Source organism: Sebastes umbrosus, chromosome 1 (genome assembly GCF_015220745.1).
Source record: "Sebastes umbrosus isolate fSebUmb1 chromosome 1, fSebUmb1.pri, whole genome shotgun sequence".
In the NCBI taxonomy this organism is placed as follows: domain Eukaryota; kingdom Metazoa; phylum Chordata; class Actinopteri; order Perciformes; family Sebastidae; genus Sebastes; species Sebastes umbrosus.
In genome coordinates this window covers 32243751-32387929 of record NC_051269.1, presented here as the reverse complement: position 1 = coordinate 32387929, position 144179 = coordinate 32243751, and the positions used below count along the sequence as shown (strand labels likewise).

Here is a 144179-nt window from a genome sequence, read left to right as displayed (position 1 = left end):
GGGTCTAAAAACGATGGACTTTTGCCCAGTAGACCGGTGTTCGTATCTCGTGTGAAACCAGAAGTCAATGTTTATTTATTTGTCACTTAACGTCCGTACTTAACGCTACGCCACTTGCATAATTATTTCAACCCAAACCACAATCTTTGCCTAAACCTAACCAAGTTGTTTCCTGTGAGGATCGAAGTTTATTTTGAAAAGACTGTATGCATGTAACAAGCGGAAATTGACACGTGTTGCTGGACATTCGTAGAAGAACGCACCAAAAAATGAGGAATAACTTTTCGTACGATATCATACGTTGTATGAGGATACGTTGGATGTTTATATCCCAAATCTTTTCTTTCTTTGTCTTTCCCTTCCTGCACAAATACAGCATTATCCAGCCTCATAAACTGCCAATTCACACACTTTCAACTTATCACAGACTTAATATTCACACATTCAAACCCCAACCTCGCTGGGTTCAGTTATTTGTGTAAATGAGTGGTTTACAGAACACACAGTTAAGTTTCTTCTCACCATGCGTGGCCATATCGCTGGAGGAAACAGCAACTTGGAAAATAACTTCACAACAGAAGAAGGGTGTTCTGATTTTTCCCACAGACTGTCTAAATGTTGTATTCTGATGCTGATCCTGGGGTTGAATGACTGTTTATCCCCCTGGCTGAATCGCTGATATGTCACATAGATAACTTCAAAGGCAGACACAATATTTTACATCAAATGGCTGATGATTTGCCTGTGATTCACTGGCACTGAGATAGACAGAGGCCAGAGATGGTACTTTTTTTGTTCCCAGTAGATCTGTAGCAAAAGATTTAGCCTACGGAAATATCATTAGATCAAATACTCAGCCCCTGAAAGCTTGAGAAGTGGTTCTGAAAAGTTTTAGATCTTGAACAGCTGCTTAGTCTGCTTGGAGTTATGACAGTTACGATGGTTTCCAATGACGAGCACCAACTAAAACTTTTCAAATGACTACTACAGCATAACCCAGTTTGTTGTGAACATAGACTGTATATCAGAAGTGGACGTAATCACCCTGACGTCAACCACTGGTTTGTGGACTGCCGTTGTGAAGCCTCGAGTTTGCCATTTTGTCCGTTGCCATCTTGGATTTTTGCAACCAGAGATGACACAAGAGGGTGGAGCTAAGTACAACCGAACATTAAATAAGATTTTTTTTGGTGACACAAATGTTATAATCAACTTTCATGAACTGAAAACACACAGTGGAAAGGTTAAAGCTGTAAGACAAAAATGCGGACAACTCCCAGACCGGACAACGCCGTGGTAGCAACCTGTCAATCACAAGGTAGCCACGCCCTGAAGCATCCCCTGCTTTATGGTCTATTTGACTCTAAATGGGACCATAATTTACTAAATGAACATCATGCTGTATTGAAGAAGATTTGAAACTAGCGATTGAGACCATTAACTCATGTTTACGATGTTTACTGAGGTAATAAATCAAGTGAGAAGTAGGCTCATTTTCTCATAGACTTCTATACAATCAGACTTCTTTTTGCAACCAGAGGAGTCGCCCCCTGCTGGCTGTTAGAAAGAATGCAAGTTTAAGGCACTCAAGCATTGGCTTTACTTTTCAGTTGTCCCACTGGTCGTGGAGTAAGCAGCCGTAACTATACTTATATCCATTGGTTCTGAGGGTTCTATTGAATGCAGGACTTTCATACATGATGCAGACAGAAAATTGCCAGAACATTCACCAGGTGCATTATGGGAGAAGAACATTTGCTCCCTGTTACCTCAGCTTTCTAACTGATTGGAATGAACCATCAATGGCATCAGCATGACGTGTTACAGTTTGCTGTGTGTGAATGTTGGTGGTGGTGGCTGCGAGAAAATTAGAGAGACAAACAGCAGTCATACATCTGGCTCATTATGTGCAGCGTGTATCAAGGTTAAAGGCGCTGCCAACAGCATGGCTGCCCTCACAGATACTCTGCCCAGAAACAAAGCGTCTGTGCATGTTTATGTGCGTCTGGTGCAGAGCGGGTTAGACAGATTCCTGAGCTGCCTGTCGGTGTGAGAAGCATAAAGTCATGGCGCATCAATCAGCAACCTGCCGTCTCAGGTGCCACAACCTCTATTGTACCTGGAGCGCTGGAAACTGCTGAGCATGCACTTCATACCTGGTTTAACACCGTCTCCAAACACCCCCAAAAAAAACTCACTTTACAGATGTCGTCTGAAAACAAGCTGGGCTCACTTGCTTCCACTAACTCGACTTTGCCCAGAGACCCCCGCTGCTCTCATTCATTTGCTCTGTTTTTCCTAATAAAAGTGGAAATAGTTCAGAGCGAGAGGTGAATCATTTCACTCTGCATGTGTCCTTTGAGATAACGTGCCACGGTTACACCACAAATCTCTAGTCTTTAGAAGAGAGAGCGAGAAATAACAAGCTGTCTGAACTATAAAGCATACAGTTGCACACGTCTAATTTCGGGGTCAGAGGACAGATTTGCACAGAATGTTTTTCTTCACGCTTATTTCTTTGCACGTACACACCGGACCTGCACAATAGCGCATGCAGCTGAAAGATTTTGGGTTTGTTTGTGCCCTCTGCCTTTGTATTTGTGTAAATCTACTACCCTGCATCTGGAGAATGATTTTGCCTTTGATGACCTTTTCCTTTTGATCTGTGTTCGGCAATATTTTTTTCCTGTACAACAAAAAAGCCACAGACATGATTGATAATGCATGCAAGCTCCGCTGGCTGCTGGCATACCGCTTTGATCTCCGTCAAAACCGAACGAGAGGAGCTGATAAAATGTAGGGCAACCCTCGTTCTGCTGGGTTAAAGGGAACTAGTGGTGCTCGGAATAAATGGTGAGACCTGACTGCTATATTGCTGCTAACACGCACATAGTGTGAGTGTTGGAAATCAAAGGCTCTTCCAATTCGACTGATATTATGTTCTCAATCGTTCTCCTAAGGGCTGCACTGGCCTCTCTTTCACCCCGATGGGAATTGCACCGACAACCTCTGGTTTCCCATCTCTGCTGAAAAAGAAAGAAGAGTGGGATCTGACAGGAGATTGTCGAATGCAGACGTCTCCTCTTGTACACGCTGTATATAGACTGGATCTAAAGTTCTGTGACAGCTTTGGCCTTTCCATAAGGGGCTTCAAGACACACACACCAACAAACACAACATCTCTCATGCGCTCTCTCTTTTTTCTCTCTCTCTCTCTCTCCCTCTGTCTAACAGCGCTGCTAGAACATGCATGTATTATTCATTTAGCAACTAGCAGGATGTGGGGCCTTGTCAAGAACTGAACCCACCACAGCGGCGAGCAGAGAGCAGCGGAGGGGGATGGGAAGGAGGAGGAGGAGAGGAGTATGATAGAGTGACACAGAGAGAAAGAAAGATGGAGAGATCTGGTGATGTGTGGGTCTAGATACCGTAAACAACAGCAATGCACAGGTGCAGGAGACGCCTCATATGTCTCCCTTAAGAGCAACATCTTCCTACTCTTCTGTCAACAGGGAGTTGAACCAACAACCTCTCTCTGCTCCCCACCACAGCTATCTCCGCTGTGGGGGAAACTGCTACTGAAGTTGCTTCCTCGTCTCGCAGCTGCTAAATCTAGGTGGAATATTTAAACTCTCAGCCAGCACAGATTGGCTCCTCTGTCTCCCCTGGCCAATCTTAAACAGCAATCTGACGAGCATTTTCTCCTCTCACAGGCTGTCACTCAAGAGACATTTGTGGTTAAAAGAGTCGTAACACTCGGCCAGAATGAGCCATAACTCTGAAGACGGGCTTGCAGGCTCCCTGTAGGAGGCAGGGGGCGGGTGGAGAGGGGGTAACGGAGAAGGAAAGAAAGCAAAGAGATGGGAGGGATGGTGAGAGATGAAGGAGGGACGAGGGATGCAGGGGAAGGAAGTAAAGGGTCAGCTACAGGAAGGTGGAAAGGGAGGAACACAAACTCTTACATGTGGATGGAAGTGATGAAAAATTGAGCCTGAGGGAGAAGGAAAATTAAAGATGGGCTATATACACACATTGGTTTAAATGGGCTAAATCTCAAAGGCCCCAAGGATGCCCACATGTGTCTGTGTGCAGTGAGCATAATGTGCAAAGAGTGCGGTGGACAGAGGGCAGATAAAGGCCATGTGGTTGGCGGCATGTGTCAGAAGCTGCTTGCATTACAGCCTGGTCTCCTAAACTGCATTGGGGTGGATGGGTGGGTACAGTGTGTGTGATGTGTGTGATTTGGCGGCATCCAGTGGTGTGGGTGCAGATTGCAACCAACTGAGTACCTGTCCGCTCACTCATCCCTTTCCAAGACTGCGGTAACATGAGCCGCCGAGTACAAAATCGTGGTAACGCTGTACGCCTCGCTCAGACCCCATCCTTACCATAATAACACTACTTTAGGAGCAACGGATGGCAGACAGCAGATGGCGGTAACACCGACCTTGTCGCTGGTGTGTGGCCCAACCTGCCCACTGGCCTTGACAGCGCTTCAGTTGTGTTGTCATGTTTTTGTCTGGACAGAGATTTGGAAAAACGCTCTTTACAAAAATACCTGTATACGTGTGGACTAGGCCTAAAACAAGTATTCACTAACTAGGTTGCCATATCAACTTAAAAGGTGAAGTTATGTCAGTATTTTCTTAACACTTTGTTTCCAATGCCCCCAAGTGCCCAAAAAATACAGTAATACTGCTTTTACTTAACGTTTAGTAAACATGTTATTAATAAAATAGCAGAATTGATGTTTAGAATTGAATCATTTATGACTTTGACACATCCCAGTGGCCATATGAAAAAAGACAAACTGCTAACCTCCCCTCCATTTGATCCAATTCGGGGACGCAGCAAATCAACTGCATCCATTTTCACTGGGAAAGTTCAATATTTCTTCAAACAAAACTGTATGATATCATACTAATTTGAAAGATTCTCCTGTTAATACTGGCTTGAAGGTAGTTGTATCTAGATTTTCTGATAAAGTGCAGTCAGTGACGTAAAGACAAAAACAAACAGGAAAGAAGAGAGGAGAAGCAGCAGCACTTAAACCAGGAGTCGTCACTTGTGATCAGCCCGGCTCCACTGACAAACGACATGTGAACAAACAAGGGCCAGCGCTGCTGTGAGTAAAAACAGGGCCCAGGGGAGGGGCCGACCCCAAACCATGTGGCCCACCCTGACCTGCCGCCTCCGAGAGCGAGGGCACGTCAGCACAATCACATTATGCTAGATAAATGCTCAGTCTGCACCAAAATATGTGTGGCTTCTTTGTAACAGGAGGCTGCCACATGGCTCGATTTAGAAAAACACTAACTTGTGACTCTGAAGATGACACTGTGTGTATGGGGGTGCATGAGTGTGTGTGTGTGGCACCAACACATGGTTATTATGCCCCCGAGCAGGGCTGAAGACAGCTGCACAGTTGTGAAGACAGTAGAGAATAGAAAAAGGGTCTATGAATGTAATTTCTCTATACGCTCATAAAACAGTGCCTGGTGGCCTGAGAAATCCTTGAACTATCCCATCAACGGACACAACAAATTCATAACTTTTACAGCCTTTTCCCTCCTTTATTTGAGGCTAATCATAAAGGGCTTCAGCCGGTTTAAGATGTGACATTTATCATTGTACAGCACATACTGCGTCTGAGGGCCTGAAAGCACTTGCATGTGTATTTGTTGTGTGATAAACCGCAGATGAGTCGAGGTGAGGAGCATTACAAGCCCTCCAAAGCCTGTTCAATCAACCTCTCCCTTCAGAACAAACTGGTTCGCTTTCAACTGTTAATCTTGCCCTCGGAGTAAGTGAGAGTGGTTGGCGTGTTGGCAGGTGTCATTACCCAACAGCCCATGGGGGCATGGGATTCACAAACAGGAAGTGATGATATTACACTTCTTCCCCCCCAGGCTGCGCATTCCTGTCAGGTCTGCGGGAACGCCGGTATTATCATTACAAAAGCGCTCGCTCGCTCGTCGGCTATTACTTTACACACGGTGAAGATTAAAACAAAAATGTTTCATAACCCTCCTTCCGCTGTAATAGCCCTTCTCCTGAATCCAGATGAATTTTTATATAATTCATTCTATTTTTTTTGAGTAGATTTCGGAGGGGATTAATATTTTGGATGAAGCGAGGAGAAGCGAGAAGTGATTTCCCCCGAGGTGGAGCTCCAGGCTGTGAGGAAAGGAGTGCTGCCGGTTGATTACCCCGGCTAGAGTGAGCCGTGTCTGGGGAAGCGAAGAACAGGGGAGCCCCCTTCACGGGCTCCGAGGGAAGAGATCCACACTCTGGGAATGAGTTAATCCCATAATGAGTTCCGAAGATGGCGGAGCCGGATCGGCTTTCTCAGCTCGGATAAGAAAGAGAAGGTGAGAGAGAGAAAGAGGGAGGGTGAAGGAGAAGGATAGAGGGGTTTGAGAGAGAGAGGAGGGAGAGCTGGATAACTCCCCTCTACCCCGGGGCAGTGTAATTATATCTGAGGATGAGATAAATGTCCTTTTAAACACACTCCCTTGCATACACACACATACGCACACAGGATCCCAGGTAACGTATAGATGTTCCAGACCTTGGGCATTTCTCCACAAGTCTCCAACTGAGTGAGTGATTTCTCTAAACTGCACCCTTGGGCCAGCGTACGACCATAAGCCAGGCTGTCAGGAAACGCGGCACACACATTTGGTTAACTTCCCAGCACACACACACAAGCAATCTGGGGAGCGTGGGCCAGCAACAGTGTGAGAGGGAAATGGGTGATAAAATCCTCATTTTCCTTCATTGCCGGGTCGTTTGTCTTCGTCGCGCAGTCATGGAAATGCTGGCCGGCAACCGAGAGCTGAGTCACGTCAGGTGTTCATCGATCATTGGACTGTTTACTGTTACTCTCACTCGCTCTTTCCGTTCTTTCTTCCCTCTGACCGGCTCGCTTCGCCTCTATCTCTCACGCACATTAACTCAGTGGGTAGTTTGACCCCGCGAAACCTTTCTTTATTTCTCTCCTCCGCACTCTGTCATTAAATTTTATTAATGGATAAAAACATGCATAAGGTTGAAGGGGGATATTGATGGATGTTTTTCATATACGTTCACGGACTGGACCCAATGTGCACAGCCCAAGACTAACAGTGTAAAATAAGTGTTCTGTCAGCTGAGGAAACAAGTTTGTTTCTCAGTATATATAGGGGGAAATTGGCAGTATATTCGACAGCGTGAAAGTGTGAGAACATCCGAAATAAACTCCCTCTGAAATATACAGTAGCAGAATAAACTCAGCAGAGCGGCCAACCTTAGCACCACTGAAAACGTCTCTAGTTTGCAAAGTTGCAGCCGCATCTCATCTCATCAAACGTCTTAAAAAAAAACAACAGAATAATACAATTGACCATACGCTAAACCCCTTCCCGAACTGCAATTGTCCAACCGCAACTCAGCGCATGAGGCCTGTCAAGTTATTTATGTCCTATTAGTCCATATGCCAACGTGATGTGCATGGGGAATACAAAGACTATCAAGTTTTTAGTCTTTCAAAAACACAAGAGCAAAATTGTAAAAAAAAAATATTAAATAATGTGTCTGCTCTAACTTATGCTAAAAACGTAAGCTAACTTACGCTGCATACGTTGGCATAAGTCAATGGCTCACAATGGTTGCTACTTCCAAAGCCAAGAAGTATAAAGTAACACACATTAAAATGCCGAACTCAAGGCTTCAAAACGGCAGTCCAGAAACCAATGGGTGACGTACGTCCACTCCTTATATACAGTCCATGGTATAAATAGGCCACTGTTGTCACTGTAAACTGCATATGTGTCGTGCGAGAGTGGAAGGCTTTAAGTGTGACAGAAACAAAAGGGTCGCTTGCTTAGCTAAGGTTTGGCATTTGGAAAAGTTATCTGTAGGCTTCGGGTTATATTTTTAATTTCATTAAACTATGTTTTTTAAGTTTTTGATATATTTTTCCTCCTTTCAACAAAGAGTCTGATGGCTTAAAAGTGGAAGCAGCCGCTAACAATATAACAAAAAGACAAAAATCTCTTCAAACTTCCACCTGGTCGCTGCTTCACTAACCTTCTTCACTGGGGATTCAGTTTTACAGGTGTAAAACTAATTTTCTTGTGGAAAAAGTGTCCAATGTTGTTCCTTTAACAGCAGCAAGTGAAATATGCAATTTCATAACCTGCAGAAAAACACGGGCGGTTGCCACGAAAAACAAACAATTCATCAAATTACTCAGGGTGAGGAGGTAGTGATTGATGGGAACAGTGATTGGTCTTTCACCACAGCGATCCATTACTGTATGGCATGTTTCAAACTGTTGTCGGGGTAACCAGGTGATGTGGACTAAAGAGGCAGACTGATGGGGCGGAGAGACGATCTGTCAACGATTCTGGTCTCGTGCTGCTGTTTCGATGAGCTGCACAGGTGACGGAGAGAAAGAGAGCTGGAGGTTGGCTGCAGCAGTTACATGTAAAAATCCTCTCCCACACACACACACACACACACACACACACACACAGAACCTGATACACCTACACAGTAAAACTCTCAGTGGAGTCCAGCAAATCAGAAGTTCATGTGTATGTGCAGGTGAGTGTATTTCAGCTGCCAGTGTGTGTGTGTGTGTGTGTGTGTGTGTCAGGAAGAAGACTGAAGACTTGTACTGTTCAGCTTGTACAGGATGACTCAGCAGCATTCAGCCCCCACGGGAACACAGGCTGCCTGTTAGCGCTCAGCTAATAAGACGCCTGCTTGAGCCGATGCGTCACCATCCCACCTGAACACTGCAGAGAGAGAGAGAGAGAGAGATAGGAGGAAGGAGGAGGGAGGCGGGAGGAGAGAGATGCAGATGTAGATATTAGAGAGAGGGAAGTGTCTTGAAGATGAGTGCACCTGTCTCCCAGCACAAGCTGCTGCTCTCCTTCTCTCTTGTGAGTGTATGCGCGGCACAAAGAAACACAGATATTTCCACAACCACTCACAGACTACAACTATATTGTACTGTATTGTATATATCAGACTGTTTTACGTGACTTTACAGAAGCAGGGATCCAGGTAAAAGACATGCATCACAAGACAGAACGGTGATATTGGAAAACTGCAAAACCCTGAAACAAAAAATAAGTGAAGCCTATACAGCAGCATCGCTCTCCTGGACCTGGAGCACGTCATGTTCATTGACGAGTAACTAATTTGCATATTGAATACAGATCCAGATATTGTAATGCAGATTACATGTCACTACCAGGTATAAATGGGGTGTTATTGTCGCTACATAAAAAGCTACTTCCTGCGTTGATACTGAATGCTTGCTTTTGCACTTTCATTCATGCTCGACTGAGTCGTCCAATATGAATATAATGCCAGGGGGTACTGAGCTGCCAAAGAACACGAGAGGTAAGACAATCACACAGGCTGCAAACAAACCCCAAACCATATTATTCAAACTGCTTATTTTGGAGGCGAGATTGTAGCTGAGCTTACCCAAAATGTCGGTTACAATCAGTGCGTTTACAGTTGGCTTTCACCAATAAGAGAATTTCTTAAATGTCATGTAAACGAGAAACCTGGTTTTCCTATAATCTGGGTATGGGATTAGAGAAACCTGATATCCTCAGCTACATAAAACGCAGATGTCTTGGCCACGTATAGGCCTACGGGTAACTGGGAGTCAAATCAGCTTTTTTAAACTAAGCAAGTGCACGACAAGGACTGCAGACTATTTCTTCCTACCATACCTGATAGGAATAATGGTCAGAACTATGACAACCCAAGTAGTAAAGAAAAAGAGTTTTCCTTCTAAACGCATATTCTTGTGAATACTTTCTCACATATTCACTCCTGGTTCCTTCAAACACGCCCACACACGTACTGTAGATAACCAGACACATAAAGGCAGGCCGACTGAGTGACACACACACACACACACACACACAACCGTTTTCTTAAGTCCGCTGGCGATGTCTAGCACTTCCGTGGACTCTGTGTCCAGAAGAACTGAAACAAGTTTTTTTTTTTAAAACCATGTTTTCAGTTCAACTTTTATGTGCGTGTGAACGTGTGTGAATAACACACCATAATGTGCTGGGTCGTTTGAGGTCAGATTGCATAGCGCAGACGTTATCCGGCTATCTATTCCAGCTATCTATTCCAGCAAAGGCACAAACCCAGGGAATTTCCTCACACTGGCCTCATTCTCACTGCAAAGGAAGGATTTTTAAAAAAACATTTCAGCACAGCTGTGGAACAATTAAGCTTTTCTGGTCAGTGGATTTCGCAAATTAAAACCTCAGAGATTCCTAAACCAAGAGGGAAAACAGACACTGATGCAAAAACAAGTTTTTCTAACCCTCAAAGAAAAACAGATAATGTGTGTGAATCTGACCTGGACTTTCCCCCAGACGGATGTGTCACAGGGAGATGCATGCATTAATAAGCTTGCGGACCAAAGTGCATTTCCACTTCTCAAACACACACACCCTGAGAGGCCAACACACACACACACACACACACACACACACACACACAAATACATCCCTCTGAACCACAGGCTTCTCCTTTCAGACAGAGCAACATTCAAGTTTCTCATACAGAGTCAGTAAAGGAAACACAGACAGCAAAGGGGAGAGAGAAAGAAGCAGAGGACGACCAAACGAACAGAAATGTTCTAAGGTTGTTTTGTGGGTGTTGGTTTTTTTTCTTGTCACTGTTGACGTGCTGTGTTTGTGTTCCTGTCCTGTTGAAAACCTCACATACCAGCTCCGGCTTCTACATCTGAGGCTCCATTTATTTATACTGACAGAATTTCTGATTATTTTTATACCCTTTGTGGCATGTTCTCATGGCTGACTACATTGAAAAGCAACATCACGGTGTATAACTTTTCCCTCTTCACAGTCACGAATAGATCTGCCACAAAGGTGGAAAGAAAAAATCAGAGAGCCTTGGTTCTTGTGTAAAGGCAGCTTGGTAGTTTGTGGCAGTTTGTGTGTTTGCTGTGTATAAAAAGTAACTTTCAACTTATTTTCTACTTATTGGACTGCATTAAAATCATTTTACATGTTCAGTATGCATTGAACAATATTCTGGACAACAAATAAGTAATGAAATGTATTAAATACATCAACTCAAGCTAGTTAGCATTCTGAGCTAACTTGACCTACACATCTGTATATGTTGCATGTCTGCAGCTGCTTCACAGTAAAAAATCTCCTGCAATGCATTAATGCTTTTGAGAAATTCATGGCAACAAGTTAAGTTAGTCTAAAGCCATGCCATCAGCTCTGTGAGGCTGTATCAAGCCCCCAGAGTGATTGACTCTAAATGGGACCATAATTTACTAAATGAACATCATGCTGTATTGAAGAAGACTTCAAACTAGCGATTGAGACCATAAAATCAAGTTTACAATGTTTACTGAGGTAATAAATCAAGTGAGAAGTAGGCTCATTTTCTCATAGACTTCTATATAATCAGACTTCTTTTTGCAACCAGAAGAGTCGCCCCCTGCTGGCTGTTAGAAGGAATGTAAGTTAAAGGCGCTTCTGCAGTGGCTTCACTTGGACCACTCCAGATACCACCACAGATAAAACTGGAGTCTTTCACATCAACAACAGAGCAAATCAACTGATTATGTTGTTCGTGCGGTGAGGAAAAACTATCTGCAGCAATAACGCAGGCAGGCTGCAGGGCTGTCTTTGTAGCTGTGCGACTATACACTGTGAGATGAGATATATGAGAAATATGGTGTGTGTGTGTGTGTGTGTGTGGAGGAGACTAGCATCCACCTCATGAATTATAATGTAAGCTGTCAGAGCGAGCGTGTCTTCGGGATCGTAAGTGGCCAGTTCACGTCAGGACAGGACAGCTCGGTGCTTGATTACAACCCTGCCTGTTAGAAGACACACAGACAGACCGTGACCATGACCATGACCACCAACAGGAAACCAGGGTGTGGCAGGTCCTACATCACCTCCTACTCCTCATGTCCTGTTGATTTACATCACATCAGCAACAGTGCGTTTAAAGAGAACATTAAAATCACCACGACCTTAACTTAAATATTCTGTAACACCTCAGACAACACTGTATCTCTACAGAACACTCACTTATCACACAGTAAACACCAATAAACTAACAACACATTCGTCCACACCCTCCTCCAACCTGTGTGTCCTTGATATTTACTCTCAAAACCAACATGTGTGGGTGTTTTGATTATTCATATTTGTCATTTGTGTGCATGGTTGAGTGTGCATATATGACTTTGTGTGTCTTAATCACGCTCGGCTGCACCTGTGTGTTGTGGGGTAGCTGTGCCCGCGTGTTGTCTCCGAATAGCAAGTGACAGTAGGTACCAGACCAGAGCAGGGAGAGCCCCAAACAGGCAGCATGGTGGGTGGGGGGAGGTGAGGTAGAGAGCGAGAGCCACCCGGGGGGCTTTCCATGGTGCTGGGCAAGACATGAAGGTCATGTCGCTAAGCATCAGATCAGCTGGACCGCTGGCCTGGGTGGGGTGCGTTTGTGTGTTTCTCAAAGAACGGTATCATGAAATGCTCTCAAGGCATCTCAGTGTTTTTCTTTGTTCAGTTTGGGCGGTTGAACGCTGTAGAGCAAGAATCAAGGGGGTCATGTTTTCAATATCTGTCATCTTGAGACATCTGTTTTGATTTTAAACACATTTGTAGCCCCCAAAGATGTCTACATGTTCATGTGTTACTTATCATCCACTGTTAGATTGTCTAAATCTGTGATAATAGAAATATTTAAAGCTGCATTAATCAGTATTTTGTTTAATCAAGATTGGATAAAATGACTGTGTTTAATGTGAAAGTGGTCACTTAGTGACAAACCTACAGATAATTGTCAACCAACTCAGTATTTGCCCTTTGTTCTGCGGAGCAGTTTAGCGTCTTTTAGCGAATTGTTTTGGTTTTGCGGTGTGTAACGTTATTGTATTGATTCCTTTTCACATCTCAGCATTGTTTCCAGCAGCAGCAGGCAGATGTTTTCAATAAAACTCTGATAAATCTCTTGCACACTACCTGCCCAGACACAGACAAAGTTAGCGAGTGGAGCATTTAGCAGCTAAAGTTGAGTTGGTGGAGACCAAAACAGAGCTAAAATAGACTGAATATTGGACTTACATTCACCAGTTGACCAGAAATACAACTCCAAATGAAAGATAATGTTGATCTGTATCCGCTGGTTGAAATAATTTGTTATCTATTACAAGACACAATTTACTCGGTTATAAATGATTGATGTTGGGTGAAAACCTCATGAATCAAATTTGCTGATTAGTTTTCATGTCTGTTTACTTTTAGCCTGATAATCAGACTAAATTAACATTTCATTATTCACTTCATTATTCACTGAAAATTTGGAGATTTCGAGTGGCAATTCAGAATGCTGGTACAAAACTAACATCCTTCCTTCCAATGTAGCTGTGAAACATTGTCCATCCTTTGCTTTCCACCCCTACTGGACAAATTCAATTGGTGTATTTCTTGGCTCCTGAAAGGTTTTTGCTGATACAGTTTACAGTTTTCAAAATGAAATTAAATGAAACAAAACGTGGTAAAAACAGATTACAGACACCTGAGTACCAGTTACACTGACTAGACCGGATCATATTGTACCAACAGAAAGCTCCTTTGTGAGTCAGAGAATAAGAGAGAAAAAAGAACCTTGATACATTCGGCACTTGAAGTTATCTCGATACTTCAACTCTTTTCATAAAAAGTTCTCTCACAGAGCAATACAGAACATCTGTATTTGAGTGTGTGCATCTGGGTGTGTGTTTGTGTTTGGGTGTGTGTGACTGAACCCGTCAGTGAATCATAAAGTCTCCTCTCTCTCCCAGTTCAATAAATAACCATTCCCCAAAATGCCCGCTTTACTCACAGGTCAATTTCCCCTGCAGTCTGACAGAGAGGACTCCCCAGGGAGAGGGGAATGAGTCAAGGAGCACAGCCTGCTTTCCAATATACAGACAGGGGCTGCAGGAGAACAGGGTGTATGACTCACCAACCATTCACCCAAATACTTCTGCACCTTACCTAAGACCTGCCTGCTGCTGTGACCCTCTGTCTGAAATATGTTGTATGGCTCAAAATCCCTATTTTTGGGTGAGGCTGACATTTACAAATTCTATTTATTACACATGCATGAAATGTGATATGAATGTGTGTAATAAGTGCTGAATTGATTAGTCAATTAATCAATTTGTCATGTAAAATTAACTACTGACAATATTGATAATCAATGTTAATCATTGGAGTGTCTATGTGGGGTCAATGTCCCGGTTCCATAGTGTTATTTTCCTCTGTATCTGCATTTAAGTACCAGTAGGAACAGGTTAGTATTTTATTTGTACGTGATTTATACAACAAAATGACACTGTAAATTGTGGGCTGTATTATAAAGTGTTTACCGCTCCAGCTTCTTTTCTCTGTTTTCTATCACTGTAAATTGAATATCTTTGGGATTTGGACAATTTGGATTATTCCCTAATGCAGCCATATACTGTATGGAATACATTTTATGACATGATTTTGCATTGCATCTTCCATTTATGTAATGTGTTTGTAGGAGATGTTTTGATATCCATATTTGCACCCGATTCGACCGTTATCAGGCAATTAAATAGCCGTTATCAGTCGCCAAAAGGACCATAGATGTGGGTCAGTAGAGGCCTACTACGCCTACTACGTTGTAAAAGTGAAAGTGAAACTTAAAAGCAACATATTCTAACATGTTGTAAAAATGAATGAAAGGTCACTTTTTTAACACAAACAAAAAGACTTCTTTAGGTTTAGGAAATAAAGGTACAACTTCTTTAGGTTTAGGCAAAAAAAACAAAAAACAGTTAAGTTTAGGGAAAAACATTGTGTTTTGGGTTAAAATAACTATTAACACAAAGACAGCTACACATTGTTGGTTTGACACAGGATGCAAACTCCAGTCTCCTGGGTGAAAACCCTGTGTTTTATCCGTCATCCCCAACCTCCAACCCTTCATACTCTCTATACTACAGGGCCTGACTTCCTCCTCTGCTCCAGTCATAATTACTACGGTCACTAGAGGTCGCTGTCGTGTTCTTTTATACCTTCGTTCGTTGGTCTACAATGTGAATAAATGATAAAACCTACTAGTGGGTGCAGTAGGCCCCTATTGACCCACACCTATGGGGCTTATAGCAACTGATACCGCCTATTTATTAGCCTGACAACAGTCTAATCGGCTGATATTTTTGTATGAGCGAATGGATTTAAGTGCAAATGCTAAAATCCTGAACCAAACTGCACTGAAAAACATACATTTGAAAATCTAGTCTTACCTCCAGCTGATATGCTTGTCTTGGCTTACAGCCGATCAACAGTGGATTCTCTCCAACCATGTCAGTACAGAGCAGCTGCTGATCAAAACCAGGAGAAATTCAAGGGGAGAGGTTCACTGACAGTACTGTACATCATGTATATATATGTTGGTGAAAGAGAGGTCAACGAGAGAACGAGAATACATCCTGCAGCGTTGTTTGCCATACTGCCTAATGAGTGATGACAGGTGTAGGTGCTAGCAGGGGGAGGGGCAGTAAAACAGAGCTGGGGTCACGTGGAGGTCAAGGTCCTGACACTCTCACGAGGATCACTGCCTGACACGTCATCTCTCCAAACAAACACAAACAGCAGATAGAGAGCAGATTACTGAGAACATCTAATAAAGAATGAATCAGAAAATGAGGGAAAATGGTGGTTCTATTTTTTCCTGTGGGCAACCTCCAGGTCTGAAAAGTGAAGCCAATGCGGAAGTGCCTTAAACTTGCATTCTTTCTAATAGCCAGAAGGGGGCGACTCCTCTGGTTGCAAAAAGAAGTCTGATTGTATAGAAGTCTATGAGAAAATGACCCTACTTCTCACTTGATTTATTACCTCAGTAAACATTGTAAACATGAGTTTATGGTCTCAATCACTAGTTTCAAGTCTTCTTCAATACAGCATGATGTTCATTTAGTAAGTTATGGTCCCATTTACAGTCAAATAGACCATAAAACAGGGAATGCATTAGGGCGTGGCTACCTTGTGATTGACAGGTCGCTACCACGGCGTTGTCCGGTCTCTTTTCAGTTCATGAAAGTTAATTTTAACCTTTTGGTCGCCTAAAAATGTCTTATTCAGCATTTGGTTGTACTTAGCTCCACCCTCTCGTGTCTCGAGGCTTCAAAACGGCAGTCCACAAACCAATGAGTGATGTCACGGTGACTCCACTTCTCCACTTCTTATGTTTCTTTCACAAAGGTGGGGAATGCAATCTTTTAATTTGATTAATCAACATGAGGTTGTTGTTGTTTTTGTTGTTGTTGTTGTCAACAGCGTGAATATAGATTCCATAAAGAGGCTATTCATGTCCAAAAATACCTCTAACATCAATATGTCAACATTCTAGCTACCACCTACTGTATGTGCAAGCCAGCACCTCACCAGAGTAGGCGTGCATTTTCCTTCAGATCTTCATCAGTTTCCTTTTCTTAACCATCCAAACCTCGGCACAAGATGTGACATTGACCACAGCACCCCGATGCACCTGATTTACAACATTACCTCACTTTTTGAAAGATCCTCCTATTGTTTGTTAACACATCCATCCCTGGCTTGTGCGTTTTCAATCCAAACCACAAGTGGTTCACCTGTATGTGCACTAATATCAGCTTTTATATATATTATTTACAATATCCACAGCACTGCAAACTGTCAAACTGATAGATAATATAGAGACCTTGGTGGCAGCACAGTGAGTCAGACGCGGTATAAAAGCAGCTGGGAGACGTGTCTTTGTGGCCTTGTCCAAGCAGAAAGCTTCATCTGCCTTTCAGGACCAGGCGGAGGGGGCCGATGTTCACACATTAGAGTGTGACCTCCGCTAGCTGACAATGTGAGATCGAGCCACGGGCTGCGGGCAGAACGTGTTGCATTTGTATCTGACACAAAGGTACACGCAGTTTTCAAATTCTGAGAAACACCGATGGGCACTCTTACGCACACCAAAAATGGCCACACAAGCATGTTTAACACCTGCTTACAAAGCCCCCTAAAAAACACACACACAAGTGCACAGAAGACACACATAAGCGTTCGCAAAAACACACACACAGATAATGTGTCTTGATAACATTATGGATGGATGAGTGAGCAGCTCCATAGAACAGTGATTACTGGCTGCTGTGTGTGAAAGGAAATAGATTAGTCACTGTCTCAGCTCTCTCCCTTTTAATAACACAACATATAAACACTCCTTCATGCTGTCTGAGTGGAAAAAATAAACTCAATATTCAATGTTAGGCTCCAAAGAAACAGCTTTTTAATAGAGAGTGTGGCATAAAGTAAAAATAATATGAATTACAGTGATATCCTCTTCATCATCATGAATGTGTCTGCTTTAATTTATTAAACAAATTTGAAAAACATGTTTAAAAAAAAAAAAACCAACACTACTCTGTGAATCATCAAGGCTATTATTATAGTCACATTTATGCCAACTGTTCCTTTGTGCATCTTCCTCAAAGCTTTTCACAAGCTTGCTATGAAAGAGAATAATTTTACAGAGAGTTTGAGGGAAAAAATGACCGCGGTGCCTCGCAGAGATCCTTGAAAGACGGAAAATACTTGGAGAGATGTTTTAATGGAAAAAAGTACCTTCCTTTGTGCGTGCTTCAGGTGTTAGTGCTGCTCTCTCCCATCACAGGTGCATTCTGGGCAGATGGGAGATGAACCCTGCCGTTGAGCAATTCTTATGGATTTTTTTTTTTTTTAATCAGATAGACAGACACATGGACAAACAGATAACACAGGCAGGGAAAAAAAACTGTTTCCCATGATTACGTTCATAGAAAATGCACCATTTTTCAATTCAAAAATCCATTGTCGCACAATCCGAGAACAATAAGATTTACTGATTTGTTGGTGGAAGGAGTTATAATCCCTAAATGGGCGATGGTGAAATTGGTAATGATTTTGACAGTATTTTTCCTCACTATCGACACAACAGCGTGATGCTGATGAGCGTGACGCCTCACCTAATCCCACACGAGAGCCGCAGACAAGTCGTCTGACAGCCGACACACAGGGGGGTGTCAGAGAGACGCCGACAACAAAGGGTCTTGTTTATTAACGGAGCTCGTGAGGCGACAAATGAACCATGAAATGAGTATCTCGCACACAACACAAACGTACCAGGTACGGTATGGCGAGGGCATGGAGGGAAAGAGGGAGAGCAACCTGTGTCACGCCGTGAAAACGCTCACAAACATACAGATAAAAAGAATCAATTTCATGGGTCATGATAGTAAACAGAATGTAGAGGCATCTGTACAACGGATTGTGTGACCCAGTTTATGGAGGCTGTGTGCCGGTGTGTGCGTGTGCCAATCAGTCAGTTCTCTGGTTTAAAGGAGTAGTTCAGTAATTTTGGGAAATACACTTATTTGCTTTCTCGCTGAGAGTTATATGAGAAGATTAACATCACTCTCTGGTATATATGTAGATGGAGCCAGCAGCCGGTTAGCTTAGCTTAGCATAAAGACTGGAAACAGAGGGAAAGAGCTAGCCTGGCTCTGTCTAAACGTAACTAAATCTCTTACTCTTATGGTTATTAATTAACATGGCATATCTTGTTTATTTAAACTGTACAAAAAAACGAGGCGTACTAGGGGTTATGTGTCGGACTATTTGTTGGCCGGGTGCGGTGACTTTGGCCAAGAAATAGTCCGGTACATAACTGTGTTACAGAAAACAACCAATTCATGATACAAAAAAATGATGAAAATGTTATTGTTCTTGCAATATGATACTGACAAGCCTTTAATGGAACAGTGTGTGGAATCTGGCAGTATCTCCGGCAGGAGTTATGGAGTCCCACGGTGCAGATTGAACCGTTACAAACATTCATTCTTGCCAATGTCTATTAAACTTCTTAACAACTCATAACACAAAGCTATAAGGACAGTGCAATATGTTAAATAGGGACAGTGCAATATGTTAAATAGGGACAATGCAATATGTTAAATAGGGACAGTGCAATATGTTAAATAGGGACAGTGCAATATGTTGCATCTGTGTAATATTGGGCTATTGTCTGTGCAATATGGGCAAGACGGTAGACGGTGCAATACCTGCCATGGTGTGTGTGATAATATGTGCCATTATGTACGTAGACTGTGTATGTGTTGAAACGTCTGTTTCTGTTGAACTGTTTCCCTGTCTTGTGTGGAATCGTTTATTATTGTTGTTGATGCTGTTTTAATTTAGTGTTTGTAACTGCAGTTGGATGGAGTCCAGGAAAATTTCCCCACGGGGACAATAAAAGTATATCTTATCTTATCTGATCTTATCTTATCTAGCAGTGAGGTTGCAGTTGGCAACCAACTGAAGCCTCTCCTGTGTGTTTAAAAGAACTGTGGTGGCCGACACAAAAATGAGAATGGGCCTGTCTAGAGTCAGTTGTTATAAGAGTACATAGTTCGTTTGGAGCAGAGACAGTGTAGAGTGTGTGTGTTCGTGGAATGTGACTGGTGAAGCAAGAGAGAGAGAGCGACGTCGACGAGAGCGAGTAATGTTATTGACTACAGCCCAAGCTGTTCTGGGCTACTGTAGAAACATGGCAGTGCAACATGGCGGACGCCGTGGAGAGGACCCGCTACCCATGTAGATATAAACGGCTCGTTCTATGGTAACGAAAACATGATTATTAATATTATATTCCATTTCTGCCAATAGATCCCCTGAAAAGTTAGACACTGTTCCTATAAAGCTGCAGTGGATAGAAATGGAGCAAACATGATTTTAAAAAGTTATTTTTATTAAACGGTCTGTAATGCCTATTTCTTGCCTCACACGTTTTCAGAAACATCTTGTAGTGTACTGTTTAGCTTTAAATTGAGAAAGTTTGGCAGCCATGTTGAGATCAGTTGAAGAAATACCAAGCACCGCCCACCAGCTGGAGCACAGCCAATAGGAACGCTCTCTCTCTGAAATTACCTGTGATTGGCAAAAGTCTCCCGTCACAGACTAGTTTTTTTTAAAGCCTGAAAACAGAGCCATGAGGAGGTGCAGACGTCTAGTTTTCTCTCAGAACACTTGAATTACAATATGCTGAAAGGTTATAATGGAATTTTTGCCCAATGATGGCAAAAACTTTCTGCCTACTGAAGTTTTAAAGGGCAATCTAACACCCTGTCTTAACTTGAACACACCACATTCACAAATCCAAAAAATGCGTTCAAACCTGGCAGTCCCACCCCCTCACAGCTCTGTCTATCGTGTTTCGTCCATTTTAATGCCAAGATACAACATCTAATGGTCACCCAGAATTCATAGTATTCAAGAAATAGTTATCAGAGACAGCAGAGAGTGACAGAATATAAGGGATATAAATGAGTGGTAGGGAGGGAGTCAAATTAGCCACAGACACTGTAACACTGTAAATGACAAACTTACAAGTATAGCAGAGGTACTATTTGTACTACCTGCATTCTCCATACTGTCCTCACCGCTCAGAGTTGATTGCTGATGTTGGGAGGTAGTGTGTGTGCTGAAGGTGACGTTTGGAGGCAAAGTGTCCCAGAGATGTCCTAGATTTTTCATAGATATTTTTTAGGGCAGAATTACTGGATTTTCTCTGGAAAAAGGAACATAACTTCTGTTGTAATGACCACTATAAAATGGTACCAAGATTAATACTGTAATAAAGTGACTGTACGTTCATTTAAAATATGTGTATATATATATATATATATATATATATATATATAATATATAGTACATTTTCAGTCAGTTTATAATGAACCAAAGTTAAAATCTGTCGAAATCTCACCTGGTTTACTAAACAGCCCAATGACAGCAGGGAACCTGGCCTGCCTTAGTGTCCTTGAGCAGGAAACTGAGACAGTTCCAGGAGACTACAACCTGCATTGATCATCTTGTGAGGTGGAAATCAAATTTCCCTTTAGGGATCAACAGTGTCAGAGAGAAAGTCTTTACTGTGCTGCAATGAAACGGTTGAAAGAGGGGTGTGACACACGGACGGAGGAGTGTAATGCTGCCATCTATGGGCAGAACCAAGCTTTCATTGATGCCTCAGCAGTCAACTCCCTTTCTTCTCATAACAGAGTCCAAATCAGTCTCCTGCCTCCACCAGAACCCTGTCAACTACATCCCACAGGAGTCTAATATGCAGTTACACGCACACAAAGCTCATTAAAACGTTACAAAGTCCACACTACAGCTTAAACACCCTCCTCCTCTAACAGAAGTTGACCACACATGACCTGTAGGCCACTGCTGATTGGCATTCAGTTGCCCTGTTTGCTCTGGCCAGCTTCTCACCTGGCAGACACCTTGCCAGCAGGTAAAAGAGGCAGAGGGCATCATTCAGAGGTCCTTAACCCTGTCACTTATCTGCTACTACACACACACACACTTCCTGCCTTCAGGGGAGTGAGCGCACTCACAGCATCCACAAACTCGTGTGCACGCTCAGACATCACGTCACATCCGGCTCTGTGCGCGAAAGCAGCTAAATATTAATTTCCTTTTGCTGTCATAAATAGCCGGGTTTGATGGATACAGCCCACATGCCTGTCATCAGAGTTAAATTGATCACAGTGTGGCTGATGTACATCATGTGGTGGGTAGCGAAAGCCTTGCTGGAGAGTGATGGATAGCTAAAGTGAAGGCAGCTAATTGGAAGTTTAAGGTAAAATCACACTGTCAGTGGGGAGGGAAATTGGCTGTGTTTAATTTATGTTCTCTAGATGAGTCCTCGTCGAAGTTACAAGATGAGAGACGGCACATATGGAGTTTTTTTATTTTTTTTTTAACTGTTTCTTTCCGAGTATTAATCACAAACAAGGAGCGGAAAAACAAAGCAGCAGGGTTGAAAGGAAAAATGATTTGATGTATTAAAATCAAATATTCTTTTTACAGCTTTCATGCTGTGCCAGTCTGTGACACATAATTTCACTGCTGCAAACTTGCGGCGTACCGTCCGCAATAGAAATTCACCATGTAACGCCGCTTTTGTCCGAGCGATACAAAGGCTAGTGCCTGTCCCCCGGTTAATCAAAGCTTCTGTTGACACAGGAAGTCTATGTGAGGACGCCATGATAGAGGGGTTCGGTGTGTGTGTGCACGTGTGTCTGTGTGTGTGCGCAGGGGTGATCCACCTGTACTCACACTGCCTCTCTTCTCTTTGTGTGACAGACAAAGCCGATAGCACCCCGTCAATCTGGAAAGATAGGATCATTATACAAACAGCACCCTGCCATTATTGACACTACATTTGTGTGTGAGTGCACGAGCGACGGAGTGAGTATGGAGAAGGAAAAATAAGTGTGTGTTATAAGTGTGTCAAATGGTCAGTGTTCAGTGTCATAAGGTGACAGTATGCTTCAAACAAAGTGCCTGTCCGGTTGCTTTTGTCACTTTTTATGTGTAGGAATGAGTGCAACACCATGAATACATTTCAGGAGAGACTGTCTGAAAGTGATTCGTTATGTGCGTTTGTACTATTCATCACATCTCGACCGTTTCTATGACAGCAAGCTTTTCACCCAAAGTGCAGATCAAAAACAACAACTTTTGCTTTTTGGTTGGATGATGATTTGTACAAACTAGTCTGTTTCAAGCATACCCTGGTAGCACAACCTGGCTTTTAAAGCTGCCATGAGTCCAGTTTAAGAGAGAAAATTATCTCTGTAAGCACAACTCGTACTCAGTCGTCTTCTTGAAAAGTGCATCCCATCACCCTCTGAGCTTCTATACCTGTGCCCTTGATTGCAGATAAAATCACACAAGGGCATCACACTGATTTTAAAAGGCAGGGTTGGTAATGCTGAGAAACTAGCAAGGTGCACTAGATTTTAAAAATGATCCAACCGAAAAAAAAAAAAGCCCAGTGTTGCCAACTCTTGTCCAATGAAAGCAGCTAGCAGCACTAGCTCCTAAAGTCCCTAAATCGAGAGAGAAAGTGACCAAGTCGGCAACATGGACAGTCCCTCCGTCCAGGCCTCCCTCCCTCCAAAGCCACTCCCCCAAAATTATCATTATGAACTTAATCAACGAACATGACTATCGTTAGTACTCACAGCTGTATTTTTTTTTGTCAGAGCATTTGATTTTTTGGTTGCTGTCGGGATGAGAATTTCAACAAATGTGTCAAAAAATGTATTTTAACAACACTACCAAGCCTACCTTTAATGTTCCAAATCAACACAAAATCCCCCCCACACCTTACACTCTCAATCTGAACTGACAACTGCACTAATTGGTAGTTAAAGAAAGTTAAAGAAAGCTTAGCAAGGATGCCATGCATGGAATAGAGCAGACAACAATTAGATGTTAATAACAAAAAGGCACATGGGTACACCATATTTGAGTTTTCTAAGCACCCTAATAATTTGACTTTGTATTTTTTGTCACTAATTTTGATGCTATATGAGGTGATAACGCACAAGTGTTATGCTGCGTTCAATTTGAACTGGGAAGTAAGAATTTCCGAGTTCCCAGTCGGAAATTTCAACTGGAACGGCCCCCGGATGTCGGCTTTCCGACTCTTAAAGTCGGACGAACCTCTCCAACCCCAATCTCAAAATCCAAAGTGGCTGCTCTTTGCATCAAAAGTAAAAAAGCTTTAGTAAAATACTGTTTATTATCATTTCTGTCTAATTTGTGTCTCATTAAATCAGTCGCACACACAATACTGGCATGTTGCTACGGTGTTTGTGTGTGCAAAATACCGGAGTGATGTGTTGTTATCAGGTGTTCTTGCTAACAGTGGCTAACCTGGCTGGAGGAAACTCCGTTAAGTTTTTCAACTTGTTGTACTGGAGCATGGTCAACTAGGGTGTGACGTCATTCCCAGCTCCAACTTCCAATTTCCGAGATAAATGGGAACGCAGCATTAAAAGCAAATCTGGGGAAAATGAAAGTCAATGGACAATGAGCAAAAAAGAGTGAAGAACGTTATGTTAGAGGGGTGAAAATGAATGGAATGAAATATAATGTTGGCACCAATTTCATCTTATCTCATCATTTAGACTAAAGTGCAACAGTTTAATGATGTAATTAAAGTAATTTTGTAGAGTTGGCCCCTGTATGAGTTTGTGTTAGTTAACAACCATCTTTGCAATTAAACATTTAACTAGCAAGTTTTTCAGAATGCTCTCAAAATATTAAGTCACCTGAATGATTTTCATTTCTCTGATGAGACATTTCGCTGTTGCATGCAAAGTTGCTTTGATTTAAAATTGATGCCTTATTATTAGTAAGCCCAGACACTAGGAGATCTAACATTTAGGCGTATATAAATAGGAGAACGAACACTTGGCTGCTGCTTAAATTTCCAGCAAACCACATATTTACCGCGTCTACAACTCAACGCAACCTCAGATACTCCTAAACCTGTTGCTCTATTCCCAGGAGGTAGTTGTCGCGACGTTTTCCTGGCATAACATCAAAAATATCACACCTTGCCTCGAGCCGGCAGCATGATTGTCGATGGCAGCGCAATCCTTCTTCTCCTGGAAAGCTGCTCTGAAATCCTGTGCACAGCCTGGCAATAAAGAACCAAAGCAATGTAGAATCTATGTTAGCCCCTATACTGCCGGCGCAAGAGAAGATTCCCCGGCCCTAAATACAGAATAATGAGGCATTAAAGTCTGGGGCTGAGGAGGGTAATAATAAGAATGAAAGAGGGAGGGGTGTGGAGGGTGTGATGGGGACAGGGACAATAGTTTCCCGAGGAAAGAAAGAGTGAGGGAATGAACGAGGGAGGCTGGGGGGGAGAAGGAAAGATAAGACTGGTGGCTTATCCTAGTTACTGGGGAAGGATTAAGTGATGTGCCACTTTGGTTTGGTGAATGTGTGTGAATGCATACACACACAAACAGGCCTGCTCAGTCTTTCAGACGTGTGCACACACCCTTTCTCTCATTCAATCACCCTCGGAGGGACGCACACACATCCAGGCATGTGCTGAGCGGGGTTAAGGAGCTGTGCTGCCCTCTGAGCCAGTCTTACGGGGCTGTAATGACTTTAGAGGATGTCGGATTCTTTTTATCCACCGGTGTAATATAATAAAGCAGAAAGGAGGGAGCTATCTTCTCCAAGCTGCCTCGACAGGCCTCAGTGGACTGGCTCTCCGACTCCTTCTCGTTTCCCTGCTTTCCGAACTTCACCCACCCTTTATCTCTCTCTCTCTCTGCCCCCTGCACCCAGATGGAATACTCTGTCCTTATAACCTTGACCTCTTTCCCTTCTTCCCTTTCCTTACTCTCTGTCTTCACTGGCGTATTGGGTTAGTCCAGCCTTCTGCTTTTTTCTTTTGTTCCCTTTCTTCTTCTTAGGCTCCTCTCCTTCTCCAGTGTCAGCCATGACAGTGTAGGGTTCTTGAACTGCTCCACCTTTCAGTCACATGCTGTATCGGCCCGAGTTTCACTCCACACACTTGGGTCAGGTCTCCTGCTGCTTCAGGGCCCCTCTGGTTATCTCTGTAAAGTCCTACCATCCTTTGTATCCTGTCTCTTTGTCTGTGGATGCTGGATGAAACAGAAAGTAGGTCTCCCTGCGGGTCAAATGGAGACAGTACACCCAGAGCAGCTAACATCAAGTATAAAATGATGGGGAGTCATTTCACTACTATGTTATCAAGGGAAAACCAAAATGATTGCAGATGTACCTTGCTGTTCCATGCCCGTTCTGTGGTTTGGCAGCACATGTTTATTTCTTATTGGATAACCGTCCAAACATAAATCACATGATGTCATTTCCACATATTTGCAGCACAGGTGTTGGTATCTGTCCCTCAGGGTGAAAGAGGACCAGGATGCTAAGACATTGCATTATGAGAAAGGAGTGTTTAGCTTTGTGCAATATCTTGTTCTCCAAGGCCACGGTCAGAGAATATGCATCATAATCAGCAAACACTTACATAAACGACAACTTTCAAAATGATTTACTTTTCCACTTCTTATCCAACCCTTTCAGAGTTAATAATTATTAAATAATGTTTATAATAAAGTCTTTTTTTGATCAATTTTGAGGTAATAATTGAGGTAATTTGGCAGTAATTCCAAAGAAATTTCAAATTGGTTACTTGTTAATTATCACCTAATTACCATGAAATTTGCGGACCTGTGAAATTAAGTGTTACCCCGATTACTTCTGCTGATGAGTAAATATTAAAGTGATATAATGACTTTTTAAATGAGTAATATATAACGAGTAATTCCTTACATTTTTCAAGTAAGAAGCCCAACACTGGATTTGGGTGAGCTGGCCCTTTAATTTCTGCTCTCCAAACTGCATACATCAAAACTGACTTAACTTTAATTTCGTTTTTACACTATGTTTTTCCCCTTTGAACATAGATCTTCTAAATTACAGACTTTACAATGAATGTACCAAAACACTCACCTCTCTCACTCTCCTCTTCTTCCCGCCTCCATGCTGAGGTCCCATCCATCCAAACTGCTCCGCTGAGCTGCGGTGTGTTTATGTGTACGGTCGGTGATTGTGGTGGGGGGTCTAATTCAATTCACCAGCAGCCAGTTCCAGTTCACATTAACACAGTTTAATAAAAGACTATTCAATTAGCTGTAGAGCTCCATGTGAGCGTGTGCTGCGTGCAGAAACAGAATGGGTGACTGTCATTGATGGAGCCACACACTCCAATTAGGCTCACTGTCGACTTCTCACATATGCAATGCCAAGTTGGCTGAGGGAAGAGAGAAGAAAAGAGGAGAGGGAAACGGCGAGGGAGAGAGAAAAGTGTAGGGCAGAAGACTCGAGCAGTGGGTGAACTCCGAAAAGAGGTGTGGGAATGTGTGTGTGTGTGTGTGTGTGTGAGCATTGTCTGACGGCATTCTACAAGTGTCTAACTTTACTTGAATTGATCCCCATTAAGTCTTTACAAAGGGCAGCAGTTTGTCAGAGTCTGACACCGCCTCTCATTTGCTGACACCTCTTCAGCTGGGTAAGAAAGAACGGCCGACAAACAGCGTTTCAAGAGCTAGACAAAGGAGCTGGCGCTGGGCTGCTAAAACATATACATTAGGCTCCGTGGCTGACTGTCAAACTTGTCTGCTGCTCAAGCTACAGGACGTCTGAGAGGTTAAAGTTCTAAAGAATCCTTTTTTCAGATAAACACCTGCACTTAAGCGGGTGGAAAAAAGCAAGACAATTACAGTATGTTGGCTGGAGTGAGCATTACAATAACACCAACCCCCCAACAAACACACACACACACACACACACACAACCTTCTGCTTTATGCACATTTCCTGCAGCCCCGTTGTAGTCAACTGGGCCCAGTAATTGTCAAGGACTGGAAATCAATAGTGGCGCATTGTGAGGCGTGAGCAGCCATCTTCTAACCTCGCACCATGCAGCTGTCTCCCCCAATCAAAGCCTGGCCGGTTACCACGGCAACCCCAATCCCCAATCTTTCTCAGTAATAAGGCGGGAAAAGAAAAGGCATGGCACTGAAAAGGTGCGGGGTTGAGAGTCGGAGGAGAAGGAGGGGAGTGAAAAATAAAATCCAGTCCTTAAGAAACTCTGTAAAAAAATAAATAAAATTACAGGCACTGAGAGTTTCAGCTGTGATGAGGCACATTCAGATGGAACAAACCTCGTTCTCCTTAAAAAAACAAACATCGCCCCAACCATCAAGATTGTGTTTATCTCATTTCGCCGCCAAACCGCATTCAAAACATCTCATAAAGCCCAGTGTTCCGCTTTTTTTCACCCATTGTGCTCTCTTATCCCATATATTGGTGAAATATCCCTGATATTTCTGTAATTCAGCCACTTTAATTAAAGGGGGTGGGTTTTCTAATAAAAGCCAAATGGCAGATAGCGGTGCCTGGGCTTTTCAGGAGCTTGTTTAATCAGAGAATTGCTGAATGGGAGAAGGCAATAACAGAGTGAATAGAGGCTGGTATTTGTAAAGAAATGTCAGGGAGAGAGGAGGGATATGAGAGTCACTAGCTGAAACCTCTAATATGGTGCTGGCTTTAATATAGGTGATATGTGTGCATCACGTCTGTTGGGTTAGAGCTGCCTAATCCCTGGTGAGAACGTGGAGTTTGTGGCTCACACACACAAAACTGGACTGACAGACGCACACGGGCGCACACACACACACACACTTCGAAATCCATTTCATCGGTCTGAGTATTTCACTTTAGTAGATTTCTATAATAGGGCGTATATTGTATGGATCGGTCAGTGGCGCTGTGAATGTTATGTCGTGATCGATGCCACGGTGTCATAGTCAGAGTCAAACTGTGATCAATAGATCACTCCTCACAGCTATCATTAACAAATACACTCTACGTTCACATTGACTACCACTTGTGTGATTGTGTGTTTATATCCAGGAACAACTATGGGGGTATATTATAAGTCCATTAATATTCTGTGTGTGTCCGCTGTGTGTTTGTGTGAAATATGTATGTGTGTGTGCGATAACAAGCCACTGTCATTCCGAGGGTGGCCAACCATGTCCATATATAAGTGGAAATGCATCTTGACTTGACTGAGTCACGCTCTTTGAGACACACACACACACACGCACACACCCACACATACACTTAACCCTCTCCCCGTGTGAGTACAGAGTAGTGCTGCGAGCTGAAGCTCTGTGAGCTGACCTTCAGGGTTATCTGGAAGGTTCCTCCACACCTTGCTGCTCGCGCCGACCCTTGCTGTCACCATGGAAACACAGCTAGCAGGGACAATATGTGGCCTCTCCGGCGTGTTGCTCATGTGCATGCATTCACGCAAGCACCTTTATGTGATGACATGTACGTACGCGGGTTCACTATAGTGGGAAAAACACATGAAACAGACACACACATACAGATATTAATACATGCACACTGTTCATCTGTTCTCCACTTCATTTATCCCTCATTTCCTTTCCCTTCTCTCTCTTAATAAAACCATGAGCACGACACACAATCAAGCCCCTGGGCCTGCGCAGCGTTGTCAGAAGGGTGCACACGACCCCATTTTCAGTGGTGGAAGCATTATTAGCGTGCCGTGACAAGAGACAGCCATCCGTGCCACACACACACACAAGACACACAACCTGCAGTCTCATCACCAGCGGATCACTGGGATTTATTTCAGCGACGGCAGGGGTGTGCCGCCGCAACATGACAATAAATCAACACATCATACACTCTGGAGTGACATGTCAAGATAATACACTCAAAAACCAAGAAGGACGGTGAGTGGGAAAGAGGAGGGGGGTTATTCAGTGATGGTGGATAAATAAATGGACGGATGGATAGAGGGAGGCGAGAAATGGACGGATTTGATATGCTCTCTCCTTCTTGGCTTCTTCTTCTCCTCCTGCTCCTGCTTTCTTTGGGGTTTCTCAGCCGTGATTCGTCAGCGAGCTCTGAAAAAGGAACGAGGGAGACAAGGAGGGGGGGGGAGGGTAGAAAAGAAAAGAGAAACCGTCAAATTACAAATTTACATTACAGGGACCCAAGGGGAAACTCACAAAAAGTCAGGATGTGTCATGGGAAACCAAGTCCCTCACACAAAAACACAGCAGCCAAAGAGTCACATGGCACATTACAACAAATGCCAAGAAAGAATCACCTCTAAATATCTAAATATTACTACGGGAAAGCTGAGCATTTCTTCTATTTTCCTGAAACCTAACTTAGACATTTGACAACAAAGAGCATTTCCTACTAGAAGGTAGAGTCCAACAAATATTTCTGCTCCAGCTAGCAGGGCAGTAACATGGTGTTCGCCCGCAGACTACATACAATGACTGTAGAGCTATCTATTAGAGTTGGTTCAATTTCCATTTTTTGCCAGTCTGGTCCGGTGTAAAAGCTTAAAGGGACAGTTCAGCCCAAAATCCCAAATCCAAACTTGTCCTCTTACCTTTAGTGCTATTTATCAATTTAGATTGTTTTGGTGTGAGTTGCCGTAGAGATTTGCGCCATCTCTCGAATATAATGGAACTAGATGGCGCTTTTCAAACACATTTGAAAAACTCAACAGCAATGTCTCTTTCCAGAAATCATGACCCAGTTATTCAAGATAATTCACAGACTTTGTTGTGAGCAGTTTCACATGGGAACAATTTTTTTTCTACCAAACTACACCGGTCAACCATGTGGACGAGAGAGACAAAAAACATAGAAGAGGCAACGTGTAAGTTGTCCTGCTGATCGTGATGCCACTTCACTCTTGGCTTCTTCTTATTTAGTGTTTTATTGGCGTTTAGCAAACCAGTTTAGAGGTGCATTACCACCATCAAGTGGACTGGAGTCGCTACACTCACATTCATGTGCTCTCTCAATCTCATTATGTTCCACTCGTGAGCGGCTGCTGAGTCAAGTGCGATCACCGGTATACCAGGCCGGTCCGGTGTTTGACTTGATATCAAACCAGTGTGAACATTTTTTACACCGACCCAATCCTACTATCTATCTATCTATCTATCTATCTATCTATCTATCTATCTATCTAAATCGTCTTCCTTGAAGTCTTCCCTGAGTAAATGTTCAGAGTTGATACTTACAATGCAGTTTAATATTACTGACTATTAAATTATAATTGTCACCGACTACATGCCCAGTCTTAAAACAGGAGAGAATAAAAGAGAGCGAAAGAGCATAGAGCTTTATTTTTGATACATAGGAAAAGCATAAAAGAACCTGAAGCCATGGCTTCTGATTTTGGGGTCCTTTGACTGCGAGAGATGATCCTCGCTAACTTGGAGACATGGCTCAATTGTCAGGAACAATCGTTAGAGTGTAAGAGAAGGAAACATACATGATGTGCTGTATTCGCACTGAGGCACATTTGTAGGAATTATAGACGCAGTGCATCTCAGTCATTTCAGAGCTTTTCAGTTACTTGCTTTTATTCTATTTTGTCATTTCGCCGCAAAATCCAAGAGCTTGTAACTGCCTTTTGCTTATCAGGACTCAGTACTGTTGCCATGGCACCAATGCTTAGCGCTGAAGTGACAGCACCAGACGAGGCAAGACTGCTCATGAAGAAGACTATGGATGAGGGAGAAAAGGGGTTGCAGGTGTACAAGTTGAAGGAAAAGAACATTATTTAATTTATTAGTCTGCACAGCGAAAAGCACTGGAGCAGAGGGAGGTAACGTGTGTGTGTGAGGTGTGTATCTGCATCTTATGCAGTGTTTGGAGCAATAGGTAATGCCATAGAGCGATTTTTATATACCTACTTAAATGAGACTATTGTCTTAACTGGGCTACGAACAATTTATCCAGTCTGATTTCAAAATTTCCTTCCACTACGTTCCACCTCTGACGTAGACTATCATCTACATCATCTTCATCTCTAATGTGCCATTTAACTCTTCACTTCCACACGTATGTAATATTGATATTTTATCATTTTAAGTTTATTCTAATGCAGACTAGACGAGCTTCGCATATGAAGACTAGTTTTTTGGACTGTGACCACCGAACAGTCACTTTAAGAAGAATTTTCCCTCTTGCCTCAGGGATTCGCTACCACCAGCCAAAAATAAGGTCAAATCAATAAACAACCCCTCATCCCTTTAGCTATTAAATTAATTAACAAGAAGCACTGTTACTGTAGCTTGTGATGTTTGCATGGTTGCATTATTTATGCTGCAGTGTAAATTCTGTACTGTTTGCTTCCCTGTCTTGTTTTAGCTGATGCAAATATATGACCTCAGTGAGAAATTAATAATAAACTCAAGCTGAAGTTGGGACAGAGGGCTTAAAGGGGAACTATGACCATTTTCAAAATTCATACCTGTTATTCCTACGGTCTAAGACAGTCCAAAAATATTAGTAAACATGAATAACTCTCCCAAATCCAAAAACTATAGTGCTAAAACTCAGTGTATACAGTGTGGAGCTGCTCCATAGACAATTCTGAGGGACTGTTCTGAGTATATGGGTGCATTTTCTGTTTCACAACCGAGAAAACTACAATATAATAAAGCTCATTTGGGTGTGAAAAAGAAAACAAACATTTTGTGGGTCCACAAAATCAGTCTCCTATTCATTGTCTATGGAGCAGCTCCAGACTCTATACCCTACCCTATTGAGACTTACTTCTCTGGTTTCTGGCTTTGAGAGAGAGAAGCTCAACTTTACATGGAAATGACATAGTGTAATTCTTAATTTAGGTGGGGTTCCCCTTTAAAAATGAAAACACAGTGCTAAAGATTCCAGCATGGTGTCGGATGGATGGATGGAAGGAAGTTTATTTTGAATTGTCTGTGTGTTGATGTAAGAAACACTGATAGCTGATTGTGTTTTAGAAAGCCAGCCTACTATAGGGTACAACTAAACACATATTGCGTCAATACACATACAAAGACACAGAGAAAGACACAGGGCGACCCAGGGTTAGTGAAGCGTTAACTTGCGGCTGCTGGGTGGGTTAGTTGGCATGCTAACTACCTCGGTGCTCGGCTGGCAGGCAGACATGCTGGCGGGCAGGTTAGCTGTTCACTTGCCAAGTGCATCCGAGGGCATCGCAGCCTGTGCCATTGAATTGGAGATGAGCGGCAAATGTGACAAGGGGATTTAGCTTTACTGTTCCACTCACGTCCCCCAGATATAAAAGGGGGACGGTGTGTGTCTGCATATGTGCATGAAAACGTGTGTGAAAGTGGCTCTGTTTGTGTGTGCAGGAGTTTATGCACGCATTAACATGGGTGCAGGTGCCTGCATGTGTGAGTGTGTGGCGGCGGCAGTGTGTGTAGGTATTTGCCACACTCGTATACAGCAGCGCGATGGGACATTATGCCTCATGCATAGTGTATGAAGTGGTTCCTGAATTTCAAACTGACCCCTAGCACCTCCCACGGTACACGCAGTTCAATTTGGTGCCCCAGGTCCAAATTTGGACTGCCGCCATCCACACTTGGATAATTTAAAGACAGGAAAAGCTTTTTATGCACGGCACCTTGGGCAGGGAGGGCAGCCAAATATTCTAGCCCAAGGTCTGCACTGAATTTAAGACGCACACTCAGTTTCCCGTTTATTAGGTACACCAAGCTAAAGCAAACGCAGCCTAATCCAACAGTGCTGCAATAAATCCTACCTTCATGAAGGTTATAATGTTCAGCTTTTGTTGAAACTGTTTTAAAGAGGTGCTGACTCAACTTTATGGTCATTCTGGAGGATGCAGTTTTGTGGTGCTGTTTAATTGTACTGCGCTATACTGAGAGCTGCTTCTAATATTATGTTCACTCCATTTACAGTAAATCATCTGGATGTTGTAGACTGAAGGTCCAGTAATATCTATTGTTTAAAGAAGCATCTTGCATTGAGTATCTGTCTCTATTTGTAATGTTATCTGACGTTACCGGTTCTTGGAAGAAACAGGGGCGACTCTAGGTCCTCCCCCAGAAAATTTTGCACGTCAAACCCTACATTTCTTGCATTCTGCTGAATTTTTATGCTGAATTTTTATGCTTTCTGCTTTTTCTGCATCAATGGTGAAAATATCTTGGGCTCAATGAATCCACAAGAGTCTCAACTTTCAAGTGATTCCCAATTTATGCAATTCCAAGACTGTTTAGGGACCCCAGAACGCAGAAATATTCAAATACACCATTTTTTAGAATAGGCGAAAATAACACATTTAAACTGCATGGTTTTTGCCCCAAACTGCATGTGATTATCATAAAGTGGGCATGTCTGTAAAGGGGAGACTCGTGGGTACCCATAGAACCCATTTTCATTCACATATCTTAAGGTCAGAGGTCAAGGAACCCCTTTGTAAATCGCCATGCCAGTTTTCCCTTGCCAAAGTTTTGCCTGAATTTGGAGTGTTATTTAGCCTCCTTCCAGACAAGCTGCATTCCTTAGTTTTTGTAGTTTCATATGATGCCAATATCACTCTAGCATAAAGACCACTACCGCCTCTTCAAGACAGTAATGTCAGCGGTCTCAGAGGGTTTGATCATTTTTTTTTATGGGTGCTGAGATTAAATTTAGGTGTGCTTGAGCACTCCTAAAAAGAGTCTAAAATCGCCCATGGGAAGAAACAGACAGATGGACTAAATTCCTCTACAATCCACTGAGAGTTAGACAAGAACAAAACTGCAGGGACAAACTACAAAAACATGCTGGCCAGCACACCATTTATAGAAAGATAAGCTTATGTAACATTATCAAGGGCCACGGATGTGGACGTAATGTAAACGTTAACTGTCAGTCGGCTATCCTTTGTGTTGCTATCAGGAGGAGTGAGTAAGTTCCAGGAATAATATCGGCAGTCTAACCATCTAAATCTTCCTCTAGTTGTTCGCTAAAAAAATATCACGCCACCTGATGTTTTTGATTCTTCGTCTCAAGCTAAACCCAGACAATGAGCAGTATTTTAGTGAACAGGTGAGTGACTCCAGCTTCTGAATGATTCACCGCTGATGACAGAAAGAAAGCGGTTCTGTTCAAACAACAGAGTTTGGAAGTGACAACTAACTGTCATTTTATTACGGCAGAGCAGAGTGACATGGAAACTGAGTGTGAGAACAGTGCCTTTTCCACGAGCCTCGCAATGGACGAGAACAACACATGTAACCATGGTAACTGTACATGACAAAGACACAGACACATGTAGCCTCAAAACGCTGAGAAGAAATAAGAAATTTGAAATTAAAAATTAAAAATGTATGACTAAAATTTCACTGATGAAAATTAGACTAAAACGTCTATTTCCGTCAAAAATATTAGGCTAAAACAAAATCAGGTACCAAAATGAACACTGGCCTAATGCTTGCATTATTATGTATATCGTAGACAAATCTAAGTGCTACATTATCACATCTATATTATCTTTTATTGTGAGGTACAAATAACCACATTGAGATTTGTTGTTTCTTCATTTTATGTGTTCTCAACCTATTCACATAGTTTGGAACTAATTCTTGCACTCTGTTAGTGCAAAAAGTGTAAAGTTGAACCAACTATTTCACTTCATTATCACTGACTCTTGCTGAGATTGAAAAGTGTCTTTTGAGGTTAGACACAAAAAGCAGTGATACACAGCATATAGACACACAAACACATGTTTTCGTCCACCTGCCAGATTCCATCCAATTAGTGAGCAGTGTGATAGATCGTTGTGTTTGTTGGCCAGGAATCAACTTTGCACGGCAGTAGCGTAGAAGCAACAGTGTACACACACACACATACGCTGTGCAGGTTCACACATCCCCAGTCATAAGGTAATGAGCAACATTGGCAGCAGACCCACATGTAAACACATCTGCATCAAATGTATGGAGGCGCTCACTCACATACACACACACAAACACACTCGCCTCGCTCACTTGCCTTTTCTCTGCGAAAAACAAAAATAATAGACAAGTAGAAAATCAATAACTGTCTTCTCTGCTCAGTGCTAACAGCACTCAGTTCTCTCCCTCCCTCTGGAGGAACGGAGACAGTTGCCAGGCAGGGATGTCAATCAGACGCTCGCAGAGTGGCCATGGCTATGGCTGCTTTATAAACACACAGACTTTCACTGATTACACAGTCAGGAAGACAGCCAAACAGTCAATCAGTCAGTGCGTTGAGGAAGCATCTTAATCAGTCAGTCAGCTAGTTAGTTACACAGAGAGATCCAACTGAACTGTTGATTCACTCAGTCTGTATGTTGGTCAGTTGGTTGGTTGGTTGGTTAGTTAGTTAGAAGCACTGACTGACTGAACCATTCACACCACTCATTCATTCAGTCAGTCAGCTGGTGGTTTAGTCAGTCAGTTTAGTTGCTGTAAAGAAGCATTCAACTGCTCAGTCTGTCTGTAAATCATCAGCCATCAAACCGCTGAGGATACAGTCTTTGATTTGAAGGAACAGTGTGCAGCATTTCATGGGATCTATTTGCAGGAATGGGAAATAATATTCATAACTATGTTTTCATTAGTGTGTAATCACCTGAAACTAAGAATCATTGTGTTTTCGTTAGCTTAGAATGAGCCCTTCATATCTACATAGGGAGCGGGTCCTCTTCACGGAGTCTACCATGTTGCTCCACCATGTTTCTACAGTAGTCCAGAACGGACAAACCAAAGTCTGGCTCTAGAGAGAGCCTTTAGTGTTTTTACATTACCTGAAGGCCACCGTAGTTCTCTGAAACGCTTGTGAAACTGCAGTAAAGTGAGGCCGCAGAATGCAAAACCGTGGTACCGCCAGCCGCCGTCTGACCTCCGTTGCTCCTAAAGTAGTGTTATTATGGTAAGGATGGCTTCTGAGGGAGGCAAATGGCGTTACCGTGGTTTTGCACTTTGTGGATCACATTACAGTAGTCTTGGAAAGGGAGGAGTGAGTGGAGGGGTACTCAGTTGGTTGCATTCTGCAACCACACCACTCGATGTCGCCAAATCCTACACATTGCTCCTTTAATGTATTAGGTACAGTCAATGATGTCATTTAATGAGAAGACATCTGATAACTAAGTTGAATATAAAGACGTTTTTAAAAGCGAGCAGCTAATTTTAGGGCAGATTTTCCCAATGGGTTTAAGCAAGTGGAAAACTTAAATGTACTGTATAGAGTTACTAATTTTGCCACCCACATGTTATCAACTTGGCAGCCGGTGGTCCACCTTGGACCAGACTGAAAGTTGTCACTTATGCAGTCAAGTATCTGTACATCTACAAAATAGATTGGCACAAATTCAGGTTAAGAAAACTGTTGGACGGATTACCAGGAAATGTTCAAACTACTGAAAAAGACTTAAAAGAATTTAAAAAAGAATATGAATAAGGAGAGGTCTAAAGCGTGATTTATGTGGCCAAAGTGATGTCATACCATCAGACACAGCCCTTCATGGGGATTCTGTGCGAACGCTTTTCCTTGTCACGATTCCACGTCAGCTCATATCCGGAACTTGACTGAACTTGTACTCTATGATGGAGAAAAACATAAAACTATAAATACTACAGTGGGAGAGTATTTGATACTCAACAGCTAGATTCGGGGTATTTAAAGTTAAAAGGGAACCATCCGGGCCTCCCATTGCCTAGTGGTCTAAAGCGCAAAGTCTCGAGCTGGGGACCTTTAATGCATCTCATCCCCCTCACTCTCTCCATACATTTCCTGTCTGTTTCTACTAACTGTTAAATAAAACGTTGTTTAACTGTGTGGGATATTGTATTTTGTTTCAATTTAACACATCTATCTGTCCAAATTATTAATTTCCCTATCATTATAATTTCATTCTTCCTTGCAGTGCTGTCAGACTGATCTTAAATAGATTCAGTCACATTTTTTATTTCCAGTTTTCACCCATGCAACATGTTTACCTCACACTACACGCAGCAGTCATGCATACACGCATACACTCTTTTGTCATAGCTTCAGAGCCAGGTTGTGACATCCCTCCCTAGCAATATAATGCCATTGCCACAGTGATAGTGCTAGTCAATTACATTTATCATAATTTTCATAGAACATGTTTTGCACTACTGCAGACAGACATGAGATTGTCTCAAACTGGGCAAGCAAGAAAAACAATATTCTTTTAACAAAAAGACCCACCCCCCGAAAAAGCTATTCTTTTAATAAGACAAAAACTAAAGATCAAATGAACCCGTGTCAGTGAGATCGAGCAGCTTACATATCAAACAATATGATAATGAAGATGATGATGCCATTTACAGAACAACACCTCAGTCTTCATGTAGTTAGTCCCTTTGTCACAATTTACGAATCAATTACAGGTTACAGAGATGGTGGTCAGTGGAGTGTAGCAGCATGGATGAGATGTTTAGCTGGATGCCGATGGAGTGTTATATAGATCAGAGAGAGAGTGAGAGAGCGAGAGAGAGAGAGAGAGAGACTGTTGGAGGAAGGGGGGCAGGGACAAGAGAGAGAAGAGCTAATCTTTATGTGGCCTGTGCTTTCACAGGGTGGTCGCCTTGGAGATGATGGATGTGAGGGAGAGGTGGGATGGAAGGAGGGAAAGAGAGAGACATAAAGAGACAGAAATATGTGAGCTAGCATGCGTGACTGTGTTTGTGTGGGCATTATGTATGGCTATATGATATTCACAACTCAGGCGTGTGTCAATGTTTCTTTTCACGTGTTGCATTGAAAAAAACAAAACAATGCGGTAAGTAATCTCAGTAATAATAGTTATTATTAGAATGAAAATGGCAGAGAAAAAAATATATACATCATGTTGGTATTGGTACAATTGTACAGCAAGTAGCAATCACACAAAAGCTACAATCAGTGTATGCTAGTATTCTATAGACCCTTTTAGTCATGGTTATGTCATGGTGGTAGCTGCAGGAAAACAAAGGAAAGACTGGAGGCAAACACGAAGCAGCTCAGAGTAGCAGGCTAACGTTACACATCGAAAAAAATGGCATCTTGCTGTGTTGTTGGGCGTCAGAATCGAAGGAGTATGGCTTCAACTTGAAATTTTATTGCATACCTGAGATGGACAAACTGTGATTCGAGGCTCTACTGATCTACAATATCAGCAAAGAAATAGAAAGAAAATGTTACTAATAGTTTAGCCTTCTGCTAACCGTAGTCGTCACAGCTGCTGCACCGCAGCGGTGAGCTTACCACTCACGCAAAAAGCTAAACTATTAGAGAGATGGAGAGAAAACGTTGCTAATAGGCTAAACGATTAGAGAGATGAGAGAAAACGCTGCTAACAGGCTAAACGGTTAGAGGGATGGAGAGAAAATGTTGCTTATAGGCAAAACGATTAGAGAGATAGAGAGAAAACGTTGCTTATAGGCTAAATGGTTAGAGAGATGGAGAGAAAATGTTGCTTATAAGCTAAATGGTTAGAGAGATGGAGAGACACCTCTGTCCATCAAAGAGGGGGAAGTCAACAGGCTCTTCAAAGGACAAAACCCCCGCAAGGCAGCCGGCCCAGACGCTGTCTCACCTGCAACCCTGAAACACTGTGCAGACCAGTTGTCTCCAGTGTTTACAGGGATTTTCAACACATCACTGGAAATCTGCAGGGTGCCGGCCTGCTTCAAAGCCTCCACCATCATCCCGGTCCCCAAGAAGCCAAGGATCACAGGTCTTCAGGACTACAGACCTGTCGCCCTGACCTCCGTTATAATGAAGACCTTTGAACGCCTTGTGCTCCACCACCTAAAGACTATCACCAACCCCCTGCTGGACCCACTGCAGTTCGCCTACAGAGCCAACAGGTCTGTAGACAACGCAGTAAATTTAGCCCTTCATTACATTCTCCAGCACCTGGACTCCCCTGGCTCCTATGCCAGGATCCTGTTTGTGGACTTCAGCTCCGCATTCAACACCATCAGCCCAGCTCTGCTACAGGACAAGCTTTCCCTGCTGAGCGTGCCTGACTCCACCTGCAGGTGGATCACTGACTTTCTAACAGACAGGAGTCAGCACGTAAGGCTGGGGAAGCAAGTCTCCGACACCCAGACTATCAGCACCGGTGCCCCCCAAGGCTGCGTTCTCTCCCCACTGCTCTTCTCCCTGTACACCAACGGCTGCACCTCCAGACACCAATCTGTCAGGCTCCTTAAGTTTGCAGACGACACCACCCTCATCGGCCTCATCTCCGAGGGTGATGAGTCTGCCTACAGATGGGAGGTTGACCATCTGGCATCCTGGTGCAGCCAGAACCACATGGAGCTGAACGCTCTGAAGACAGTGGAGATGGCAGTGGACTTCAGGAGGAACTGATTCTGATTCTGATTCTGAGAAAATGTTGCTTATAGTTTAGCCTTCTTCTACCTGTAGCCGCAACAGTGAGCCTTTGGCTGCGATTAGCACAAGCTAAACTATTAGTAACATTTTCTCTCCATCTCTGGAACGCTTTGGCGATATTGTAAGACTCTTTTTGACTTTTGCTGCAGTGCAGGCAGCTGTTGCCAATGCTGGACTAGCAACTTTTTGTGCTGGACAGTTATAGGTATCAAAAGATTTATACGTCCTCAGTTTCTCTTTACTATGCACACTTGGTTTCTCTGTCAAGTGTGTAAATGTCTGGCCATCGAGTCAGCGTGTAGAGGTCGGCCAATCTGGTCCCGTTGGTTAATGTTAACTTTCTCAACATTTGCGGTCCCAGAGAGCGAGTGACTGTACATATTAAGAGACACTCGTATTTCCTTCAGCCATTGTTAAAAAACAAGCCAACAAAGCGTTAGCTAAAGTGTCCAGAGAATTATTCTGCCTACACTTTACGCTTCCCCCACAAAAATACGTCATCATGTTTACTAACGGGGTCTATGAAGCACATATTAATAAAAGGGATATTACAATATATAGAACTGTCTGGGTCGTGGTCTGAGAGTGTGTTTGTGGTTGTGTGTGTGTGTGTGTGCAGGACCAGATTGATACTGAATAGAGTGGCTCTGTTATCAGATTAGAGTTAGCAGACAGGCCAAGGCTCACAGTGGGGTTCACCACCTGCATCTACAGATAGCCATACACATACATACAATTATTTATTTTTTACATTATATTGTCTCAGTCTCTTCTTTCTTTCCAACAGTAGTGATTGACAGATCATCCTCTCCTCTTTTTTCTTCCTTCCATCTCGTCATCCCTCTCGCTGACAAAACCTCTCCTCTCCTCTTTATTCATCCTCTCTACATTCCTTCCATCATCCACTCATTCCTACTGTATCTCTCTTTTACAGTTTTCTATTAACCCTTCTTCACTGACAGACACTCTTAAGCCTCTATCTCCCCCACGTTTCCTCTCTTTCATCAGTCTCCATCCATTCCCCCATTGACAGGCACCTTCTATTCCTCTTTCATCCCAGCTACAAAGACTCATCCCTCGTTTTTTTTCTCCCTCTTTTTGTTGGCTGGAAATGGCAGAATTCCTCTTCCTATCAATCAACTCCTTCACCTGGACAAACTGAACAGAAGACGTCTTGATTTTTTGTTTCTGGGATTTGCTGTGGCAGGAAGACAGAGAGATAGCAGAGTGAAATAGTCTGCTATTACTAAATCCATTCACTTCGTCTTCATGCGGAATGGAGGTCTAAACATTTTTATTAGGACTGAATGTTGTCTGAGAGGTGCTTAAGATGCTGCTGGCACTACATTTAGAGGAGGACGGCTCTCTGCGAAAACGGCGGTGAATTAGTTTGTGGTTAAAAGTGGCTGGTGTGGAAAATGTCAACTGAAATGTTTTGAAGAAGGGGGAATAGCTCTACACAGACAGAAGATGTTCAGATCCTGGCACACATACACAGAGATGCAACACACACACACACGGCACAACTGATGGAGGTGACATTAAGAGAGAAGCACTTAAACGCGGCAGAATCCATCTGCAAACACATGCACTCCAAACTCCTGACTATTTTATATCACACACACACAAAAACCGATATACAACCACATTGTTTTATTTTTGAAATACCCTTTTCTTTGTCCTCTGTAAAGCTCTAAGGAACTCAAGATGAGAAGATGTGATCGTATACACACTTTGGACTCCACTCGGGGCATTATGCATTCCCTGTCTCCAGGCTAATGTTGACCATGGTACATGTAACTGCATACCTAAACTCAAAGTTTACTGGGGTTACAACTTACAATTATTTTCATAATTGATCAATTAATTAATCAATTATTTCTTTTATTGATCCTTTTGTTTAAAAATTGTGGGAAAATTGTAAAAAGAAAATGCCCAACACAAGTTCCCAAAGCCCAAGGTGGTTTTCTGTCAATCAACAAATCGAGTAAAGGTGTACCTTAACCTTAACCAAAGCCTTACATTACCCTAATTCTCAAATCCAGGCCAAGTCTTCCAACAAAAATTGGATAAAAGTCCAAGAACACAAACATCATCAATCTTTCTTTTTGTTAATCTCATTTGCTGATGCGAAGCACATAAACCTAATGCACATTCAACTGCATCACCCAGATGTGCCAAAGCAGCCTGTATTTTGTATTTTCAATTTCACAGCATGCTTTTCATTGCCTAATGTGACCTATTCCTTTTTCGGAAACTGTTTGTTCGGTGTTCGTACTGTGTAATACATAAATGTTTGAAATGTTCTTTATTTTCATTATGAAAATAGATTACTAAAGTTGCCAGTGTACAGAATCTCAGACCCCAGCAAGAGGATGCTGTCTGTCTTTGACACTTGCACCACTGTCTGTTCAAAATAAATGAAAATGAAAGCATTCGGGCTGCACAATTAATCAAAATTGTATCGAAATCACAATATGGCCTACTGCAATTTTCAAACCGGTGAAATGTGTGTCAAATTACCATTTTAAATTAAATATTATCGTGCTGCAGAGATGTCCTGGCCTTCACACCATATCTGTGACTTCTGTGTACCGTTACACCCCTGATTGTAATGCATTGGACTGCAATATATTGAAAAGTGTTTATATTTTTTCCCCATATCCATTTGCATATTATCAGCCCCCCACCAGGGCCCTCAACATCCTACCTGTTGAAAACTGGAGCCAATTTCAAACATTTTTTAAGGCTATAATTGAGAATAAACAGATTTCTGATTGCCTTTAAAAATAGCACCACACACAAGTACAAATGTTTTGTGTCCGCAATGCTCGAGTTCTGCCTCGGTAGTCAAGGCAGAACTGGAGTGGCACTTAACCAAGCATCTCAGAGACCGGCACATACTCACCCATCAGGGTAGACAAATACTGCGTTCAGGAGACCGACGGGTTCAAGTGGGTTAAGTATGTGGGATACCGTGGAAATGTTGCTACAATGCCGCTGGCCCCTGCTAATGGCGTTAAATGGCACAGCTCTAGCATTCTGCAAATGGTTGGCGCCGAAGCCTTGGAGGAGTATTGTGGAGGAGGAGGTGACACTTAAAGTAAGTGCCGGTTTGAGAGACGTTTGTTCTTGAATGTGACTTTGAGGACGGCTGTGTTTTGTTTCACTGAGGAGGAGGTTGAAAGAGAGAATAGATGATGAGAGGTAAAGGGTGGACTCTCAAATTCTCTCATGGGCTTACGCAAACGCACGAATGCAAGCGCACCAACACACACTGAATATACAAAACGGCCAATGATAACGGCCATATAGGGACAATATATAAGATAACGTCACCCCAAAAAGAGACAAAAAACCCACAAAGCTTCGTGGTGACGCAAGGCCTTGGTGAGCTGACATTTACCCTGCATCCCTAACACACACATAAGGTGACATATGCATGACAATGGCCCAACCAGAGACACTGACAGCAGAGAGGGACAGCAGAGAGGAGGTGCAAGGCCATATCCTGAAGCAACTGTCTTTAATGGATGGCAGAGGGCAGAATGTGTGAAAAAAAAAAATTGTGTGCATGCATGAATCATAAAACATAAAAGAACTTTTGAGTGACATATAAGGAAGGCTGTGCTACTGTAGATAGTGAGTTGGGTGGACTTCAAGCGGGAGACAGAAAAAGTGAGATAGATACTCTAGTGATGTTCAGATCAAGACACTGGCAGAGAAGAAAGATAAGCAGGCCGTCGGTTTCATTGGCAGATTGATTGACAAACAGACAGGCGGACAAAGACTAACAGATATATACAGTGGAGCCTGTATGAATAAACTCATGGAAAGTCATACAAGTCAGTAGTAGCTGGGCGGAAGTGACAGAACTGATCCGAGCCAAGTCAGTATTTGCCTGCTGCTGAGATTCATGGACTGTAACTTTGCTTACATGACTTCATGATATACAGAAAGTACCAGAAGACTATGAGGAAACGAGTTTAGGGAGACAGATTGTGTTCGATAGGCATCAAGCTTCATGTGCAGAAAGAGACAAAAGAGAAACTATATTCAAGAAAAAGCATGAACCATAAAAGGTATCAACTTCATGATTCATTCTGGGGAGAAAAATACAGCATTCTCCCTTTAATCACAGGGAAGAATGCATCTGCTTTAGCAAATCCTTAAAAGCACAAACAGATAACAAAAGAACAGAGCTTTTAAGCTGTCGCAAGGTTTTCAGCAGGCTAGAAGCTTTGCTGTCTATTGAGCGGTCATGTTATCGTCCCACAAAGCCAAAAAATTACTGCATCCAATTACATTGTATGTCTTTTCTAACTCGCTAGCTATTTTATCTGCCCATGAACAGACAGTTTATTTTGCTTGTTAGTTTAAAAAAAACAAAACTGCCCTCTTTTCCAGAGTGCATCTCAAAATACGTTGGTGTGCTATTGTTGTCCTTCAGTGCAGCAGATAAGTGGTTTCTTTAGAAAACTACAAAATGACGAAGGGCATGTGTGTCGGCCCAGCGTCAACGTAATGGAATTCAAAAAGTTTTGTTCCTAAATGAGATCTCCAACATTTAAAAAGTATGACATTATGTTTAGACATTTGGTTGTTAAAGGGGACCTATTATGCTAATTTCCAGGTGCATACTTGTATTTGGGGTTTCTACTAGAACATGTTTGCATGCTTTAATGTTAAAAAAATGACTGATATATTTGACTTCAGGACATCTCTGAACATTTTTACTGTATCAATTTAGAAAAAGTGTATGATTTAACTTTTTCCCACGATCTAGTGTTAAAAAAGTTAACAGAAATCACAATAAATCGTAATATCGAATCGCAATTCATGTAGAATCAAAATACATATCGAATCACGATAGGTGAATCGTCCCAGCCCTCATCATTACGTTACGGAAAACAAGGCAGGACTTCAATCAAGGCGTTTCAGATAGATCAGGAGCAGTGTTTCTGTGGGGGAGAGTAACTCCCTTTGGCTTGGACTTTGGGTTTTGTAACTTTGCACCTTTTACATGCACAAAAAAAAACCTATACAACACGTTAAAGGAAAGGGGAAAAGCACAAAAGTACAATAGGTCCCCTTTAATTTTTTTCATTTTCTGATGACACTGATCAATTGTTCATTTAACATTTTCCAAAAACGTGTCATTTTGCTATGTAAACTTTCATCTTGTCACTCGCAGTACATGATGAGCTCATGTCAGGTAAAAAAAACCTGCTGTTCCACTTTTTGGAACAAGCACACCGGCACCTCGTTCAGAGAGAGGTAGAACCTCCATTATTAACAGTCTCACCCTTAACAAAATGTTCCCTCTAGGGTCTATAGAATATTATATTTCATAATGAAATATGATCCAGTGCATTGTCTCATTACTAAATCTGCAGTGCATATATTGCTCCCTGGTGACCCTTAACTACCTGCAGCCATACTGAAACTTTTCCTCGTAAAACTCTCGTCCAAGTGCTCTGCTCTACCAAGCTGCTGGCTCTGTCAGATCCATTTATAGACAGGCAGACTGGACAGCCGCCTGCATGTCCAGAGGGGTCTTGGGACTGCCCACTCATTTCTTTTCATTAAGGCTGAATGATCAGAAGCCTCCGGTGGCAGCTCTACTCGTCTCCATTCTCTATTTGACCCAATCTCAATCATTTGGGTATCATCCCAAGGTGCTATTTGAGTATTCACATTTTAACCCAGCGTTACTCAATATTTCCATAAAAACGAAGAATATCGTAAGCTCTAAAAAGGTGACTGTTTTATGGACATTTTTATTTAAAACTATTTTTTCAACTGTATGGTATATCATATTGTAATACATTGAAAGGTGTACATGTTTTACCGGTATGCCACTCAGTTTTCAAGAACAAGACTGCAACAACTGACAAGATCATGGGTCTGACTTTTCAGACAAAATCGAGAGAACTACTCCCAACTGAGTTACGCTGTGGGCTACAACTGATTTTGTTAATATATATTTGTTTTACATTTTGGCAAAGCAACACCATTAAAAGTATCCCGAATGAACTATTAGCAGTTTCTAATTGCAGTACACCGATGGATGTACAGGCAACTATCACTTTGATACTGAACATGATGATTCTCTGGCAAGTTCCAGAGTTATAATTAACACATCTTCTCTGAATTCTAAGTGGAGTCATGGACTTTTATCTGCGATGGACATCTGAGATAATCGCCTCAGAAAGTGCAAGTCACTCTGAAACTATAAATATGTGCATCGTTTCTGTGTTTGACTCTGAGAAGGAGTAAGATTTTTTACGCAAATTGCAGTATTTGGGAATTAAAGGGTAGTTCGGGTGTTTTGAAGTGGGGTTGTATGAGGTACTTATCCATAGTCAGTGTATTACCTACAGTAGATGACAGTTGGAGTTTTGAGAAGCAGACAGGAGTTACCGCACGGGAGCAAAGCTATGTACTGCTGTGGAAGGGGCCACCTACATGTAACAGAAACGCCCACCTAAAAAAATCAATATCAATTTAAGTGCCGGTTTACCTTGCCATGAGACAGCCCTTTCTGACAGGAAACTGAAGCCGTTGTATCCATCTATGCTCTTGCCAAAGCCACCAGACTCCTTTTAAAAAAAACATTTTACCTTGCAGAACACGGGGGTTTCCCCCAATTGCTGCCTTGATCCGTTAGTTACTAACCGATAGAGGCAGCGGTAGACCAGCAACTCCCGTGTTCCGCGAGGTAAAATTACAGTTTTTTTTAAATGGAGTCTGGTTGCTTTGGCGATAGCATAGCTTGATACAACGGCTTCAGTTCCCCGTCAGAAACATAGACTGTATAGCTGTCTCATGGCAAGGTTAAAGCTGCGAAAATATTATAAATGTAGCGTCCCCTAAACTGATATTGATTTTTTTTTTTTAGGTGGGCCTTCCTCTAAGGTGGCTAAAATACATTTAGCTGCCGGCCCCGTCCACAGCAGTACATTACTTTGGTTCTGTGTGGTAACTCCTGTCTGCTTCTCCAAACCGGGGGCACGTTCACGGTCCTCGACTGTAGGTAATACACTGACTATGGAGAAGTACCTCATACAACCCCACTTCAAAACACCCAATCTATCCCTTTAAAAGGTTTTAAAGTATCATAATTGCTTAAATGAGCTGTGTGTCGCAGCCACTGCCGCTGTAACTGCTGACTGTGCCGATAAGTGAGCCAAAGTACTATAACTATCTTCCCATTGTTTTCAGAACACCGACATGCATCTGTTCCTTTCACCTCACATGGTATCTTTCCTTCACATCTCTCTCCCCCTCCCCTTCAACTCACAGTTTGAAAACCTCCGGACCAGATCAACACTCTTTTATCGCCATCTTCTATTGGCTTCTTCGTTTCTGGCTGCTTTCACTGACCCCGTCTGCCTACTCTCGCTGACCCTGTCTGATTCCTGCCGCTGGCGTTAAAGATGCTCTAAATGTACAATATGGATGCAAATAACTATAGCAAGAGGTTTTAAAGTCTGACAGAACCATTGAGAGAGAGGTTTCAGCTTTGGCCCCCTAAAAAGGGCTTTTATTAGAAATTTGTGTTTTCACAAAGACAGCAGTGGGTCTGAGACCGAGCTGCATGACTGTGCGAGCAAATGAAAATGAGAGGGATGGCACCTGACATGTTAGTCAAACCTACCTAAGCCTTAAAAGAGCTCCATGGCTAGCAGTGCTGCTCAGAGCTAATGTACTGGCTAATGTGACAAAGTGTGCAGTGAAGGGCAGTGAAGGAGGCTTTAATATAGGAAGAAGAGGGACAAATGGAGGATGGGAACTGGCGGAGAAGAGATGGATCAAGAGTGACAGCAGCATGAAAGATCCAAGGACACGCAGATAATAGGTGGATAAAAAGAGAAATAAAGGGTATAATATAGGATGTATATTGGATGTAGATAGTTTAAACGGACACTTAAATGTGAGCTCTTCTACATTTACACATTTATATCTTAAATCTAGGAACAATTTATATGCCTTTTTAAGGTTGAGCTTAGGATAGAGCGCTCTTCAGAAGTCTTAAAGGTCAACCTGAAAATCCAACCATCTTCAGACGAGTACCGCAGGTCACTCTTGAAGAGCGAGATTTCATCTCTGTTAGATTATCCCAATAAAGAAAGGTTAGACAGAGAAGATGTCAGCGATAAAATGTTTTGGGTCGAGATTGTTCTTTTCAAAGTGAGTCGGCAACCGTGGGGAATTTTAAAAAGGTGCCAACTGTAGAATTTTTGGACTTTCAGGTGGACAAACTCTGGGATTTTTTTTAACATGTGAATACAGTTCGGAGTCATACGACAGTTTGGTTTGCAATGCCACAAACAGAGATCTAAAGGCCCAGACACACCAAGCCGACATCAAAGAACTAGCGGTGACGAAGGCCGACTGTTGCGTCGCCTCACATCGTGTATTGGCCAAAAAGTTGCACTCGAACACACCACAAAGACTACAGCCGACGGCCAACTACCACGTACGTTGTGCGCCTGCGTAAGATGAAATAACTCTCCAGCAGGTCGCAGTAGTCTGTATTCGTCATTCAAAAAGAGAAATCGGAAGACCTTGGACGACAGATATACAAGTCGTTGCTATAATACATACATGAAAAAAAAAAAACAGTATTTGCCGACCATTTCCACACCACTCTCACTCACCACTTAGCTTCATTCCAGATGGCCATGTCGTCGTGAAAATATCCGTGTTTTGGAATGATCAGATGAGATGAAGATGAAAAATGAGAAGAGACTTCTCTTGACTTTACTCGTTTGCTTGCTTTCTTCATTTCCGTTTCTCTTCTCGTGCACTGATTTGCTTAAGCTGAACAGCCAGTCAGAGTGATTTCTGTCACCGACGAGCGGATTCAACGTGCTGAATCGGCCTAAAAACCTCTGCGACAAGGGCAGACTTGAGCCGACAGTGCAGGACACACCGCAAAAACAAGGGCGACGGACGCTCATTGATGGCCCGAAATTGTCCGACGGTGTGTCAGCGCCTTAAAACAATAAGAGCACAGTAATGTTTGGCCTCACTGTCTGAAAAGGACTAGACCTCATTCATCAACGCCAGTCAAATCCACTTTCTTCCGCCAGAGTAGAAGTTAAGGATTTTTTCATTGCTATTCAGAGGACAGTGTAAGGGTCTAAACCTGCTCTGGTTTTCAGGCCACAACACTTTCACTCACAGAGGAATGGGTGTTCGATACAGACTGAGGCTTTCTTTTTCATTCATTTGCCCTTTTACTCTCTCTTTCTGTCTCTTCTGTGTTTTCTTTCTCTGACTCTCATTCACACTCACTCTACCGTATGCCTGATTGAATCTGTATTAAACAAGTGGCTCAAAAAAAGGAGAAAAACAGCTCGCCTTTACTCTGCACTTTACTCTGACACTCACAATCTGACTTTATACATCACATGCTCACAACAAAAAAAACTGAAGCACGCACAAACACACATACACAGCCTGTTTCCCCCAAAGAGCACCATCCCACTGGCAAAATGGATCTTTTGAACCAGTTTAAAAAGACTGATTGCTTTTATTGTGAGCCTTTGCTTCGCTTTTATCGACCGTTTAAACTGCCAAATTCACCAATTGTTGTTTTGTGCCTTTTATCTACTTTGGAGCCGTATCAGTGCGTTTTGTCACGATAATAATGTGCAAATTGCATCCATTCATTATTGTTTTTTGATGGAGAAATTGGGTAAAATTAGCACTTTGTAGATAAGCGTAGGGTCTGAACACTATTTGCGAAAGTATCAGCAGAGAGCAGAATGCATTTCAAAGAGCCGAATGACAAAACTGATTTTAATACACTAATAACGGTGTAATCTTCCTATCAGAAAGTTCCAAAACACAGTGCACGCCTGGCGACTTATAAATCCGCTCAATAAGCATGTCTCATTGATTCAGCTTCCTATCTGAAGTGTCAAAGTAACCCAATATGCAGATTACGATTCTCAGAAGTTAACTGTATTAGGACTGAAAGGATTATTTGTCCCCTTCACCTTTTTGTTCCACTGTCAGTGTCACTGCCAAGCTCTTTCCAGGTCTCTCTAATTACCTGCTATCCTCCTGTCTTCTTTAAAAACCTGGGAGCTAATTAAAAGAATGTTTCTTTGAAGGAAAGGGAGTTACTCTTAAGTGTGATACTCAAAGGGAATGAGCAAAGAGTGATAACAGCAACAAAACAATGGGAGAGGGAAATTGATTTAAAGTAGAGACGTGTGGAGTTAGATGTCACACACAAATATTCATGCATATTGCAGCAGACTGAAGCTGTACAATGTACTATACACTGTACAATTTTAGAAATGTTGTTGTGTATTTCCTACTACGAGTAGATCGTTTGTGATGTAAAGCCAAAGCTCACCATTTATATGCTCACACTGTATGTGTAAAACAGAAAAAACACACGCCCTGAAGGCCGCTCTGGCTGTTGAAAGTTGTCAATAAAAATTGGTTTGAAAGATCCAAGGCAGGTAAAGTTTGTTTGCTAGCCGAGGTCTGTACGGGTCACAACAATGCTAACAAGGCAGAAACGTGCTGCCTTGATCATCTATGCCATCCTGTCTGCTGAAACGTAAAAAAAAAAGAGGTGCTGGCATATATGGCGTAAATGGTGGCTATAGGAAGACGTGGACAGTATTGCTTGTCCATTTTGCAGAGAGAATTGTAGGTAATCTAGCAATGTTTTACTATATCTATTGTAAATTCTTATCTCAATAGCGATGCTCTGATTGTAAGCGGGTCGCACTGTAAAGGACAGAGGGTGTCGTATCCTGTATAGATTGTAAAACCCCCTGAGGCAAATTTGTGATTTTGGGCTATACAAATAAAATTGACTTGACTTGACTTAAGAAAAGTAGAAATAAGGCACTGACGTTGAGGAATAGGCTCGTGGCTCTGCTTCAACTGTGCGAGAGCCTGTGTATGGCCGACCAAAATTTCTGACATGTCAGAAATTCATCCGACTGATGGACGGCTGGTCGGAAGGAGTTAGTCAGTCCTCGGTCCCCCCAGTACACTGCACGGCAAACAAAGCTGAAATTCGGTCCGACTCTAAAATGAGTCGTGCGGCTCAAAAGTCTGGCCAGAAATGGGCTAAAATCATACATTATATGCCCAGCTTAATACACCCAAAAAAAAAAGAAACCTAAAAAAAAAAATCAACAACAGTTTTTTTTCATTCTCTCATGCTCCCCACACCCACGTTCAGTTTGTAGCCCTCGCCTACCTTCTTGGCTTGCTGCACACAGGTCATGTACTGTCTGGCCAGGCTGGAGCAGTGCAGGGTCTGATGTGGGTTTTCTCTGTAGCACTGGAGCACCTTGGCCTGCAGCTCAGTGCACACAGACGCAGTCTGTAGAGGTCTACACAGAAACAGAGGGCAGAGAGGAGGGTCAGTGTGAAAACAACACAGCACAGCCAGCTGTGTGTGCTCAAACTTCTTGGATACAATTATCATGTTGTGCATTTCTGACAGTTCATTAGATTGTCTATTTTAACTGAGCCACTCCTGTTTAGGAGCCGAAAACAGGGGTTTGTCTTGTACCAGGTGTTACTGCCAGTAGTGCTGCATGACTTGCTCAGTATTGACAAAAACATCAAAAAAATTTACTGATTGATTATTATTATTATCCACCGTTGATTTATTGTCAGATATTGAGCGCTATTTCTTGCCTTTGTTTTGTTTGAATTTGTTTAAAAAAAAACAAGAAAACATTTTCCACAAAAAGAAAAAAAAAGAGTAACTGGGCGGCTTTTTGAATGTTTTTAAAGAGATTGAAGCGTTTTGCGCGTCACTTTTGCATTGCCGAGCACCTCGCATTTTTATGCTCTGTGCAGCTCGCGCCCTGAACGCGTCAAGCTGAAAACATTTTAATTGAGAGCAGAAAAGTGCCCGACATCATTAGCGTTTTTCTCACTGAGGTGACTTTTGCTGGATACCCAGAGCTTTATGACTTTGCTAACCGTAGTTACCATGATCTGAATGTTTTTTCCAATAATTTAAACTATTAGGTAGTGAACATTTCATGGTTTGTGTTAAGCTTACGTTGGCACATTTGGTGGTTGCCTAGCAACAATAATAAAAAAAAAAAGACACAGCTTTGTCTGATTGGGCAACAAAAAGCCAGTAGTGCACCTCATGTTTTCCACCTACAAAACACGCTCTGTGTCATCAAGGCCTAAGGATCTAATTTTCTAATTTATCTCCCTATTGACATATCATTTCAGATTAATGCTATATGACACTTTTTTTGTAACGAAGAGTGACACATTTAACCTTTTTACTAAAGCACGGCAGAACATCTTCATAAATCTGTTCTGAATTCTGTTTGCTTTAAGGCTCATCACATTCGAAGACTGCCGTAGTAAATTGCTCTTCATGATTCTTTCTCATCAATTATGACAACGTTTTACTGACAAACTCCGAGCTGAGATCAGACGTGGCCTTACTACAGTAGATGGAGCGTAACAGGGCAAGGAGCAGACCAAGTGACATGATCACACAGGTTATAAACAGCCATGAAACTAAGATCTAAGGTGTGAAAAAACAGAAATTTCCTTTAATGTTTAGTCAAAGCACTGTAAAGCTGTAAAATATCACTATCACAATACTATCTCAAGATAACATCTGATTTCAGACACTGAAAACATACAATGGCAGTCTTTGTTGCTTTGAGAAAATGAATAAAAAAGGACTAACTACTAAATACCAAAAGAAGTCATTAATTTTAACTGTGATTGCCAAATTGGAATTTCAACAACATCAGCTTTGTGCCAATAAAAAATAAAATAGGTCCAAGTGACTAAACGTTACCAACTCCTTGAAGGCTTAGCTGAAACCTCAGTAAGAGCCGCACTAACAATATCTGTTTTGTTTCATTAAATCATATGAAGAGCAAAAGAAAATAAAAACACTTGAGATTGTTTATGGTTTGTTTTAGTTGCAGTTGGAGAAGCTAAGATAGTTTCAAAGGCTTCAAGGTGCAGCCTGTGGAGAGAGATGAATTATGCATAGACAAAGCAGCTTAGGAGTCAAAGTCAAACTTTTCTCTTTTCTTTTTATCTTACTCACACACATACGGTACATGTCGGCGTAGACAAAAGCACACAATCATATCAACACACACAAGCACACGTGTGCACACACACACACATACACACACATACAGGTAGTGAATGCTAATCCTACATGAGGGTAATCCTTGAGTGCTCTGTTGCTTGTAGTAATTTACCTGCTGTTGTGACAGAACTCGTAACTGGAAGGATTGGGATATGGATATGTACATGCACACTCACACGCACACACATGCAAAGACAACTTATTATTCACAGCACTGCATCCTGTACAACCTCTCATATGAATACTCACTTTACTAGCAACAGAATAAAGCAAAACAGAACAGCACAAAACCATAGACTGTATATAAGAAATGGACGTAGTCACCAAGACATCACCCATTGGTTTGTGGACTGCTGTTTTGAAGCTTCGAGTTCGGCCTTTTGACTGTCACCAGCTTGGTTTTTGGCGACCAAAATGGTTATAATTAACTCTAAAGAACTGAAAATACAGTGTGAAAGGGTTAAAGTTGTAAGACAAAAATGCAGTGGTAACGCTGTGGTAGCGACCTGTCAATCACAAGGTAGCTACGCCCTAGAGCATACCCTGCTTTATGGTCTATTTGACTCTAAATGGGACCATAATTTACTAAATGAACATCATGCTGTATTGAAGAAGACTTGAAACTAGCGATTGAGACCATAAACTCATGTTTACAATGTTTACTGAGGTAATAAATCAAGGGAGAAGTAGGCTCATTTTCTCATAGACTTCTATACAATCAGACTTCTTTTTACAACCAGAGGAGTCGCCCCCTGCTGGCTATTAGAAAGAATGCAGGTTTAAGGCACTTCCACATTGGCTTCACTTTTCAGAACTGGACGATGCCCACTGAGCAAAACAGTCCATTAATTCATATTAGTTAATGTAGTAAATCATATCACATGATCTTTTTTTGCTTTGGCCCAGTTGCTATGGAATTACAGATGTTCAAATTTCAATTTTTTTTTCCCTGAGCACCAAAAGCAATTCTCCTTCATGACAACTTATATTGTCAATTTGTCACAACTGCAAGTCCAAAATAAGCCGTGGAGGAACAACCTTAAAACATTTGCAACATCTAACTTAATCAGACACTTGTTATATTGTTATTCATGCTGCTCAGAGTAACCACAGCGACCAGTTAAAGCTAAAGGGCTCCGTTAACGGAGGTTCCATTGACTTACACTATGGTGCGTTTCTCTTGACTACTGCTCTGCTCAGTAAAAATAGGTATTGTGCGATGGTAAATTATAACGCTATCATGATGTGTACAAATGTAATCTTATAAAATGGAGTTTTTGGTGAGAAACTCGAACAAATCCAGTTGTTTGAAGGAGATGCTTTCACAGCAATATAAAATAGATTTTGAGAGAGAAATATGACCTGTTTAACTTCTCTAAGCAGCTTATAAGACTTCAATCAAAGCAAATAAAAATACAATCATTTATTTCCTATTTCATTTGAATTGTGTCTTTTTATTCAAATAACCACTATAGATGACAATAACAAAGTAAAAAGATAAATTTTGAATTTCTGACTTGGAAGTGAATGCAGCGCTCTGTTTGTTTATTTAAATGTGAAATTACACTAAAAATATTTTGTCCCTAAAATCTATGAATAATCGTGATCTCAATATTAATCAAAATAATCCTGATTATCGCTATGACCATAATCGTGCAGCCCTACCTCCATTAGACAAGACCTCTTGTAGACTTTTACTATTTAAATTGTTCTAATGAACTCTATGATGTTACCCCGCAGTCATTTTTCAGTCTGCATACAACACTGTACTGTAAAAAAAGAAGAAGAAAAGAACAAGAGACAGAGCAGGAGAAGAGAAAGAATTAGTGTTCAATTTGATAAGGAGACGCATGGCTTCCTTTAACATGATGGGACATGCCTATTTATTTTGGGAAGCTGACCACCTGACATTCACATACGCAATCATGCACACACACACACACACACACACAGACAGAGCTGCCCTCATGCCATCACTCAAAGCAATTACAGAATCATGCACATATGAATGAACTCAGTAGTCGCTGCCTTCACTGACAAATGCACACAGTAAATGTGTGTGCGCGTGTTTGAACTGTGCTTTGTAAATGCAGTGCACTTGTGTGAGATAAACTGTACACACGCAAGACTGTGGGAGAAATTCCTCCGCACTGGTATGTGTATGGTGTAGTCTGAGTGTGTGTGTCTGTGTGTGTGTGTGTGTGTGTGTGTGTGTGTGTGTGTGTGTGTGCGTGTGCAGTGGAGGGAAGAGCGACAGGATTAAATAAATCACTGGCGGAGAGAATATTCATGAAAAGAGAAAGTGAATGCAACCTGAGAGAGAGACAGAGAGAGAGAGAGAGACAGAACGTGACAGTGACGTATTAAATGACAAATAACCCTTGCAGTTCTCATAGACAAACCGTAACCCATGGCAACCATCACAATCTGCTCGGTACCTCTCTAGCCCACATTGCGCGGTGCCACGCCACTCTATGCTCAGGATGACGGTTGAATATTAGTGCGCAGTGTGTAACAGATCCTTCAGTTGGGACACTGACAATGTGCCACCAGGGTCTGCTAGTTGATGTTAATAAGAGCGAAAAAACAGAGTTCCAACATGTTAAAGCAAGCTGGACACACTCATCTGAGGTGTTGGCTTGAGCTATTATTAAAATACTTAATAGCCTAATGATACAGGATAGAGGATTTCAGGTTGAATGAAAAGAAAAGATTTGCTAAGTCAGCTCTTGAAAAAAAGAATTTGTATTGTCGCACTGAAAATAAAGACGGCGTTGTTGTGAAAATCCGTTGCCAAGAGTTTCAATCACATGATTAAAATTATACGACTGGCTGATGTTTGACTTAGCGCTGTGACAGCTGGTCGGCATTGTGAATTACTCCCTAAGAGTAGGAGATAACAGCAACAATAGCACAAAGGTATTAATCCAAGCTCAAGTGAAAAAAAAAGAAACTTTTCTCAGTTCAAACAAGAGAAACTTTCTGATAGCAGGAGTGTTTTAATAATGGAATCTGAAGCAGAAAATTGCCTGTGCTAATCTCCACCAACTGCTTCGTTTGACTGAAATTAAAGGTGAGCTCCTATTAGGAAAACATTAGCCGCCCCGGCTAGTTTGATAGCTAACTTTTGCAGGGAGAAGAAGCAAAACAACGCTCTTTCTGCCTGTGACGTTTTGCATGAATACGTGCAGAGTTGGGGGGGTGGAAAGATTAGGTTCAAATTGTTAAAAAGTATTTCATTATTTTTTTGTCTCACCTTGGCAGCGTGTGGTTTTCATGAAGAGAGCTCAAGCTCTGCGCCGCTGCAAAGCGTGACATTAGGGAATAAAGTAATAAGAAGAAAAAGGAAGAATCGTAAAGGCGTAGCATTTTATTATTCTCTCTGTGTCTAAGGTTGGTGTTTCTGTTGGTGTGTGTGTGTGAACGGTTATTAATGTATGATGACAAGGATTTGGGTTCTTTTAAAGCAGCAGTCATGGCATTGTACTTCTGGATTTTTTAATATTACGCCGAGTGGAGGGGGAGAGAAGAGAGGATCAAAAATGTCACGGCTGGGGTGAGATCAAAAGGAACGACAGAGCGTGCATCTCGTATTGTTAGAGGCTTTGTAAAGCTTTTATGATACTACCACAAGGATAACATCCACAACATTAAATTTCAACTGGCAGAAATCTTACTTTCAGAATCACATCAAATCAGAAGTACAGAATTAGTTCATAAAGCCTTTGAAGGTCTGTCTGAGGACTGACATAACTCAGAAGCCATGATTACTTTGGTAGTCATAATAATCACTTATCCTACCTTTGCTAAGCTCATAATATGACAACACCCCAAAAACTTCACTAAGTTTAATCTCGAGTCCACCAAAACACTTACAAAGTCTACGTCTCAAATGGGAATAGCAATCAAAAACAACTACAAGCGATGGGTTGAAGACCGAGAGAACTCGGCCCGTATCTTCATACGCTGACAGCCGAAGTGCTGAAGGGAGATAGGAATGTAGGAGAACAATTCGCACTCTGTTAGCCTGGCTGATTGATCCCCACCAAACTCACTTTGTGGGAATACAGGGAGAGAGAGATGGGGGGGGGATAAGGAGAGTGTTTCATTAAAACAGGTGACATGCGGGAACAAGATAAGGGGGCACATGTGCACGTGTGTTTGTGTGCGACATCTCATCGCTGATAACTTTTCAATCAGGAGGACCTTGCGGTTGGACGACTCACTCGAGCTGTGGGTGATGTGAGGTGAGACATGCTCTCTGGAGCGTTTCGCTGCTATCGCCTCCCATCGCTAGCCTTTTTATCATCAACTATTTCAATTCCAGTTTTGTGTCATTCCATTTGTAAGGTCCTTTTCTTTAAACAACTTCACTTTTCTATTGAAAAAAACACTGTAGCTTACTGTATTTTAAATGTTGCTTGTCTTGTGCTGTCCTTTTGTGTTACTATATGAGGTCCTGTTGTCCTTTGCATCAATATGTAAATCTATCACTACATGAAATTGTTAATTATGTTTCTATTAGATGTCTCCACAGATGGGGTGCCCTGGTAGCCTATTTATTGAGGCCATACAACATTAATGCAACGTCCACAGTTTGATTCCCATGTTGTTTCCTCTCTCTAAACTGTGACTGTGAACAAAAAAAAAAGGAAAACCACCAAAAAAAATCCCAAATTCAGACCTAATCCAAATAGACCCAAGGACGAAGTAGACACGATCCAAAATGTAGTTGACCTGAACCGACTCAAATAGAGAACACAAACACTGGCAGCGGTATGATTAGCAAGCAGCAAAGGTCAAAAAGAGTAACAGGACATACTTTACCCTACGCTGCACACTGTCTGGTGTCAAAAACACATTTCTCTGTTGTGATATGACACACTACAATGTCAGAGTTGATAGTGAGACTTTTCCATTTGGGATTATATACAGCCCAGTGGGCAACCTCCGGGTCTGAAAGTGAAGCCAATGCAGAAGTGCCTCAAACTTGCATTCTTTCTAATAGCCAGCAGGGGGCGACTCCTCTGGTTGCAAAAAGAAGTCTGATTTGTATAGAAGTCTATGAGAAAATGACCCTACTTTTCACTTGATTTATTACCTCAGTAAACATTGTAAACATGAGTTTATGGTCTCAATCCCTAGTTTCAAGTCTACTTCAATACAGCATGATGTTTGTTTAGTAAATTATGGTCCCATTTAGATTCAAATAGACCTACCGTGATTGACCAGTCATGACCACGACGTTGGCCGGTCTAGGAGTTGTCTGTGTTTTCATCTTAATGCTTTAAGCCCTTCACAGTGTGTTTTCGGCTCATTAAAGAAAACGTCTTATTCAGCTTTCGGTTGTACTTAGCTCCGCCCTCTCGTGTTACTTCTGGTTGCAAAAAGCCAAGATGACGACGGCCAAAATAACGAACTCAAGGCTTCAAAACTGCAGTCGACAAACCAACGGATGACGTCACGGTGACTACGTCCACTTCTTATATACAGACTATGATACAGACCCAAGACTCGTGGCAAATGAAAGGGACTCAACCTGACCTGATTAGAATGAATATCATTTGGACCCAGCCCGGCTCAGGTTCCAGGTCGGGCCTTGGTTACAAAGAACTAAGAAGTGGGCCTGTGAAGACCTCTAGTTCTTATACCAGTTGCAGCCAATGGCAAATAGACTTAATCCGATTGTTATATACTAAGGTTGTCAAAGTTAGCTTAATTCGTTTTAACACCACTAATTTCTTTAATGCATTAACGCAACAGATTGAGACTGGCATGGCCATTTTCAAAGGGGTCTCTTAAAGGGATATATATACATATATATATACAGTATATGTGTGTGTGTGTGTATATATATATACACACACACACACACACACACACACACACACACAAACATTTGCATAAATCAAGCAAGCACATTTATCCACTCCCATGTTGATAAGAGTATTAAATACTTGACAAATCTCCCTTTAAGGCTCATTTTGAACAGATAAAAAATGTGCAATTAATTTCGCAATTAAATATTTTAATCGATTGACAGCCCTATTGCATACACAACTGTTCATATCAACATAATAAAAGCGATGTTTTGATTAAATCATGAGAATCTGTTGTTTAATGCAGCACTGGAAAATGTAACATGTGAATTTACCCTTGCTTGTCTCCTCACATATCTAGTGCTACTGCACAGACCAAATCTGACCTGTCTGTAATTCTTGTGCAGGAGTGTTGGTGTGTGTAGGTGTTTCTTTATATAGATATACTGTATAGAGGCAGTCAAAGATAGGTACACAGAGGCAGAGTGTATATGTGACTGCAGCCTTCTGTCTTAATGGTAAATCTTTGTTGGAGCACACAGTGCAGACAGGTCTTGTCTCTAGTAATGACTAGCAGTCTACTACCTTGTGGGGCACAGAGATCCTTACAGTTAGCTACCTGTCTGTTCCACTAATTGGACACGCTACCCACACACACACATAAGGAATAAAGTAGATATAACAAACCCACATGAAAGAAGGCTTTTAACCACAAACTGTCAGCAGTTACTTCATGGTGGATACTCACACAGACATCAACCTGAGGTTCACTTAGGTTCTGTCTTTGCGAACACTTTGAGGGTAACGAGTTCTTTTAAAAGAGGATTAATGGATTTTTAGATCTTAAAGTAAGCTAAGCTGCAATGTTGTGGGTCTCTTAGGTGTGGTATTTTCATGGAATCTGGGTAGTATGATACCCCAAGGCAAGGCTAATGGATGAACTTCTCTAAAACGCCCCATGTAGTTGGGCCAGGCAAGTAGAAAATGGCACTGGAAAACATTTTATCACTCACTGTGTCCCCACTGGAGGATAATGTTTTAGAGAGTGTGACCTGTCCAATGTAGGAAAAGAGAGGCAATAACCCAGGAGGCTTCCATCTTGTTGCCCTGTAATCAACAAAGTGCCCTCCTCAGGTGTGAGAGGCAGCTTTTAGCTTAAACTTTTGCACTCAAACTATTTGGGGCCGGTTCTGGAATCACAGCAAAGAAATAGCAGCCAAAGTGAGACAACTCTGTCAATAAACAACTGGGAATGACTAAAAGGGATTCGTAATGGTGGAGAGCACTGCACCTGATTTCTGTCTCCCCAAATGGGGTTACTTCCTCCACCAGCTAGCCATGATTGCTTTTATCAACTTTTAAACTCTAGTGTTGATAAACAGCCTATAAACAGATCCACACCTTCGTACCTACATGGTCCAGTCTTACCACGAAAAGGATTATGAATGAAACGATATTGCGCAAGGCATTTAGCGTGCAATAAGAACGCCTTTCTTGCTTTTGCCATGTCATTTCAAGCCATGTAGTCTGTACTGACTGCAATGTAAACACATCCGCCTGAACCTGCAACGCTCAGAGCTAGTGATGTAGAATGAAAAGTGAGAAATACTACTTATGGCTGGTGGGTTGGGAGGTGGAGGATTGGTGCTGTTTAGTAAGTCACATTAGTGAGGTTTATCACATGTTTTTTACTGACTTTGTAACGTGTTTTCCATACTGATGTTACGTTGTTAGCGTACATATTTTATGTTTTTTCCTAAACCTAAGTGAGTGGTTTTGTTGCCTAAACCTAATGGCTGACATTACCGCAGATTTGTTGCGTGGTGTATAAATGACATGCGAAAAGCCTAAAATGCGTCTTCAAGACACGCAGAATGTCCTTGTAATGTCGTGCTATTTATACGTCTTCCTGTGAGACCGGGTTGAGGCTTACACATCAGACGGCACCCTGCATTATGCTGCTGCTGGCTCTTCTTTTCCAATACTGCTAATGTTTTACATTTGTTATTTTAAAGGCCCTTTTAGGGACGGGCATTGGAAATTAACAGTAGCTATAAATGCTGTGATACACTCTATTGGATAAGTGTTGTGCAATTATCTATGTATTCTGTAATTGTCACTATCAAATAAACGTTAAATAAATAAATGTCACTCAGTCACAATTTCTTCCTCTGCTTTTCCTCATGGTGAAGCTGTTGATCTGAACCACTCCATGCAGAAAAGCCATCAGTCACATCTTCCATCACTACTGAATATAATATAATAATGTGCTATGGCTGAGTCTGATCTGCAAAAAAAAGGTCACTCTTCTTCTTTCTCATACCCCAAAAAAAACATGAAGACCAAAATCCCAAGACAAAGAGGCTGATGACATTAAACTAAGGCAGAAAAATGGGCAGAAACATATCAAGCGTGAGTTAGATAGATGAAATATTTTAGAATTAAGAAAATAAGACAATAAGCGAGAGATTCATTGGCAAAACTGGAGACGGAGACAGATACAAAGACAGAAGAAAAAGACATATTGTAGCTACATAACGTGTTGGACTGTGCTGCTCCCCCTCCCTTCAGCGGTGGGTAAATAGAATAATTACTGGGTGGTCAGTGTAGTGTGAAATGACAGCGTGACCACGGCACAATGAAACGCTGCCCAAATGCTGACAGAACACGACGAGCACGTGGCTGTCTGAATACAAAGTGTGCCTGTATGTGTGGCAGAGATGGAAAGGGAAAAAAGGGGAGTGAAATTTTGTGTGCGTGCGCGCACACTTTAAAAAATAATGAGCAACACATTGTGGCAGGACAAAATGCTCTTCTTTCGGCAAACTCATGCAGAATTGATCTTCTAACCTCTTCCATGCAGCTATGGACAATAGCGAATCCTTGCTAATGTAATCATTTGGACAAAATTTTGGAATTGAATTGCATGCTGTTAAATTCAATGGACCAGGTGCAGGAAGATGGCAGTGTCGTGGATGAGGTCACCGCCCATCATACAGTGCAGAGCTAGCAAAAAGACCTAGCACCTACTTTTTTTCCTCTTGCTGTTTCCAGGAAAGACTGCACGCTACTACACCACGCTACTGACTTAATAATAACATTCACACATTCGCTTTTATAGTCTTCCTTTGTGTGACAGTTTAAATAATAGAGATAGGGATGCCATGTGACTAAAGTCCTTGGACAGAAGGTTGCTTTTTCAAGCTACAGCACTTTTAACTCACAAAGCCTAATCGTGCAAAGTAACAAACTAATAATGCAAAACTATAATCTGACACTGATGGTGACTTTCTTTCATTTCCCACCTTGTTAGGGAATGACAGATATATTCACATGTTAGTGATATTGCAGAGAGTTTGTTGTGAATTCAATTACGCCTCTGTGCCGCCACAACATCAACAAACCCTTTAATGACTTGAGCCTTACTCTACATTCATTATCCAACTGAAATTGATCTTTTCGGATATTGCTATTAAAACATCAGTGTAAAATTGACTAATAAACCTAATATGAAATTATTGCAGTTCAGTAGGAAGATTATTAAGTTTTCTGTTTTGTTTGTTGTGTTCCCGGTGAATCTCAAGGGAACACTGCAGGCAGCAGAGGGAAAATAGCTGGCTCCTACATTATAACTTACAGGTTATATTTCATTTGAACTGAACTGAAGACATAAGAGCGAGGGTAAAAAAGCAAAGGCTTTATGTGTTAATGGGAACTAATAGGTGAGGAATGAGCACGTGAGAATAACAGAGGGGGGAAAAAAAAGAGATCTGAATTAATTAACCATCTTTCATCAGTTTTGCGATAATCATTGTCATGCACGCGGGAAAAGGGGGAAATGAATGGCTTTCTGACTAAATTGGCTTCACGGAGCTCTTTGGCTTCCAAAAAGGGGTAAGAATGGGTGTTATAGAGGGGCGTAAATTGGCAAGGCCCACACGCTCTGGCAGTGCCAGTCTGGCGGCGGTTCAGTGCTGAATGAATCTGACATGCCATTTGACAGGAGGTGAGGTCTGAGGAGCACCTCTACTTCTTGTGAAATCCTGCTGTTTCCGTTTTGCTACCAGCAGAATGGACCCATTTAAAAGGCCAAGTCGTTCAGAGTTTATCGCCATGATTATCAAGCTGGTAGTGGCTACAAGACAAATGATAATATTGAGGTGCATCATTATAAAAAATAAAAATAACAGCATGGTAATGTAAATATTCTAATACACATTGGACAGAGTAGAGAGAGTCCCAATATGCCACAAGATGTATTGATATTTGCACATATCTATACATGAAATCTAGTGCCCATTCCCAGCAGAGAATGCATACTCCAAACCAGCTAATCGGCTTCATACAATTCAAGTTGTCTCTCCGAGCACCGGAGAGAATACAGTGGAATAAAAACAAAGACAATGATACTCCCATATATTTCACAGTTTTCTTTGCCATATCTTTTTTTTTAAAAAGAGAGGGAAAAAAATCAGTAGACTTAACAGAAACAAGAAAGAAAGAAACACAAAATGAGCAGCAAGAGTTAATGATCTGCAATATCCAATCGGCTATTATAGTGCCATTCTCAGAAATAACGAAAAATAAAACATGTTAAGATGGGTCAACACAATAAATATACTTGGAGAGGCCACCTAGCAGGTGATATAAAGGAAAGTACTACCTCAATAATTATTGTTTTGTTATAATTGCATGTCGTGACAAAATAGCATGATGAAAACTCAAAACTATGTTTATCACATTGTTAGAAATACTTGATTTGGTAGATCAAAATCCTAAATATAAAAAAGATATATATATTCTCAAGTATTTAAACGTCGAGCAGCGACAGATGTCACAAGTATTTAACTTATCATTCATCTGAAGAGGAAAATGGCGAGCCCTGATATGTTAATATGTCAAAATACTGTTCTAAGGGAGACGAGATGTGATAATAGTAAATTATCGCTCTGCCTCACTGTATGTGTGGAAAAAAATTAATGTGTGGACTGTCGGGCAGTTATGGGAGGTGTGGGGTTCACATTAACAGCTTACTAACATTTAGAGCTGCAACGTTTAGTTGTCAACTATTAAATTAATCGCTAACTTCTTTGATCGATTAACCGGTTTTAGTAATTTTTTATGAAAAAAAGTCAAATTTCTCTGATTCCAGCTTCTTAAATGTGAATATTTTCTGGTTTCTTTACTCTTCTATGACAGTAAACGGAATATCTTTGAGTTGTGGACAAAACAAGCCATTTGAGGACGTGAGAGGCTTTGGGATCAACATTTTTCACCATTTTCTGACATTTTATAGACCAAACAACTGAACGATTAATCAACAATGAAAAGCCCTACTAACATTGCAACCAGCTTTCACACTCAGGTCTCTGTCCACATCTGCTGTCTGGACATCCTGCTAGTCAGAGCTGCTCTCTCTTTGTCATCCACTGTGCTGATTTTTTTTTTTATAATTTGGCATACAATGTCTGCCTTAAATTTAGATATGAAGGGTTAGCCCAGTGAAGAAAAAAAAATCCCAGCCTCAACTAATAGATTATTTACAGGTGTATTCAGCGAACTGCTTTAGCCTATGATACAGTAGGCTCGTAAAAATATAACAGCACTGAGGCAGTAGGGAGCATCGTTGTAATGAGAATACTGAATGGTTCATTCCACAGAAAATTGTGTTGCAAAGTAATTCACAGTATTTACCGGATGTGGGCCTCAGCTTTAGTAGCTGCCTCGTTGTACTGTTCTGCCGTCTGCTTGTAGTTGTCGAGGTTCTGGAGACAAAGAGACAAAGACAGAAAGAAAGGTGAGAATCGTTTCAGTGGTATTATAATATACGCCTATCCATTAGAGCTTAACAACTTGCATTATCTACAGAACATTACCACAGTTTTACAGCTATTTTTTTGCTTTAATTTAAGCTCTAATAAGCCAACTTTGATAAGCAAAATGCATAAAGCACCATCCCAAATGTCACATTCGTTAAATTAGTGACCTTTGAATTTAACGGCTCTGCTTACACATCTGAATGCTGAAGGCTTGTTGGCACTCCATAATGTTTTATTTCATGCGAGAAACTGTGGCATTTAAACAGCAATTGCTCCACAGGTGGAGCCTGTGCCTAGAGGGCGAGGTCACATACGGCACACCTCTACCGGAGTAATCAGTGGTCAGAGTGTTAACTACACTGCATCGTGGTCAGAGCTGCACTGACTCAGCAGACATCAAGAGTATAATAACCACCTTACTTACAGGCTTTGTGTCAAAATATATGAAATACAGTTTGTCTAAAATGCCCCAAACACAAAGCAAATCTCTATTTCGCCACCCTCTCGTACACATTCAGTGCGCAGTAATCACCATTTTAAACCAATAACCGCAGCGCTCACGCTTTTACTTAATTATTCCCTATATTCCCAATAGATGGGGGTGATAGGAGACGAAGATAATTGAAGTGACTGAGCAGGGAAAGAGATGGGATCAAACACAAACCCTCCTCCACAATCCCTAGCCCTCTCACTCCTCCAGTGCCCCCTAGTCATTTTCATATCTCATTATTTCACGCTGATCCGCAGACATGCTTCTGCTGATCTGAATGTCTGGTGTTGGAAAAGACTCAAGTAATGTCATAGCCATCTTTTTCCATCTGCTAGTATTCACTACAATGTAATAATCTGCCCCTTCTATCCTTTTCTTTCCTGTTCTTTGCTCTAACTCAATCAGTGTTGAAGTATCCGCTCAGTCTATTTCAATTACAGTCATCACAGAAACTGTTGCAGCTGATTGAAGAAATATGCCAAATTCTTCTTATTTCTGTAAGTAGATTTACAAAAACCTATCTCATCCAAACTTTGCCATGTTTGTGTCCGTTTTTGTGGCTTTGGTGCAGGAGGATGACGTCCCCCCCATTCTTAAATTTTCCAACCAATTTTTGATTGGCTCAGAAATAGACATCTGACCAATCCTAAATTCCACCCCCCCTTTAGTTACCGTTGCTAGTTCAGAAAAGCTTGACAAAAGGAAACATTCTTCAACATACTTCGGGGCGGCACGAAGCAGAGATAATATAACGAAATCAGACGAAATCATAGAGGTTCACCAGAAACTCCTTCAGCTCAGAACTTCAGCGGGGCCTCCGACAGCGATCTGCAGTCGGAGCTCCAGCGGGAGGGGGAGAGCTCTGCACCTGGCTCCTAATCCGGCCAGGAGCAGAGCTTCGCGTCTCCGCCGGTCCCCGCTGGGAGCCAATACCGACACAATGCTGCTGGCGGCCCAAGTCGTATTGCTGGGTCCGCTGGAGGGAAGGGAGGCATGGGAGAACCAGAACCAGGACTGCACGGGGCAGACTGTCAGACCATGCTGCAGCAGCAAAATGAGAGGCTTTCTAAAGGGGCTTTGGTGCTCGGAAACACTACAGCTTTTGTCAACAGGGACCGCCAAAATCAACACAAAATGAAAGTTCCTCGTAGTAACTGTGACTATATACAATGTAATGTGTCCGTGAAGATTGTGACACCGATGTAATGTGACTTACAAAGTAATGTTACCTTTGAACAGACATAGCATATCTAAGAATAACCCCAATGTATATCCCAACAGGAAAGGGGAAAGTTGACCAAGGGTCTGCCGGGTTCCAAGCTTGCTCAACTGTTATTGGAGCACAGAGTGAAAAGGGCGGGACTTAGGAAAGGTCAATTAGCACAACACCTATTTGAATCACTGAAAAAGAAAAGTGTGAAAAAAAGTGTGGCAGCAATTCAACGCTCTGGAATCAAACTATAGACACATTAAAACAGAAATGAATAAATGTGTCCAACTACAGTGTACCTTTCTTATGTCATCTGACTTGGTGTCCCGTTCTGGCTGTCGCAGTAATCCACAGTGCCAAACATCCCTAGGTGTAAGACTTTATCCCTGCCAGTTAGGTTTTCTGGCGGTGTTATATTGGATTTTCCAGGACAGGATTATACTTCTCTTGCTGCTAAGTCTCCCCATTGCTAATATGTGGACTAGGTTTAAATACCACACCTTGACTGTAGCTCCAAAGACTGGAAGCATACTTCATCCCAGCATCATGCACCTTTGGAATAAAAGACAGTTCCAGACCTCAGAGCCCCTGCTCAGGTGGTTTACTAATCTACTAAGCATTAAAACATTACCAAATAAATACCTTAATTTCAAAGTGCTAAAAAACAAGCCCTGGATTCATGGACATTAAAGAGACAGTAAGTCTCGCTCCTTGTTGAAGGAGACTTAGCTAATACTTTGGCTGGCTCCCTGGGAATATGTGGTAGGAAGTTAGCCACATGTTACACGTCTTAGCCTTTAGCCTCAGGTCAAGAGCTCAGTGGGTGCACTCAACAGAGGAAAGCTGAGCTGAAACTTGAAAGTCTGTAGTTGCCTTGTGGGACATCCAGTGTTTGAACCGAGATAAAAAAAGACTCCACAGGGGCTTAAACTCATGGGTGCCTCAGATTATGCAGGACATAGAGAGTAGGGCACCAGCAAGGGAAGCAGTAAGGAGACGGTAAAGTGAACTTCTCACTGATGATTGGTGCCTCCTACCAAGGCTTTATCTTGTGGGTTTGGTGGGGTCAGACAGTAGTTGATACTGTATAGTGCCTCCCATTTGGAAGAAGATAAACAAATGAACACATTTAGCAATGTTGGCACTTCTGGTTTTGTTCTATGATATAGAATAAGTCAGTAAATACCCCACCTGTGAATTTTGAAGCTTTTATATATCTTAAATAAAGCCATTGCTAACAAGTGGCTAAATGAGAGTACAATACGTCATCACGTCCCCAAGTCCGCCTTTACAGCCTCGTTGTGTGTGCTCATGCGACTGTGCTGAGTTCGTTTATAGCCTATAACGTTAGCTTTTTACTTCCGGCGATGGCATTCACACTTCAAAAACCATAAAAGTGGTGTTCATTTGTGAAGATAATCATGCTGATTGCTCGAACAAAAGTATCATAAACGTTTGTTTGCCACAGAGCTTGTTTTCTGCAATAATACAAAACCCAATAGAAAAATCCCATTGGATTTTTGTCGAGGGAACCAGGGTGATGCTAACTTCAGGTTGGCCTACAAAAGATACGTCATCCCTGTAGCACTCTGTATGGGGAAAATGAGGAGACAGGAAGGGTGACTGTAGCGTTTTGAGTGACAGGTACAGCTAATCCGGTCGAAATGTTGGGGGACTGCAAGGCTGTGTGTTGTTTTTGTGTGTTTCAACATGTTTTTTTTGTGTCTGTTGACAGAACAGACCCAGAGCAACAGCCCCAGCTCAGCTCTCATGACACCAGAGAAGTGGCAGCACTATCACTGGCACACACACCCTGAGCTCTTCCCAGTCATTTGCACCCATGGGGACAAAAGCCCAACGTGGAGAGACAGAAAGGGGGGATGATAACCCTCAATGGGGGGAAAGCAAGGTTTTGGGGGTGTTGGAAAGACTCACAGAGGGGATTAGTGTGGGTGCATGTGTGCTGCGTGTGTGTGTGTGTGTGTGTGTAAGCTTGCATACATGCAGGTGTGTGACTAAATCTGTGTTTGTATATGAATGCTCGTGTTCAGATGATCCTTGCATGCACACTCGTCTGAACACCCTCCAGCAGCTGTGGATTGAGATGGGCTGATGTCAGGATTTTGAGGGAGCGGTTGTTTCACGCTCCACGCTTGGACGAAGGCGGATTAATTTTTCCTTTTTTATTTGGGAGGCAGCAGTCGACAAGGGGGGTGGGGGTTGTGCTGGGATGGGGTGGGGGATTAAAAGAGGTGAATTTTAAACTGAGACTTGTTTACAGAGTCACAGGGTATGTTGCCACAGGGAGACAGATATACTCCACCTGTACACTGGGAAGAGATTAGGGAGGCATCCGCAAATAAACGGAGAGGAAAGGATTGGGAGAGAGGAGAAGTAGAGGGTGCACTGGTATGTTTGGGGGTGGTGTTTCAGTCTTGGGATGTATTTTAGTGTGTGAACATGTGTGTGTGTGTGTGTGGAAGAGGGGGGAAATGCAAAGTTGTGCAGTGGATTGGCCACTCTATCACAATTACTTCTGAAGTGACAACATGCACACAAACCTGTCACAATAAACACACACACAGACACACACACAGGCAGTTTTCTCATTTATGTCAGTAGTGGATTCTAACAGCATCCACAGCCTTTGGACAAACAATAGTCTGTTATCGTCATTCATCCCTTTGGCAAACTGGACACCGTGTTTGTGTGTGTTTTCATACAGGTAATCAACCACACATAGACACACACACACACACGTACACACGTAGTTATTAGCCTGTTAGAAGGGGCTGCTGCTAAGCCGGAGTAAAATGTTGATTCAGGGGAAGATCACACACCAATTACCGGTGGATTCTCCTTCTAATCTGGCTGCTCTTGCCTTTGGCTTAAATCTCTAGCTCAGATCATCAATGCATCATGGTAGTTGCATGAGCATGAGTGTCTGCTTGTGCATGTGTGTTTTTCGTACAAAAACAATAGTATCGAAAAGCTCTGACTTATATTCACACGTAGACAATGACATTCCTTTAAATTTCTGCTTTGCATGCAATACTGATGGCGAGGGAGGCCCTGACAGGGCAACATAAAGCTGTCTTCACATGCTTGGATCATAATTTATGTGAAAAGTGAGACATATTACTGTTTCATATTGTGTTTTGTATATGACCTGTGTCAGTCACAATTCAACTTTTAAGTGGCCATTTATTTCAGCCCAACTGCTATTTGCCACAGGTATGAGAGTGTGAGAGGAAAGAAAAATAGTCAGGGTAAAGGAAAGGGGGCATGAAAGGAGGCCTGGATGAATGGGGCGCCAGATTGGAAAATGAAGGAAGAGAAGGAGGGAGATGGGCGCCGGCTCAGGATAGACTGTTTAATGCACAGTCCATATAGCCTCTTTATCTATTGCTCTCAGTCCCTCTCTTTCTCACTCCCTCATCCACATGCAGGTCAGCTGCGAGCAAGTGAGGGGTGAAAAAAAGCGATAGAGAAAGCGACTGCGGCGGCGAGCGGAGAAAGATAGAGCATCCTCCACTCTTCTGCCAATCAGTCTCTTCCGTCAAGCATTGCAGCGTGTGCTGCTTGCCGCACGGTGTGCAGGGGCCCTTCCATTTAACTTGGCTATGTAAAAGGTTTTCTCAGAGGCCTAAAGGAGGCGAGTGCCAGGGACTAGATAAGGTCCCCCCGTCTGCCTGATGGGCCCCGCCGGACGGAGGGAGAGACGGGGAGAAGGGTGGAGGGGGAGTGAAGTCCCAAAGAGTATCTACTGAATACTGGAGGGAGAGCTGTGGCTGTGAGAGGAGAGACACAGGATGGGCCAGGGGAGGGAAGGGTGTGAGAGTGTATGTGTGACTACCTGTAAATTATCACCTTTCATTGCTTTATTGTGTATTCTGTCGTCAATTAATGTCAGTGTATCCTTAAAGTCGAGATGAAATGAAAAAAAAAAGACTTTTTAACCCTTTTAGATCACATCCCTGGTCATATTGTCCACCTATTTAACAATATATGCAAAAAAAAAAATATATATCAAAATCTAATGATCTTTTCTTCCTGTAAAACAAAATAGGATGTGTGCTTACGTAAGGTCGTACCAATTTCAACCAATAATATGACATCCATCCACCAATCAATCTGCAACTTTTAGTGACAAGGTGTGTGTGCTGTAGAGCTCCGTCAAAGATGCTCTATAACAAAGATGACGCATTACAAGCATGGATGTATAAAGAGAACTGGATACAGTGTCGTAGGCGGGCTCCCGTTCATTCCTATGAGAGTTGCTCAGTGTCGCATGAAGCAGAAATGGCTCGACTGCCGAGTGATAAAGTACCCGGATCATCCAGCAATCTTCCGCATCCATTGGGCCCATAGAGCAGGCGCAGTAGCGTTTCCTTTAACTCCGCCAGGAAATTAACTCTGGATTCGGCTATTTAACGTACATTTAACAACTTTTAGGATCTAATGATTTAAATAAGGGATATTCAAGTGTTTATACTGTGGAGTTGAATCACCTAAAAAAAAATTAATCGCCAAGTTACATTCTTCTCTTTCCCAATGTAAGTCTATAGGAAAAAGTCTTCTTGGGCCCAATGGCATCACGTGACGGACACGGAAGCTAAAGATGCTCTAACTTCCGTTTCACTGGGTCTTGAATAAAAATCAAAATATTTGCGCCGTCTTTCCTACATCTTACATTCTTTGTTCATAGATTTTTAGCGTGCCTGTCATCTGTGTTTTTCTGATAATTTCCTTCCTTTCTTTACTTCACATGCACTCTGTAATTTTACCCTCCTGCCTCTTGTCCTTTCCTCTAGCCTCTGTCCACCCCTAAAAGCATAATGCAGTTTTTTCCTGCCCTAAAATCATACACCAGTGTCAACCTTGCTTCTCACAAAGTCTTTTAACAAATCAGCCCAAGTTTACTCTGTAAGCAAGCAACATTTATCAAACCACTGCGCTTGTGGCTTTTACAGAGTGCAAAATATCAACGACACATTAGTGCTCAGATGGAGGGAACACGGGTCATAATTTCTTAAAAGCACCCAACAAACGGCTTTTTCCATTTTTTGAAAAAGACCGCAGGGTTGCTGGCGAAAGGACATGGTGATGAGAAAAGCACAGTACATTTGATTAGACAACTGAAGCTCTCTGGGAGAGACAGCGCTGTGAAACCTCTCTTGAGTGCTGGTCCATCAACAGTGAGTCGTGACTCTCATCTGCCTGCTGAAACTTTCAATTCATTTACATTTACATTTTGACATTGGTATGTGGGCTTGACATTTCCGAGATAGGGAAGAGTGTCTCGTGTCTCAACGAGATTTTGCTCCCCAAGGAGAGTGAGTAATATGTCACGTTAAGACTTGTTTTGATATTCCTGATGTGTGAAGACTTCTTTTCAGTGAAAGCCTACAGGATGTTTTTATCTCGTTAGTGCGGTCTCCTGTTATACATGTCAAAATGAGTGCTAAAAGTGCTAGTATCTCGCTCTCTAATCTCATACCAAAAAAACCTCCACAGTAAAAAAATGATTTTGATCAAACATCTTGGAATGAAATTAATGCAACGCAACTAATGGACACACTTGAGGGAAAAGCCTTTCCGATGATTTCTGTCCTTTTAATGGTATACATGTTTATAAGTTGGAAAAATGGTCCTTACCTTTTTCTCCAGTATTTCTAGTTGCTCTTTATAGAAGCTGGATATGCTGGCCAGTTCCTTCTCTTTATTCCCCAGTTGTTTGGCCTGAGAGAGTAAAAGAAGACAATAAGACAATGAGGAAGAAAGCAAAGAAACAAAGAACAGCTGTTGTAGAGGTTCTTTATATTGACACATGACAATTTACTGCACTAATATCACCTGTGTAGGCCTGTGTAAATACTCAATTCTGACTGCCTGGCAAATAAAGAGGAAAAGGAAATCAATCCTGGTACTAATTAAAAATTTTCCTTTGAGAATTTTTAAATTGACATGGTCACTAAGTGGGTAGAATTACTGAAAGTAATTGCCTAAAGGCCCTGACACACCAAGCTGACAGTCGGCCATCGGACAGTTTGGGGCCGTCTGTGCATTTGTCTGACTAGTTTTTGCGGTGTGTCCCGTACCGTCGGCTCTAGTATGCCTGCGTCAGAGTTTTTTTTGGTCGATTCAGCATGTTGAATCGAGGCGGAGCCCGTCGGTGGGAGAAATCACTCTGATTGGCTGTTCAGCTTAAACAAATCAGTGCACGAGAAGAGAAACGGAAGTCAGGAAAGCAAACCAACGTGGAAAAACACAGAAGGCTCATCTTATTTTTTTCATCTTCATCTCATCTGATCATTCCAATACACAGATATTTTCACAACGACATGGCCATCTGGAATGAAGCTAAGTTGTGAGTGAGACTTTGATAATGGTCGTCAAACGCCGCTTTGTTTCATGTACGTATCATAACAACGGCTTGTATATCCGCAGTCCTCGGTCTTCCAGTTTCCCTTTTTGAATGATGAATACAGACTACCGCTACCTGCTGGTGTGGAGAGTTATTTCATCTCACGCCAGCGCAGGACGTACTTGGTAGTTGGCCGTTGGCTGTAGTCTTTTTGGTGTGTTCGAGTACAACATTTTGGCCAAGACACAGGCGACGTGAGGCGACTCAATGGTCGTTGGCGCAAGTTCTTTGATGCCAGGTTGGTGTGTCTGGGCCTTAAAACATCACTTTCACTTCTTTGCTTATGAGAATGCCGCACACATGGGACACCAGCCAGAGGTAAATACTGAAGGGAGCAGAAATGAGGCAACCTGTTGCTTTCACTGCCCAACAGACTCAGAAAATAAGACTATAATAGTGTTTTCTATGGTATAAAATATAATTCAAAGTATCAATCAACTCTACTTCATATTCCAGTAAAAAGTAAACACTGTATCAGCAGATGCACTTCCACTTGTATAAATTACAGTACAGAAATGTACCAAATTTTCACAAAATGCAAGCTAAATGCAAGCTTAAGTACAGGGGGTGTTAGATACATATTCTCTGTAGCAGAGAGCAAACAAAACATAAAATAGTTTCCTCTAAAAACAGATTAACAGCACAGACGCTTTAGAAGACCACGGTAAAAAGGATTATACCATCCGAAAGTGTGTCGTTATAGCATCAATTTGCAGGTCCATGTTTTTCAAAGCATTATTTTTCTATGTGTAACTTCTCATATGTTACCTCATGCTACTCTATGGATATATCATAAAGCTAGGATGCTTGATGGAGATCTATAATAATATGAAAAGTACATCACATCTACACCACAAAGTAAAACACAAAAGAATGGTTATTTAATAGCAGGTCCATCTAATGTAACGGAACTTACAAAACTACTCAGGTGGTATGTGACTGACACAGCGGCGGCAGGGCTTGACATGGCGATGCTGACGTTAGGATGAGGTGAAAGGCTTTAATATGGCCCGCTGAGCCAAGCTTTGACAGGCAGCAAGATGGCAGATTGGCTGGAGGAAGACCCAAAGTTTGGGCCATGGTGTAGCAGCAGCATGCAAGCAGAGGAAGCTAGGAAGCAGACGTCAAGAAGATACACTGTGAAAACAAGTTCAGCTTCAGGAATGTACATGCACTAGGGGTTTCAAATAAAAGATTCATTTTTTATTAGAGATTTCACTAGAAGAGTTAACATGAGTTACGTGATGGAGACACCTTGTTTTAACAGCATGAGGCTTCACAGTGTGTCAACATCATTACACAATCCCATAAAGTGGAATGAAAAGAGATTCCTTTATGATAAATATTTATCAAAATAACATCATAAACAGAGACAGAAAGAGAGTAATGAGGATCTACTGCAGCGCTGCAAACAGAAAATAACAGAGGAATAGCAAAGCAGATGGGTATGATCCAAAATTTAAGATAATAGCGAGCACTGTCAAGACATCTGTGTAGGTCTCTGAAAAGCAAACTACTGGGCTGTGATTAGAGTTTTTTCCGATACCGATACCAGTATCGGAAATGCCTCCGATACAGCCTAAAATGCTGGATCGGGTTTTGGCGAGTATGCGAGTCTATGCTGATGATAGAAGTAGCTAACGAGTGAGCCATCTCGCTTCTTTCTCATCTCTGTTGAAAGTTGCACATGCACACTACCTCAAGCCCAACAGGCTGTCAGTGTGTCAGTGTGCTGACTTGACTATGACTTGCCCCAAACTGCATGTGATTATCATAAAGTGGGCATGTCTGTAAAGGTGAGACTCGTGGGTATCCATAGAACCCATTTACATTCACATATCATGAGGTCAGAGGTCAAGGGACCCCTTTGAAAATGGCCATGCCAGTTTTTCCTCGCCAAAATTTAGCGAAAGTTTGGCGCGTTATTTAGCCTCCTTCGCAAATCGCAAGTTGCGTTAATGCGTTAAAGAAATTAGTGGCGTAGAGACGAATTATCGCGTTAACTTTGATAGCCCTAATGAGAACACGATATCAAATCTAGTTTCAGAAAACACACCACATACTGTATTTAAATTGACTAACTCAAACTGTATTGAATGGCAGCGAGCTGAATTGAACTGATGCATTAAAAAGCTTGCGGCTTGGTTTACAATCTGTCAGAAGTTTGGTCATGCCGTGAAGAGAATACAGCAGATCAGAAGAGGACATCAACAGCTGGACAATATGAATCACATAGTATGGCTATAATGTATAAAAGGATAGGCAGCATGCACATGGTGTACACACAGGATGGTTGAATTCTCTCCAGCATTCACACATTTGATCTTTAGAGGTTTGCATATGTGTGCCTGTACGTTGAAATGATTGTCAATCATGAACACACATTGTTTCTAACCAATAAGGGTAATGAGTGAAACAGTGCTACAGCAGTATGAACATTATATGGTGCATGAACACCATGAAGCCGGCTGGGAGTGAGGCAGAAAAAGGCATGGATTTATGTAGCACTGAAATAGTGTGTATTACAAACATACACGCACACACACAAACCAACACACACATACTGTGTTATGCCATGGTGTAATGGTGACAGATTGCTGTACCCGAGTTGTGCATTAGCGAGTGTGATATAGATCAGATGGAGCAACACCATCTTCCCCGGATGATCTACTCATCTTCTGTGCTCTTTGCTGGTACGGTGAATACAGGCGTGCAGACGCACGCGCGCACAGACTGACATTACATTTATTGTAATCCAATCTAATCTTATCCTAACTTAACAGGCACATGCATCCCCAAAGAGCACATCTGCAAATCCCTATACTGTGCTCGCTGCACTTTTTTCTTTCTGCAGCGGCTGTTTGATGCTTAAGGGGCTGTGTGTGTATGTGTGTTTGTGTGTAAAATCACCTCTGCTAGCAGCACAGATGATGTGTAATTTTCTAGCTGAATACCTCCCAAAGTGTTGTTGTGTGGAATGGTGGCGGCGGCGCACTCACAGCCTCGCTTTAATGCACAATGAAAACATGACATTTGAATAGAGAAGAGAGAGAGAGAGTGAAAGAGAGAGAGGTAGAGAGAAGAAAAAAACGAGTTTAAAAAAAAAAAGGAGGCACCAGCAATAGTTGTGTTGCTTACCCAGGCATCCAAATCTGCTGGCTACGGAGGGAGAGAAGGAGCAGGGGGTTAGTGAGACGGTGGAGGGTATTAGGAATGGTTGGAAGATATAGAGACAGAGAGAGGAAAGAATAATAGACAGGTATAATAATGATGATAGTGAAGTAAAGATAAATAAAGAGACAGTCAGGAATGAGGTGGATAATGAGAGAACCTGCAGCAGAGAGAAAGAGATAACAGCAGAAGAAAAAAGTGATAGAGGGATCAAGGTTAATACAGCCAGTCAAAGAGCAATCAACACCATTATGTACAAGTTGCACGTCAGTTATAAAACCTGTAATTTGCCAGATGTCTGATGTTGTTAGAGATGTAAATTTGGCCTCCAACAGTCTCATAATGCATCCAACGTGTCCCAACATACATTCTGTAACCAAATAACTTAGTAGTTTACCAAGGTAATGAAACAACATATGAAATTCTTCTCATTAATCGTTCCACTGGTCATCCTGGCGGTACTGGCAGCTAAATCTTTTTCCACATACAGTACTCAAGATGTTGTGAATATGGCACATGATCCTCTCTGCATGTCAACCGTCCATCCACACCTCCTGCCCTGTCCACCCATCTGTCTTGTTTCTCTTCACTGCCTTGAATTGAAAGAAGCTCCTTGATTGTTTTTCAGAAAACAGTATTTGTAAAACATATGATCTGTTTAACTCTAACTGACACGTTTGGATTATACCAAGAGAAGAGAAAAAATGCAAGAAGATGCTTTTATCCATAATTTCTGGACTTTAGAGACAGGAAATTGAAGTAATAGAAAGTTAATAAGTCAAGAAGCAAATACACACATAAAGGCCTTTACACACCGGGGGCGTAACGAATAAATGACACAAACGTGAAATACTCAAATGCGAATGTTTTGCATCAAAACTATTCATCGCCGGCAGCGATGCAAATTTGCGACAGTTGCACCATTTGTTCAATAAAAGGTTCTAATAGGTTCGGACAGGCAGAGGACCAATTTCCAAAATTGTTGTATATCCTAAACTACTGTAAGCTATTTTATGGGATCTCCTTTTAGCAAAATGCTCTGAGTGAATTTGCCTCTAAACAGTTATGCAGTGTATATTTTTAGGGCTTTTATTGTGAAAGGTAAGAACGGAACGAGTGGATCCGGTATGCGCTGCCTTTGTCAAGGTTGAAAGGAGTAATAAAGTTTGCCGTCTTGGTTGGGACTACGGAGCCTACGTTTTGAATATGTCCGTTCCGCACAACGTGATTGATTAATGCCTTTATTCACGGTGCGAAATCTCCGAAGGAATTTACCTCGTTCCGAAAACAAATGTGTAATATATTATTATCATTGTGTAATATTCACGTTCTGTATGAAAGTATTCATGACAAAAACAACAGTTCAAACAAATATATCGATCACTGAGCTATTACCTTGTATAAGGATATAAACTCACAGGTCTCAAGACAGTTGGTGCTTTTATGCCACAGACTGTTCTTTTACATAATGCCCAACATCAAATGAAAATTATGTGAAAGTACTGCTTTCATAAAAATCCAGAAACCCACCAACACAATGAAAACCAAACACAAACATTTTAAATCAGTCATAATTACATGTTGTTAATTTTCAGCTTGCACATTAATATTTAAAAGGTAATTAGGTTATACAGATGTGGGTTTATTGTCTATTTTACAACAGCTCTTAGAGGGCCAGTCAGAACTGAGAACTAGCAGCTTACTATCTGCTTGTATGATAATTGATAGACCTGCGTATGTGTAGGAGTCTTGAACGCACGATGATGATAATGAATCTGATATGCTTATAAATAAAATAGATGTTTGATATTTAGAAATGTGGCTTTTGTATTACGGTTTTATCTTTATGTACTTTTTCCCCATGCACTTTATTGAATTGTTGATTGTCAGTTGTTTTATCACCCTGGGTGTTTTCAGATGAGCCACACCATCATAGAGTTTGTGAGCATATTGGTGTGCATGATGCATAAATATGGATGTGGTTTCCATTTTTCAAGCATTCAAGCTTCTTTATTTGTCATATGTCAATTCCAGCAAAGCAGTCATTGGCAATGAAAATCTTTGGTCTCAGGTTCCTTCACCAACGCTCATAAAATATGGATATATAAAAAAGGGAAATCACACAAGTAAATGTAGAAGCAAAATGATAGTCTAAGGCATAAAATAGTGCAGTTAAAATAAATAGAAACATAAATACAGTAAGTTTAACATAGTATTGTAAATGTAAATTCGTAATTTTGTGGATGAGATTATTTCAGATGGGAAAACTGAATGTAAACAGGATGTAGTATGTATATGCATGATGAGAAGTAATATATGTACACAGAGATGTAAACATGAATGTAGTATGTATAGAGAAGTAGTTAATATATATGTATATACACAGAGGTGTAACAGTAGTAGGATAAAAATATTGTAATAATTAAACTCTTGTGGCATGGAGTAAGCGTGCAGGTGCTACCTTTTTCTTCACTGAGTCTTGAATGCAGCCATAAAATATTACACAGTATGACAGCATATGCTATCAGCTAGACTACTATGTTACAACACTTTTATCACCAGATCAAACAACGTTCAGTTCAAGTATATAACGCAGACAAACAGGACATTGTATTCGGGTGTGTCTAGCCTTGCCCACTCACATCAAGTGCTCCCAGTCCAGCATTAGAAACAGAAAAGAAAGGGATAGATTAGAGCGGTGGGTGGCTCTAATGTTGCCATGCCTCATAAAAACACCATTCAGTTAAATGAGGTGGACTCACAAAGCCGGTCGCTGCAGAATGTGTGTGTGTGTGTGTGTGTGTGTGTGTGTATGTGTTGGGTAATCTGTGTAACGGATACAACCGATGCCATCTGTTTAACCTCCCTGCTCTTTGGTGGCGGGCCCTAAACTGAATATGTGTCTGAGTGTGTCTGAGTGTGACTGTGTGTGTGTGTGTGTGTGTGTGTGTGTGTGTGTGTGTGTGTGCGGACCCCCACAGAGTGCTCACAGGAGTGTGGAGGTCCCATTTCCATAGATGATAGACTTTTGAAGAGAGGTGAAGGGGCTTGTTGTGATACAGATGCAAACAAACACACACCCAAGCAGTTTGGTGCAGTCCATGGGCCATAACGGACAATGGCATGGCAGGTACATCCACTCATTGTTTTTTTTTTTGTTTTTTTGTGGCTCTGAGCTCCCTGGTGACCAGCAGTCAGCAGTCTCAGTCTGCACATTAAGAGTCTGGATCAACTGAGCTAGCAGAAACACCACCAGGAAAGTAGACTATAAGGCTCATATATTCCCCTAGATTTTTACCAAGACAAAGCATTAATGCATTATTAATCAGGTTAATTGTGATCCTACAGTAAACATAAATAAGACCACAGACTAATTGGCTTGTAGGTGCGGAAATGCCATGGATATATTAAACTGCAGGTAACCATAGCAACAACGCTTGTACAACAACGCTCATTCTATACTGCCAGTAAAATTACTAGTGAACTTACATTGATAGTGGACCCAGCAGAGTACTATCATCAAATTATGCTAACAATAACAATCTTTTACAATCACCACTCAACAGCCAACCCTCCATTTTCCTCACTCCATAGTCTCAGACATACAATAAGGACCTGCTCTCGTCCCTCCTACTAAAGCAGCCAGTATGCTTCTTCAGAATCGCCAAATAGCACCGAAAATGTCTGTAATTTTATGAAACCGACCTTCACACTCGCAGATGACAAAGGAGCCAAGGTTTGAACCTCTCTATAGCTCTCTTTTTTCATTATGTTAAATCAAAAAGCTGTGAACAACCGAGTACAACACTATGAACGCCTTCCAGGAGAGACTGTCTGAAAATGTGTGCTGCTATCCAAATATTTAAACAATATTGCGAGTCACCCCTCTATATGATGTCCGGCTTTTCACTCCACCTTCCCCCCTTTGGCCGTATGGAAACAACTATAAACACTTTTGATTTCCGACCAGCGGGTCTGAAAAGTTAAGCCAATGAAGAGTGCCTTAAACTTGCATTCTTTCTAATAGCCAGCAGGGGGCGACTCCTGTGGTTACAAAAAGAAGTCTGATTGAGAAAATTAGCCTATTTCTCACTTGATTTATTACCTCAGTAGACATTGTAAACATGAGTTTATGGTCTCAATCGCTAGTTTCAAGTCTTCTTCAATATAGCATGATGATCATTTAGTAAATGATGGTCCCATTTAGAATAAAATAGACCATAAAGCAAGGTATGCTTTAGGGCGTGGCTACCTTGTGATTGACAGGTTGCTACCACGGCGTTGTCCGGTCTGGGAGTTGTCCGTGTTTTTGTCTTAGAACTTTAACTCTTTCAAAGTGTGTTTTCAGTTCATCAAAGTTAATTGTAACATTTTGGTCGCCTAAAATGTCTTATTCAGCGTTTGGTTGTACTTAGCTCCACCCTCTCGTGTCACTTTTGGCTGCAAGACACCAACAAACCAACGGGTGACGTGACGGTGACTACGTCCACTTCTTATATACAGTCTATTTCCGACATAGTCGAACAAACTACTTCTGATCATGCATATCAGTTTCATCCTGGTCTAAAATTGATGTAGGTACACAATCAAAGAGCATGAACCATGACCCAGCTTCCCCTCTCTAAATAAGCCAAAAAAAAATTGTAAATTGTAATATTCCATGACAACAAATGGGAGCTAAGGTTGAGCTATACATGTTCAATGCATGCCACCAGAAGTAGAGCATTCATGCATCTACAAAATTATTTTATAGGTAAAATGGGGCAAATGTATTTACCAGCATTGTGAAATTAATGATGTCCCTTCTAAACACTTTGATTTAATGGATCTCGATACATTTGATTATCTATGCTGAGCTGAATCATGTTTGCTGTGGTTGCACCATGAGGGTCACCAGATGCAGCAGCTTGACAACGCTTCATGCTTGATTTAGACTTGAAACCTCAAAGGTCTGCCAACAGAGTGTGCGCGTGTGTGCGTGTGTGTGTGTGTGTGTGTGCGTAGGGGGTGAAACAGAAAAAAGTGACAGAAATGTGACAGGATGAGACCTTTTGGTCTCTAACACCACCTCCCATGGTGAGAAACGCTTCCTTGGAAATCAATTATGTAAATACTGAATTATGCAAATGGTACATTTGAATAAATCTATGTGTTTGGGGGGAAACGATTTTGGTGTGGTTTTCTACTTGGAGTAGAGAGAGAGAGAGAGAGATGAGGAAAGAGGGCTAAAATGAGGATTAGGCTGGAGAATGTCACTGGCAGACACAGTTTGTGCAGTCAAACTCCTGATTTGGCTTTTTAATTAGGGAGAAAGAGAGAAATACAGAGGAGAGGAGAAAAGAAGAGCTAATTCACTGACAGGTTTCTTCCTGTCATATCTCTATGGGAATAAATACGGTAAGCACATTCATCATGTGTGCCAGTAATAAATGCCATTGGTACAGCTGAGTGCTTTCGTTTGGTCGATGCTGATGCTTAGCTAAAAACTCCACAGTGTTTGTGTGGATTTGCCCTCAAAAGGCACACTGAATGATCCACAGCATATTCAATCATCTCTATTATGTTTCTGGATCACTTTAAAAAAGCTGACATGCTTTAATGTACAGAATACTCTTTTCAATTTTGACATAAACAAAGGACTTCACAGGGAAATGCTGTTATCACTTAACAATTTCCTTAAACTTGCAGTAGGCAGAATGTTTTTGGTATCATTGAGCAAAAAATCCATAATAACCTTTCAGCATATTGTAATTCAAGTGTTCTGAGAGAAAAATAGACTTCTGCACCTCCTTATGGCTCTGTTTTCAGGCTTTAAAAAAGGAGACTTTGGCCAGGTCATTTCAGAGAGAGAGAGCGTTCCTATTGGCTGTGCTCCAGCTGGTGGGCGGTGCTTGGTATTTCCTCAACTGATCTTAACATGGCTGCCGGGTCACAAACTTTCTCATTTTACAGCTAAACAGTACACTACAAGATGTTTCTGAAAACATTTGAGGCGAGAAATAGGCATTACAGTAACAGAATATTGATTAATATTTGAACAGCGCTGCCTAGTTTGACCGTTTGATCGGGGTTTGTGAGTGATTGACAGCTGCTCAGAGACGGCAGGCTCCAGCTCAGCTCTGATTGGTTGTTTTCCTCCGCTCCATGAAATCTTGCTGATGCCATTAGGAGCACCGGAGGACACCGGAGGACACCGGAGGACACCGGAGGACACCGGAGGACACCGGAGGACACCGGAGGACACAGAGGCAAATGATTTTTTTCAGATTACCTGTCTCATGCACTACTGTCAGGATATAGTGACCGTTTTATAAAAATAACTTTTTTTTAAAATCATATTTGCTCCATTTCTACCCACTGCAGCTTTAATGCCTGAGCAACTTCATGAAGCTGTTCCTAATACCTTGAGCATTCAATTTATATTTCCTAAATTTGTATCCAATTTGTATCCTCCACAGAGCTCCCAACATGGCGATGGTTGAGCCTGCGGCTAGCAGCTAATGGTGCTAACACAGCACGAACGGTGCAAACAACGACAACAGTGCTGACAACAGCTAACAACGCCTGAATTTGGAATATAGCACCCTTTGAGTGATCTACCATTTTTTGTTCATTGTAGTGCCGTTGTACTGAATGAACTCAGCAGGGGAAAGCATAGGAGTCTGAATGTAAGCTACACTATGTTACAGCACTCAATTAATTTTGTACCTCTGTTTAAGGTTGTAAGGCTTCCATCTCGATCACTGGCAGTTAGTTGCTGGTTAAATTTCTGCCAACACTACACCAACAGACAAACAGGGGCTCTTGCAGGTCTTTGCTTCAGTGTTAGAGGTTTATCATCAACACTTAAACTCAAAATGCACATCCTCTATTAGAGTAGGACAGCAGTGCAAATACATATGCATGAATCATCGCATTAACACCTGTAGGTGATATGCACACCTGCACGCACCCACAAAAATGTAGCTCACACATAAGCATGCACACTGTACAGTAGAACTACCAGAGGCATGAATTGGTTACTCTAGCTGTTTGCTCATTAAATGTGTGTTCTTGTCACATAGTTGGGGGAGGTTAAATGAATTAACACTTCATCATCAGCCGGCTTTCACACCACAGACTGTGACACAGACAGATAGCGAAACAGAGACTGCAAAAGACAGAGAGATAGAAATAGGATGGAGAACGAGAGATGTCGGGTGAATAAGAGGAACTGGTTTTGTTGGGGAGAGAATGGAGAACAGAGGAAATGAGAGAAGATAAGAAAATACAAGGTTAGTAGAGAGAAAGAGAGAGAGAGAGAGAGAGAGAGAGAGAGAGAGAGAGAGAGAGAGAGAGAAACAATAACTACAGGTATTTTCTATATTCTCATTTGCTCCAATTTCTTCACATTTAGCCTAAAATAGTGACTCTAGGTAAAGTTAAACTCTTCTGTCAAGAGATCCAGCTTCGCCACTAATGAATTTCAAATCGCTTTCTCCGCCCTGGAAAAATCATATCGAGACAGGAACAGTTTGGTGAGTCTGGGATCTGATTAGGTCTATTTTAAGCCACCGACAGGAACATGTCAAAAAGTTTTCACATCTTGACCACCTGCACAGTTTCACTCGGCTGCACTTGGCATCTGGATTTTGCTTGAACTCTTAAAATCTTCAAATTTAAAGAAAAAAAAACAACAATTTTCAAAAAAAGAATATCCAGAAAGAATCCAGGGGTCATTTGTGAACGCACTGCTTCAGTAAATTATTACCGTTACTGGTAAATACACCAAAGATACAAGAATGACTGTGTCTATCAGCACATTATGTAAGATGAAGCAATATAATATTACACACAACCAGCAGAAACACAAAGTCTCATGAACATGTTTGAGTTCTCCGTGCACTAATACTGGGCAACAATAAAACGTGTAATAAAACAGATTGTTATATATTTCACAAGTAAGCATGTTTAGTTTGAAATCACGCTTTCCTTAATAATACTGTATCTATGACATTTGGTAAACATGAGATATGATTCCATTTGGGCTGTGCAAGAATCTGGCGATATGATACGTACCATGATACAGGGGTTACAATTCAATATATTGCGATATATTGCAATACTGTAAGCAAGGCGATATATTGCAATTTTTTTTACATAATTTTAGGAAAACTGTCACAGTATAAAGAACACACCACCATATGCAAAAAAAATCTGTAAAATTATTTTTACTTTTTTCTATGCAATCCCAATTTATCACAGTCCCTATAAAATCCAACATCATAGCACTACTTTGAGAGGGTACATACACTGAGAGGGTACATCACTTTGCAAATTAATTTAAGTATTGACTGAGTTAATCTTTGCATGTAAACAATTAATTAAAAATCAATAGATTGTTTTTGAAAATCAATACAGAATCACAAAATATAATATCGCGATACTCAATTTTTTCAATATTTTCTTACATCCCTAGATTCCATAATGTGAAAAACAGATCAAATGTAATACATAATCCTAAAATAAACTGCCGCACGAGCCAAATTCAGTGGCGTAGAGATCAGACGGCATACAATCAGTGAAATAATATTATTTTTGACTGCGATAAGTAAAACTTAAACTCCCAAACTGCTTAGAGGATGAGAAATCTTATGAGTTCAAAAACCTTTGACTCCTACTTTGATTGTTCCAACATAAATCCATATCTCCTATATAAGCACAAGCATCTGGGAACCATTACTTTTCCTCTGGATAATAAGTCTTGTCCAGCTGTCTCATTACATCACGACTGCTCTCTGACGGGAGAGGTATTCCACTCCTACACATTTGTCCTTTGAACCGACAGGATTTGTGCTATCCCCCACACCCCCCCTCTCTCTTGCTGCTCTGCACCGATCAAAATCTCCTCAGCCGGTGAACGCTCTGCTCGTCAGCAATTACCGTCGCTCGAGACGACGGAGGAGTACTGTACGTGTGTGTGTATGTGTGAGAGTATGCACAAAGGGCTTAGCTGCTTTAACATGCAGAAAAGATGTCAAGTCTGTGATTACACTTTCTGATAACAAGTGGTTTAGCCGTGTGTGAATGTGTGTGTGTGTCTGAATTGCTGTTGTATTTTACATCGTCAGTTTCTATGAGAAAGAAATTCAGAGGTTATATATCTGTGTCTGTGTGTGTGTGTGTGTGTGTGTGTGTGTGTGTGTGTATGTGCAGCTTCGCAGTATGTCACACTTGCCGACTCAAAAGCCGTCGTTATGGTGAAGACCCACTCGGTCTCAACATAAACCTCTCTCACTCCACTGCCATATCTCAACTTGTTTTTCAATTCATTCTTTTTTCTTTTTCATTGATCCATCTTTCTCTTCTCTCCCTTTCCGCTCATCCTGTTCTCCCCCTCTCCCACCCTCTGTCTTTGGCTAACAAGCGGCGTTAGCTATCTAGCCGGCTGGCTGTCGGAGCCAGACATCTGAATCTATTACTATACCACGCTCCAGGTCTCTTCTCTCCGCCTTTCAGCTCCTATAGCCCATCCCTGCCCATGTTTCTCTTTCTCTGAGCTCTCTGGCCTAATGCTTCCGTGTGCTTGCTGCCCTAGTCACTGACTGCTACCGTGTATTGGTGAAAATTGCTCTTCAGTCCTGTTTAATAGGTGAGTCATGGGGGAAAAAGAGGACGCTGGTGGACAAAGCAAAAATAAACATGTTCAATATGTGTAGACGTGTGTGCACATGTAAAATGCCAGGCTGACTTAAAGGGCAACTAAGGTATTTTTCAACCTGGACCCTATTTTTCCCATGTTTTTGTGTCTAAGTGACTAACGGGGACAACACCTTTTGAAATTGGTCGAGTACTGAGCGGACTGCAATGTAATCCTTCTGTGCAATTACGCACTGTCAATATACGTCCACTAAAAGTGCTTGTTTTTGCTACTGACAGACTCAGATTGTTATTATAAGTGTCTGCCAACATTATGGAAAGGACCCTACAGAGAAATTAAATGTTTTTCTTTACCATTCGCTTGATCTGGTCTGTCTGTTTGCTTTTTTTTTCTCCAACAGATATCCAGAGTGTGTGCATCGGCACAACTTATTCTTGCAACAAATGACTACTGGATGACGCATAGACACTGAATGGATGCACAATGTTAAAGGGCAACCATCTTATTGTTGTGTTGCTACTGTGTGATTCGTATTGCTATGTAATCTGCTCAACAATGATGTGCTGTCTTCTGCTGAAAAACAACGGTTTTGTGGTTCTTCTTTTAGATACACGCTGCCATCTTGGGTCGGGGGGGGGGATCCATCCAGAAATTATTTGGGGATTGGTTGAATACGTCTAAACCAACATGTCCATCTGGTGCTAGAAAGCAAACACCCAAAGCAGCTGAAGTGATATGACTTGACAGACTGATGTAACCACAGGCTAGTTCAGTGAGGAGGGACGTGACGGTAATATCTAGGATTGTCTAACAGGAAACACTCAATTAAAAAACATAGTGTTTAAAGAAGTCAATAAAAGTAAGGGTATTAGCTCAAACAGTAAACAGATCTGTTGCCAAATGTCTTTAAGACTGAGACAGCAGAGGGACCTCCTGGTTAACGAGGATTAAGTGTAAAACACAACATTTCCAACCCTGTCAAGTGTCTCCTTGTGTTTTCTACGCAGCAGCAGCAGCAGCAGCAGCAGCAGCAGGCCAATACTGTTAACATGTGTGGCATCATCCGCTGTGGTCTGCCATCTCAGGTTTGTCATCTCAGTTCTGACTTTAATGAATGTTGGGCTTTTCACCCTGGTTTTCATCATCTTTCTTTTGGACACTGTCAAATGCTTCCCTCTGAGTCATCATTCAGACTCACACATGCACGCACACACACACTAACTAAGGATAGGGACTGAGGGGTTGAGAAGAGAAAGATAAAAAGATGAGAGCCAGAGGAGGATGGATAAATGCTGGGAGAACATGTTGCCCAGGAGCACATGTTGCTGTGCAGAGCATGCATCCATCCTGCTTTTTAAATCCCCTGGCAAACCCAAACATGCTTCAACATCGCCATCTAGTGACTATTTACGGGGTTACATCCTGTTTCCTCATCACACAGACCTCCCTCATCCAAGTACAAGACATACACCAATAACTCAAAATATGCAGCCAGAGGTAATATGTGGTCTGGCTTCACAGCAACAGAATTAAAACACTTCAACAAATGAAATGATACCACTTTAAATTACAACTAAATAAGCACAGCCTGACAGTGATCTTTACCAATATACATGATATGAAAAAACTACCTGTTTTGCTGTTTAGCTGCCTACACAAAAATCTGGCTCGCTTGTTAAAGGAAAGGGGAGGTGTGAGAAAACAGGGACATCAGGAGTGACCAAATGGGCTCATCACCTCTTATCACACATTTCAGCTCAAACTGTACAACCGACAAAATCACGCTTCATATCGACATATCATTATTTACAGTTGAATAGAGGGTGTCAATTTCTTCTTGCAAAAAAATGCATGGCTTCATTACAATCAGAACTGATTTGGCTTTTTGCATTGTATGAAATTTTGATCATGGGGAAAATACGGCAGACTGAAAGGAGGTGTCGACTCACTTTTTAAAAATTACTTTATGAGAAGTTTGTGGGAGTGAGTCAGCGAAATGTCTCTCCTGGGTTTGAATAGACTGGAGAAGAAGAAGAACAAAGAGCAAGGCGGTATGACGCATGAAGAGTAACCTATTTTCCACTCCGAAATGAATATGAAAATTGCCTCCAGGGTTAATAAACTTCTGGACTGAGTAGAATTGAATAGAGGTGAGAGGAATTAAGATGATATGAACTGATTCAGACATTCAAAGTCCAAATATGAATGTAGCAGTGAAGCATGCATATCTACTAGACTACAAAACAAACTTTTATTAAGAATTGTTAGGCTTGTAACACTGGACAACTGTCAGCTGTGTAAATGACTGTTTGCCTTTGCATAAATATGCAAATGGTCAACTGTCCCTTTGGTTATCTGTCCTGCTTTAGTATTTTTTTTAAATGTTTATATGTAACTGTGTCTTTTTAATGTTTACTTGTTCTTTCTAATTGTTTCATTTAATTGGAACTTTCCACTACGCTGGTCTGAATTAAAACTGTACCCTCTAATGTTGTTGTCCATTACTTGTTTTTCGCTGGAGACAGCAGATAAAAGCTAGCATTTAATATACAGGACTAAAAGCAAATCAACTGACAGGTTATAAACATTCACCCGCGAGCCCCAAACAGGTAGTAAAAGTCTATTCTTCTCACCCACCTAGGAAGCTGCTGAAATTCAATAGCTTAAAGCAGATGCTTGTGTGTGTGTGGGAATGTGTGAGATGCTCCGCACTGAATGCCTGCGCATACTAATAGCATTTTGTTTGCAGCACGAATGACACCTCTGAGGCGGAGAGAATAGTCGGGGGAAGAACACAAACACAAGAGGTGCTAATGAAAGAAAGGAGAGGTGAAGAGACGAGGTGTTAATGTAACTTGTCGTCTCTTTCGTGCCTTCACTCGAGGTGTAGCCGTTAAGGCCTAAATGTAGGATGACATTTCGAAAAAGCCAAGTTGTATACACTTATTTAACAGCGCTTTTGGAGGCGGGGAGGAAAGCTGGACGTCATAGCGACGAAAGGAAATGTGGAGCGGAAGTAGCAGTCGGCACAAAAAATTAGCAAACAAGGTACAGACAATAAAATAAAAGTTGAGGAACACACAGTTTGCCCATAGACTGTATATAAGAAGTGAACGTAGTCACTGTGACGTCACCCATTGGTTTGTGGACTGCCCTTTTGAAGCCTCGAGTTCGGCATTTTGGTCGTCATCATCTTGGTTTTTGGCCGTCGAACATCTTCGTTATTTGCAACCAGAAGTGGCACGAGAGGGTGGAGCTAAGTACAACCGATTGCTCAATAAGACATTTTTAGGTGACCAAAACTGTTACAGTTAACTTTCATGAACTGAAAACACACTGTGAAAGGGTTAAACTTTTACGACGAAAACATGGACAACTCCCAGACCGGACAACGCCGTGGTAGCGACCTGCCAATCACAAGGTAGCCGCACCCTAATGTATACCCTGCTTTATGGTCTATTTGACTCTAAATGGGACCATAATTTACTAAATGAACATCATGCTGTATTGAAGAAGACTTGAAACTAGCGGTTGAGACCATAAACTCATGTTTACAATGTTTACTGAGGTAATAAATCAAGTGAGAAGTAGGCTCATTTTCTCAAAGACTTCTATACAATCAGACTTATTTTTTGCAACCAGAGGAGTCGCCCCCTGCTGGCTATTAGAAATAATGCAAGTTTATGGCACTTCCGCATTGGCATCACTTTCCAGACCCCGGAGTTGCCCACTGAGTTTGCCACATTCAGTGATGTGTGTTTAATATCAGCTGTGCAAACTTAATTAAAACTGTGGAGGGAAGGTGTAGGGATATTTGGCAACTATTAGAGCTGATCACACACTGCCAGGGTTCAGAACTTGATCCTGATTTCAGTGGCACTATTCCTTCTCTGAGACTACATCGCTGATCAGTGCGGGTTAGTATTGAAGACAGTGCAGCAAGTAAGATGAGAGGAATGTAGAGAGAAGAGTTTGAGACGCTCTCCCGAACCACTCAGTGGTAGACTTTAATGAGCTACAGGTAGGCGTTCGTACACTACATGAAAAAGTGTGGCATAGGAAGGAAAGAATTAACATTCTGATGCAACAAAAGGAAAGTTCATTTTGTACCAAACAAAAATGTAAACACCGCAGTACAAGAAGCTAAAACAATATAATATGCAAGACGCTAAACGAATTTAGTATTGACTGAACTGTGGATGAACCGAGAAAGCAGACATCCCCAACAACAACACACACATTCCTCTGATGTAAATCGGCACAGAGCCTGTTTAATGCACAGGTATGCACAGATAGAGACGCGGATATATATACACACGGAAATAGTCCCAGCGGTGGCGGTTGGCGCTGAGATAGGAGTAAATGGCTAATGTGAGTGTTTGTGACAGGCAGCCTGAGGCAGTGTGTGGAGCAGCTCAGCTCTCTGACAGGTGTTGCCTCCACACCTGCCTCACCCCCTCCTCAACAAGCCAACACTAACACACAGCCTGCCTGCTGGGGAGCCAGGAGTGCACATGGGGGAAATAGGCTGGGGGGGGGGAAGGGGTGCTCGCTATATATGTCTTTGTGTATTGTGAGAGCGTCACGGCAGTATGTGCGTGTGTCTGTCTTCTCCTCTGGGAAATAAGGCAGCCCCCAAACTACTCAAAGTGGAGCGTTTTACTGTGGAATGGGGAAAGAGAGGGAGGTGGAGAGACTTTTTCTTTAAGGCATCCAGCTGTGTTGTTGCCAGGGGATGCAAGGTCGACGGAAAATGCAAAGAGGAGAGGGAAGCCCACCTGCTAAGCAGAGAGATTTGATAGTGCCAGAGCTCTTGAAACAGATTTCCAGGTACTTTCAATCTACTTAAAAGCCGAAGCAGTGCAACAAGAATATACTGCATCTTTCTTTATAATCTTGAGAGTGAATTATGCTAGGTTTCTGGGTTGTTTTTTTGGGGGGGGGGGGCGGAGGGGGGTTGTTAAGTATGTGTCACATTTCAGACAGTGGAGAAATAAAGCTGGAAACAATGAATGCGTTAGACAGCTAAGCAGAGAAAGTGAGAGTCAGAGGTGAGACTGCACAGGAAGGACAGGTGAGAAAGAGGAAAAGGTGGTGAGAGAAAGGCGATGAGTGGGGGGGGTTCACATAAACACTCAAAGTTATATGCTGTCTAGGCGTCTCATACACATACATCTACTTCAATTCTATCAAGACCTGAAAGCACCGATAACCTCCCCCTTCTTTTTACTTAAACTTACAGATAAAATTCTGCTTTGCACCTACCCAGCTAAACTCCAAGCTTCCTTTCAATTGTGCATGCTCACACAACACACACAAACTGTCCTGTTCAGGCCTGGCATTAACATGCATCTTGGTTGATCCGATCACAAGTGGACATCTCTAAGTACAGGTGTGACCACATTTGGAGGTGGTCTGGGCCATATATGGCCACATTCTTTTAGCAGTGTATACGAGAATGGGTCCTGGGCCACACTGAAGCCTATTCAACTGACGTCCTCTGTGTAAGCGGAAGTACGTACGTACTGAACATTTCAGAAAGCCCATAGAGATATACATGTATTACGAATGCGTCAAACATCTTGGGCCATTTGGTTTGGCGGCGGTGTCAGCGGTACAGAGTTCCCCGGGAACCGTTGGTAGACAATAATCTTATATTTTTAGGTTCATAAAATTTACCCAAATTCACAAATATGTAGGATATTACTACTGCTGCCTCCCGCCTGTTAAAAACAACAACAAATTTGGTCATTGCAAACGGAAATGATGTACGTGTTTATATGCATATAGAGCGGGGAGATACGATCACAAGTGGTCACTCGAGACGCATGTGGAGATGCGTTTTACTGCCAGGCATGAACTGATGTACTTAGAGATGTCCACTTGAGATCGGATCACCCAAGACGCATGTTAATGCCAGGTCTGATCAGGGCCTGTCAAACACACCCATCACCAAAGACAGAGTTGGGTCACTACTCTGTACAACCACAGAATAAACCACTTCTGCACACAGCTACACACACTGACAGGCTGTATTGACTTGTCAAGTCAGAAAAAGTGGAAAACAAAGCTGTGAAGTAAGAGAGTTCAGTTTCCCATTGCGATGCAACATCATTAAATTGAGCCCATATCAGTGTAAGCTAAGCCAGCAGCTTCATTCAGTATTCATTACAGCTGGCTGGCACACCGAAAAGACACTGGAGGACAAATCAATTGTAGAGGAGAGAGAGACGGGGCTGTAGAAAATCCACAGTGTTTAATATTAACAAAGCAAAGCAAGGTGAAAAAAAACACCAGGGAGGGAAGTGTAAATTAATGATCGGCAATAGATCGCTGCTCATCAATATATACATGTAAGCAACGTCAAAAACCGGGTTGAAACACACACACATACTTGTTAAGCATACAAATGTCTCTGGCAATCACCTCTGTTTCACACACTGCACTGTTGGTTCACTCATTATCAATCTGAATTTGACATGAGTATGTGTCAACAAGCACATTTTAAACAGCGACAAAGCAGAGCTTTCACAGGAAGCACATGCAAACAACAATCGATGCAATCGCTTTATCTAAATGCATACAGGATACAGTTTCTTGTTAACATGGCGTTTTAGAAACCGGGCTACCGCTGGAAGGCAGGGGTTAACAAGATTACAGAAATGCATGTGAACCCTGTGACTGTGATCGGAATAAGCCTTCATAGTAGAAGACAACATTGTTCGTATCCTTGTTTCCATCCTAGATTTTATACTGTTATTATTAATATAGCCTGTTGAAATAGATGATCATACTTGTACCCCAACAGGCTACAAGGACCATCAGGCATTTCCCTGCTCTGATAGTCCAGATACTGTGAGAAGATACTGTACATCTCTTCCATCACATGCATGTTGCTCCCACACCACAAACATAATCTATTCAGTGCAGAAATTCTATCATCAAGCTGTGAAAACTGAGCATCTTAAGATAATGAATTAAAGTAGCTAAATTTTTCACATTTTTCTTTGGACTATGACAATTAGATACATAATTTCAAGGTTAAACTGAGTGTCAACAAAGAGAAAACAGACTGAGGAAACACTATTAGTGCTACATTAGTGATAAAGAAAATAGTGCAATCATTGAAAAGCGCAATAATGTGACACTGAACATGAGGCGTCTTGACTTCAGTGTTACTAACAATTAAACAGCAAGCAGAGAATCATATTTAGAATATCCCAATCACTTTCTCTCAAATGTTTGAGAGTCTGCTTTTACAACAATGTGTTTGGTTTGCCCTCTGCAATACAGGAACCAGGATTGTAGTCGATGTACATCCTAATAATTCAATAATTCACCAGGGCCTCAGTCCAGAGGTGCAATTCAAAGTCTAAACAGTAGAGGGAGCTGTTGACTTATACAAAAGGTTTCTGGAGGAGAGTAAATCTACTACTACTGCTAAATAATACAAACATGTTTATGGTCAAATGTGTAATCAAGTCATATTTGATTTTAGAACATTGCTTCTTAGCCTCATCAGACACAATTTGGTATTTACATACATATACATTGGAAAATCTGAAAATTAAAAGTGTCACTGAAATATGTGCCTATATTTCAGATATTAGAATATTTGCCTATTTCACCCCTTAACTTTAAGTAAAGGACTCAACCTGCCTGAAGCCAACAAACCACTGACATATGTTTATAAGAAAGCTTTGAAATTATGGATCAGACAAGTTGTTTTAAAACTTATAAATAGTAACTTTTTTTTTTATATCTGCGTGAGATAACACAAATGTTATTAAAGTGTGTGTGAAGTTTTACTGTCAAAACAAATGCATGCAGGGTTTCCCGCACTTATCTTTAAGTCAAATTCCAAACATTTCTTTAAATTGTAGTGATGCCGAGTTTTAGCCTAAAATTGCAGGATTATCTTTCCAAGAGAGGTTTAGTGAAATTAGCCAGGATATTAAATTGTAGACTAAATGTGCACATTTTTTTGTTAAAAACAGTGAAATGGGCAGGGGATGGGAGCCTTTGTCCCCTGCGGCTTATAAAGACACACTTACAAAACGAGGGAAAGAACAAAAGTAAAGTAGTTGTTTTGATAAATTTGATTGAATAAAAGTGTAAGGAGGTTTATGGTGCATGGTTACATGGTCACAGCTACTGTGTAACACAGGTGGTCTGCTGTTTTTGACAAAGTGTAAAATAGTTTTGGAGGAGATTCAGTACAATAAACTTCAACTCATCAGGCCCACTAGTGGAAGCACAGCTGACTCCTGCTCTAGACCCAGAGAGCATCACTCACCAGTATCTTGGCCTTTTCTCGCTCTTCGTGGGCCTTTCCTTTCTCGATGATGAGGGCAGGGGTCAGCTGATCCAGGCCTGTGGTTGCTCCTGTCTCTCTCTCCTTCTGTGCCAGTCTGGCCAACTGCTCCTGCACCATGGCCTGTTGACGCTCAAAGCTAAAGTAGGGAAAGATAACAACTGTTTTAACCTTTATTTATCCAGTGAAAGTATGCTAAACATGCCTGTTCACACATAGAGCTACCAGCTAGGTCAGATATTGGTTCCTGTTTATCAACACAAATACCAATATTGTTGGGATGAAGCCTCCAAAAGCCAATAGGACAAAAAAAACATATCTTATGCATTGTTTTCTTCAGAATTGATTTTGATTGATTGATTATTTTTTTCACAAAGTGCCCAACCCTCGTGGGTTTGGCAAATATAATCTGTGTGAAAAAGTACTAAAATATTCTAAATAAATAAAACAAATAAATTAAAACCACACAGCCAAAACAATAAATAAAATGGACTCTCAGGCTCTGTTAACAAAAATGTGCAAATGCCCAAGTCTAATAATGTTAGGGAAAACCTTGCTGTTTATTCTGGCTTCATGTTGGCTAAAATGTGTCTGTGACTTTCTTATGAAAACAAAAACGCATGTAAACACAACGGGCAATATCAAGGTCAGCAAAAACTATCAAGGTTGTGTCCGTATGTCGTACGATAAGTAATTATCATGACAGGTCTAAACAGTGGGTAAGAGTTGTTGGACTTGCTAACATGTAAATCTATAGAGGCTCAGGATAGCATATGGGCATTCCAGCAGCATAGCAACATGCCTGTCTGCTATACAGACAGAGTAAATCAGCACAGACAGTGTTGACAGGTCACTCGGCATGTTTCTCCATACACATGGCACATTAGCATCAAGTGTCTGCTATTTCATGCATCTGTCACCTACACTGGCTATTGGCTGCATGTGTAAACACAGAGAGCCCAACTTAAATATGTACAAATATATAATAGGATCAAATATTCTTGTTTGTTGTGTAATGTAGTTGTAGTAATCAATTTACTTCTCAGGGAGGCATCAAATTCTAAGTTAGCCAATACTAATCATAGTGAGTAGGGTCTGAGCAGGTCTTTCACCAAATATGGCTAGATATCAACAAAAAGGGACAGTGACCTTGACATTATGAGCACCTACTTTTTGCGGATTTCTTCCTGTATTTCTGTAGTGGAGGGTCCTGCTGGTTTTGGACCTGAAAATCAAAAGGGATTAAATATCAATACTATTAGCAATTACAATATGGATCAGTTTGCAGAACAGAGTAGCAAGAGCAATATGTTACCAGTATATGAAGCTAAATGTAACTTGATAACTTATGATAATAAGCATAAACAACTTTACATTAACAGTATTACAGTAACATTTATTTGAGCAACACAGAGAGGCAGCTCCAAACACAGACTCTCTGAAACCAAGAGTAAACATCCTAATAGTTGTGAGTGAAAAAAATGACACTGTTTATTTTTACTATACTCTCTCCTTTCTATAATTAACAATCTGAAAAAGTCAGACAGCAGTAGAAGTGACCTTTATCCCGGTGCTGTTCTCATCAGTCACTGGGTGAGGACATGTTTGCTGACACAGTGGGCCTCCCAATGGGAGAGCTCTGTGAGAAAGGAAAGGTCTTTGACTGGGACTTACTCGGTGGTGGTTTGTGACCGTCTGGCGGAGACGGTGGAGGCTTGGTGCTGTCAGACTCATGAGAGTCCCTCATCCGCCGGAGCACATCCTCTGAGAGCTGGACAGGAATGTGAGAATTAACAAAGAAACACATACACACATACACATACACATACAAGCCCCTTGTTACTCATACAGGACAGTTGTATGTCTTCAAAAACAGCAGATTAAAGACTCACAAGGTTAAAGAATCCATCATCCAGCCTGCTAAAATGCCTTTGAGCAAGCAAGATGTGCTACTGCAATGATTCTCAAAGTGGTGTCCACATTGCTATAAATTATAAAATTGTGCTGTATCATTACAAAGTGCTGATCTGCAGATGGGGACCATTTGCGCCTATTTAAAATAGCATATTGTGTCCATTACTCCTGCCCATGTTGCAGCTTTGGGCCAATAGAAACTCTGATATGAGCAATAAATTCATTATTTTTAAATTGAAGCACTTTCTGAAAGTCAGCTTTAAATAAGTGAGTAAGTAAATATCTGGATTTATTAGGATTATGCCAGTCTTGCTGCTGTTCATTTTCTGAAAGCTTTTAAGCTTGAAACGTAGGTCATAAATGCTGTCAAGTTGAGTCCAAATGCAATTTGAATAAAGTCACTCTCTGTTTAAAAGGTGTAAGAGTGGTATTAACATTCAATAAGATTGCAAATTTCCCCGCTGTGGGACTAATAAAGGATCATCCCATCTTTTTTATCTTGACATGATTTAAATTGGAAACTGAATTGTATTTCTGTTTATCACTGTGAAACATGTCTGCAGTATTTAGGTTGAAAAGTTTTAGAATACAGATAGTTCCAATGGCATCTAAGAGTATAAATGGTAGTAAATGTATGCGTAATCTGTGTTACGATTAAAAGGAGGTTCTTGGAAAAGCTTCTCCTCTGTAAGGGGTCCCTGGCCCCCCAAAAAATATTGAGAACCCCTGTGCTACTGCACACCTGTGTCAATTTGCTTTATTGGCATGACTGTCAGGTGAACAATATTGCCAAAGCGTCAATTCAATAATACATAAAAATTAAAAAAAGAACAAAATAAAAACAAAAACATATATATACATATATACAATTCATAAAGCAAATTACAATATATAGATATTTAAAAAGAACATGCATGTAAATGTAAAAAAAAACAATAAAGAAGTAATTAATGTTTGTTGTGTCAATAAAACAAACAAATAAAAAACAATAAATAAAAATATATTGCAATATCAAAGGATAAATGTAAAAAAAAAAAAAAAAAACATAAAGTAGAGGAGTAAATAAAAGGCAGAGTGTGAGTTACATCTATTATGTGTTGTTGTTGTTGTGGTTGTCTCTTAGGCTGTGACAGGCACTGACATCAGCTGACTTTCACAGTATTTATAAAGCACTGAAACCTGCTTTATAACATAAAAGACAAGAAAATCTCACTTTGTTTACAATATGGGACCTTTAACATGACAGTAACTGTAACTGTTAGCAAACTTAGCCAACTGTTGACATAGTAAATCTAGTGTCAGTTAGCTGACACTGGAAATGTTGCCAGCAAGTTAACCTTACACTGTGTTATGGATGGCTGCGTTAAATGTCCTCTTTAAATAGCATTTTACGACTAAGCTAAACGTCGTAATTCATCAAACTGTCGGACGTTATGTGTACGGGTACTTACACGAGTCACTGTAACGTTATCCGGGCATAACAGAGAGGGGACTGGGTTCATTTGAGGACATGAGATCTGTCAGCCTGTCAGTGACCCTTAGATAGACCACACCACCACCACCATAAGAGCCTGCTAGCTGACCGTTAGTAGCTTTAGTCGCCATGACAATAAGAGGAACCGTTGGAACCGTTAAATATCTGCCGTTACCTTGACTCCTTCTATCACTGTGACCTTCTCGTTCTCGTCCAGTCCGAAAGACACTTTCCTAGACGTGCTGCCGTTACCTCCCATATTCACCTGCTGTCCGTTCCCACCTGATTATCAAAAATAATAATAAAAACCTCCAGTTTTGTCAGGATAAAGACTCATTAAAGAGAGAGAGTTGTTGGCCGCCACAGCAGCGACCGGCCGGTGGTTAAAACACTCCAATATAAAGGTCAAACTGGCGCTACAGTATCCTCTAATCTCATTGGTTGGATAAAATAATTCGAACTCATGACTCATCGAGTGAAGGGGTTTATGGGAGTTGTAGTCAAACTGTAGTCTGACTATGTGAAAGGTTTAAAGACAAACACACCATAGGAGAACTCAGAATAAAGGTCGTTTCATCAATATATGAGAAAATATAGGAGAGGAAAAAGTCCTTCGAAAGTGTAATTACCACAATAAACCACAGAGTGGAGTCCTTTCCTAAATTTGAATGTACTGAATTACCTGAATCACTCATTGAGTGAAGGGGTTTATGGGAATTGTAGTCAAACTGTAGTCTGACTATGTGAAAGGTTTAAAGACAAACACATCATAAGAGAACTCAGAATAAAGGTCGTTTCATCAATATATGAGGAAAAAAAGCTGTTTTCCCAGAGTGTAATTACCACAATAAACCACAGAGTGGAGCGCTACCCTCAATTTGAATGTACTGAATTACCTGAACCACTCCAGGGTGTATAGTGTTATGCTCATGGAATTGAATTAGCACCTGCCACCTGCCAAATAACAGGGTAAATAAGATAAGATAAGATATTCCTTTATTAGTCCCTCAGTGGGGAAATTTGCAGTGTATAGCAGCAAAGGGGATAGTGCAAAAAACAAGATGCATCAGCTAATACTGTAAAAAAAAAGAAATAACAAAGTGTAACAAAATATGAACCATTTAAATAGAAGGAAGTGCAAAAATAGGAGCATTATATACAGTATTGACAATAAACAGACTATTAACAAAATTGCAGAAGTGGAAAATGATATTGCACAGCGAAAATGAATGAATGAATCAAATTCCACCTGAAAATATCAGGTTATTGTCAGTTTTTTGGTGTGTAAAAACACACCAATAAGAGAACTCAGAATAAAAGGTCGTTTCATCAACACATGAGAAAATATATTAGATAAAAAGCCCTTTACCATTGTGTAATTACCACAATAAACCATAGAGTGGAGTCCTATCCTCAATTTGAATGTACTGAATTTTTACCTGAACTACTCCAGGGTGTAGTGTTGTGCTCAGGGAATGAAATTAGCACCTGCCGCCTGCCAAATACAGGGCAAATGTTGGTCACCACCATCACCTGCCACCATGGAAGACAGGTTTTCCTTATATTAAGAAATATTATTTTTAAAAAGCAATTCTAAAGTGTAAATTAAATATTGGGTAACACTTCATTTTACAGGTCCACAAATTTCATGGTAATTAGGTGATAATTAACAAGTAACCTGTTTGAAATTTCTTTAGAATTACTGTCAAATTACCCCCAATATTTACCTATAAATTTATTGAAAATGACTTTGTTATAAGCATTATTTAATAATTATTCCACTATTTCTCAATATCTGGTAATTTATTTAATGCATTTCCAGGAAAAGAATACAAAGTTAATTGATTTCTATGTCTGCTGATAAATAGATAATAATTAGCAAATAACTTCTTTAAAATGTATTTAAAAACCTCCTTGAATCAAAACATTAGCTACCAGGTTACATCTGTGTAGACAAGAAGTCACACAATGGTGAGATTTGTGCCTGATCAGAAGTGACTACTATTAGTTTTCCACCTCCGATGAAGAGCAGCGCACAGCCGCTAATCAAGCCTCAGGGCCCTATTTGAACCATTATATACTATTTTAGCATATCATTATTAAATAATGTTTATAATAAAGTAATTTTTGAACAATTTTGAGGTAAATATTGGTTTAATTTGGCAGTAATTCCAAAGAAATTTCAAATAGGTTACTTGTCTAGGTTACTTGTCTAGGCTAATTATCACCTAATTATCACCTAATTACCATGAAATTTGCGGACTTGTAAAATGAAGTGTTACCAAATATAGTCATGCATTAAGATTACATGATAGATTACATAATTCTACGGTATGGTACCACTGACTCACTGTTTACTATCTTAAAGCGTTCTACTTAGATTTCAGAAGTGGCAGACCAAAACAATGAGTGGCCGGTAGAAATGTACAGTGACCTGTCACAGTGGCAGCTGAGGAAAAGGGTTCATTTCAGACCCTGGTGCTCCATACCCAAAACAAACAAATCCAAGAGTCCATGGTTTATTCTGTAGGTCACGGAATGCTCAATACATTGCATTAATACGGGCTGAATATTATACAATCAATGCACTTAAAAAAAAGGCAAATTTACACATCATTTGCAAAATGATTTCAACACCAAAAAAATCTTGTCTATCAAGAGAGAGAGGACTCCCATAAACGATGCAACTCATGTCATGAATCAGCAAACTGATTTCCCAATCACTATAGTAACTTATACAGCAGCTATCACCAGCACTCAAATTTGAATATATAATATTTCTAAGAGTCAGGCAAATACTGTAATTTCTTGTGGAAATACACAACTTCTTTACTGCGTTGTTGCTTTTAACATGAAAAAATAAATTTATCTCTATAGTTTCTGCATACAGGTCACCCCTATATCTATGAATACTGCGAGCTTAAATACAGTAGTTCATTCATACCGAGCATATAGCATTTTCAGGGGGAATACACCGTGGTATAGGAATAAGTAAATGCGATGTGTGGTGGTTGAAAAACACTAAAGCATGATATTGTGGTAATACCAAGTATGACAAGAGCTGATTTCATGAGCTGAACCAAGAAGCAAACAACTTAAGCCTAGAATTGATCACTGTCTTTTTTAAAGTCACTCATCTTTAACATACCAGTTGCCTGAGCCTCTCTTGCTCAGGGGGGATTTAAATATATCTACTTAATATCTATATAATGACATTGTATCAACACCCTCATTTGATACCATAAAATTGAGCAATATTGTTTATAGTCTAATCTGAGCACTAGTAATAACATCTGTGGAAAATCTGAACACGGGAAAAAAAGATATTGGCAGAAAATTAAAAATGTTGAAACAGCAACCCTTCTGCAGCAAGCAGAGCTGAACTAGATATGCAGATATGGAATGAGGTCACGTCTAATTTGGGATACACACAAAAAAGGTTTCTGCACATTTGTCGCTCAAATCACGCACGCAATAGCACATTCTTAATGACTACGAAGCTAACAAATGTGCTTTCAGCAGCAGGAATGATTAATCTGGTACAAGGAATTAAAGCAAAAGCCCCGAAATAAATAAAAAGAGGAGAGAAATGACAGGTAAGCGAGCCTGTAGCGGAGACACAATTTGAGATTTGCTCTGGAGTTACTGATTTTCTTATGATATTGCAGTGACACACATCATGCTAACACCTCTCACTTGTTCCCATTTCAGAAGACATAGTACATCTATCAAAATGATTTGCACTAGTCCTTGCCGTGTGTGGAGAGGCACGATGATTCAGCAAAAAATGATAAGCCAGTTGGGTCCCAAAACCTAACACGAAGCAGTAGGGCTGCACAATTAATCGAATATTAATCACGATCGAATGCGATATTGACGTTCGAAATGCGTGTCCACTCATAGAAAACTCCGCTGCATATCAAATCAATCGCTTCCTAAACAACGTGATCTAACGAAGATTCGTGAAATGACCACGACCTCTTGACAGCGCATTACGAGGTGGACTATTGCACACAATGTTTCTGTAAGTTATTAATAACTTATTCGGAACGCTGCTTTGTCACTTTTTACCCGCCCACCCAAACCCACAATTTTTTTCTAGTAAGCTCACCCGAATACGCCCGATGGGTTGTGGGTCGACCCGCGAGTAGACGGGGGAAACGAAAAAAAAAATGAAAAAATCAATGAATAATCGTGATAAATAATCGTGATCTCTATATTGATCAAAATAATCGTGATTATCATTTTGGCCATAATCGTGCAGCCCTACCAGGCAGTGGATAACAAAGTCAGTTGAGATGCTGTTACTCAAAGCTTTGAGCGGGAATGTACAGATGTTGAGTTCTCATCAAAAGAATGTTAGATTTTAAAGACTTGGGTACTTAAAATAGGGTCAAAACTTCATTATTGAGGATTGAGCAGTTGATGCTGGAATGAAGAGTCGGTAAGCGCCCACATTTAAGAGCCCGTTGAACAGAATCATAAGGGAGTCTGTCGGGGGCCACGATCAGGGACAGTACTCCTAGCGTGGCGCTACAGCAGCAGTGCACTCTGGCAACAGTGTTACAAAAGCAGTCGCTAAATTCACAGTCCTCCACATAAATGGCTAGCAAAGGTCTCTCCTTAAGTGTCCACTTGTTAACTTATCCTGACGTCAAAGCAAAGACCAAGGTTACCCGTTCTTGGTGTCCAACTACATTTTTTTGGCCACCCAGCATTACACACATTACAACATTTAGGTCCAGCTGTATAACCACCTCCCTTCATTCATTCATTCATTCACGCATTGACGGGTCTCCAGCGGTCAGCTTCAATGCTGTTAACGCTGCTGGACCCATAGGGTCCGGAGGCAACATCATCCAGGTACGCTCCCACCATACGAGAGCTGCCGGGACCAGAGCCGTCGATCTGGGTGGAGGAGTAGAAGAGGCCCTGGTCAGTCATCTCCTTGCGGCCAATGGTCGTAGCGACGGTCGGGGGAAGGTGGACGTCGCTTTCATCCGGCTCATCCACCTGTGACTTGTAGGAGAACAGGATCTTGGGCTCTGAACTGTGGAATAGAAGAAAGTAGTGAAATGAAGGAAGAAACGAGGTCAACGGTGAGTGCAAATATTAAGTATTCAGTATATTTTTGTACGATTCATTGTACAAACCCAAAGAAGCCCTTGAGGAATGTGACATAAATGAGCGGAGCAAAGGCGGAGAAGTACAGGAAGGTGGTGACATCCACACAGCTGGTTCAGAAAAGACAAAATAAAGACACACTGTGAACAATCACATTAAAAGCTACAAGTAGAGCTGCAACCATCAATCGATTAATCATCAACTATTAAATTAATCAGCAACTATTTTGCTTATAGATTAAGTTTTTAAGAAAAAAGTAAAAATTCTCTGATTCCAGCTTCTTAAATGTAAAGATGTTCTGGTTTCTTTACTCCTCTATGACAGTAAACTGAATATCTTTGAATTGTGGACAAAACAAGACATTTGTGGACAAAACTAGACACTTGTGGATGTCATCTTGGGCTTTGGGAAACACTGATCAACATTTTTCACCATTTTATAGATCAAACAACTAATTGATTAATCCAGAAAAATAATCAACAGATTAATCGACAATGAAAATAATCATTAGTTGCAGCCCTTTTTACGAGACATAAGGATTGCTTCAGTAGATACAGAAAGCACAACCAATAGGTTTCTGCCAAAAGGAAAACATCTGTTATGTTCTCATCCTTTCGTCTAAACTCCACTGAACTTCATTGGACCCGCTGAAAACAGTGAGTCATCCCCTTAGTTGCAACTCAGACAACAAATCAATGATAGGAAGGTTTAAAAAAACAGCAACCTGGCTCCATATCCAGGACAATGTTTCTAAAAAACATGTGCTGCATAAATCCAGCGCTTCATATCCGTAGTTGCTCTGAAGCCAAAAATCTTTTCAACTTGTCTTTGTCTTCCTAAAATACTCACACTGGTCCATTTATTAGTAAAATACTAAAATAAGATAAGATAAGATAATACTGACCAGAGTCCCTCTGTGATTTCAGCACATAGCAGAGCACTGCCCAGGCCCTGGACGAAGTTCAGTAAAGACAGGATGGCAGCATACACGTAGAAACTCTTCTTAGCTGGACAAAGGAAGCAGCAAAACAAAGATTAATGGACAACAGAGGACAAATGCTTTCGATTACATTGCATCATGCAGTGGTAAAAAGCACACGAGGCTGCATTCACACGAGATCAGGCGGTGCGGCGAAAACGCAAGTTTTTCCATTAATTTTGAATGGGGTTTTTACTGCGTTTGGGCTGCAGAGGTCACAGGGGGTGACGAAAAAAAAAGGCAGCGGCCTGCGACGGAAAAGTAGAAATGGAATCAACTTTTGGAGAAACGCAACCTGACGTCGCGCTGCGGTGGCTAATCACATAACGGGCGATCCAGAGTTGAACAACCAAGGACAAAAGACATTAATCGTCTCAGTTAATGGGCCATTAAAGTGACTCGCCCAGACCTCTGCACAACGCCTGATCTCGTATGAATGCAGCCTTACTAGGAGTGCAGCACATGGATTACATGATATATAAAGCTAGTCTTTTAACCTCTTAAACCTAATTTCTGATCTCTTCTGCAATGAAATCTGTAACTTACACGGAAGAGATATCCTCTCCCTCACTGGAGTTTTAGGCAAGATCACAATCAAAGAGTACACCTATAAAAAAAGGATTACATAATCAGTCAATTATTAGACATCAGTTATCTGTCAAGTATGAGTTTCATTTGATTCCTCATGCTGCTGCCGGTTACTGACCAGGAAGAAGAAGCAGGAGCTGGCCAACCAGAAGTGGCGTCCTCCGTGACCGTAGATGTTGAAGTCCTCAGCAGACAGGTGCTTGTCTGGATACAAGATCTCTAGTGTGCCCTAGGATTATTAATATCTCAGTTAATTTCATTGAATTCTGAATAACAACTTACCAAAAATGTCCTGCTGCGTCTTATCACCTGTCATTACCTGTGTGATGGAGTAGCCCAGAGCCAGCACAGCGGTGATCGCCAGCACTCGCTTTATACTGGACTTGCTCTCCAGATGACCTGATAAAATGAATAAAGAAAGAGGCTTAACAAAAACAAAACCTGTACAGACATTCAGTCACATTCAAGGCTGTAAAGGATTAATTGAACATTGGTAACAGATGTGTCATGTGGAAAGAGACAGAAAACACCACACTGGTTAAAATACACAGTAAATGAGAACTGAAAGCAGTAGAGCATACTAACCGAAAGCCAGTCCCAGGATGATAACGCTGAGCTCAATAGCCAGCAAGAAGAAGCGGGTGATTTCCCACAGCACCTGACGAGAAAACAAACATCATGAGGATCCACTGCGGCAGATTGTGTTGCAACACCAGGAACATGTGCTAAACTTTACAGGTCAGGTCTCACTCCCAAAGCATTATATAATCATGTGTATGCTTTTCTTCACCAGCGCAGCCATGACAGTGTGCTACGGGAACACTGAACTCCATAGGGATATGTCTGGTATGTGAGGAATGTCAGCCATGCCTTTCCTTTTGGACATGAAAGCCAAACAAAGTCATGCTGAAGCTCATATCAGCCCCGAATTCAATAAAAGAGGATATGGTGACTATTACTTTAGTATGGGCGAAGTATTTATACTGCAAAGCTGCAATCTGTCATTTACCACCTGCAAATAAAAAAAAAACTCCAAGGAACCCACGCTGTTTTAGCAAAAAAAACTGGACCGTTTAGAAAGGAGCACATTAAATTAACTATTTACCCCAGGCTTCATGTTCCACCACACAAAGAGCAGTTAACATGAACGCCTTGTGTACAGCTCAGACTATGATTAATATGAATTAATTAATCTGAAAAATAACAAGCCTTGTACATGTTCTGTTTACTCTCTCGCCAGCTCTATCAATAACCATGCACTGTGGGGGTTTGATGAAGGTCCAATCAGCAACTATTTTGATCATATAAATATCCATGTGGTTGAAATATTTTATATTATATTATATTTATATTCTCACAAAATCATAATTGATCTTCTTAAAGCTGAACTCTGGTACTTATGCGCAAATATGATAAATAGTTATTTTTATAAAACAGTGACTATATTCTGATAGTAGCGTATGAGACAGATAATCTGTGAAAAAAACATGTTCCTCTGCCTCCTCCTACAGCTCCTAATGGCATTCACAAGTTTCCACCACCATCAGAGCCGAGCAGTCTCTACAGCAGCTGTCAATCACTGCTCGCAAAACTCACAAACTCCGATCAAAGTGTCAAACAAGGCAGCACAAATATGATTCAAGATTCTGTTACTGTAATGTCTATTTCTCACCTAAAATGTTTCCAGAAACGTATTTTACTATACTGTTTAACTGAAAAATTAGAAAGTTTGTGACCCAGCGGCCGGCCGGAGCAAACTTTCTCATTCTACACACTAAAACATGTTTCTGAAAACATTTGAGGATGTAATTTCAATGAACACACACTGTTTTCGCCCCAAAAAAAAGCAAAAAGTCTGGAGAGTTTCAAAAGGACGATTTAACAAATACCCCCAGGCTGTGTGTTCCACCACACAAAAAAGCAGCGTCTCCACCAAAAGGACACCATTTGCTGCACTTTACAGTAAACATGAATGCCTTGTGACAAGTACAGCTCAGACTATGTTTCCAGTAAAAGAAAGTGAAGAGTAAATCTGAAAAACACCAGCTTTCATCTCTATAAATAACCATGCACTGTGAGGGTTTGCTGAAGGTCATAATACAAAATAAAAATCACAATTGATCTTTAATTCTTTGCTTAAAACATTACAGTAAACATTACCTCTTGTTGTTTGGATTTTCACAATTTATAACCCCCACATTTGTTCCAAAAAATGTTATTTATGTTCCATGCGCTTCCTTACTTTGTCTATGATGGTGGCAGCACTGGACGCACTGACAGTCATAGACACCACCGCTCGGGTGATCCCAACCCCTGCTACAACAAACACCTGAGAAATACAGTAAAAAAAACATGTTACACCATATAAAACAATCTGCCTTCTCAACACAATAAAACAAGTCCTGGAGTAGAATTAGGGGAAAAGTACAGCCGATAGCAACAATGCACTGGTTAACAACATTAGTGACAAACAACGTGTTCCTTTCTAGCCTTGCCAGGCATTGTGGAACAGAGATATCCTGTTATCTAGAGTCTTTGTTGCTATTTTACCATCGCTGGAATGCTAACCTAACTAGACAGATTCAGTATATTTTGGAAACAAAGAGTAAGCGCCTTCCACATAGAAAAAACAGATTATAAAGCAGAGCAGTAAACAAGAAAGAAACTCATCAGCAATTCTTTCCACAAGGTCGTTTGTCTTTGCTGCCAGACAAAAGTATTAACAGGTGCATCTTAAATGATGGGATGACGTACTCTTATTAATAGAATTCACTGTGTAACACGACACCAAGCTCAAGATAATTACTTTAAATAATGTATAATGGTGCTTTTGGAGTTTGTGTCCTACCAGCAAGTAAAAGGTGACGAAGATGGGGCTGGAGGTGAGTCGAATCTTTGCCCTGGCTGAGGGCAGCTTCCACATCAGGAATACAAAGAAGGCCACATTAGGCACGAGCAGTAAAATGTCCCAGAACCGCACCCTAAGACAGAGAGATGAATGTAAAGGGGATAATGCAGAACTTTCTGAAAAATGCAATTTCATCTGCAGTAGATATTTGTAGTGTAGTCTGTCGGATATTCACTTTGAACAGTTAGTATTTTATTTCCATTTTGTATTTCCTGCACTGTCACACAAATATCCAAAAGCAAGGTATGCTTTACTAGGTCTTTCATAGTTCTCAACTTTTTCTTTTTGTTTTCTGTAATAATTTATTGGGAGTAACAACAGGTGTACAGAAATATACAAATAGAGCACAAATGTAAATGATTGTTGCGCCATATTTAGGTATTTTTCCCACAAAGCCCCCTACCAACCCTCACCCATTACTGATGCAAAAAGGAGAAAGAACAAAAAGTTAAATTAAATTAAATGAAATTAAATTAAAATCAAATTAATTAAATTAATAAAAAAGGAAAGAACATAAGATACAAAAATATTGAAATTAAATAAATAATAAAAATATAAAGTACAAATTGACAGTAATAATAATTATAGGATTAAATCACAAACTATAGATAAAATAGGCTGATAAACTTTACAATGTACAAATAGACAACTTAACTGTTAGTGGTCATTTCTGTTTACATAAATCAAACTTTATGATGTCATAGAATTTAGCTGATGGAGAGAAATACATTATATTTACAACTATTTCTTCTACAGTATATGCTATTGAATACCTGGAGTCCCCAACATTCTCGTACAGAACTTGTAGACATTTGTGAGGCTTGCTGATGTTGGTATCAGGTTGATAGGTTGTGTATGTTGACGTGTTCTCAAACGGTGTAGGTGAAATACTGCCATTGTATTGAGCAAACCTAACCACAGCAGTCACTGTGGCTAGCATGGTGTCAGACCCTGAGGAGGGAAAAGAATGGTTATGTCAAATATGATCTGAAATTGATTACTCACATCAGCTGAGACAGACTGTTAACTTCTCATTATGAAAGAGTTTCCTCTTTTTGGGAGGAGGTTCAAGTTGTAAAAGGGGTTTTGTGAAGGGAAGGGCTACATAAAAGAGTGCTGAACCCTCTTTTAGGCTATATTATAGGGAAATGTATGCTAGACTTATATATTATTTATACGCATATATAAATATATATATATATATATATATATATTTATTTTTATTTATTTTTTTTTTTTTTTAAAAGCAATTCTAAAGCCTAAATTAAATATATGGTAACACTTCCTTTTTGCAGGTCCACAAATGTAATGGTAATTAGGTAATAATTAGCAAGTAACCTATTTGAAATTTCTTTGGAATTACTGCCAAATTACCCCAATATTTACCTATAAATTTATTGAAAATTATTTTATTATAAACATTATTTCATAATTATACTCCGCTATTTCTCAATAGCTGGTAATTTATTTAATACATTTCCAGGAAAAGAATAAAAAGTGAATTGATGTGCTTTATTTCCATGTCTGCTGGTAAATAGATTATAATTAGCAAATAACTTCTTTGAAATTTCTTTAAAAACCCCCCTGAATTATTACATCAGCTACCAGGTTACATTTGTGTAGACAATAAGTCACACAATGGTGAGATTTGTGCCTGATCAGAAGTGTCTTCTATTAGTTTTGGTTTTCCACCTCCAATAAAGAGCAGAGCCCTATTTTAACGATTATATACTATTTTAGCATATAACTATTAAATCATGTTTATAATTAAGTAATTTTTGATAAATTTATAGATAAATATTTGGGTTAATTTGGCAGTAATTCAAAAGAAATTTCAAATAGGTAACTTGCTAATTATCACCTAATTACCATGAAATTTGCAGACCTGTAAAATGAAGTGTTACTAAATATAGTCATGCATTAAGGTTACATGATATATTCATGATATAAATTACAAAAACAATAAATAGAGATATAAAAGATACAGAGTGAATGGGTGAACATAGTGTGTACAGTCCGTCAATAAATAAATGTAGTATGTACAATAAATAAATGTAATATGTGCAATAAATAAATGTAATATGTACAATAAATAAATGTAATATGTGCAATAAATAAATATAATATGTACAATAAATAAATGTAATGTGTACAATAAATAAATGTAATGTGTACAATAAATAAATGTAATATGTACAATAAATAAATGTAATATGTGCAATAAATAAATGTAATATGTGCAATACATAAATGTAATATGTACAATAAATAAATGTAATGTGTACAATAAATAAATGTAATATGTGCAATAAATAAATGTAATATGTACAATAAATAAATGTAATGTGTGCAATAAATAAATGTAATATGTGCAATAAATAAATGTAATGTGTACAATAAATAAATGTAATATGTACAATAAATAAATGTTATATGTACAATAAATAAATGTAATATGTACAATAAATAAATGTAATATGTGTAATAAAATAAATGTAATATGTACAATAAATAAATGTAATATGTGCAATAAATAAATGTAATATGTGCAATAAATAAATGTAATATGTGCAATAAATAAATGTAATATGTATAATAAATAAATGTAATATTTGCAATAAATAAATGTAATATGTACAATAAATAAATGTAATATTTGCAATAAATAAATGTAATATGTACAATAAATAAATGTAATATGTGCAATAAATAAATGTAATATGTACAATAAATAAATGTAATATTAGAAATAAATAAATGTAATGTGTACAATAAATAAATGTAATATGTGCAATAAATAAATGTAATGTGTGCAATAAATACATTTAATAAGTACAATAAATAAATGTAATATGTGCAATAAATAAATGTAATGTGTACAATAAATAAATGTAATATGTGCAATAAATAAATGTAATGTGTACAATAAATAAATTTAATAAGTACAATAAATAAATGTAATATGTGCAATAAATAAATGTAATGTGTACAATAAATAAATGTAATATTTGCAATAAATAAATGTAATATGTACAATAAATAAATGTAATATGTACAATAAATAAATGTAATGTGTACAATAAATAAATGTAATATGTGCAATAAATAAATGTAATGTGTACAATAAATACATTTAATAAGTACAATAAATAAATGTAATATGTGCAATAAATAAATGTAATGTGTACAATTAATAAATTTAATAAGTACAATAAATAAATGTAATATGTGCAATAAATAAATGTAATATGTGCAATAAATAAATGTAATATGTGCAATAAATAAATGTAATGTGTACAATAAATACATTTAATAAGTACAATAAATAAATGTAATATGTGCAATAAATAAATGTAATGTGTACAATAAATAAATGTAATATGTACAATAAATAAATGTAATGTGTACATATGTGCAGTCTATAAAGTGGTATATAGGATGTATAGTGTAAAGAAAGTGTAAAGCTACATAACTTGACTGGAGTAAACAACATAAAAATAACAAGTCTCAACTCAAGACAGGAGTCGGTTAAAGATAATACAGACAGGTAGCTAGTTAATCATTACATAGTCAGACTAACACACATTATGGTTTCATCATCATACTTTCAGTTTGAAGGGGATTTACAGACGTTAGTTAGCTAACGCTGCTAGCTGCTTACAGCTCGCTATCCGCGGGCGGAGGATGGGCTGTTTATCAATTAAAATTATCCTCTCAGAGCTTCTGTTATTGTCAAAAACAATAATGACAATAATCAAGATAAATACGGCTTTCAAATTAACATTATTACCCTGATTAAAGAGCCGACTGGCATCATGTTAGCATCAAAACAGACTAGTGCGATGACGCCGACGACTCAACGCAACGACAGCTTCAACTGGTACAAGAAGAAAACATCATAATAATAACATCTTACCGCTTCAGGTAGACTCGGATTCAGGAGGACAACTGCTGGAGAATGTTTTTAGATATAATATGAATTCAGTACATGTTGTTCACGCTGTCATACCCGCTGTAATCGATCCATACATTGATCACCGATACGAGACATGATGGTACTGGAGAGTTTCTTAACACAGTGAGGTCAGCTGACACTCTCACCAAACAAGCGGAGCAAGTCTCGCGAGATTTCAGAGATTTCAGTGTGACGTGTGTGTGTGTGTGTGTGTTTTTTTTTTTTAAAGAGGCAGGCTGTGTCATTTTTTTTTTTAGATTTATTTACTTAAAGGGACTGTTTTTGCTCCTCTGCCTGCTCGCCTTCACTCACACAGCGCGCGTTCTCGCTGTCTCGCTCCACCTCTAGACGTGAACGTGCGCTCACTCCACACTGCAGAAGACTTAGTTTAGCTCTGAGAATGTCTAGTGAATGTACAGTGGACGTTTGTGCAGAAATAACTGCTGCAGCTCAACAGAGGTTTCCCGTGTCTTGTGAAGTGACGGGGCTCCGCAGCGAGAAGTTACAAATAGTCCCTTTAAATTAAGGCAAAAAATACATACACATTACAAGAGTGACATCTCATTCTGCACTTTTTAATAGTCGTGTATCACAGCTGTTACCCTGCACTATATTCAATTTTAACAGTTTTCTTCATCTCCTTGTATTTTTATATCTGGTGTATTTTTTTGTACTTTGCACTACTAACTTTTTTGCTGCCTTTTTACTAACATGTTTTGCACTATGGAACTGTGATGCTGGAAACTTGAATTTCCCTTGGGATCAATACAGTTACTATCTATCTATATTCCAAAGATGTAATAATATGAATATGATGAACACATTATAAACCTTAAAGGTCCCATATCATGCTCATTTTCAGGTTCATACTTGTATTTTGTGTTTCTACTAGAACATGTTTACATGCTGTAATGTTAAAAAAAACTTTATTTTCCTCTTACTGTCGGCATGAATATGCCTGTATTTACCCTCTGTCTGAAACGCTCCGTTTTAGCGTATTTCAACGGAATTGCAACGGAATTGCGTTGCTATAGGCAACAGCTTGAGTCCATGTTTACTTCCTGTCAGCTGATGACATTCACATACACTGCAACCAGGAATAAACTGGGACACATTTAGAATGTTTATGTTTAAAATTGTGTACAAGGGTCTAAATATTGTATATTTGTGACATCACAAATGGGCAGAAATCCTGACGGCTTGTTTCAACTGCAGAGTTTTTGAATACAGGCTGTGTGTATTTCCCTGTGGATTGAGTGTTTCCATACTTTCACAGTATTTATATAGGACTTAAGCCTGCTTTAAAATAAAAAAAAACATGAAAATCTCACCTTTTTATAATATGGGACCTTTAAAAAACAAACAAGCGGAGCAAGTCTCACGAGATTACAGTCTGACGTGTGTGTGTGTTGTTGTTTTTTTTAAAGAGGCAGGCTGTGGCATTTTTGTTTTGTTTTTTAGATTTATTTATTTAAATTAAGGCAAAAAATACACATTACAAGAGTGACATCTTCCAAAGATGTAATAATATGAATGTGATGAATACACCATGAAGCTTGAATAAGCTAGAAGAGGCCTTTTACTCAGAGGTCACAGTGGAAAAAGCACAGGTGTAAACAATGAAATTAATGGTGGCTGAATTTTCATTTAGCTGCTTTCATTTCAGGACCTGCGGTGCGTTCCAAATCGCATACTTTTTCTTTTTACTTTTAATAAATATGGCAGATGCCTTTATATATAGTACTTCTCCATAACATTGCACCTTGAAATTTGACCTCTTGCTCACATATTCACTGCACAGAGGATTGTGGGTCAGAATAGCCAGAAAAGCAGTCTTCCATACCGCAAAATGCGACTGGATGTAGTAGGACATCATGGTATTTTTTTTGCATACTGTGTTGTGACATAGGAAATCTTTTGGTAGTATGGGTATTGGAACACACAGCAAGGAGGGTGAAAAGAGGAGATGTCACGCGTCATCATCGCGTCATATTTTTGGGGTACAACACATGCATAAAAATAAAATCCGGTCTGCACTCGCCAAAATTGAGCCAATAGCAACACACAACCACAGCTCCAGTTACATTGCGCATGTGTTATCCCCCATAACTCAAGACCCGTGTCCCAGCCTCTTTCAAGAGGCCTTGACACACAGTAGGAATAGGCCTTTTTCACATAAGACATTTTGCAACAGTAGGGAAATCACAGGTGTAAATAATTGATATTGATGATGACTGAATTCCATTTAGCTGCTTTGATTTCAGGATCCTCGTATTGTGCATACTGGCTCACTGACATTCTAACTGGGACACTTGAATACAACGGAGCCATTGTTAATGTTATTATTGTATAAACGCCTGTGCTTTTCCTACTTTGACAAGAGAAAATGTCTGCTGTGAAGAAGGCCCAGTGCGCAAGAAATCTATTTATCAGATGGAAATAGAAAAACGTCACAAATATTGGACACACAAAATTAAGTGCAATCAGTAATTCAGTCACATTCATGACTTTATGCCTATGTAAACTTGAGAAGCAGTCATATATATTATCACACAAAGCATCCAAAGTACTTGGCAAAAGCAAGTAAGTAGGTGATCAGTAAGTGACATCATAATTCCTCTCTTCTTTGGAACAAGTTGCCTGAGGAATGAGGAAATCTCTGTGCTCTCTATCATGACAACGAAAGACTAAATTATTTAATCATACAAATCAAGTCTCAAAAATATTATTTTGTACTTTCTACTATGCAGCACATTTGATAGAAATATTGTTCTGATTATGAATAAATAGTGACACGGCCTTTGGGGTCCCCTGACAGCATCCTGTAGGCCAGGTGCACCGGTTCAGTCAGGTTAGCCTTAAACGTGTACACATGAGTCTTCCCGCTGGAGGGGCTGATGTTGTAGAAGCTCAGCCTGTGGGTCTTGAAACTCAGTCTGATCTCCAGCTTGCGTGACACTGTGGTCCTCTTCAGCGGCACGTCATGACTCTGCTCGAAGGCCGTTAGCAGGTTGTTGAACCACATCAGACACCAGGAGCTCCGGCTGCTTTCCAGAGCCGAGGGCAACCCGCTGCGTGCCAGCTTCCCGCTGTAGCACACGCCGATGATCCACGGAGAACCCTCGAGCTCCACCTCCCAGCAATGCTCGCCTTCGAAAAAGCTCTGGGTGCTGAGGACCTGGAAGAAGTTGGTGAACCTCTGAGGAGAGGACGGGTAGGGCTGTTTGACAGCGCTGAAAGTCACAGTCTTCAAGTCCCTTGAGAGGACGAGGTTGGGGTGGGCTGTTTTGGGGTCAAAGGTCACCTCTGAGGGGTTGAAGGTGTTTCGAAGGGAGCGCTGAATCTCTCCAAATCTTTCCCTCAGCTCAGCATTCATGCTCTCCAGCTTGGGACAGGCTCGCGCGGAGTTGACTTTGGATTCGACGTGGTCGTCATCTTCTCCCACGGGCTTGGCCATTAACTCCACGATGTGCGGTTGTAGAGTCCGAAGCTCGTCACTAAACGCAGCCTCGTCATCTTCAGTCAGAAGGGATTCCGCTCTGAGCATAGCTTGTCTCAGCTGCTTCGTCAGCTCAGAAGCTTGACTGACTCGACCGCCTACGCTGGCCTCGCCTGGACCTAGCTCTTCTTCTATCAGCTGCATCACCTGCGCGCTGTAGCTCTGCGACAGCTCTGTGATCTGCCCTACAAGTCTGCGTGCTTTCTCTCTCAGCTGACTGTTAGCAGTGGTCACCTCTAACTCTCGTTCCTCCTCCTTCCTCAGCACACTCTCTGCCATCTCCAGCTTCAGGCTCAACTCGGTGACTTGAGATGCCATTCTGAATTTAGGTTCATCCATTGCCATCTTGCCTTTGCCACTGCCTTTGTCTTGATCCAAAGAAAAGGACTCAGACCTAATTTGAAAGCCACCCTTTCCCTCACACACTGAGCTCTCCTCTCCAGATGTCGCTACGTCCTGGTGGTGTTTTGTGTTTGATTTCTCTGTAACATAGCCATCATCACTCTTGAATGTTACAAGGCCGACATCAGAAGGGTTGGCAGTGGAGTTGTCTGTCCCAGCGGTGGCTTTGTACGTCTCTATGATGCTGCACATTTTGAGGCTTCTCACAAGGACGTTGGTTCCCTGGTACTCTGCCTGGCACTCGGGGCAGCTGTGTTGGTCCAGGCCTTCTCCCATGGTCTGGAGGCAGGCAAAGCAGTAGATGTGACCACAGGGGAGAGAAATTGGCTCAGAGAAGAGCTGCAAGCAGATGGGGCAAGTGAGCGCCGCAGCTAAAGCTACCGAGTGATCCATTTGTGGAAACGTTGCTTCGGTCTCACTCACAGACTTGGTGACAGGTCAGGCCCTGGAAAAACAGACAACTCAGGGTAAGACTTCAGAAACATGTACAGTTTTATTATATAAAACTTGGCAGATTTATTTGTTTAGATTGTGAACTTTCTATGTTATGAGTTAAAGGAACAGTGTGAGCATTTCGGGGATCTATTGGCAGAAATGGATTTTAATATTCATAATTATGTTTTCATTAGTGTATAATCACCTGAAACTAAGAATTATTGTGTTTTCATTAGTTTTAAAATGACTCCTTCATATCTATATATAGGGAGCGGGTCCTCTTCACGGAGTCCGCCATGTTGCGCCAGCCCAGAACGGACAAACCAAACACTGGCTCTAGAGAGAGCCTTTTGTGTTTTTATGTTACCTGAAGGCCACGTAGTTCTCCAACACGCTTGTGAAAATGTGTTACCGTCAGCCGCCGTCTGACTTCCGTTGCTCCTAAAGTGTTATTATGGTAGGGATGACCTCAGAGAGATGTGAACGGCGTTACCACGGTTTTGTACTTTGCGGCTCACGTTACCGCAGGAAAGGGAGGAGTGAGCGGAGGGGTACTCAGCTGGTTCCAATCGGCAACCACACCACTAGATGCCCCCATTTCCTACACACTGTACCTTTAATAAATAAGTGAAAATGGCATAAGGGGAAAACTTATTTCAAGTAAAAAATAAACTATAAAAAAAAGCATATAATATCAGGGTCATAGCCAGGACTTTAGTCACAAGTCCCCTCTCATTATCTCACTAAAAATATTATGACCAAACACCAAATATAGTAAATTTTATTCTTTGCATTGCTTTTATATATTTGTATATTTATTGCGTCAACTGTTCAGTTGTTTTCTATTAATTTTATTTCCCAACATTAATATCTAAATGCCGAAATACTTAATTGTTTTTTGTTGACCTAAAAGTAATCAAACTCAAATATACAGAGTTTAAAAAAATATGTGAGTCAGCATATAAAATATTCACCAAGTGTTACTTTTTAACTGAACTTCTCCAGACTGCAACACCAAATTCACACAAAAATACTGAGAACATAAACTTAATGCATCTGTATTGTAGGTGTAGAAAACACTGGGGAAGTTACCAAGAACCACATGCATGACTAAGCACAGCACACAAGGAAACCATACAGCAGCTTTTGCATGCAGATAAAATCAGCAAATAGAAATGCGTTGTAAGAAAACCTTCACCTCAAGTGCCATAAATATACTGAACTCAACAAAGAGTATCTAAGACACAGAAACACTGACATGAACTGTTTAATGTGTTATATTAGCTGTCCATGTATTTGTTTTTACTAACTGCTTATCTGCTGCTTTGGACAATAAACATTTATTGTGTTGTATTGTAAAAAAAAAACAAAAAAACAAGTACACCAAACTGTACACAAGCTAGAACAGGGTTTCATTGAGTTGTGTCTATTGTAAATGGTGCATTTTAGTCGCTTAGTGATCTAGAATGAGGTCTAACAAGGTCGGTCTCTAATGTTTCTGCGTCGTTTGGTTTGCAAACATCGTGTCTGTTTAGTTAAGTTTCGATTTCCAGCCAACAGGATCTCCAAACGACCAAATCACACGTTTCCATTTCAACAGTTTCATTGTTCATCCCACTTACTTTACTGATCACTGTCCAGAGGTTATTCTGCTGAAGTTTATAGATTTGCTTTCCATGTGGCTTTGCTTCCTTATAAGAAAAATAAGGCCTACATTATTATTATTATTCACACGCGTCACTTCATGCGCATTATTACGCACAGCACGCGGATCCTTTGCAAACATCTTAATATAGATTGTGCGTCATTAGAAAAAAGTAAAGGACTTCAGTAAAAGACAAAGATAAAAGTGATTTACCTGTTACAACAGAGCTGTGCTGCGTCGAGTCTTCCTGTTCAGGTAGAGTCAATAAAGCTTGCTGACGCAGAGACCAGCGGTCAGAAACACCGAAGACTCCTTCATGACTCTCACTGGAGCTCACTGATTAATCCATGTGGAGCAACATGTTGCAGCCTGTATTCATGATGTCACTGTGTTCAACCCTTCACCCACTCTGACCCACTCATGTGGCCAATGCCCACAGAATAGATCGGTCAGCATTTCCAACACTTTCCACTCATTGTTTTTTTTCTTTTATTGCATAAATATTATACAGAATATAGTAAGAATGCAAAAAAAAAAAACTATGCAGTGATAGCAATTTAAAATGTAACTTGTGTGCTCTTGCAATTAAACCTGCAGTAGGCAGATTTTTTTTGGCATTATTGGGCAAAAAAAATCCATAATAACCTTTCAGCATATTGTAATTCAAGTGTTCTGAGAGAAAACTAGACATCTGCACCTCCTCATAGTGAACTGTTTAGCTGCAAAATGAGAAAGTTTGTGACCCAGCAGCCAAGTTGAGATCAGCTGAAGAAATACCAAGCACCGCCCACCAGCCGGAGCAAACTTTCTCATTATACAGCTGAACAGTACACTACAAGATGTTTCTGAAAACATTTGAGGTAAGAAATAGGCATTACAATAACAGAATATTGATTTATATTTGATCAGCGCTGCCTAGTTTAATCGGAGATCGAAGTTTGCAAGTGATTGACAGCTGCTCTGATTGGTTGTTTAGGACCCCGGAGGACACAGAGGCACATGGTATTTTTTCAAATTACCTGTCTCATGCACTACTGTCAGAATATAGTGACCATTTTATGAAAATAACTTTTTTTTAAATCATATTTGCTCCATTTCTACCCACTGCAGCTTTTAAAGTACGAAAAAAAAGTAAAAAAATCTATATGTAGTGAATTTAAATATCAATAATTTCACAATAACACTGGAGGACAATGAAAACAGTGTTGCATTTTTAATTTATTTATAATTCTATACAGTTTTAAAATCATCAGCTCCAATGCATATCCACACAGTTTGATGATGAAAGATATGCAAAAATAATAAATATAACAGTCATTATAGTACAAAGGCACTGCCCCTGGCTACACCACTTCTGTTCCCCCCCTCCAAGGTCTGGTTACACTTCTCTGGAATTAAAGTCAGTCTGACCCACCTCTGCACTCATGTGCAAACATTTCTATACTTGGTACCTGAAAGGAAAATTATGTGAAATGTGCATGTTGTAGTTTCACAGTGATCAATATGCTCAGATCAACTTGGTATTGCAATCCTCAGGTATTAAGTAGACAAAAAAATGTGCTATTGTCCCTTACAACTAACTCCATATTCACCTGCAGGCTTTGATTCAGCAGTTAACACCTACGATCTAGCTTCCCATCCAAAACTCTAATTACTTATGACTCATTTGAGTCAAATGTAAATAGAAAACACTCTTGTGCTGGACATAAACATAATAAAGTTCAACATCAGTCAAGGCAAACCCCAGTTGTCTCGTACTTACTAGCATCAAACAGACTCTAAAATAATCCAAAGCATTTTAAATACATTGTCACACTGTTTGGTATAAAAACCCTCCCCCTCAACGCTCTGTTGTTAACTACACACGGACACACATGAGTGGATGAATGAAGGGTAACAGGTTTGTTTAGTACCTGTGTGTCTGTCTGTTGTTCTGAGCTGAGAGCTGAGAGCTGAAAATCTCCAGATCAGTCAAAGTATAAAATAGTTTTGGCATGTGCAGGATTTAGGCATCACGAACAGCTCAATTTCTATACAAATGTGTTTTTGGTACATGTTTAGAGCTGAAATGTGTGACAGTGTTAATAATATCATACAAATATAGTTTCAATTTGGAATGGCTGTGATACTGATACACACAATAACAAAAACCTGAAACAGTCCAAAGGCATATTTGTCCAGTTCGTTGTAGGATTTTCACATTAATATAGCAAAATATTGTGTAGCCAGTGTACGAGCACCGAGACTACTGCATAATGTTTTGTACAGTTGTTTTTGAAATGTGTAGTCCTTGCATATTATGACTTAATTTGGCTCTATCTTTATGAGACGGGACAGTCGCCTCTTTCTGTTCCAGTTTATTCAGTGTTTCATAAACAGGCACTACAGTTGGCAGGTCTATCAGAGGAAATATTCAGGCATGCTGGGAAAAAAATCCTTTCAACTGCCTTTGTGGACAAAAAGAACAAAGACAGTATATGTGCTTATTGAGTGTGGCTTTTGGTAGATGTGAGGGTGTGTGTGTGTCTACAGTAGTGCATCCAGGTCCAGTTCTGGCAGAGGCTCCTTCCAGTAGGAGAAGCTGCTGTACTCGGGAAAGTCCAAAGCAAAGGACCCGACAGACAGCATGGGGAAGAAATGTTCCACCAACTCACTGAGGTGGCTGTACCTGCAACACACACACACACAAAAAAAACGGACTCAGAATACCATTAATAAACATACACACGAGAAAAAGAAAGTGTCTTTTTGTCCGAATTTTCAAAGCCTAATAAAGTCAGAAAGGGTGTTTATATCTGTGTTGTGTTGCACACTTACGAGGACTTGTTGACTTTAGTCCGCTCCTGGATGAGCTCTCCTTTTGGGTTGACAGTAAATAACCTGGTATCAGGCACCCCGACCTGCTTATAGGCAAAGGCATCCTGCAAAATAAAAGGCAGCAAAACATTACAGTTACACAGACTAGCTTCAGTGTGACTTTAACCTTTGCAGTATCTATGTGCACTAAAAAGACTGTTTGGCTGTTATAGCACTAATCCATAATCATAAATCATTAGCCAGTGTTTACTTTATATCCAACAAGCAGAACCCAGACTTTAATTCCACATTTCTCACACTTCACTTCTCCCTTCTGGAGTATATTACAGGAAGTGTATTTAAAATAATCCCATGTAAAAACATTTAAAACACAGAGGTGTGTTCTTTGCCTTTTTACTAACAGGCACAATCTCTTGTGGATTATGTACAACCAGGTTTGTGCCAGAGGTTAATATCACTGCCAAATATGCAACTTGGCACCAAAAAACCTTGACTGAAAACAGACTCGTTGCTGAAGGCTACTGCCGTATTAAAAGCCAGCGTTGCTTACGTTGGTCCTGTTGCCGAAGGCCGCGTAGAAGGGCTGTCTCTTTGGGTTGAACAGGTCCCTGATGTCACCCAGACAGGCGATTTTAAAAACCTCCGGCTTCTTCTCAATCACTTCTCTGCTCAGGTCAGGACAGAAAGTTCATAGTCAAAATGGATATTCGTTTGTCTCCTTGCATACATTTCTGTATTTCATACAGTGTAGTAGCTGAGCAGAGTAGCCTCTCTTTGATATAAAGGAGTGGCCACTAGAGGGCAGCAGTACATTACATTGATTTTCAAACTTCAATATTTTGTCACACACATGTAGTTATATCCTACATTCTAGTAATTAGTAGGACACTATCTGTGAAGTAGTTTAGTATTAGTATTTGTTACCTGTGTAGAGCTGAAAAGAGGCTGCTGGGGGCCAACAGTACAGGACCTTGAGGGAGGACAATGCCTTTGTCATTGACCCACTGCAGGTAGTCCTTAGTGATGGCAGCCATACCGATGGCCCGGGCTGAACAATACAGGAACTTATAGCCATTTCTGCAAGGAAAGGTGCAACCATATTAGCATTTTAGTGTCATAAAACAGAATAAGGAAAATGTTGAGCTATCCACTTCTGCTTGTAATTGAGTTGACCTATTAAAGGGATAGTTTGTGTGGTTTGAAGTGGGGTTGTATGAGGTACTTATCCATAGTCGGTGTATAACCTCCAGTAGATGACAGTCGGCACGCCTCCAGTTTAGAGAAGCAGACAGGAGTTACCGCACAGAAGCAAAGCGATGTACTGCTGTAGACTTTCTTTTAGGTGGCTAAAATACGCTTTGCTGCCGGCCCCGTCCACAGCAGTACATTGCTTCGTTCCCGTGCCGTTACTCCCATCTGTTTCTCCAATCTGGGGACGTGACTATGGATAAGTACCTCATTAAACCCCACTTCAAAACACCCAAACTATCCCTGAACACTTTCATCAGTACTTTCAACAACACACACAGTACATGCTGTGTCCCGTTTCCTCGGATATGTGCAACAAAAGATGAGCACACAGAATTCAGTCTTTTTTCAATTAAGCGAACAGCTGAGCTCGTTTAAAAAGCACAACATAAGGCGTGAGAAAATGGGGACAAACAGGGAAACATCTGGCAATACAGATTAGACACTCAGCTGCAATGAGAATGACATCAGAATGAAATCATCAGCAGTGGATGCATTTTATCTGTTTTCGCTTGTTATGGTGTGAGTAATGTGTGTGAACGTTCAGTAAAAGAAACTAGTAAAAACGGAAAACTGTTGAAGACAATGATGTTTTTTGCTCTTTGACTGCTGATAATATTTTCTAAAAAACGTATTTCACATACTGATGTATTTTGTGGTAGAGCTTGGCGATGCCTTTGTGTGTCCAGTCTTTTCCAAACTGAGGTAGAATATGACCGAGAGCATCAGACCTGCAGGAGACAGTGAACAGTGAATACTACTCATAATACTGTGACATTGTAGGTTCAAACAATGTTATAGTACATCTTTCATAGTGATAAGGAACTGCTTTGTATCCAACTGTCTATTGAGCTATCTAAACACCATAGCATGCAAGCAAAGGCAGTTGTTTTTACTTAGTGATGGTGCCGTCTATGTCTGATATGATGACGCGATCGTCCCACTTCCACAGGTAGATAGCAGCCTCGCAGCGACAGGTTCCTTGGTATTGTGTGGTCACGCTGAAGACCACCTTGTTGGCTCCTACACGCAGGTTTAAGTGCTCCTGTTACAAGAGAGGAGAGTTAGCTCAGTGGACAAAATGGTCATCCTCTACATACACCAGAAAGCAGAGTAAGATTTTTAATGTGGGTTTATAAATGTGTACGTGTCTTCTTACGATCTGTTGAGAGGTCAGACGCAGTGATTTGCGGTACATCTGGGTGATGCACTGTGCGGCGTTCAGGGTTTCTGTTGATAGGCTGGAGGGAATCATGGCTTTTCGGCCGAGGCCCGCCGCCTCATCACTTTCTATGTCATCCAGTGTGGCTCTGGAGAAACAACACACATCCAGTTAACACTTTGTTTGAATTATGTTGCTGTCACAGTGTATTTATTGATAAAAACTGATAACTCGAAAACACTGACAAGTAAAATGATTTAGTGATCTGTAGGGCTGCCCCCTCTTAGCACATGTCTGGTAAACACAAGATTTAACATGTAAACTAACATGCTTCAGCTATATAACATGTTATAATTACATGTTATTATTTTATCAGGTTCATAATTATGTTTATTATAATTCTGTTAAGGGTCATTGTAACTGATACTACTACTACTACTACTACTAATAATAATAATTAGTGTAATACTGTATACCATGATACCGTGAAACAAATCTCACACCGTTACAGCCCTAATCTGACTGGTGACAAACAAAAGCCAGTATTTCAGGCCAAACCTCTGACTTATTTACATAATTGATCAATTATGTGCACTATGACAACCAAATAAACAAATTAAAAATGAATAAACATGTACTGGCAGTCTTTGTATTAGTCTTTCCAGCAGTACATTTGAATGCCCTTAAGTGCACTCATACATTAGAAAGAACAGCTGTGGATCAGCGGGACCAGATTCCCACAGAAACACAGCATGTATTAACTCGTGTTAGATCATTTCTTAGCGAGGTGACTTACTTTACTGTGGTAGAAACACTTGCCAGTGGCTCCTCTTGCTCATCCTTTGAAGTCTTTTGCTAAAAAACAAGACAGTTACATTATTAGGTGCATTCTAACCAACAACGTCAAGTTTTTCTACAAAAACAGACCAGTTTCTTCTGACCTAATCCTTCAATCACTTCCATCTCTACCACCCTTATTCCTCTCATGTCTTACATGGACAGAGCATAAAACCAACCCTAGCCATGCAGTGGAGATTATTGCATGTAATCACTGCAGGTGCAACTATGTCACATGTCTTTTCTTGCATCATAACTCAATGAATAACCATTAGCAGGAATTCCTAATGATGTACCAGTGAAAAGGTTGCCTTTCTCTCTTTTCACTAGGCCCCGTTCTCCAACATTGAGAGTGTTTTTATGTCTGCTTGATTATTAATTTCAATTTATTTGATAGGTAATCAATTAAGGTGTATACATGATACACACTTGTTTAGTTTTTGGATTTTGCTCAGCAGCTCAACTAAGCAAAGTGCAAACAGGTTTTGCCTCATTACAGTAAGTCCTCTTAGCAGGGCGGGGCTGTTAACATGTAGGATGATATAGGTAAGGTAGTTCTGCAGTAAATGACATTCTATAATATTTGGTGTGCTCATTGGTATGGATGTGTGCACAATAGATATATTGAGTTTTCAGCAGTAACTTAGAGATCTTGTATTAATGGTCTGTTCATTATTCTGTGTGGATTTGGATGCTTCCTCGGTTTAGCTCACCTTATACTTACGTACCTGGTCAGGTTCCAGTTAGGTGAGGCTAAGAAGGTAAAATCCCTTCACTGGAAAAAGGATTTGGCAGCTTGCTGTGAGTGTTTGGTGTTCTTTTGATTCAGTTTAAATGTAGTTTTATTTAATTTCAAGGGTATCATTTTTTTGCCCTTTGTTTCAGTAAGTTTTTTGTTCATAAATGACACTTTTTTGTTCACTACTCCTACTTAATGACCTGGTTCTCCAACATCTCCATCTCCAACAACATTTTAAAGATTTCCGGTGCCGAACCACCTCATCTGCCCTTTATATAGGCTGGCAACACTACAGTACCTGCTTATTAACCTTGTCTTGTCTCCTCCAGAACCACCAGCTTCCAGACTTTTTGGGCATCTTGTCCTTCACCAGCCGCCCTATTGTACTCTATACCACACACACACACACACACACAAACACACACACAGACATACACACAGACACAACAAGAAGGCAACGATTATGTGAATCCTGTCATCATATTCACTGATCTGTCCTTGTGATCAAAATAACTCAGTGATACGCTTCATTAATGAACATTATTGAGGTCTAGTGTAGAAACAATAAAATACCTCAGGTAGGCTTTTCTGGAACGTTGTCATTGATAAGACCATTGGCGCGGCCACCGCCCAGTTATAATAGCTGTGAAAGATGAAAGCCAGCTGATGATCAATCATGGACATGACTCATGACATTTAAAATGACCATATAAGAAGATCCTCTTAAATAAATACATAAACAGTGAAACAACTACATTTTTGCAATGCAAACACATATCTGATTCCAGATCTTACTTGGAGTTGATGCAGATGACGAGGCTCGGATCCTCAATGATTCCTGGATTGTTGGCAAAATCCTGGTATGTCACGATGTGCTCCATAAACTTTTCTGGATTAACGGCAAAAGCAACTGATTTTACTTCACTGCCCAATCCTTCACATTCCAGCACCTACTGCAGACCGCCAGCATGCATTCACTCTCACTTACCTTTAGTGATCTGGCTGGTGTCCCCCTCTTGTCCGCAGAGGGACATGCTGACGTCCATGTTGTAGGAGGCGGAGTCTGACAGGTACTCTGTCCCACTGTCCATGGCCCCGCTGCCCACCGACTGAGGCGACTGGCTCCCTGAGTGGGAGCCCTGCTCTGCCCCGAGCTGAGACGCTCCCTCTGTCTCACTGGAAGAGATAACCGACACTCAATTTCTTTTTCGATAAAGGGCAACACTGTTATTGAGCTGTTTCAATAGAGTGGTGCAGGAATGAGTCCTAAAACCTGGAAAGGAGTTAGCATTTTAGCACTTCCAGTTCCCTCGTCTGGAAGTCAATGGCTTTTTGGTTAGATGCCTGAAATAAGATCTGTGGTTAACACAAGCTGAAGAGATTTTAACGTTTTGTTCAATGATATAAAATACATTAATAAATATCTCACTCCTGAATTTTGAAGCTTTTACGCGTCTTCAAAAAGACGGTTGATAACAAGCGGCTAAATGAGACTACTAAACGTCATCACTCCAAACTCTAGTCCGCCTTTAGCTTAGTGGTGGTGACGTGAAGTCATGCGGCCGTGGTGTAGTTTGTTTATAGCCTAACGTTAGCTTTTTACTGCTGGCGATTGCATTTATGCTTCAAAAATCATAAAAGTGGTGTAAAGATTATCTTGCTGAACAAAACGTATAAGTATCATAAACATTTGTTTGCCACAGAGCTTATTTTCCTTAGTAATCCAAAAATCCAATGGAGAAAATCCCATTGTCTTTTTGTCGAGGGAACCAGGGCGATGCTAACTTCCTGGATGGCCTACAAAAATCCCTGCACACTGTGGGAATCAGTGACATCACTGCCTATCAATTAATTTAGCTGTAAGCGTTTTTAAACATCACACACATTTCTGTCAATTTAAAAATCATACATAATTATAAATTAATTAATATGCGGAATATTCATAAAGCGTTTTTACCTCTTGGGGAAGTAAAGTGCCGCCACCTCAGGGTCCAACTTGGTCAGATCATCCAAGTAAATTCCTGTCGGTCCTAGATGATGATTACGTTTACCTGCAACAAAATGACACATGAACCCAACTGGTGAACATTGACATAAACTGAATTATTTTAAAGGTGCTAAATACGGTATATATATATATATTTATAATATATGCTATATTAATGCTCTGAAAATCGAATTTAGCACCTTTAACGCAAAGTCTAAAATTAGACTTTGATGTCCTAAGTGACCTTATACCCAAAGTGTAAGGGCACAAATTAAAAAGCAACATAAATGATGGAGTTTAGAAAAATACTTCACCTTTCTTCTTGTCCTGTTGCTCCACTTTGGAGGATGCCTCAGAAGAGTTTGCCTCTGTTTTGTTGGTCAGTGAGCCTCCTGCTGAGCCTTCAGTCCCTCCAGCTCCACCGTCCTCTTCCCCTCCCTCAGCGCAGGGATCGATCCCACTGTCCCCCTCGCTGACAGGGGCGCTGCTGGTGGAACTCTGTTCACTCGGCTCCAATAAGGCACCCTGCTGTTGTGGATTTGATGACTCTGCACTACTTGGACTTGCTGCAGTGACCGTGCAGTCTTCGCTCTCTTTTATGAGTTGTATTTGTGCGCCGTTTGGTTCGGTCACACTGTCCGTCACCGTGCTGATATGCTCAGCACTTTCTTTGCTATCAAGAGAATCTGTGCCATTAACTAGATTGGCTGAAAAAGAAAACGAGTCTCTGTTCTGCTCTTCCCCTGACGTGGATTCTGGTGCCTGTGTCGAGTCCACATTAGTCTTCGCTGGTGATGCACAAGACGTGGAGAGCTCACTGGGGGTGGAATGGGCAATGTGAGAGTGTTTCTCCCTAGATAAAGGGGTGGTTTGCATAGTGTGGCTACTAAGGTCTAGGGATTGAGTCCTGGGCTGTGGCCTGACCACCGTTACACTTCCCACTCTGCCACAGCTGATCACAGGCTCATAGCCCAGGTCAAAGGAGTCCTGTCTCTCAATGGTGCGGAAATGAGAACTGCCGGAGGTGGAGATGCGCTGTAACTCCATTGGTGTCCTCTCGGATGGACACAGCTATGAGGGGGGAGAGCAGAGAGAGCAATTTGAGACAGTGTGTCAGCATGATAATCTCAAATCTAGAGCATTACCACAGCACGGGTAGGCAGTAAAAGCACATTGTGTGTGTGTGTGTTGCCATACCATAGGAAAACCTCCCCAGTTCCACTGTATCTGAGGCCCAGGCAACTCTTGGGGTTTAACCAGAAGCTCGGAGTCGCTCTTAGGAGAGGATGGCCGGCTGTTGAACACACTGCTGTGAAGGAGAAAGACGGATAGAGAGATAAAGGAAAAGAGATCATTTAACTGAATAAATCAGAATGACTTTATCTCTGTCGACTGACACTCAAACTGCCTCAGTGAGGCTGCTCAATGCAAACAAATCAATTAATCGTAAAGATGAACCGTCCTCACCTTTCCAAGGGTGACTGCTCTCCTTCTGAGTGTGGATGAGTCTGTGAGGCCCCCAGCTCCTCATTTGGCTCCTCACACAGCGAGTAGTACACTGATTTACTAGAACACACAAGAAGATATTAATCAACTACTTTCAACATAAAGAAGATCCACTAGATGGCAGGAGGGAACTTTACAAAAACAGCTAGAGTTTCTCAGGATTTATTAGGCACACCTGAATGCACCATGACGTCCCCGTTGGCACCTATATGCTTTACACTAAGATAAGATAAAATGAACCTTTATTACAACGGCGAGCATAAACCCTGCTTTACCGTACAAAGCAATGTAGACACCAGGGTTGTAAGAAAATAAATTCAAATATTATGTTTTGTGATACTGTATTGATTCTCAAAAACACTGTATTGATTTTTAATTAATAGTTTACATGCAAAGATGAACTCAGTCAATACATTAATTCATTTGTAAAGAGATGTGACCTCTTAAAGTAGTGCTATGATGTTGGATGTTACAGTTACTGTGATAAATGCTAATGCAGATCCCCCTGTTCTGATTGCATTAAAGAAATAAAAAAATGTTTTTTGCTTTTGATGGTTGAAATCGGAAGCTAATTTCAAACAATTTCCGATTTGGAATCTAAATCGAAACCTCTATTTCCAGGTGAGCTGCTTTAATCACCGACCTGAGTTGTAGGGGTGTGACGGGCTCCTCTTTAGCAGGACTCTCCTGGCCGGCCTGATCACTTTCTCTCTCCCACTCCTTCTCTCTTTCTCTCTCATCTGACGAGGAGCTGGCCTCTTCTCTCAGGTGAGTATCAGAACGCATGCGTTTGCGACGGCGTTTCTTCCTGCGGGCGCCAGACCCGGCGATGGAGGATCCCTCAGCGGTCTCCTCTGTCTCCTCAGGGCCATCAAAGGGAAGTGGGGAGGTGCACAGATGGGCTGGGACCTGGGATTGAGGGGGTTAAAAAAGAAAAGTTTGCAATGATGAGTTAAAGATAAGAGACTATCAGCCCAAACTGATGCAATGCTGCCAAAGAATTGAGAAATGATGATTGGTCATCTTACCTCCTTGTTTTCATTTTCCTTCACAAAAAAAGCTTCTCCGTTGTCACCCAGCTTCATGTGCAGGTCAACTGATTCTCCATTTATCTCAATGTCCACCTAAAAGCACAGTGATGCATGTATGTGTCAAAGAAAAAGCAGAGAGATACAACTGTATTGTAGTTAAAAGAATTAAATGAGAAAGAAAAAACACTTACAATTTTCTCCTTGGAGCGCAGCACACCCAGCTTGCCGAAGCGGACGTGAAAGGGGGAACACTGGAACGATCCATCAGGCTGTTGCACCACAATGACATCGATCCCTCCGGTGAGAGTGGCGGGGTTGAGGCCACGGTACAGCTCCTTCACCGTCACAAACACCGTCTCCGCCAACTGGCCCACAATATTCATGGTTTGGGACTGGAGACAAAAAAAAAACAAGAAGTGAGAACAGACAGGAACAAAAAGTGTCTGCATAAGTATTTTCTGTCATCTGCGGTTTCACCTTTCAGCCTTTTTTCACCATGTCTGTCAACAACAACCTCTTCCATTTATAGCAGTGTTGTTAAAAATATAGAAGTATTGATACATAACAATACTAAATATTTGAAACGGTTTGACACCGCTATTTATCTTTATCTCTAAAATTCTAAAATGTTATGCCTTCAATGTTGTGCCAATCTTTCCCTGTATTATCGAAACTGGTATCGAATATCGATATTTTTCAAGGTATTTTATCTCAGTTAGAAATTCAGGCATTGTGACAACACACGTCTGTATGTATATATATATATATATATATATATATATATATATAGATGTGTATGTATATGTATATAAAAAGGTTTAATATGAGGTAAAAAATGTATGAATTAATGGATTAGTAGCGGAGAAGGGGTAGGAATAAATAAGTGTATACTTCCTTCTCCTTTTACCGTTCATTTAATTTGACTGTTATTTAGTTTTGTTTTTATCTATCTCTTTGTTTTTCATGTCCACACAACAACATTTATAGAAGGCACTATCAAAGACTTACAGCTTCTCATTACAGTGGTCATCCAATCAACCAAACAAAAAAGCAGGTGACATTAAAGAAAGCATATTAAACATGTACTTCATTAAGTATGTGTTAAAAATGCTAATGTAGCAGCAAACAGAGTTCCTGTGTTATATAACCCACTAAAATCCACATATCACATTTCAGATTTCAGAGTTTTAGGCCAAGTAAGTTCCCACCTGTTCAAACAGAAGGGCGTCCCGTGAATGATTGCAACAAGGGAAAGATTTCTAATGTCTTGACTAAACCATATTGACCTTTGGACTTGGATGTGACTTGGATCATGACTAATGGGCTAAAGGTCAACAGCTGGGCGGTAAGATGTGTCTACTAAAGACATTCATCTGGAGGTTTGTCACTATAACAAGACAACAGGAACTACTGGTGTCATTATCTCGGCCCGGTGTGATGATTGTGTGAGAAGGTTCACTAGACACAGTGTGACGCATGTGACCACACATGTCCACACATGTCCACACCTTAAGACGAATGCAAGACCAAGAGCAAGAGGACATAAATTCTAGTTTCTTCATCAGTTAGGTAGAAAAAAGGCTCATTACAATTCCTCTCCTTATGTACATAGACACAGAACATGTCCAACAACAAGCAGCTTTAGTATGTAAAAAAGTCAAGCTTTGCCAAAGGCGACTGCAAACATCACATTTGTCCTAGTTTGCACCCGCATCAACATCGCTGTACCGACAAAGAAGCTTCTGTTGGATTTACAAACAAGTAGGTTACCTTGTGGTGGAATGTATATTTACTCAAGTACTGTACTTAAGTACTGTCTTTAGGTACTTGTTCTTTAACTTGAGTATTTCCATTTTCTTCATACTTATACTCCTCTACATCTCAGAGGCAAATATTGTACTTTTTACTCCACTAAATTCATTTAATTATTTTAGTTGCTAGTTACTTTGCAGATTCAGATTAATAATACAAATATAATCAACAAAAAGTCATGATGTATTATCATAGGTTAAGATAAGAGTTTATTGATCCTGGGAGGAACTTCACAAACTTCCAAGCGTATTATAAATTAATATAATTAAAATTAGGCCCACCTTTACCAGCTGCAACATTAAAATGATGAACATATGAATGCATCAATAATTATAATGCAGTAATATTTATTATTCTAAAACAACGATTAATTGATTAGTTGTCAACTATCAAATTAATCCCCAACTATTTTGCTAATTGCTTAATTGGTTTCAGTCATTTTCTAAGGAAAAAAACAACAACTATTGTACTATTGTCAACTATATAATTGGTTTGAGAATTGGTTTTAAGAACAAAAAGTCAAATTTCTCTGATTTTTTCTGACATTTTATAGACCAAACAACTAATCAATAAAATAATCCACAGGTTAATCAACATTAAAAAATAAAATAATCGTTAGTTGCAGCCCTAATCAATACCATAGCTCGGTTATAAAATCTACCTTTGTGACGCTTATAATGTTTAGTTTTGGTTGATACAACTTAACCAAACCGATCACAAGAGACAAGATTAGTCAGGATCTGTCAGACTCGACTGACACAACACAAAGAGTGACTTAACACTCACCTACACAATGAGTCACACCCGTCTACAGCGTCATCTGACCAAAGTCCACATTACCAAACTCATGTCTTACCCACAGTGAAGGATGCAGATGTCCCCTCCCAACCAGTCTGTGTTCCCTTGACCTCCCTTCTGCCATACGACACCACTATAACAGCTTCTCCCACCGCTGGAACTCAGGAACAGTCTCAAGAAACTTTACCTCCATTTCCACCAAAGGATCCCGCCATTACCCAGAATGCTCAGCTGCCTCTTAAGGCTAAGGCCACTGAACCCCCCCATATCTGTCTATAGATGTAAGGCTACATCTTGTTAGCTTTGACAACTGAGATGTAGCTCCAACAGTTGGTTCAGTCGAGCTGCTGAGCTAAATAGGACTTTCCACTTGATCGACGGTCATCAGTGATGACAGCGCTCCAGTCCTTTCTGTTCTGAGCTGGGACGCAAAATATAGCAATCTATGAGAGAGTCCTAGTATATTCAGTCACACACCGATGCTTCCTCTATCTCACAGTTTCACAAACACATACACACCCTCCTGTCACACCGAATTCATACTTCCCCACTTGCACTGCACATGACAGCCAGACCAGCAGTTTCTGAAAGGCTCGGACAGGCTATTCAAACACGCCTGGCATGAAAACGCACACACACAAACTGATCGACCACACAGTTTCTGGGCTCGACCACAGCTCTCTGGGCCATCAGAGATGAGGGGACTCTCCAGCAGCGGTCATGCTCTAGGACCAACACTGGAAAATCCTTCATAGGCCTAGTCGACTTAGGAGGAACTCAAGCAAATAACTTGTGATGGACATCACCGCCTATATGGAAGAGGACATGACAGACAGGTAGGCCTATAAGCTGGAAAACAATGTCTAACAACAAGAAAAGTCATAGTTGATTTAGCTAATCAGTCTGGCAGTGCAGTTAAAAAAGAACAACACCAAAAAACACTGGCCTAGGCATGGGACGATATGAAAGTTTCATGTCACAATATTATCCCAATAATCATCAAAATATGCTTAAAACTCTTAAAACGGCTCTAAAACATACTGCAATAGCTTTATCTTACATTTTGTTAAGAAACAACATTTTTTATTTGTCCTGTTTAATATTTATTTTAGGAATGCACCGATACTGATATGGGATATCAGGCCAATACTGACTCAAATAGCTGGATTGGATATTGGTGACAATGTGGCCGATCTATTCAATTAAATTTTATGTTTATATACTATATACTGTACATTATATACTGGAATTTGTTGTTGCATTAAAAAGGTTTACACCTGAATTGTAATTACTGTAAATTTACAAATTACTGGTGAACGATGTATTATTTCAATAATAAATAACAATTCCCTAAATTTATATTTATGCATGTATTTGTTGCATTTTGTTTTAAAGAGTAAGGAAAGTGATGTTTAGGTCAAGCCTGATGTTGCCTAACACATAAAAGAATGATCCCAGTCACGTCCACACAGTGAGGCATTCATCTTATTAATTAAACACTAGTATCGGATCGGTATTCGGTATCAGCCGATACCCAAAACCGGTGCATCCCTAATTTATTTAATGTTATAATATACTCTTTTAGTGAAAAATAAACAATTTTAATCATAAAATCATGCGGCCCCGCTGCATAAATAAAGGATAAATTAAAACAATAAAAACAAAGCAACATTATAAGAGTCTGTTGATAATTCCTGTATTATTATTTTTTTAAATCAGACTATTTTCACTACCATGATAGCGAGCTAGGCGGCTTTTCCAAGTCACTCGTGTGAGGATATTCATGATTATCCCGATAATGTCAATTCACCACAATCAACTTATTCTAAGTGTTTTTATCGTGATCTGCAATAAAGTCCTATATCGTCCCACTCTGGCCTATCATGTGAATGACCCAACAGCGCTCAAATGTAAAATATGAGTGTGTAGCTAATGGCCTTCTGATGTGAAAAACCTCTTTCTGTGACCAGTCAGGCTTCTCTATCTGTGTTTCATTAAGGTGAAATTGACTGAAACTGCCAGGTCAGCTGTATTTAGAAAGTGGGAAGAACAAAAGCCTCTGCAGTAGACAATGGCAGTGAGAGACAAGGAAATGTAGGGCAGTAGACGGATGATAACGGGGGTTAATAACTGATGCACAAGGATCAAATGATTTAATCTGTAGCAGCATGCCGTTTCTAATGTATTAAACACATTCCTATACTAATCCCTTATTTGTAAACTGGCTTAATTCCAAGCTTCACTGCCCGTTAGTTCACTTCTTGAGGAATTCAAGATGACAGTAAGGCTGCACAACCAATGTATTCATTATGTATTAATGTTTAGATTCTTTTTTTAATTAATTGATTGTTTTGTCAATGAAATATAAAAAAAAATAGAGAAAAGAATCACAAGTTCTGAAAGCCCAATGTGACATTTTAAAATGACATTAGATTCTTAATGACGTTCTGAATGGTGAGAAAGCAAAAGTTTTAAATTTTATAGAGCTGCAACGATTAATCGATTTGTTATGAACTATTTTTGATAATCGATAATTGGTTTGAGTCATTTTTAAAGAAAAAAAAAAAAAAATTCTCTGATTCCAGCTTTTTAAATGTGAATATTTTCTGGCTTCTATACTCCTCTATGACAGTAAACTGAATATCTTTGAGTTGTGGACAAAACAAGACATTTGATGACGTCATCTTGGGCTTTGGGAAACACTGATCGACATTTTTCACCATTTTATGGCCCAAACAACTTTTATTTATTTATTTATTTATTTAACCTTTATTTAACCAGGCAAGTTAATTAAGAACAAATTCTTATTTACAATGGCGGTCTGGCAAAAGGCAAAGCCTCTTAAGGGAAGGGGGTAAAAAGAAGTATCAAAAGTTAAAACTAATCGATTAATCGAGAAGATAATCAACAGGTTAAATCGTCAATGAATAATCGTTAGTTGCATCAATCCCTAATATTTTTTTGCTTTATTAAATGCTTTAATACTTAATCAAATATCAAAATTTGACACTAAATTGAATCAGACATTCACACACTATTTCCAAATGGGCCTTAGCTATACCAGTTTCTCAATATTAAGAAGCAGCCAAGTGTGTAGAGAGAGCAGTCTTGGCTTTTACTGACCTTTGCCTCCAAGGAGACACAGACAGACAGAGGTTACCTCACTTTAATGCAATCTGACATGTCTGACACCTTCTCTTGACCACTGTTGCACTAAAACCAAGTCTGTTGCGTCAGATTTGATGATAACATGATCATCAAATGATGATCATGATCTGTATCTACTTTTCCATAATTTAATCTCAATAAAAGACCAATAGTCTACCATCACTACTCTGAATTTGTATTAAAAATATGGGAATGCTGCTTTGCTTAAACAAATTGAAACCGATGATGTGCTGTTTTAATGATTAAATAAATACATATTTTTAGATATTCCAAGAATGCACACTCAGTATAATGAAAAACAGATGAAAGACACAAGCATAGAGCTTTGTGGTAAATTGTTATGTGTAAATTAAATGTTCAGTGTGCGGAGGTCGGGTGCTTGTATCAAAACTGCAAAGTTATTTTATTTTAACTCAGATATAGTATTTTTTTCATATTATTGTAATTTGCTTCTATACAGCTTTCATTTTAATGCAGATATATTGTACATATTTTTAAAGTATTTTTTGTAAATTTATTGTAACTTATATTCTATATTTATGTTTCTTTATTTTTTGTACTTTTATTTTTTATTTAATTGTCTTTTATTATGTTAAAGCAAATCATTGTACGTGAAACCTACTTGGTAATAAACCGGATTCTGAATCTGAAAGAACTTCATCATGATCATTATAGCAACACTGACAAGACTAAATGGTCATTTTACAATTAAATAAAGACACATATTTGATGCATTATACCCATATAATGGACAAAGCATAAAAAGGGCATTTGGGGTTGCTAAAAAGCTATTATTTGCAATAAAAGTAAATACACAACCCAGAAGATGTTACACATGAATTCATTCTATCGAGGTATTTAATGCCTTGATCGATGAATATCTTGACAGAAAAACAGGCTAAATAGTTCTGACAACACTTAAAGTGAAAAGCATCTTTGTCAGAGTAAACAGCTGCCAAAACACACAAGGGCACATTTTCTTACAGTGAATAATGTCCAAGTGCTTCTTTAATAAAACACAATGAGACAAAGTGTGAGCAACCACAAACATCATATTCATATTAATTTGTTTCCATACAGCTTTCATTTTAATGCAGATATATTGTACATATTTTAAAGTATTTTTTTTGTTATTTTATTGTAACTTTTATTCTATATTTATGTTTCTTTATTTTTGTACTTTAATGTTTTATTTAATTGTCTTTGATTATGTTAATGTTATGCACTAAAAGGTGACCTCACCTTAATGCAATGTGACATGTCTTGACCACTGTTGCACTAAAAACATGTCTGTTGCTTCACATTTGATGATAACATCACTTCTATCGTCATCACTGAGAAAGTGAGTCCATCAGGGTGTGTCACAACTCATGTTGGGGAAGTTTAAGAGAGTTTTATTCCTTATAAGTAGCCCATGTGTTGCTTAAAATACCGTATAATCCAACTAAACCACAAACTCAGCCAACTTCCTCAACGGCTTCACGTGTCATCTGATGTCTCAATCCTTCAGTTGGCAACTGAAACTCTCGACACTTTACCAACATTACCAAAGAAACACGTTTATTCCTCTTCTGTTAATTAATTAAAACGTTTTAAAACTAAATACACGCCTTATGGATGACACAGCTACAGCCACGTAGTCACCATTCACAACTTCACTGAGATGTTTAGCTTTTGTTTAACAGGAATTCAGCGTCTAAAAACGACCTACAAGTTACAGCAAGTGACATTATCTTAAACAATTATACATAACTCTGACTCGTTAACATTTCTCACGACTGGTAAAGATGTTACAGATAGTTTAATCTTTCTGTAGATGCTGAGAGAGAGCGTTAAGAGTGAGCTTCTTACCTTTCGAGGTCGCTTCTCCGAGTGAGATCAACAACCATCCTCCTGGATGATGCTTCCTAGTATACTGCGCCTGCGCAGAACACACGTCAATCACTCCCAACAGCCAATCAGCAAGCAGGAAAATAACACTAGACCCGCCCCTAACGTTCATTTGTAAACAAAGCATTCAGTGATGCATACTGGTTTATTCTTTAGGTTTTTAATGTGACATTGTAACATAAGATAAGGAATAAACAGGTATTTCTTTTACAATTTGTAAAATACATAAAGATTACTGGCAAACGTTGATTTTGGCTGTGTCTGAGAGCAGAGCCTCAAATAAATCAGTCACAAAATCTTTGACACTGATGTGTAAAATGTAACTCAAAGTCACCTGAATAAACAAGGGAACTTCTTCTTCATGTTGCTGGCTGACAATTTTAAATGAAAGACATTACAGAGCTTATTTGAAACACAGATAGTCTAGATGAATATTGATTTACTCTTTGACATACATGTCTTGCTATTACATTATAAAGTATATATGTTACATAATAGTAATAATAAACGTTATTTGTATAGCATCTTTCATGCAAGAAATGCAGCTCAAAGTGCTTAACAATAAAGACATTACATGCACTGAGTGCTTCACATGAAAATGAACATAATGAACATAACTCGACCCGCCTCTAACGTTCAGTTGTAAACAAAGCGTTCAGTGCATTCTGGTTTATTCTTTAGGTTTTTAATTTGACATTGTTATATAAGATAAGGAATAAACAGGTAATAATATATATATTTTTTTTTTACAATTTATGAAATACATAAAGATTACTGGCAAACGTTGATTTTGGCTGTGTCTGAGAGCAGAGCCTCAAATTAATCAGTTACAAAACCTTTTGACACTGATGTGTAAAATGTAACTCAAAGTCACCTGAATAAACAAGGAAAGTTCTGGATGTTGCTGGTTGACAAATTCTACTTTTAAATAAAAAGACATTACAGAGCTTATTTGAAACACAGATAACCTATTGATTTACTCTTCGACATTCTACATGTCTTGCTATTTCATTATAAAGTATATATGTTACATAATAGTAATAATAAACTGTATTTGTATAGCACTTTTCATGCAAGTAATGCAGCTTTCATGCAAGTAAGTGCTTAACAATTAAGAAATTAAATGCACTGAGTGCTTCACATGAAAATGAACATAAATACATATAAAAAACATTACGATGGAAAATAAAACCAGAAAAAAACACATTATAAAAGATAAAAACATTGACCTAAACAATCTGATAAACAGCAAACTATGGGTTCCTCACTGTCATTAAATAAAAACACGCTAAAATAGAATAAACATGTACAAGATACAATAATAAAAGTTACAGTGCAGTCTAAGAAATTAATAATTAATTGATTATATTGAAAGCAGCGGCAAACAGCATAGAATGCGTAATATACATTTTAAAAAGGGCAGTATACAATAATAAATAAATGAATTTCAAGCCTGAGCTAGTTAAAGTGAAGAGATACGTTTTCAGCTTTGTTAAAATATTAAAATATTAGTAAGATTACTAGAGGACAGTTAGGGTTAGTTATTGTAGATTATGAGCTGCCAGCAGTCTGGCACATCTTGAACAGCTCCATCAAACACAACAGTGCTTGACTAAAGGCCTCTCCTCTGCTCTGTCGTTGTTGTTGAGCTAAATTCAGTTTCTGGGTGGAAGCTTTTCTATCCAGTGAAACCACAGGTGTCACCCTACAAAAAAACATCTTTAACCTTATAGTTAGTGGCAGAGACTGGGATGTTGTACAGGAGCTCCTGAGGCGATAAAAGCAGACACATGCAGACACAAATTGGGTCAACAGAAAATGCATGTGCTGTGAAAAGCTGTGTATATAAATATCTATCACATGAATAGACCTCATAAGATATGCTACTGTACTGGAGTTGCACTGCAGTTACTGTGGAGCAGCATAACTAAACTCTGTGAGCAACTAACAAAATAAATTACAGACAGCAGGAGATATAGGGTGACACTTTTTTCACTGTGAGATATGTTTTCTGTATGAGCACATGATGAACTGTAAAAAGTATTTGCATTTATACCCAACCCTTCATGTGCAGGCAGCCAGACGGCACTATTTCACAGCCCTCCCACATTATTTTAGTCCTCATCATCATTCATTGACTTGTTTTCAGTATTATTAGTAGAAATGATAACTAGTGTGGCCCAGCAGAGGGCATCACTGCACCTGCACAGAGGCTCATTGAACAGAGACGCCTCCTTTCTTTGCCTGAACGCTTCTATTCATGATCTGTATCTATTTTTCCATAATTTAATCTCAATAAAAGAACAATAGTCTACTGTCACTACTCTGAATTTTTATTGAAAAATGTGGGAATGCTGCTTTGCTTAAACAAATAATAAAAAAAAGATGTGCTGTTTTAATGATTAAATAAATACCTATTTTTAGATGTTCCTAGAATACACACTCAGTATAATGAAAAACAGATGAAACACACAAGCATAGAGCTATGTGGTGAATTATAATCTGTAAATCAAATGTTCTGTGTGCAGAGGTCGGGCACTGCACAGCTATTTAATTTGAACTCAGATATAGTATTTTTTTCCACATTATTGTAATTTGCTTCTATACAGCTTTCATTTTAATGCTGATATATTGTACATATGTTTTATAGTATATTTTGTATTTTTATTGTAACTTATATTTTATATTTATATTTCTTTATTTTTGTACTTTTATTTTTTATTTAATTGTCATTTATTATGTTAATGCTATGCACTAATACACCAAAGCAAATTCTTTGTACGTGAAAACCTACTTGGTAATAAACTACATTCTGATTCTGAAAGAACTTCATCATGATCATTATAGCAACACTGAAAAGATTAAATGGTCATTTTACAATTAAATAAAGACACGTATTTGATGCATTATACCCATATAAGGGACAAAGCATAAAAAGGGCCTACGGGGTTGCTAAAAAGCCGTTATTTGCATTAAAAATAAATACACAACCCAAAAGATATTACACATGAATTCATTCTATCGAGGTATTTAATGCCTTGATCGATGAATATCTTGACAGAAAAACAGGCTAAATAGTTCTGACAACACTAAAGAGTAAACAGCTGCCAAAACACACAAGAGCACATTTTCTTACAGTGAATAATGTCCAAGTGCTTCTTTAATAAAACATAATGAGACAAAGTGTGAGCAACCACAAACCAGATGTTACCTCTGTGACATAATTTAAGGTGTTCCCTGCACGTTCAGGCCTCACTGACGGCCAGCCAAACTGCCTATTTAAGGAAAGCCCCGGCCTTACAACAGAAACAACTGGCTTTCACAACTGATCTGCGTCTGCTCAGGGCTCTCTCCCCCAATGTTTCCACACTCCACCATACACAGCCTCCTCTAAATGTTTGGGCCCTTTTCTCTAAATAAGGCAGCCTTATCTTAGTTCCTGTCATTTCTGCCTTTTTTCCCAAACATCCCGAGCAGCGTCTGTGGCAGTAGCAGACTGCAGTGCGTGCATTCTTTTGCCTTGTATGGAGAAATGGCCTGGCCTGAGATGTCTTTGTATGGGACAGGCCGTCCTCTCCATTGGACGGGGCAGAAAGGGGAGGCACCCACCGCCTGTCTGATTCTTTAAACAAACTTTCCAGTAGGACTGCCTGCTTCCCTTCCCACTGCTTTGTTGGACCCAGACTAAAGGAGTTTGAGGGACTTCCAGACATTTCTACCTGAAGCCAAAGGTGAGATAGAAAGCTGATTTTACCCCTTAGGTTGCATAATATGTATACGACGTGTTAAAAAGCTCCTATTTTATGTGTTTTTAGAAAGGACTGGATGTGTCTGAGTACAATGCTCAACTGTCAGTGCTGAGAGTGAAGGATAGAGTTACAGTAGATCTTTGATTAAAGCTATTAGATAAGCAACAATAGAGCTTTTTCATCAATGTGAGAAGACACCTGTCGACGATATTCACCTTTTGACCTGTGTATATGTTTATAAATGTACTGTATGCATGTGTGTTTACTTCCATCTCATCACTACGGCAGATTAGACGGAGGAATTTTCTGAATGCAGCTGACCCATTTAGATCACACACACACACACACACACAAACACACAGCCATACACACCTCTGACGTTGTCTTTTTATAGGCGATGAGAGCTTAACTTCCACTTCACTCTCTTGTTTGTTTTTGGAATTCCTGACCGTTGGCGTTTCACATGAGTAGTGGTGACCTACGTAACCTGGAGTTAGAGGGAGGGATGACAGCCTGACTGTTTGGGGATATCAAAGCATGTGTGTGTGTGTGTGTGTGTGTGTGTGTGTGTGTGTGTGTTCTCGCTGGGCGAAGGGACAGAGGAGCTTTGTCGTCCCACTGGATGAAAGGGTTCACAGAGGAGCTGTGGTGGACAGAGAACAAATACAATCGAAGCAGCCAAACGCTTACGTCCCAAAAACTAGTTGTTCTCGGCCTCTTGGCAAATCTTTGTTGATTTCATCTGTTGCTATGGCACCTTGAAAATGTAAATTGGGAAATAATCCCACTAGTCAAAGAATCTATCTTATTGATATAGCTTGAAACAGAGTTAAACAGCAATCAGCCTCTCTCAGCAGACAGACAGTACCCTACTGTACTGTATCAGTGGAGCCAAACAAGGATGAGATAGTAGAATTCCTCTGTTCCCTGCAACCTTAAAATCGGATCTAGACGCTGTTTTGTTTCCAGCTTCCTCTGCGACTGTTAGATGGAGAATGGAAGGGCGTTGGGCCAACAGCACACACCTTCCAGATTTCTTCTTTTTTTTTTTTATTTCTGGCACATGAAGGGACAGAAGCAGCCAAACAGTAGTGAAGTGAAAGGAGAGACTGATCCAACATGTGTCTGCAGAGGGAGAAAGGAAAGAGAGGAACCACTGATGACAAATACTGTGTTTGTGTGTGTGTGTGTGTGTGTGGGATTGAGAGCAAGTTGAGTACAAGAACAGGAATTTCCTTCCTGTAACCTTTTTATACTGGGAACCCAAATTCACACAGATCCGTTTCATGTCTTTATGTAAATGCTACTGTAGACAATCAAGATATTCATCAAGATTATAAACTCTGGACAGAACTAGCTGGTCATACTAATTTGCATTGACAATAAAAGTCATAATTCTGCCCTGGTGATACAGCAGCACTCATTTGTATAGTGATCAACAGAGGAAGAAATTTCTATATACTCAACAGAGATGAAGAGATAGGCAAAGCTGCTCGACTCTGCCTTCTCTAGCGTTTCTGTGAACAATCATACAAGCAACAGAGAAAAATGTAGGACTACTCCAGTCCGTAAAATACGATGACAGGCAGTGTCACACAGACTCTTGGAGAGAAATTTAGTGAATATAGGACAGCAAAGAGCTATTTATAAGTGTTGGAGAACACTGCTGTGTAGCCTTTATGTGCTATAAAACACATGGATGTAGAAGTGTATTTCGCTGCAATAAAAAAATAAAATAATGTAATAAAATACAGAAATTTGTTCATATTTTTTGGTAACCAGAAGAATATCTTCCTAAATATATCATATATATTTTTATTCTGCATTTTTATCTTATTAGAAGAGAAACAATGTGCTTGATAAATATGTGGTATAGTATATTCCTTTGGTCCTTTATTTATTTTAGATATTGGAAATTAAGAAAATAAAAAATCTAATTTAAAGTCTCCAAATTGACCTATTACCTCTGTCTATCGAGAATATCTACATGTAGAACATTAACTGAGCCCACTGGAGATCAACACGTTTTTTATTTTTTTTATCAAAAACATATCTATTATCTGTCTTAACCTTAACAAGGCTTGTGTTTATTTGAGTGATTTTCCGTTAGCAAAGTCTTTAAATGCTGATATTTGAGAGGAAGTGACTGGGTGTCTGGACATGATTAACTCTTTGGGATTGTTCTAGCTTTCCAGTGTAGCCCAGTGCATGTGAATATGAATTTGAGACATCATATTCCACTAGAGCTGTAATGATTAATCAATTAGTTGTCAACTATTAAATTAATTTTGATAATCGATTAATTGGTTTCAGTAATTTCTTAAGCTGATTCCAGCTTCTTAAATGTGAATATTTTCTGATGTGGACAAAACAAGAGGACACAGATGTCATCTTTGGTTTTGAGAAACACTGATCAACCATTTTCTAGACCAAACAACTAATCGATTAATCGAGAAAATAATCAACAGATTAATCGACAATGAAAATAATCGTTAGTTGCAAGCCCTGTTTGCCACAAGTCTAATGTCGCTGACAAAATAATAATAAAAAAAACATATACATACATCTACATCTGTTTAACTTTGAGAGATGTAAGTTTGCTAAATGATGGTGTAAATTAAAGACTGAAAATGAAACACACATGTCAGGAAAGGGTGTATAATCTCACACTTCACCTGAGTAAATGATGTTATCGTGCCGCCTGCGTACAGTGCTCCCATCACCTCAGCACCTCTCAGGGCATGAAGTCATACCTCATATACTGTATGTGACTAATCAGCCATGTTCACCTGCTCCCTCCTGCCTGTCCAGCCTGTCTCTCCGTCCTTTGGGTATAACACAATCACAGAACACACCCACATACACACATGCACGACAAATCCTCACAGACCTGAATGTGAGTGACAGGTCCAATTCTGGAAGGATCTGACGTTAGCTGCAGTATGCACTGTGGAGACATGTCATTTTCACACCCATCACTGTACCCGACATTTAGGGAGAGTGTGATTCTCTCTCTAGAGGAAGCCAGAGAAAAAAAGAGTCTCCTGCTTGGGGGCAAACCACAGAGAAAATATAAAAGAGCTACATGGATGCAGCGCTCCAGTTTTCAGCACTGTAAAATGCAAAATATGCATCTTCAGTATTCATGTCAAGCTGCCATATCCCTGATGCTGCAGCATTATTACAATCTAATCCATGAATCATTTAAAATGTGCACAGGCCCAGACCCAGCCGTCACCATGTCGAGCAAACGTGCCAAGGGAAAGACCACCAAGAAGCGTCCCCAGAGGGCCACCTCCAACGTCTTCGCCATGTTCGACCAGTCTCAGATCCAAGGAGTTCAAAGAGGCGTTCAACATGATCGACCAGAACAGAGACGGTTTCATCGACAAGGAGGATCTGCACGACATGTTGGCCTCTCTGGGTACAGTAGCATCTAATCACTACACTTAGTTTTTATGGCTGTAAGTGTAAAAGCAGAAATATGCCACTGCTTTTAAAGGGCCACTCCACCTATTTTACATGCTTCATACTATATTACGTCGTTTGGGTTCGGAAACTACACATTTATAACAGAAAGTTTATTACAAGCTAGGAGCGAGAAAGACGTGGGCATTTATCAGGGTTGTAAGGAAAGACGATATAGAGCTGCATTATGGGAAAAGTAGGATCAAGTGTTATTGGAGCTGAAAGTCAGGATATCTGATCCTGTTTCTATCTTTCAATGTCTCTCCCAAATTTCCCAACTTTGTGGAAGTGAAATGCTACATCGCTAGAGTATGCCTTTAATTTCCCTTGAATTTGTATATTAAAAAAAAATTAAAAATGTCCAGCCCGTTCTCATTCCCAGAGCGTCAAATCCTTCGGCTTTGTAAGGCTGTCAGCATTTGGACACAAGGCACCCTTAACGCCGGGTGTTCCATTAACTATAATGTAAAACCATCCGCAGCAACAATAAACGCTCCGAGAAAGTGCGCCGGGAGTGTGGTGACGTAGTTTAAAGAGCAAAAAGCCACACACATGGTGGGTGGGAGGGGAGGTGGATGGGCCCAACCAACACAAGGCTTTCCTGTGTGTTAAGTTTCACTTCCACGTTACAATCAGCTGTTCGTTCATGTCCTGTCTTCACAACGTTCAGAGTCATTTTCACTGTACAAATGTAGTAATTTTAAGCCCAACCATGTAGTTCTTCCTAAACCTAATTGTAGGGGTTTTGTTGCCTAATCCTGAAGTGACAGCAAGGGTAACTATAGTTTTTTTTTTTTTTAAAGATTACTTTTTGCCTCTATTGAGAGACAGTGATAGTTATGAAAGGGGGAAAGTGAGGGGAGGACATGCAGCAAAGGGCCGCAGATCAGATTCAAACTCTGGGCCGCTGTAGTAAGGATTCAGCCTTGGTACATGGGGTACCCGCTCTACAAGGTGAGCTACTGGGGCGTCCAATTATAGAGGTTTTGATGGCAAAAATAAAGCGTGACAAAGCGGCGTTATGTGACGAGTTGGGATGGGAATGTGTTGATGCATCTGAAAGGTTCAGAACTGCTGGATTGCATTCTTAATGAGTTAATTCATCCGCAGGTAAGAACCCCTCTGACGAATACCTGGAGGGGATGATGAGCGAAGCACCAGGGCCCATCAACTTCACCATGTTCCTCACCATGTTTGGAGAGAGGCTCAACGGGACGGACCCCGAGGACGTCATCCGCAACGCCTTCGCCTGTTTT

General features: G+C 40.5%; 5 protein-coding genes and 1 long non-coding RNA gene across 14 annotated transcripts in view; 2 read left to right on the top strand and 4 right to left on the bottom strand.

Annotated features, from left to right (window-relative positions):
- Positions 1-9171, top strand: part of LOC119485155 — a 9448-nt gene extending 277 nt beyond the window's left edge. Inside the window, exons 2-3 of the long non-coding RNA XR_005206198.1 lie at positions 8334-8449; positions 8642-9171. This is a non-coding gene — a long non-coding RNA (uncharacterized LOC119485155). The remainder of the gene's footprint in view (positions 1-8333; positions 8450-8641) is intronic.
- A 19975-nt stretch (positions 9172-29146) lies between these two features.
- LOC119485122 (MICOS complex subunit mic25a-like) lies at positions 29147-97583 on the bottom strand. Of its 5 annotated transcripts, none has more exons than XM_037764464.1 (9): positions 97352-97581; positions 95463-95559; positions 94959-95013; positions 93771-93927; positions 75802-75822; positions 71895-71978; positions 64412-64482; positions 50986-51141; positions 29147-29460 (listed from the first exon to the last, which is right to left on the bottom strand). In XM_037764464.1, exons 1-9 carry the CDS (start codon positions 97433-97435, stop codon positions 29451-29453), a joined length of 735 nt encoding a protein of 244 aa, XP_037620392.1. In that variant the 5' UTR covers positions 97436-97581; the 3' UTR covers positions 29147-29450. The 5 variants fall into 5 exon arrangements, 4 of the variants coding, with proteins under 4 accessions (XP_037620392.1, XP_037620402.1, XP_037620417.1 ...); XM_037764474.1 differs by having other exon boundaries at positions 51006-51141; positions 97352-97579; XM_037764489.1 differs by lacking the exon at positions 97352-97581 and adding an exon at positions 97154-97289.
- Positions 97584-99679: 2096 nt separating this feature from the next.
- tpra1 (transmembrane protein, adipocyte asscociated 1) lies at positions 99680-110871 on the bottom strand. Its single transcript, XM_037764450.1, has 11 exons — positions 110692-110871; positions 107549-107726; positions 106716-106848; positions 106110-106196; positions 104453-104525; positions 104187-104266; positions 103986-104096; positions 103826-103886; positions 103205-103307; positions 102330-102410; positions 99680-102226 (listed from the first exon to the last, which is right to left on the bottom strand). Exons 2-11 carry the CDS (start codon positions 107713-107715, stop codon positions 101956-101958), a joined length of 1167 nt encoding a protein of 388 aa, XP_037620378.1. The 5' UTR covers positions 107716-107726; positions 110692-110871; the 3' UTR covers positions 99680-101955.
- Positions 110872-112172: 1301 nt separating this feature from the next.
- Positions 112173-117114, bottom strand: trim107 (tripartite motif containing 107). Of its 2 annotated transcripts, XM_037764434.1 has the most exons (3): positions 116925-117114; positions 116689-116757; positions 112173-115076 (listed from the first exon to the last, which is right to left on the bottom strand). In XM_037764434.1, the coding sequence occupies exon 3, from the start codon at positions 115022-115024 to the stop codon at positions 113507-113509; it is 1518 nt and encodes a 505-aa protein (XP_037620362.1). In that variant the 5' UTR covers positions 115025-115076; positions 116689-116757; positions 116925-117114; the 3' UTR covers positions 112173-113506. The 2 variants fall into 2 exon arrangements, with proteins under 2 accessions (XP_037620362.1, XP_037620355.1); XM_037764427.1 differs by lacking the exon at positions 116689-116757 and having other exon boundaries at positions 116925-117112.
- Positions 117115-117900: 786 nt separating this feature from the next.
- Positions 117901-135784, bottom strand: LOC119485087 (phosphatidate phosphatase LPIN3-like). Of its 4 annotated transcripts, none has more exons than XM_037764403.1 (20): positions 135668-135784; positions 128230-128430; positions 128036-128131; positions 127651-127916; positions 126969-127067; positions 126699-126810; positions 125816-126572; positions 125472-125565; positions 124503-124690; positions 124310-124403; positions 124088-124157; positions 123813-123902; positions 122735-122793; positions 121936-122086; positions 121673-121821; positions 121421-121507; positions 120453-120605; positions 120079-120193; positions 119529-119632; positions 117901-119379 (listed from the first exon to the last, which is right to left on the bottom strand). In XM_037764403.1, the coding sequence occupies exons 2-20, from the start codon at positions 128419-128421 to the stop codon at positions 119238-119240; spliced, it is 3018 nt and encodes a 1005-aa protein (XP_037620331.1). In that variant the 5' UTR covers positions 128422-128430; positions 135668-135784; the 3' UTR covers positions 117901-119237. The 4 variants fall into 4 exon arrangements, with proteins under 4 accessions (XP_037620331.1, XP_037620321.1, XP_037620312.1 ...); XM_037764393.1 differs by lacking the exon at positions 135668-135784 and adding an exon at positions 130707-131007 and having other exon boundaries at positions 123825-123902; XM_037764384.1 differs by lacking the exon at positions 135668-135784 and adding an exon at positions 130707-131007 and having other exon boundaries at positions 126699-126807.
- A 6888-nt stretch (positions 135785-142672) lies between these two features.
- The window catches only part of myl9b (myosin, light chain 9b, regulatory), a 2996-nt gene continuing 1489 nt past the window's right edge, over positions 142673-144179 (top strand). The window contains 3 exon segments of the mRNA XM_037764503.1: positions 142673-142790; positions 142792-142879; positions 144034-144179. The exon segment at positions 144034-144179 is cut by the window's right edge and continues 16 nt beyond it. Coding sequence (XP_037620431.1) covers positions 142695-142790; positions 142792-142879; positions 144034-144179 — 330 coding nt within the window. The 5' untranslated portion in view covers positions 142673-142694.

Excerpts from the sequence above, each read along its gene's own strand:
- trim107 (XM_037764434.1), bottom strand. The coding sequence starts at position 115,024 with ATGGATCACTCGGTAGCTTTAGCTGCGGCGCTCACTTGCCCCATCTGC.
- LOC119485122 (XM_037764464.1), bottom strand. The coding sequence starts at position 97,435 with ATGGGAGGTAACGGCAGCACGTCTAGGAAAGTGTCTTTCGGACTGGAC. Across the intron at positions 93,928-94,958 it reads CAGGAAGAAATCCGCAAAAA|CTTTGAGCGTCAACAGGCCA; the intron begins GTAGGTGCTCAT and ends TCCCTACTTTAG. Across the intron at positions 75,823-93,770 it reads GAGAAAAGGCCAAGATACTG|CCAGCAGATTTGGATGCCTG; the intron begins GTGAGTGATGCT and ends CTCCCTCCGTAG.
- LOC119485087 (XM_037764374.1), bottom strand. The coding sequence starts at position 130,772 with ATGGCAGAAGGGAGGTCAAGGGAACACAGACTGGTTGGGAGGGGACAT. Across the intron at positions 126,811-126,968 it reads GAGCAGTCACCCTTGGAAAG|CAGTGTGTTCAACAGCCGGC; the intron begins GTGAGGACGGTT and ends TCTCCTTCACAG. Across the intron at positions 124,158-124,309 it reads GTCATCTGCATCAACTCCAA|CTATTATAACTGGGCGGTGG; the intron begins GTAAGATCTGGA and ends CATCTTTCACAG.
- tpra1 (XM_037764450.1), bottom strand. The coding sequence starts at position 107,715 with ATGCTAGCCACAGTGACTGCTGTGGTTAGGTTTGCTCAATACAATGGC. Across the intron at positions 104,097-104,186 it reads TGGGCTACTCCATCACACAG|GGCACACTAGAGATCTTGTA; the intron begins GTAATGACAGGT and ends TAATAATCCTAG. Across the intron at positions 103,308-103,825 it reads GGAGAGGATATCTCTTCCGT|CTAAGAAGAGTTTCTACGTG; the intron begins GTAAGTTACAGA and ends TCCTTTGTCCAG.